This window comes from Chlamydotis macqueenii, chromosome 16 (genome assembly GCF_036417535.1).
Source record: "Chlamydotis macqueenii isolate bChlMac1 chromosome 16, bChlMac1.mat, whole genome shotgun sequence".
NCBI lineage: Eukaryota > Metazoa > Chordata > Aves > Otidiformes > Otididae > Chlamydotis > Chlamydotis macqueenii.
The window spans coordinates 14,228,089-14,370,026 of record NC_141571.1 but is presented as its reverse complement, the minus strand read 5'-3'; the positions used below and the strand labels follow the sequence as shown (position 1 = coordinate 14,370,026).

The window sequence follows — 141,938 nt, the reverse complement described above, 5'->3', positions numbered from 1 at the left end:
TCAGAATATCAGGTTTTTTAAGCTAAAGTATATTTGCAATGGCCTTAACAGTGCCCTGCTCTGCCATTCCAGAAGGAAAAACCTGGACAAACTTGTCCTGTTAGCTCTACAAAGGTAACACAAGAGTGATAGGAAAATAGGGAGCCAGCAGTCCCCTGGGTGTGTGAGGAACCGTAAGTGTTGCGGTGCAGAAGAGCTCACTTCCCCCCCGAGAGCCTGTTCATTCACACGTGGGGATGCTCAGAGGAACGCGGAGGAGATTGGGGAGCTGAACACCGTAATGAAGAGCAGATTCCTCACTCCTCCTGCAGATTCTTCTCTTCTCCGTGCCTCCCCAAGTGAATCCCTAAGCCTGCGGTACCTTGCCACCACCCAAACTCTGTTAGAAAGGTTTGCGAATAGAGAAGCCACTGCACTCCCTCCTCCCCTCATCCACTCCTGCGCATCTTGAAAGACAACGTGGCATAAATTGCCAGCAAAAGTAGCTTGGAGAGCCTGCAAGCCACATCTAATGACACCACTCAGCCCCTAAATGGCTGTCACTGCCGTTACAGAATTAGTCCTGACAAGGAGTCATTATCCCTGCAGTAAACACACCCAGAGCGTGCAGCGGGCTGGCACTAAATGGCCGTGGAAAAGACACGGCAGCTAGGAGATGAACCTCAGTGGGGTGGTGCATGCAGTAAGTCTTCTGATACAACTTGAGGCAGGTAGTGGCAGTGGTTTGGTTAGTCTTATATGTACAGGGCTTTCCACTTTTCAAACCCAAGAAGAGCAGGCGCTGCTCTCGGCTACACCAGGAGGAATCGGTGGGGAAATCCCCTGTTCCTGCCTGGCCAGATGGATGGTGCGTAACCGCAAGCAGCGTTTGGCTCTGGAGGCTCCAGTTCCACTTATTGCTCACAGGTTGCAAGGAGGTGCTCCTGCTGTGGGAAGAGTCACCAGATGGTGCTCTTACACGTGGTCATGGCAGGTTGTTCCTTGCAAATACTGTAGAAGAGGGCTGGCTTGCTGCTTGGAGCAGTCCTTGGAGCAGAAGACTCCCCTAAGATTTGTAAATCATCCAAAAGATGACTGCAAATGGTGGCACCAGATTAAACTGAGAAGTTGTCGTATCTGACCAGATGCATGCTCTGAGTCCACAGACAAGCTGATTATACAGGATAATGTGTTTCATCGCGGCTGCAGGAATACATAGATATTTGCTGGGTTTCACTTGACCAGTGGCTTCTCAACCAGTAACAAACCATCATGTGTAATTGCCTGTTCATATTTTTAATCTCCTAAGAGTTTCTGGGCATGAAATGTTCTCCTGGTACTGGTCAGCTCAGCTTTACCATGGCTATTGTACAAAGGTGTAACCTGCACTAAGCAGGAATCGTTCATCTGGTGTGCAAGAAACAAATTTTTCACAGCTTGGGAAGTCAACATCACGTCGTTGACTTCCAGCAGGAAACCAGTCTGGGGTGATCCAAGCCTGTTCTTGTCAGGTTGGGCTTTGCAAGTGTCTGCAATGCTGACTCACAGAAACAAAAGCAGGAGTTGCATTGTCTTCTTAAGCTCTCGAGAAACTCTTTGAAGAGGTGGACTGGCCTTTGCAGCTTGGTTCCACTTCGTTTATCCCATATCCTGTTTGATACTCTTTGAAGTTTCCTCTCCCTGTTCCTCATTGCTCAGGCTCTCGTGCCCCTCTAGTGAGTGCAAACAAACCAACCAACCAACCAAAAGTATATAAATGGTTTTATATTTAGTTATCTTTATATTTATACACAAAACAGATTTTGTATGTATATTTATGGTGTGTATATATACACATAAATATTTGGGTTTTTCAAGTGAGACTTTAAAGTCTTTTTACTGCCTGCTTAAAAATAAAAAATATTTAGGGAAAATGCAAATGCGTAACTTCTTATGAGAGTGAAGTTATATTTATTTAACCTTTTTCCTCTGCTGGCTTTCAAGTCTTATCCTGGAGAAAATGTTATGCCAATGCATTATCATTTTTTCACAACTTGGACTCTAAAGAAAATGATCATCCCTGAGCTGTTTTTTTTTTTTTTTCAGATCTTCAGAAACTGTAAATAGCATTTTTCTGCCTTCATCACCAAACCAGTTAAGCACTGGCTGACTAAATGCATGAGCAGAAATATCTTGTTCTGTTCGGGCTTTTAAACTCTCCTTGTCAATAAATGATATGAGCATCTCTGCAGTGTGCTGTCACTTTTCTGCCATCTGTCGTGCGTCAGTCTTTCTCCCTTATTCCCTGAGGAGAAATGTCAATCGCTGATTTATAGTACAAGTTTTCCTTTTCAAAGGAAAACCCTGTTAGGATACAAGTGAATTTTGCAGCTCTTAATCAACTTCACAGAGGATATTAATTGTTCTCTTCCAGGCACTATGTAATTCCTTCCTACTAGCATATTTTGTTTCTCTCTTTTTTTTTTTTTTTTTTTTTACACAAAAAAAAAATCTTCTAAAAAGCCATACCTTCTGTTCATTTCAAAGTAAAGCAAGCATAAACCAGTTTCAGCAAGAATACTGTTTGTTGATACTGGTGGGAAGATGCTACTTTGGAATCAAAAGACTGTGGAAAAGATTAAATTAGAGGGGAGAAACATTACTATAATTACTCGAGTCTAGGACAGCCTCAGACTCGGAAGGTTTGCTTTTGGAAAAAACATTTTGAAGGCATCCATGGCAAACCATTGCCAATTAGCTCTCACTCACTGTGGGGTAAGAGCTTACACGTGGGTAGCCCAGAACAGCTGAGGTGTTCAGATAGAGACAGACAGAATTCCGATATCTTTTTGATTTTAAATCTAAGGAAGAAGGGAGAGAAGAGATCTTCTTACTGCTGTATATTTAAATTGATCCATTTACGTAGCCACTGTCTGTCCAGCTAAGGAGTCTGTTCGTTCCTAGAAGAATAACTAGTGAAATTCTGGTTTCCTACCCATGGAATATGATTGTTAATGTTGAACCAGAGGGCCTCCCGTTTGGCAGTTTTTGCCTCAAGAAGAGATGTTCTCCTTGGACGCTCCTGCTGAGCTTCCCATCACCTGGCTCAGCCTTTCAGGACGAGTAGTGACGGAGAAAGAGGCACCATGGTGTGAAGAGAAGCAGCACAGTGGGTCGCGTTGGAGAGGCAGAAAGAGGCCAAATTTAGAGAAATGGTTAGAAACCTGTCTGAAACTCTCTGTGCTCTTATTTCCTTGTAAATGACTGGGCAGTGGAGGAGTCTCAGATGGAAGCAATGCCCTTGCAGCAAGGGTACCAGACTGCAGTAACCAAGAGGAGGAAAGCAGGGCTGGTGGTGCCCAGCAGTGGACTTTCCCTCTTTAAGGAGTGGAAAAAAATGTTTGGGAGCTTCCAGAAATTTTGGTCACAGTCTGTACTTCAGTTTCAAAAGAAGATTCTTGCTTTTGAGAGAAGAAAGCTTTGACATAGCAAGTAAGGAACTAAATTTGCAAATTCTAGTAGTCACTATGTATTTATTTATTTTTCCGTGTGCATTTGATCACTTCTAATCTCAAACTCTGGAGAGTCTTCAACTTATGTCTAATATCTTCACTTTAGCTTAGAAAAGATGATGGTTTCAAGACTTAAATCAGTACAAGTGTTACTTTTAATTATTAAATTTCCCCGGTGCACGTGGCAGTACCTGCACCAGCCTGCTGATGCAGAGCTGCTCTGGCTTTGGGAAGAGCCTTGGCTTGGATCAGCAGCTCTGACCATGGTTACGAGGTGAAATGTGCAGTCAGGAGTGACTGCTTACAGCCCTTCTCCCCTGCCTCAGTTTCATGCCTTTCTTGGAAAACTCCAATCTGTTTTCTGTCTAAAAGGCCATTAAGAGAAGTTCAGGCTGTGGGGAAACCAACCAGTAGCTCTGGTAACCTTCAGTTGGATCCTCTACGATGAGATTCACCAGGAAAGAGTCACCCAATGCCCCATGCCCCTCTAAGCATCTTTCTACTAAAGCAGGACCGAAACCCAAAGTGAACTCAGCAATAGAATTTTTGAGCTGAGCCTCTTCAGTAAAAATAGATGCAATATTAAGCTAAATAACAGATGAATAATTTTAACAGGGAAATGTAACGCATTGCCTAGAGGAGCCCTGATGATGTCATTACCTTGTTTTCCCTAGCCCTGATGATGTCATTACCTTGTTTTCCCTACGCTTCTGATGATGTGCTGTTTCAAACAAAAGGTGAAAGACCAGTCACCCCTCTGGGTTCCTGCACATCACAAATCAGATCCCGATGAAGCTGACTTTGATTTAAACACCCTTGCAGTGGGAACATTGGCGAGCCGCGCTTCAGCTAATTAAACTTGCAGCAGTTCACCTTTGTGAGAGCTTAATTAGCTGAGATACTGCCTTCTCTATATTTATCTTGTGTGTCTTCCAGAGATGCGTGTCAAAAGGAGGTGTGGCTTGCGGGTTGTGTAACCAAAAGTGTGCACAAGCTCTTCTGCTCCTCTCCCTGAAAGGACAGGGGCTGTGTAGGGGTCAATGGAGCCCAAATACTTTTCAGACACACGAGTCCTGTGACTTTACCCAGAGTTACGCAGTAAGATGTGTCAAATTTTAGCGTTGAACTTGCAGAAGCAAGGCTGTGGCACATGCAGAGCCCCATATGTCACCTTTGCTGGGATTTGGATCAGGAGCACGAAAACCAACTTTGGTAAATGATCTTTACTTCCAAATCACATCCACTGTCTTTAAAATAAAGTAGAAGAGCCACTAAAATCCCACCCCATCCCTCTGCATAGCACACGCCCTGCAGCAACTTTCATCCTTGCCTGGATTTTTTGAGACGTTAAACTTCTCCTTCCCTCCCTCTTTTCCCTGGTTGTTCAATCTTTCTCATGTGGGAATGTGGGTGCTGGTTTCCAGTGCAGATGGGGGGGTACCTGCCTTTACTGGGGGCACTGTGTGATACTGGGAGGGTGGGAGAGGGATGAATGACTTGTGGGTAGTGTCTTTTTTTCCAGAGCCTTGTGTCAGTTTCTCCAAAATCCCAAGAAAAGCTTTAAAATGTGAGATTTAAAGGTGATGCTGAGATTTGTTTTCATGTTTGATTTGGTTGTGATTTCCTAACCTCTTTTTTGCTTTAGCTGCAAATATCAGATTTTCAAATTTGCGTTAAAATTCATATTAAAAAAAATAGGATGTTTTTCTGTTTCCACAATGTGTAATTTTAAAGCAAAGGCATTTCACAACCTCATGAGAGCCAGGCTCAGACAGTTCGATTCACATGTAGCATTTTCTCAGGCAGGTTTCACTGAAGTCCTTCAAAGCTCTGCCTTGGTAGCCCAGACTAAAACCCAGCAACGCAGCCTTGCCTTCCCTCCTGTATTGGGTTCAGGGCCCGCATCCCAAACGTGTGAGCATCGTTAAATCTGCAGCTGCTGTAACTGGGCGATGCGCATCACAGTGTTCCTCGCACGCTCTCGCTCCAGAAATTTTTCCCTCTTCCTGAGAGACTGATATGACTGGTGGCTTTCCAGAGCCTGCCCAGAATGCCACATGCAGCCCAGGGTGCAAATAACACCCGATTCCTCAACGTGCCTCCAAACTGTTGCAGAAATAGCAGCTGAACTGCTGTTTCTATTAAGGCCAGGTCACCTTTCATATATATTGCAAGAAAAGTCATTGTCCTTCCCAGTAAAATAAAAAAAAAAAAATCATCTAAGTGCCACAGCATGCTGCAATTCTGGAAAATAATTGTTTCAAAAGTACATCTATCACTGTCTTCCCCCCAAAACTACCAGCCCTCTTGGAAAATACCTGTGAACAATTCCTAATAGGGCAATAATTCAGCAAGGCTTTAGTGGATGGCTTTGGAGGACTCCTAATTACCTCTACTTAGGCTTAAAAAGCTTCCCTTGTGCACACTTAACAACTCAGACTCTTCTCATTGTCATTTTTTTCCTCCCTTAAAGGCCGGCCCTCAGCTCCAGCTCGCACACGGCATCCTCCACCGGGAGAGCAGATCCGGTGGAAATTGAAATGGGGACCTACCGGAGAGGGACTGTCCTGCCAGAGCTGGGAGGGGGGTCCCAAGCCTGGGATATGCAGTGAAATTCAGCTGCTTCCCAGCAGCGTGAGCTGGGAGGAGAGCATGGACGGCACTGGGTGCAGACAGCCTGAAACCACGGATCCTCATGGAAATTATTACCCGGCTTGGTGCTGGGTCTTATTCTGCCAGGAATTAACTGTCCCAGGATTGATGCTGACTACTTTCTCATTTTTTGGATGGTGATTTTGTAGCAGCAGCAGACCCAGAAAATTCTGTCAGGTCTGGCTTTCCCAAATGTAGGCTCTCAGTCTGGCCCCGTGCTTTGGAGGGCATCTCTTGAGGATTGTCTGTGCTCAACCTATGAGACTTCACTTTGAGATCTTTGCACGGGGAAGTGTTGCTCCATATGGCAACTTGTCCTTTTCAGATTTGAGCCATTCCCCTGTACCTGGCTGCTCCCTATCCAAGGACAGTCTAAAGCCAGTAATGATGTTTATATCTTGGATAAACACCAAGAAGTTGAGGTGCTCATCTAGGGCGAACCATCCCTCGAATGTTTGGGGAATCGCTCGTACTAAGTTGTTGCTATGGCTCTGGACAGATTTTCTTGTATCCTAGCAATGTTTGTCTTTGACTGAAGCTTTGGTTGCTACAGCTGGGAAATACTCAGCGTGCCAGCCCCTTGCCTGCTCTTGTGCCATCTCTTCCACAAATGGTCTCCTGCCCTCTCCACAAAACCAGTACTTCGCCTCAGGTAGCGTCATTCCTAGCAACCTGGTGATTTACACCTTGCTGAAATGATTGCAATATTAGAATAACATCAGTTCTGCATGGGACCTGACTGGATTTTTAATAAACTGCAGGGCTGGTGCGACCGGTACATATGAGTCACTGGCTGTAGCAGAGCTGCGCCGCTCTCTGCCTTCGAAACCGGTTTCAGTGAATCCCTCCCCAGAAGCCTCATTGATTTTTTTGCCTGCATAATTTATACATTTGTGTTTGCCTTCTGTGGATAAAGGAGCAAACAATGGCTGAGTCTGTTCAGAGGCAGCCCTTTGAAGCAAATATCCCTCAACAAAACGTTTTCATGAATTCCAAATCTCCACTCATGGGTGAAGAAATGAAAATACAGCAAATCCCAGCAACAACAACAAAAACATTACTGTTATGTGGGTTTTAAGTCTAGAAAGTTTTCCGCATTTCTAGCAAACGGTGTTTTCCGGAGCAGAACAAGCCAGGCTGAAACGTGGCCAGAAATTTGGCTTTCTAAGCTTGCCTCTCTCCCGAGACGATGCAGCAGTGGCACTGGCGGACGGCTGGACGCTGGCACCGAGTACGGGACCGGAGCTGGGGCTGCCGGGTCGCAGGGCTCACGATGCCTCAGCTGCTGATGTTAAACATGTATCGGAGAACCTCTGTTTTTTCTCTTTCTTATAGCTGCAAAAAGACTTAATCAAGCAGTGAAGTGTAATCTCTGCAAGATGGGACAAATAAGGATTGAAAAACCCTCATACATTTGTTTTAATCCTATTATTTTCAAGAAATCTCCAGCTTTTTGGGGTATGACTCATATTTGTGGGCTCTCTTGTTTCTATGTTAAGTGGTCAGTGCATTTTCCTTGCACAAAGCAAAGCTCAGCTCAATGATTTGAGTCTTCATTAAGGACAGAGATGAGAAATGTCTCTCTGGCAGGGAGGGTGCACCTCAGGAACCTCTTCTGCTGCAGACATTTGAATGCAGAGAGCAAAATGGCTCTTGGGTCCTGACTTCTTATGTTTGCTATTATGGTTAATTGATTTTTTTCACTCTGTGCTGTGTGGAGTTCTGTCTGATTTCCATTTTAAAACTGTTATAGCTGCTATATGTACCTAGACCACAGGATCTAACTCAACTGCTCCCACACAGGAACTGCTCTGCATCCACCAAAATCTTCGTCCCACAAAATGAACATAATCTGTGATTTCAATGTCCTCCTCTTCCACGAGCCTGATTCAGCTCCCCTGTTAGTAACAAGACCGTGACTGAGAATATTTGAGGATTGCCAATGTTTCATTACAAGCGCTTTCTGGACAGGCAGTGGGGATCATTTTCCAATGCCCATCTTTACTTCCTTTGCACAAATTTTACTTCTTGTTGCAGCCTGCGAATTAGTCAGCTCCTCTCTGACTGCACTAAGGTGCCTTTCATCAGGACTACAAGAAAAATAATGTTAGCATAAGCCTTGCTATGAACAAGGATGGCATGTTTGGTTTTTTGTTGTTGTTTACTGCTCATTTAGCCATACTTGGTTTTTGGTTTTTTTTTTTTTTTCCTGTGAAATAGGCTAGGGAACCTTTTTCCTTTCTCTCCTAGTCCATAATGCCAGAATTTGAAGGAATGAATGACCATTTACTACTGATGGTTGGGATAGTCCTGAGGACTCCAAAGAAAGTAAATAGAAACCTGTCACTGTTGTTTTGGAGATGGTATGCAAAAAGAAAAACACCAGTGTCCATTCCTCCGAATTTCTACCCCCAACTCATTTTGAAGAGTTTGTTTGAATTTCCGTCATCACAGATGAGACAAGGTGCTAGATCTCGTGTTCCTTGCGTGTGGGTATCCTACACGAGGGTTTCAAACCCACACAGCAGGACGTTATTCAGATCAAGGGTTCTATTCTGTAAAGGTAGGAGACTTTTTTTTTTTTGTAACCTTTTTTGGAGGCCAGAGGATTTCTATTTCCCCAAGTTCTATTCAGAGCTCAGTGTCCTATCTGAAACCTGCTTCCAGTTGGAAGTATGCTACAGGAGATCAAAGAAGGAATACTTTATCCCCTTAGAGAATAAACTTTTACGTATATTGCTCAGTGTAGAAAATGTCTCCTTCCTGTTAAACAGTGAAATAAAAATGACATGACTGTTTCCATTTTCCAAAAGCATTTTCAGCCTGAGCCAGCCCAAAGGCACAACTTGGTATTTTCAAGTGTCAATCAAAAATACTTTCCCTTCAGCTGGTGCCGGGTCCAACAATAGGCCATATGGGATGTTAGTCTATGCCAAACGAAGAAGAATTGAATGGGGAATAAAATACGTCAAAGTATCTTCATGCTAATTCCAGGCTCTACAGTCATCATGATGGGAGGGGACTTATTGTGGTCCTGCCAGACCAATCATCTTCATTACCAAAATAAGAAGCATCACAGGTATAAATATCCCTGCACTTTTAGATATTTAGAGTGGCAGGATGAGGCTTAAAGATGACATGATAAAATATTTTTGAAAAAAAAAAAACTGTATTCTTAAATAGCAAGAGACTGCTGTGCTTTACAGACAATACTTTGTTGAGCACGGTCCAGATCTCCAGAGACATTCAGGCACTTGAAATCAAGTGTTTGGGCTCCTCCACTCAGACTGAGCAGCGTGCAGTGGCACAAATAACTGCTGGGCAAATACACGCACTGTACGTGAATCTGGACCCAACTAAAGGCTGGTTGGCGTGTTATTAATATGCAAGACTTCTGCTTTGAAAGCAGGCAAATGTTATAATTTCAGAGGAAAATAGTGTAGTTTTTGGAAATCAGTGGGAAATGGATGCCTCTTTGAAAAACTTCCTCCTTAATCAATGAAACCCTTGTGATCCAGAAAACTGTGGGAGTAACAGATAGCTGGTGCTTCTTTTCACCTAGGTCAGTCAGCAGGAAAATAATAGAACTGTGCATCTTAATGAGCAGCAAGGAGATGTGAGCCTGAAGGTGCCAGTAGTGTGGGAGATGGACTCAGACCAACCAGGTGCTGCCTTCCTGGTTATCAAAAGACTGTCTTATCGGTTGCTCAAAAAGAGGTGTGCTGGGGTCTGTGTTTGGCCCTAGTTCAGACTCTGAAGCTCTTGAACTGCCTGCTCTCCATCTCCCTAGGTGCACATGGGAGAGATGCAGCATCCCAGGTGCCCATATGATGAGTGTGGCCATAGCTTGTTTGGCAACTATAAAAGATGATGCTCTGAACTCTTTTTATTTTATTTTTTTTATTTATTTTTTATTTTTTAACATTGAATGCAGACTCTGTAGTAGGTACAAAAGGTCATCTCAACTGGCTTCATTATAGCCAATCTACTAACATCTCAACAACTCCCAAGTCCATAGGTTTCCTAAAAAAACATCTTTCCTCCCCAGTTTGGACAGTACTTCTGAAGATTCACATCCAAAGACTGACTGTCAGCTACATGCAAATGAATCCAGCCTGTAACAAGGAGACTGATGGAAAAATAAGAAGCTGGAACAAAACTGTCATTACAACATCTACTGCAGGAAGCTTTTGCATAGAGCTTAAGGAAGTATGTGTGTGTGTATATATATTTTTTTTTTTCATCCTAGCTCTTCCAAACTCAAGAAGGACAAAATGCTGTTGAATTCTGGAAATCACCAGAAATCAGCATTTCAGAGTTGCTTCAGAAGCTGTGGCAAAGCTGCTCTTATTTTCCACGCAAGCAAGACAGGACCCAAGTGCCAATGACTGTGAGCCAGTTACTCCTCAACTATAATTGAGATTGAAGAGCTATCATTTCCTATTGGTTGACGAAGGAAATATTTATGGCCAAAACTTGGTGCCAAGCACAATATTTATGACCAAGTTTTTAGCACTGATTCCATTTTTTAATGCTGATTTTTGCACAAAAGGCACAGATCACATTCACACTGATGTGGGCATGAAACCTAAGCCTGAAGCAAGGTCTAGCTCTGGCAAGTCTCATCCTTGTCTTCACAGCAGCCTTGGTGAGGGCACTTGAAGCAGACATCAGAAGGCCTGGATTGCTCTACTCTGCTCTCCGTGCCTGGCTAAAACGCCCTCTGCTCAGGGTGCTGATGCCTGGCATGGGCGTTGTTCTAGATTATGTCTATGCACTGAGATCAAGGGCTTCGATTCAGGGTGGCACCTCCTCAACTCCAGCAATTCAGCCAGGGGTGGATGGAGAAGTTCCCAGCTCCTGCTCTCCAGCTGGACAGACAATGCACGCACCGCTGAGCCCCTGACGCTCATACCCCGGGGTGTTCAGGAGATTTATTTCCCTTCACATTAATACATCAGGCCAGGAGCTTGTGGGAGGTTTAATTTATTCAGCCACCTCATCTGGCTAATTACACCGTGGCTCTCATCAAGCCCTGCTTTGCTTGTAGCGTGCAGCACCCTCAGAGAGGTTTGTGCTGGTTGGGAAGATGTGATCAGTAGCCAGTGCTGATTGTGGAGAGAAAAGGGAAAGGATTTGTCAATCAGTCAACTCCAGATTTCCTTAGCAAATAAATTGGGCAGCATTTGCCCTCTGGTGAGGAAGGACAAGAGCCTAATTTAGATCTACAAAGCTGAGCAGTGAAACCAAAGCTATCCTTGGAGAACAAGCTTGTCTGGAGAGACATGCCTCTGTTCTCTAATTTAAAAAAAATCCATCTCCTTGGATCTCAAGAGAAGCGAAAGCTGTCTCCTTGCTCTTTACAAAGAAGTCTGGCATTTGTGAACAAGATGTAGATGTTAATCTGGTTTATAACATGAGGTCTTTAGTAGTTGTAGAGCTGGGAGCCTTAACGAGGCCGTGACTTGCTGCTTTGCTTGCTTTGTGTTTTCAATGGTTGGCTCACGTTGTTTGTTGCTTTATGTTAGCATAGCCAGAATCGCAAATCCTTTAGTTGCTTTATTAATAATGAACCTTATTCAGAAATTCCCAGGATATGTCTGAGTAAGGAACAGGAAGAAGAGAAATCTGGAGAAGAAATGTCTGGATTAGTGCATTTTGGTGACGCTGTGAGCCAATGGTTGGAGAAAAAGATCATCACTGTGTTACACAGCTGTGGAGGAGAGATAGGTGGGAACCAGCTGGGAGACAAAGGTGATGAGGGAATTCCTGCTCTCCGTCAGCACAGCCTATCCAGAGGTTAATGCAGCTAGATGCTCCCCCGAGCTTTGCCGTGGAGGTAATCCTGCAAGGGGCTGAGCTGCTGCAGCTCCCGGCTCAGCAATGCGTGAGGATTTCACGGCAGCACAATAGGTCAGTGCATTAGGGCTCTTGCGCTTGGATTCAGATCTTAATCAGCTCACAGGGAGGAGGGAGAGATGCCCGTTGGCAGCACTGCCCTGCTGCGAGGTGTATGGACCATCTGCCCTATATCCCACTGAGCATCTCCTCACAGCTGGAACCACGGGGCTGCCCTGGGTCAGGACTGCGGTGCCCTGGCTGGGGGACACGCGTCTGCGGTGGCCACGAGAACCCAGGGCTGGGCTGCCAGTTCTGTCTGCTCACTGTGTGCACTTTGTGATGGAAACTAATCTAGAAGGGAATCATGCGGGTGATGCAGCTTTGGAGCATCTCACGTCAGATGCGTTGCTCATCGCCAGAGGAAAGCTGGTTTCTCACTGTGGCTGCTGCAGTTGTGACAAAGCCGTGACACTGCCTTTGTCTCCAGAGCCTGATCATTGCCATGAGGATGCTCCAGGAAATAAGAGGCTACAATAATATTTTACAGTTGGAAACCCATCCACTGCACAGCCAGCTTCCAAGAAGGAAAGAAGCCCGAGCTTCGTAACCATATCTACTGCTTTGGAAAGAATCATTACTGTATTTGCTTTTTCTCTGTTGTTTTTACTCCCATGCAGGTGTTTCAGCTTCCCTATATGACCAAAAGTCTCTTACACAGTAAAAATGTTTGCTTTAGTTAAAAATAGCTTTCAAAGTCTTCTGGCACTTCACAGACAGTCTGAAACAGATCTGAATAAATCAGAGTCACTCTTGTGAGGCCAGCAGTACCTTGCTGCTTTCCCCAGAGGCAGATCGAGCCCACTCTCCTGAGAAACAGCCTTGCACGTCCCTCCACTCTGCTCATTCCAGCGTACATTTCACTGAAAGGAGAGCTCTCCCCCTTCATTGCTGGTTTTCTTCTGTTCTGCCCTGTCAGGGCAGTGTGCCCCTGCCTCCTTGAGCAGTTCAGTTTGTTTCCTTATTGAAGAGTGATGGCAGGAGAGGGGGCTCTGGCACGGTTTATATACAGGCATCCAACTCTCAGGGACCTTCAAACCCCTTCTCTCAGCGCCTTTTACAGGATAAAAATTATTTGAGAAAGGGCTAAAATGAGGAAGATAGTTGCAGGAGCGCAAAATACAAGACTGTGCAAAGCCAGAATGCAAGTGCAAGAGTTATTAGATCCTTGCAAAATCATGGAATTCTGCTAAATGACCCAAAACACTTGAACTTGAGCTTGTTACTGCCTTGTCATTATTGCAAGGACAAGTCTGAGGTTTCATTGAAAACCTTGGGGGAAACACTGCCTTAGCTCTGTTCGGTTCAGCTACAATCTTCAATAGCTGGGATGTTTGCGTTCAGTTTCTGTGAACATCTGGATTACTCAAATCATCCGCGTCTCTTTCAGACAAAGGATGATAATAATAATGAGGAGGCTCTGAAAATCGGGCTGGAGTTGCAGCTTTCTCCCACAATCAAATCATTAAAACCTTTAAATGGCATCTTTTGTCCCAGTCAGACCGAGCTCCTTGCACACGTACCAGTGGAAGACATTGCCTTCCAAATACACTCGGGAGCTGATGGAAATTTTGTTATGGCCCAATGATGCAGAAAGAAACTGGCAGTGAGATTTAACAAGGTCACTTCAAGACGCAGAAACCTCTGTAAAATATGCTCATTGCCCACGTCGTATACAAACAGGGCCAGGGAGGTGGGAGATAAACCTTTCACTTCTAGGAAATGATGATTTATGATTAATTTCCAAAAGAAGGAAATCCTTTTTTAATCAAAATAATTTGTAGGGTTAATCCAAAGGCTCTGTTCGCTCACCATTCCCCTGCTAGCCAGCACAGAAAGCAAGGCAAGGTGAAGATGGATGGGGTTTGTCCATGGGATTTGAATCAGCCCTGCGCAGAAGAGCCGGCAGTCAAGGATATCCGCGTTATTTACGGCCAAGGTTTTCAAAAGGGAATAGCTGATTTTGGATCCCTTGGGTTTGGTCATTCAATGTGTGACCTCTGCAGAGTACCAGCCTCTTGAAAAAATGGTCCTTGAAAAATGACCTTTAGGAATCCTATTTCCCATCATGAGCCTTTGGGAATTTGTAAGATTTGTTATATCAGTGAAACCAGACAAGCTGAAACCCAGGGTTTCCCCCTTTAACGCAGCTGAGGATGACCTGAGCAGCTCTGGACCCAGCGAGGAGCGGAGGAGCGTGCAAGCTGAGGTGGTGTTCCCCTCCCTCCAGATCTCAGAACAAAGGGGTTTGAAGAAATGGGTTTTTCTGGTTGCTGCATGGATGTTTGGGAATCTGTGGTTGCAGTGTGTGACAGGAGTCTTAGCGATGCTGGTTTTACCCTGATGAGGAATGATTGCCCTCCTGCTACCCTGCGCGGGCAGGAGAGGTGCCCAGTGCTGCACAGGACCTGGCTCTCAGGATGTAACCCACGCTTCAGCTTTAAGTTAATTTGATCTCACATCTGCTCTTTATGAAATTAACGCTGGATGGTTCCCTGGAAGGAGCACAACAGACTTTTCCAGCATGTCACAGGTGCTCAGGTGCTGCAATGAGGGTCAGGATGCCAAAAGCAAAGCAGGCAAACCGTACAGGACACCACAAACCCAGTGGAAAATATGGTGGGGTTTGTCACTGGCAAGGCTGACAAGCTGTTGAGGAGGAGATGAGACAAAAGAAGATAAGAGAAGACAAGTTTGGTAGTACAATGGTGCTATTTATAATCTCACTACAGACCTGATTTCTCTTGTGGCTTTAATCCTCCCGATTTTCAGGCAGCAATCCATTATATTGGGATATACTTGAGATGCTTCGGGAGTAGGGAAATTATTATACGTAAAATATGTAGCTAGTATTATTAGAACAGACTTTGATTAATTTTGCAGCTAGCAAAATTACCCCTGCCTGAAGATTAAATCCATTTGCTATCTGTGTGGAAGTAATTTTGTTAATATCAAAGGTAGTTTTAAAATGAAATGGAGAGGGCTCTACTCCTTTTCTCCGTGCGAGGAATCAGGGATGCGAGATGAAGGGCTGGAGTGATAATTCCTTGCTCACACAAGGAATTATCTTTTCCACAAAAAGTCTTCATGACTTCAGCAGAGTTATTTGTGGTAAATTTAAGGTACGTTTAAGTACAGAGATATATTCAAGTAGCCTGTTGCCTCAGACTCACCTTTGATTTGCATATTTCTTATGGGCAGAGATAAATATTTGTGTTTGCATTTTTTCTGTGGGTTTGTACAGCATCAAGCAGGTTCATCAGCCCAATAACTGTTGACAGCAAAGATATGTGTCCAGGCCAGAAACATCTCTCGGGCTAATTACCCCATTAGTCTACGGGAGTGATTTTGAAAAGCACTTGCACAAGATCAAACAGACAGCGTTCATTAATTAAGAACGGTTTGGGCTTCAGGTGCTGTAAGGGTCCCAGATGGCCCCACATCCACCACCTTTTCCTGCTGCTGGGGTCTGGATCCCCTCCGTTAATTCTCATGTTAAAAGTTTTCCTCCCTGCAGCCTCCAGTTTGCCGGAGCGCACAGATTCCCTCCTCCTCCTCCTGAGCAGGGGGTGGGCAGGTCTGAGTCCATTAAATAGACAAACACACTGTGCTCCCTCGCTGCTCCACCAAGGGCTGGCGTGGGCATCGGTGGCTCAGCAGCAGCCGAAACCGAGCGAAGGCTGCCCAGAGGGCTGGGGGAAGGGTGCAAACAGCACCAGCAAATAAACCCAGCAGCCAAACCGCCCCGTGAGAAAGAGGAGAGGAGCAAGCAGGAGAGCCCGGGGAGGCTGTGGGTTTTGTGTCTCTTTACAGGAGCTTTCTGCAGCCCTCGCGCATCACTCGCGGGTATTAGTGCATCCGTGTCCCAGGGAAGAGCATCCTTCCAGGAGGAAGAGCTGGAAATCGCTCAGAAGAGAAAAGAAAAAAGGAACCAAGCACCAGCTGTTCTTCCTTCCCAGAGGCAGGTGAGAGGGAGAAAGAGGAAGGAGTTTAAGGGAATGAAGCTGGAGGATCCAGAGACTCGGAGAGGAAAAGTTGCCTTGACGGGAGACTCTGCGTGCTAGAGGCTGAGCTCTGCTCCACAATGGGATTTCTCGTGTCTAAAGGGAATGTCCTCCTCCTGCTGTGTGCCAGCGTCGTCCCCGGTAAGTTTGAGAAAGCTTTTTTTAGCTCTTTTGGCTTTTTTCTCCCTTCGCCCTCTCCAAGGTGTGCCACAAGGACTGGTCCCTGGCAGCCAGTAATCTCCCCCACTCCCGCATCCTCCTGCCCCATTGGTGCTGGTCCCCTAAAAACCAGCCTCTGCCCAGCAATGCTTTGCTTTTATTTTCTGCCTGATTTGATGGGGAAAGGGTTAAAGCCACGCTGGGGAAGGGGACAGGAGGGACAATACAGACAGGGGCTCAGCATCCTGCTTCTTGCCCGGGTTTTTCTTCCCCGGGTAAAGTGTGTTAATGTGTCTCCGGGCTACAGCTCCGGCTGGGGAGAGCGTACCAGCGCTCAGCTAATGCTTCCCTTTGTATAATCCAGGGCAGTGGAAGGCTAAGTAGGAGCCATGTTCCACGAGGGATGTAGGGAGAGCCCCCGGCTCCCTCTCCCCATCAGCCGTGGTGGAGGATGCTTCTGCGTGCAGCCGGCACGGGAGCGCAGCTCCCCGGCAACCCCTGGAAAAAAAAGTGCCTTTAATTTTTAATAACCAACAGGCACCTCTGACGGTTCCCGTACCCCAACTTTTAAAGTCATTATTGAGGGAACCTGCACTCTTGTTATCCTGTCTGTACTCTCCTCTGTCCTCCTTCACCCGTTGTTTTTGTGAAAGACCAGCTATGAGGGTTAGTTTGAAGAGCTGAATTCCAGTCTGCCTTTTTTACTGATGCATTTCACGCCGGTCTTTGTGTGTAAATCTGATCTAAAATCTCTACCTCCCAGCACGAGGCTGCTTTTTCCTTTTTGCCCTGCCCTTCTAGCATCCTTCTTTCCCGCTTGCAGACTTCAGTGCTAGAAACTTGCTGCAAAGTGGCCATAAAAATTAAACCAGATTCAGGGGAGAATGGCCCATGTAGTCTTTTTCATATGGTTTTAGTGATGCCCCCACTTTCTGCAGACCAATTCTGATCTGCAGTAGGAACTCTACATTGGGAATTGACCATGGTAGGTGGATAGAGGGAGAAATACATGGCAATGCCTGGGGTAGTGAGGATGAAAGTCGCCGGGGTGGCATCACCATCCCATGTGTCCCTGCTTGCCCGTTGTGGGGGTTAGCCCAAGGGTTCCCTCCAGAGAAGGATGCGGCTATGCCAGCGCTCGGAGCCGTATGCGTTTCACACTGCCATGCCCCATGCCTTCCCTGTAGCCTTCGGCCACGTGGAAACCCGAGCCCACGCAGAGGAGCGTCTCCTGAAGAAACTCTTCTCTGGTTATAACAAGTGGTCCCGCCCCGTTGCCAACATTTCCGATGTGGTCATCGTCCGCTTCGGCTTGTCCATTGCCCAGCTCATCGATGTCGTAAGTGCAACCCCTTTGTGCAACAAGAGGCCAAGGTTAACTGGGTCGGGGCTCAGGGAGGGGCTCCTGGTGCATGCAGGTTTTACTGGCTGATCCAGAGTTGGGTTGGGAAGACTTTGCCCTCACCAGAGAAGAGTTATCATGCAGACAGCTCTGCTGGAAAGAGGGAGGACTCATGTGAGTAGCTGGTCATCAAACTGGATCCTTTGCTCTTCATTCCCAATTCCTTATCAAAACCTGCGAGCCTGATCACAGGACAGCAGTGAAGCAACTGGTGTAGATGCCAGAGAGTCCTGGCTAAGGAAAAAAACAATATCTGATTTGGAATTTGAGTCATAATTATTAACACTAATTTACACAAGCTAATAGGAACAGTGGTTTGGGCATCTCTGGACGATAGCTTGCCTGAAGAGCATTCTGTGAGTGAAAGTTTTGAGGGTTTTTAGCTAATCTGGCAGATATTAACAAGAAAATAGTTTCTGATGTTTGCTCAAATAGAAGTTACAGGTGTGCAAGCTGCGTATGCTATGTACAGAACAGAGTGGTTTGCACTCCGGACTGATGTGCACTGACATGGTTTTGAAAGGATCCTTGTGCCACAGAGTGGTGGGGATCAAGCGTGGAGCCCAAAGGAGATCCCCACAGGGTGCAGAGGTTCAGCACACACACAAGCTTTCTAGCTTGAGCAGATCTTTCTCCCGCATGCTTCTCTCTCCCATCCCTGTTTGCATGCAGGGCTTCCCAGGAGAGCGTGCTTGTGCAGATCCACATCTCTTGAACAAGTATTGACCTCGCTTTCAGGGGCTCTCTCTCACTTTTACTGCATTTGTGTAGCAAAGTAGAAGGAGGTGATAATGGAAAGTGTAATGCAACTTAAAGGTATTAGTGGTGACTCTCTACACCAAGTTATTTTGAGGTGACAGTTTAGAGATGCAGAGGAAACACAGCCAGCATGGTACGGGAGATGGGCGATCAGACACTGCTTGCTGGAGAGTTGCATCTCCTCGTGCACAGGCCATCAGCTTCCAGCTGTGCGGCGCAGAAATGGTCTTGTGTTCCCCTCCTCTCCCTTACCTCAGCCTGAGGGATCCAGGGCTGTTTGCAGTTGCTAATGTTGAAGTTGTACAGTTCTCATCTGAATAATTGATAAGACTAAAGATGAGACATTAGTGTCTCTGGAGGCTTTCCGTTATGCAGCTGCTGACTTGTGGAAGGGAGGAGGATCAATACACGTGCTTCATAGTGCTTTTCCCAGTTTACTTAAGAAGAATTAATCTTCTTAAAACCATGTCAGTGGTTAGAAGTGCAACTAGCAGGCAGCTCTGTGCCAAGGCCGGTGGGTATGGCTGGAGGAGAGCTCGCATCCCCTCCTGCCCAGTCTGGGTGATGGGGGACTGATGACACCCCTTGCCACACGTCGACTGTCTCTCCCCACTCCCAATTGTGACATTGCTTTGGTGCAAACCCCCTCTGCAATTGTTAGACCCGATGTTCAGCTCCCAACGACAAAAAGTCTGAAAGAGAAATCAGAGCCGTATTCAAACTCCAGCTCCTGATGACAAAAAAAAAAGGGAAGGGGGGGAAGCAAAAATCAATGTGGAACTTGGCATCCCTGCATGTCCTTATCTCACCCTGGTGTGCTGAGGGTTTTCTGAGCCCAGAAAAAAAGTGGTAAGGGATCAAGTGTGTGTCCAGGAGCAGCCACTGAGGAACACACTTGGGGTCCTAAGCCCGTGTGTCCATGGGACCTTGTGTGCTGCGTTCACCTTGAGAGAAGAGGCCAGTGCAACACCACCATCAGCTGCAGAAAACACACAAATAAGCTCTGAGCTCTGGTGTGATGCTTACATCAGACCAGCACCAGGCTCTATCCTACATAATTTGTCTCTGTTATTTGCATAGGGGCTGTAACAAGCACACAAGGCAAGCAGCAAGCAGTAATTAATTCTACTACAGTCCTGCCAGCGTGATTTCTGCCTTATGTTGCTTGAAAGTGTGTGTATATATAAATATATATATATAGTTCTACCTTTCTATGCTGTTTGTATTTAGAGTTGGGAAAAAGTCTACCAATTGACAGAATGGGAATACCAGGCTGTCCAAGGGTTATGTGCCAGCAGAGTAGCTTCGGATTATTCAGAAAACCCAATCCATAGGGCTCTAAGTTTGTGTATTTGGTAGAAGGAGAAACACTGCTGAGCTTCATGTTTCCAGAACTGTGTTCACAGATAACGTCTCACAGTGGAAGTACTAAACACTGCTGGCAGATGAAGCTGAGCATTGTAATCCACACACACACGTGGGAGTAAGGATATTTATCTCCATCACTCCCCTTCCTTCAGTGGTTAGGTCAAAGCCAAGCTATGGAGCTCTTTCCTCTGCCTGGCCCCATCATCCTAGGCTGAATCCATCAGCACCAAGGAAAATCCCAATATATTCAAGTCCTTCTGCTCACAAGATTGCTTAGGTGAAGGCTCAGCTGTTCAGTGGTATCAGGCAGCTGTGCCCTCTCCCATGTTAAATGACAGAAACATCTGCTTTTTATTTCTGAGGTGGAACTTACATTTATTGCAGAGGTGATTTCTAATTACAGAAATGAAGTACAATAAAGAGAAATTTAATGAATTCCTTGGACCGCTTCATCTGCTTCTGTAACCAATATCTGATCTTGCATTTCAGGACGAGAAAAATCAAATGATGACCACAAATGTGTGGGTGAAGCAGGTGAGTCCACCAAAATAGTGCTTTTTGATGTTCCTTTTTATTTTTTGCAATCTGAGCTCTCCCAGCTTTGTGACCACCTTGTTTTTGGCAGGAGTGGCATGATTATAAGCTACGCTGGGACCCCCAAGAATATGAAAACGTCACGTCCATCCGAATCCCCTCGGAGCTCATCTGGAGGCCAGATATTGTCCTGTACAACAAGTGAGTGTGAGCACTGTGGCCAAAGACCAAACCCATCCTTGCGAATTTTCTCTGCCTGTGGTGTTAAGGTGCTTCTTGCAATTATTCCTCCTTATTTTGCTCTCTGTGGCTGAATTCCATGTAGATTCTCATAATATCTGTCCCAGACGTGCCTTAAATGACATGACTAGCGTTCATTACAAGGTCTTGTTATCCTAATGATCCTTTCTCTGGACAGCAAGTTTTGTTGAGGGATGCCAGGTATTGTTTTCTCTTCATGTCAGATACACAATTAAGCTGGATTTGAGCTTTCAGTCCTCTTCAATTTCATTTCACCAAGGAGCTCTTCCTTAATTCATCACCATCAACTGGAAAAGCCAGTTACTGAGGATGGGCTTAAATAAGGAAAAATGCTGAAACATGTCAGACTTGTGTATCTACAAATACAGGTTTCAGGTCAGCGTAATACCATTCTAGAATTATTCTTGAATATGTGTTTGTTCCTGATCCCAAATCCTTGAGTTCTATCTCTTGTGGACACCTTCTAGGGAGCAGGTGGTTGTTTTCCTTCTTTCTTTTGGTGCCTGTTGATTTTCTTAGAAAGACTGTGCAAGTGCCAAGGCTGTTTTCTCCTTGGCTTATCGTACCAGAGCTCTCCGGTCTCCTAGGATGTAGGACATCCCAGTCTCTCTCCCCAGCACAGGCACCAGAGAAAGCACTTGCTGCAATCATCAAACAAAAACATCTTTGTATGTGGCTAACACTCAGAGAAAACACTCAGAACAGAAGCCAGACTCATTTTTAATAAACAGTTGCCTGCTTCTAGTTTGATATGATTTTGCTTTTGTTTTTTTTATTTAAAAAAAAAAAAATGGCTGAAGGAGGAATCCGTCCAGGAGACTGTGAGCTTTGGAGGCTGTGGAAATCGTTATCTTTCCCGTTAGCTTGTCTCTGATCCTCAGTGGTGTGGAGTGATTGCAAACCTCTTGGAAATCACTGCATCCTCACATAGCACCTTTCAGAAATTAGATTAATTGAAATGACTCATTCAAAGGCACTTGGACCTGCCTATCCTACAGGGATACACTCAGCATCCCTCTGTTGGCTGTCATGAGTCCATCATGCATAGCCCCCAGTCTTGGGTGATGCTAACAAGGATTCCCTCTCCTATTTTACATATATATAAAATATATATATTGTTTAGAGGGAATTTAAAGAAGATGCACGTAATTCTGGGTCCCCAAGAGCAAGAGAATGTGTGCGGAGAGCTTGGTGGAAGAGAGAGGGTGGCCACACCAGCCTTTTGCACTGTTCAGGCTTTTTAATGTGAGCCATTTATTGCTTATCGCATGCCTGGGCAGAAGTACGGTATTTCTGTTTGGGATGGTATCATTTGGAAAAGAGACTTTCTGGGCATGGGATTATAGGAATGCTTCTTCTGTTTTCATCTTTGTGAATATACAGAAATGGTGAAACTTAAGTTGATTTGAGAATTACATTTTAAAGGAGATCTAGCCCCTTGTTGTGAGGTTATCCTCATATCTAAGCTTAATATCATCAAAACCTTCCATTTATCCGCTCTAGAGGCCCAAATTAAATCCATAAACTCAGCTGGTTTGGCCTAGAGAGTGTATGGAGTTGTCAACATTCATAAGAAATCTGAAACCAAATTAATATCCTACAGGGAAATTAATATGCTGTTGTGTTGAATTTTCAGGCTTGATGAGATAAGTTCCAGGACTCTGTAAATAGTTTCTGCTGGATGTGACAAACATATGTATAACAGAGGAATGTGAGTTAATAGTGAAGCAACAAATCCTCCTCTTCTCTGCCAAGGCAGCCAGCTGTTCCTTATCTGAGGCTGTAAAGGCTCTTCAGACACCACCAAATCATTTATAAATGAATTATCTAATTCTCTGCATTGACTTATTTTCCCATTCATTAATGGCCTTTAAGCACATTTTAGTTTTTCTTTGTATATTTAAAGAAAAAAACAAACAAACAAAACCCAAAAATTTGTCTAATCGAGGAACGAGCTCTTAGGGCTCTGCATTTTGGATTTGTTTTTTTTTTTGTTTGGCTTTTGTTTGGTTTTTTTTGTGCTCCTCTACCACTGTGTTGAGCCATTTGGACCTCATCCAACATAGGAAATCCAGAGAAACCCCTGAAACCACAGGTTTGCAGCCAGGTGCTCCAGCTGGTAAAGGCTGCCCAGAGGAATGCAGGACCATGTCCTTGGGTCTAATGAATGGGCAGGGAACTTGAAATGTGAGCTTCACTGGCTAGTTTTCAACTGGATATTCATGATAGCATCGTGACATTTGTCTTCTCTAGCCTGATGATTGTAAAACCTGGGAAGAAGCTACTGGGAACATTTAGACTTCAAAATTCTCTTTTTTTCCTCAATGTTTTCTGGTGTTAGCTCTTCCAAAAAGTAATCCCTGCCGTAGCCTCCACAGTAACACCAAAAAAAAAAAAAAGAAGAAAAGGGAATAAAAGACAAGATCATACACAAAGGGAATTCAAATACCAATTTCTGTAATTAGGAGTAGGAACTATCTTGAGGAATTCACCCAGTGGTAATACGGACTCAAAGGATTACTGGACTGGGTTAGAAGTTCATCTGGCAGGTGGCTTTTGGAAATGATGAGAAAGCCAAGAGTCCTTTTGAACTGTACTATAGCAGCTGGTTCTTTTGAACCCTACTATGATGTTTGAAACCAGTGAGTCTTATGGAGTAACATGGGTTTCCTGACTCATCCCTGTTTGGAGGAGAAATACAAAAGATGCTCTCGCCTAACCTTTAAAATATTGGAAACATTCCTGACATTTTTCTTTGCCTGTGTATGTGTGTACTTGCACAGATCTTGTAATTTTGCACCAGATTGTACTTACAATATGCCCATAATAGCTACTTCACACTTACGTTTTCCTGGCTCTTCTGGGAGTTTAAATGACCGTGTTTCGAGAGAGGAATTATGCCTCTAGGTGCTTTGGAGGTTTGCTGCCAAGCTCCATCCAGTAACACAGAAACTGATAGAAAGAAATCTATAAGAGGGATCTCTCTCATGGGCTGTTGCTGTGTTAGCATGCAAGGACTTCTAGCAGTGTGCTAAGGACAGAGCTAGAGTTTTGCCTTCAAAGTGCTGATGAGGATTCTTGGCAAATGGAAGAACTGAAGCAAAATGCACAAATTCAGCACTGTTAGAGCCTTCTGAGAAACTTGTGCTTATTTCATCGGTGCAGCACAGCCGTTTCTGAGACAGATACCTGTTTTACTGAGGAACAATCACAATATCAGTTACCACTGACTTCTAAACACCTGAAGCAAGCAAAAGCTGGGATGTGACCTAAAGAAGCACACATCAGTGCACAGACACCTCCACCTGTGTACCCAAGATGTTTTGTACCCAAGTTGCCAAGACCCTGGAGATATTTAAAACCCAACTGGACAAGGTCCTGATCCTCTGGTAGGTGACCCTGCTTTGAGACAATTTCCAGGGGGCCCTTCCAACCTTTGTGCATTTGTAGTTATTATTTTGGTAGCACAAAACAACAGTTAAATCAAATATTCTCTGGGTTGCCTTTGGAAAGGACTTTAATCTGAGCACTAGAGAGTTATCTCTTTAATTTTTACCAAAAGTGTGCAGGGTACATTCTTTAAAGAGGTCTTGAAACTGCAATTTTTCTTGGTTACTGCTATTGGATGAAAAACGCTTTAAATGAGGACATTCTAGCTATATACATACATGTATATAGCTAATTTTCAGGCTTCTAAAGCTCTGTTTGGATTTAACTTGTATCATCAGAAATTAAAATAAATGTGTGCCTCATTTACATGCATTCTGAAAACATTTAATTTTGTGAAATGACGTATCTCCCAACTGCAGGGAAAATAGAAACTGGCAAAAAGAAATATCTCTATCAGCAGAGCTTTGTAACGAAATACGGTTGATGGCTGCCAGTAAAACAATGCCATTCTTGAATCCTTATAAACTTAGAAGATTTTAGAAGAACAGTCTTTATTCTCAAAATGAGGGGTCGAAGGCTGCAGAACACAGCAGCACCATTTCCGTTGGCAAAGGAATACGCTACTGTCGTCATGTCTTCTCTCTTTATCGGTGTGCGCTGTTGCATTTGACATGAGAATATACGAGCTCCAGTACTTTATTACCGACAGATTTTTCGAGCTGTCAGGTCAGAGTAATCAGGAGAGCCTGACTATTTTAATTCTCACATTCTTATTGTGATGTTTACCTTGTGCGTGCTCCTTCTTCCAAATGGTTTTCCATGACAACTGTCATAACGCAGTGGTCTGGATTGAATGAGATGAAAATGTGCAACCACTAGAAGGGAATGACTACAGATTATTTCCATTCTGCTCTATCAGATCTCTCACCTTCCTGTCTGAGGAAACATTTCTGTTATGCAGCCAGGGCTATTGGCACAACTGGGCCAAGAATGGGTTTTCCCACAGCAAAGCTTTCCACAAGAAAACAGGGTTTCCCCAGTCTCATATTTGCAGACTTCATTTGCAGTTGGTTGTCTCAACTTCATCCCTTGGAGGAGATTGGGTAAAGGCTTTGGAAGACCATTGGCAGTCAGGCGACCTTGTTTGCTCCCCCAGTCATGTCCGGAGGAGCAGAATGAAAGCCTCACGCAGGATGGAAGCATCTCTCTAGGTTCACCCTGCATTGGCAGGGCGCCAGCAAGCATAGCTTCCAATCCAGTAAGCATATGCTTGAAGGTCTGGTGTAGGTGGTAAGCATGGAGAAGGAGGAAAAAAATATTTGTATGTCTGAAGGGTTAAGACAACTGCAAACGATATAGCTGACTTGGATGCAGTCTACATACAACAGCATCAGTAATTTACCCTGCTTACAAATTCCTCCAATATCTCTACATTGAACTGCAATGAGAAGTTCAAACACGCCCTGTAAAGTCAGGAATTACTTCACAGCCCCGTGAGGTTGGTGAGGGAGAAACAGGAGGATCCTAGGGTGTTTGGTGGCTCCTCGGAGTTGTTAGCTGACTCTCAAATGCAAGAAGCAACTCTGCTGTTGGTTTCACTCCTGCCACGGCACCGCAGGCAAACCCAGCTTGAAAGGCTGTACCAGTGTTGTCTGTAACAACGTGTGAGCCGAAGAGGACCCTGGATGAGGCTGGGTTTGTTAGGCAAGCAATTAAAAGATATCTTCCTCATCAAAGAGATCAGTTATGGGAACAGTTGACACACGAGATCTGCAGCATCACACTGGTCACATCTACGGTTACAGAAGAGAGATGCGCGGTTAGTCACGCAGAGACTGCAAAACCGCCAGGCAGGACAGTTCTGGGAATGAAACACAATTACGTGAATTATTATTGTTCCTGGATGAATTTTTAGCAAGAGTTTTATGCCATTTTCCAACAGTTTTTAAAAGGAAAACACACACCTGTGTTACTTACCCAGCTACTAACACATTGCTCTACTGAAGGGAAACACCAGTTGATGCTCATTATCCTTTTCCTGTAATATGAGTCCAATTATAAACATATTGTTCCATTAATGAACAATTTAATTGTGCCTCAGAGATCTCATTAAACACAGAATTGGATTCCAAATTCCTACTGAGATTTAGAAAGAAAACCACTGAGAACAGCAAACACTGGACTGTGACTTGCTGGGCATGTTTCGCATCTCAATCTGGCTATACAGTGCAGGCAAACCCCAGGGCAAAACAAGGATGGTTTTCATCCAAAGCAAGTGGTCCTGGAGTTTAAATTAGATTTAAGAAAGAAGAGGTAAGAAAGGAGCTGGGTGCACAGAGCTGTCTCCAGGGCTGGGGATCCCATTCCCAGAGTTTCTCAGTCTCCCTCCTTTCTCCAACATGATCACAGCTGGAGTATGGTATTCCTTGGTGGTCTTTCTTCCCCTAAATCCCCAGCACGCTTGGTTCTCCTGTTGCCCTTTTTCTCCTTCACTTGTATCCCAGTCTCCATGACGAGGTCATGGGTGCACAGCCCGATGTTGTGGGAAATCACTGCACTGACCAGCTGAGAAAAGCAGGTTCAAACAACAACAAAAAATGCTGTTTGTGCAATAGCTTTTTTTACTGGCTGGAAAATGGCTTTCTGGTATAAAATCTGGGTTGTTATCTATTTATCTTATACTAGCACAGAGACCCCAGTTGAGACTCCTGGTAAGAAGACACTGTAGAAGGCAGCTCTCTTCCTGACTGGGAAATCAGGAGATTGACTTTCATTATTCCTATTAATAGGATGTTCCTGCTGTTTTTCATGTAAGAGTCTGAATGATTACTGAACACTCTTTAATTTACAGCAGCTGTCACAATTAATTCAGGAGAGCCCACAGCCACACTACCTGATAGTGGTTCCTCCCACCTCTCTAACACACACTCAACCCTTTCTGCTGCATTGATGGGACACCTTTGAGGGAAACTTGTGTACCTCAAGGTACTTAACATATGCTGACATTTGTATGCAAGTCCAGTGCTTGCCTAAGCCAACAGAGTTCAAAACCCACTGGATAGTGTGGATGGATCCAGTGCCTGCACATGATGTGCCTCTTGTATCTCTCAGGTGTCCCGAGTGCGTTTTTGGAAGCCAGGCACTAAATATCCCATTTCTTTAACAGAGTTGAGATGTCCCCGAGAAGCCTTCTTAGTCTTGTTTTATCTTCTATCTCTCCCCAGTGCTGATGGTGACTTTGCCGTCACCCACCTCACCAAGGCTCACCTCTTCTATGATGGGAGAATTAAATGGATGCCACCTGCTATCTATAAAAGCTCCTGCAGCATTGATGTTACCTTCTTCCCCTTTGACCAGCAAAACTGCACAATGAAGTTTGGCTCCTGGACCTACGACAAAGCCAAGATAGACTTGGTGAGCATGCACAGTCATGTGGACCAGCTGGACTACTGGGAGAGTGGGGAATGGGTCATCATCAATGCTGTGGGCAATTACAACAGCAAGAAGTATGAATGCTGTACAGAGATCTACCCTGACATAACTTACTCCTTCATTATCCGGAGGCTGCCACTGTTCTACACAATCAACTTGATCATCCCATGCCTACTGATCTCCTGCCTGACTGTCCTGGTTTTCTACCTGCCCTCTGAGTGTGGAGAGAAGATAACCTTATGCATCTCTGTGCTGCTGTCCCTCACTGTCTTCCTGCTGCTCATCACAGAGATCATCCCCTCCACCTCCTTGGTCATCCCTCTGATTGGAGAGTATCTTCTCTTCACCATGATATTTGTCACCTTGTCTATCATCATCACTGTCTTTGTGCTGAATGTGCACCATCGTTCCCCGCGTACCCACACGATGCCTGACTGGGTGAGGAGGATCTTCCTTGACATAGTCCCACGCCTCCTCTTCATGAAACGTCCCTCCACAGTGAAAGACAATTGCAAGAAGCTCATTGAATCCGTGCACAAAATAACCAATACACCAAGGCTTTGGTCTGAGATTGATGTGGAACCCAACTTCACGACCTCGTCTTCCCCCAGCCCCCAGAGTAATGAGCCATCACCCACATCTTCCTTCTGTGCCCACCCTGAGGAGCCAGCCAAGCCTCAACCTGTCTGCAAGTCCCCATCTGGGCAGTACTCTGTGCTGCACCCAGAGCATGTACAGGTGACCTGCTCCTCTCCACAACCCTCATGCCGCCCCCTGAGTGACATCCAGACAACCTCCATCTCAAAAGGCAGGTCATTGAGTGTTCAGCAGATGTACAGCCCCAGTAAGGCAGAGGAAGGGACCATCCGCTGTAGATCCCGGAGCATCCAGTATTGCTACCTGCAAGAGGACTCTTCCCAGACCAATGGCCAATCCACCGGCTCTCCAGCATCCCAGCGGTGCCACCTAAATGAAGAGCAGCCCCAGCACAAGCCCCCCCAGTGCAAATGTAAATGCAAAAAGAGCGAGGCAGCTGGCACGCCGGCTCAAGGCACCAAGACTCACTGCACCAAAGAGCAACATCTTGTGTTGATGTCCCCAGCCCTGAAGCTGGCAGTGGAAGGGGTTCACTATATCGCAGACCACCTGCGAGCAGAAGACGCGGATTTCTCTGTAAGTATGCTAACTTAGCCTGCTCTCCTTGAGTAAGTCAAAAATTATCTGCTAAGGAAGCCCCGCCAAGCCTGGGAGCTATCCAGTGAGGATACTTGCCGATGCAGGCTCAGCTATCCCTGATATTGTGGCTTGTGAACACATTGGCCACTGCAGGCACAGCTGGAGACTTTGGCCTTGCGGGTCTTGGCAGGCATGTGGGTCAAGGAGGTAGCCCGACCAGACCATTCTCAGGGCTGGTCTAGAACAATAGGATTCTCCAGTAGAAAACAGGAGAAAAGGTGTTGTTAGGTAGGAAGGAAGCAGCTGAAGAAAGAGACCCAAAAAGCAGTCATCTGGTGGGAACATAGCAGACTTACTTTTCTAGAGAAGCCTGTGGCAGACAAGGAATTCACAGTCTCTGTTTTTTATTAAGCAGTGACTCTGGCTACTGAGCCTAGGAAAGCAAATTCCCAAAATAGGTTGTGGACATGGGAAGTGCGTAGCAGCATGGGCACGCTGCAGGGTTTGTTTAGCTCTGCGTGATGCAGCTCCTCATTAGTGGACTTCCACTGGAGCAGTTGGCTCTGTGAGGGAAGGTGGGTGGACAGAGAAATTTCACACTTAGTCTGAAGGGGTAAATATGGCTACAAATAGAGAAGGAAAGTAGAAGCTGAAAGAATTTATTTTAATGGAAATGGTGATGCACGTACAAATGCCGCATCCTTTCATAGCTCTTGTAGCTCTTCCCCTGTAATACTACGGATATGGTGTGCTGGCTAATTATGGCCATAATGAAGGAAGACACAAGATAACCTGAAGTTAGTGTTCTTGCTAAAGAAAATTCTTCTCTAGCTTTTCCTAGAGGGATCTGTCAGCAAAAGGTACTTTTTCAGCTGTGCTTACAGTTTGATTCTTCTCAAGATTTAGAGTCAGTGCAAGTCACAGTCCTTTTGTGCAAGACTTCTGGGCATGAAGAGTGTCTTTATATTTGCATTTTTCACAGCACTGAGCACTTAGCAGCAGTAACAAAAGATTAAGTGCTACCGTCCATTTATATACCCTTCGGTACCATGGTTTGAGAGGCCTCTGCTCTTTAATGTATTTCCCTTCGCAATATCCCTTTGAAGAAGTGACTGTTTATTCCTTGTGTTGAGGAGGGACAGCTGAAATACAGAGCTGAGGTGACCTGTTCAACACCACAGAGCAAATCTGTGGCAGAGATGGGCTATGAATTCCCATCTTCATTAGCCGACAGCCCAGCACTCTTTGCTGGGCTAAAGCACTTCGCAAGCACGTTAGGACTGCAGGAATTAAACTCTGCTCTCTCCTCCTAGCAATAATCACACGTAAACCCAGTTGATTTTCACTGAGTTGTTTCCCCCTGGAGCAAATGAAAGAATATTGCACCAATAATACTCTTCATTTCAACTGATTCTCATTCTGCTTGTTGATATCATCAAGAAGTGAGTCAATTAGTATCTTGCATTTTTTTTTGCTTTTAATCCCTGATTGCAACTTTCTTTAAAATGAAAATAATCTTCAGAAGCCACGAATTTTCTTCTTATACCTCCCACAATTCTTCCCTCTTGAAATGAAGTGATTATCCTGAGAAAGCTATTTACAGCAGTAAGCATCAAAAGCAGAAGAAAAGGATCCGTGTTGAGTTTTGACCTCCTGCCAGCGCAGGCTGCGAGCAAAGGCGCGGGGAAAACATCCAGCAATGAGCGGCGGAGGGTCACTCCCAGGACCACCGATGCCCCAGGCTCCCCAGGAAGAGCCTGCAAACCTGACCACACGTTTCTCCTCCTCGACAACAGTTGTGGTTGGCAGGGTAGGCAGAGGTTGGGTTTTCAGATTTGGGGGAATAATTGCTGAGCCTGGTCTGAGGCTGTACTATTTTCCCTTTCCGGATCCAAGTAACGAAGAGTGAGAAAGCACGGGTTTTTTTTTTCTTCAGCTGGAAATGACAAAGAAGAAGAAAACATGATCTTCTGGAATTGAAATTTCCTGTGTGGAGCAGAACAGATCTAATAAAATGAGAATTTATTGGGGAAAAAAAAATCAGTACTCAGAAATTTGCTTTCATCTTAAAATCAAATTGTGGCATTTCTTCATGGAACTCTCCAACAAATCTATCAGCAGGCACCTCTGAAGCAGCTGCAGCCTCTGAGACACAGCTCGCTGTCTCTTGGGGAATATTTTCAGACATGCACCTTCCCAGAATGAGAACAGAGCTTCTTTTGAAGTTCCTGTCTTTTTTTTTTTTTTTTTCTAAAGCACCATTGCCACAGGGGCAATGCTTCTAAATTAAAAGTAAATAGCTTATTTAATTAAGTGCTTCGGCAAAGAGAAAATGGGAAATGCAAGAGGCGGTTGTTTGTTACAAAAAGGTATCTGCAAACAATACGAGCACAATGGTTTGCTGGGGAAAAGGCAAGACTGAGTTGTCCCAGCACATGACAGAGATGCCATTAGAAATTAATTACAGACTGAGGAGCAAAACAAGTTGCATGGCACCCAGGAGCCAAAATAAGCAGACACCAACAGCACCGTCTGGAGAGCCTTGCTGTCCTCATGCCTGTGTGCATCTCCAGACAACTCTGATAAGAAGACTTTGAAGACAGCTTAAAAATAAAATGGGAGAGAATGCAGCTGAGGGGGAGGAAACACGGGATAATCTCACGGGTTTATTTTTAACAAAGTACAATAAAACCAGTCGGGACTGCTGCAATCTGTGTCACAGGCACTGGGTCCTGGGGATCCAATGTCACCAAAGAACCTCAGCCCTCAAATCCTGGGGTGGGATGTCCCGTTCCTACTGCTCAGGCTTGCAAGGAGCTGGGCCAGGGAAGAGTGGCAGATTCCCTTAAATTTTAGGAATTTGGGGCTGGGGGAGTCAGCTGGATCCTGCTCCTGATCCTTTCCCGAAAAGTAGTTTTGAGTGAGCTTCTTAAAAACTAATCAAAATGCAGCTCAGGAGCTGGGGTGGCAGATGTTGACAGCTGCATACGCGCTGTCTGAGAGGCCTCTGCGGATCACGCTCCACGTGAGGTGCTGGACCACAGGGAAAAGCTACAGTGCTGTCAGAAGAGAAAACAAACCAGAACAATGCAGATAATTTTCTTTTCCTCCTACTCTTTTTTTTTCATTGTCTCTCCATAATTTCCAATTTCACCCTTCTGTGCTCTTGGGCAGAAGCTGGATGTTGATTTGGCAAACATCCGATGCACTCCTAGCCATCATTGTTGAGATGGGCTGAGTATTTATGCACACTCCCTTACATTTGAAAGCAAATTTCTGTTGAACTTTTCAAGTTGTTCCTCTTCTCCTGTTTCCCCCTTCTTTTCACAAAAAGAAACTCATCTAGTGCATTTCTTTTCTTTGCGTAATCTAACATGCATTTTTACTAGCACAAATACTCAAAAAAAAAGCTTATTTTGCCTGAATGGGGCACTATTTACTCAATCCATCTTTCCAGTAGGACACCAGACGGCAAATTTCACATTTTCTTTACACATTGGTTGCATCTGGAGACACCAATCCCATAAGCACAGTCATCCAGAGCTCATTTAGCTGGCCCTCTCGCCAGGAATTCTAAGCATCGGAGACTCACTCCAACTCCCAGCAAGCGATGAGCAGATCAGAAAACGTACGGCAAAGTGGAGTTATCCACGGAGACCTTACCCTTGGGATGAGATGATTCTTTTTGATTTCAAGGGTCAGAGGTGCTAAGGGCTGTAGAATCATTAAAAACGCGGTTTCCTCCAAGAAGATAACAAGCTTCAGGATGATCCTCGGTCGTTTACCTGTGCCTGTTGAACAGTAAAGACCTGCTTAACTTGGTGTTGTTTTTAAAGGGAAAAAAATGATCCATTGCACAAACATATTTAACCAATTCTTACACTTTTGAAAATGTTCAGGTATTCCTGAAATTTAAGATGCTTTGTTCAGAGAATGCATTATGGGAAAATATGATACACTCTCCGGCGTGTGCCTCGTTCCCCGGTTTACAAAGCTGCTTGCTGAGCCGCGGAGCAGGAGCAATACCAGATGATTTAAAGGCCCATCCAAGCGGTCCCAGTGACAAATAATAGGAGGCGTAGGTACAGAGCTTGCTTTGCTGGCGATGCTTCAGCTGAACGTCGTCTGCGTTGAGGCGCAGAGTGATGACAGGTACTTTGCAGATAGACTGGAAGATTCATGATCAGTTTGTGAAGGGTTCAGCAAGCCAAAAGGAGGTAAACACACACACATTACCTGCTAGGAATGATTCTCTTCGCTCCGTAAAATGTCACAACATTGGTCACAGCAGCCAGGGTATTCTCTCCCTCTGACACATCGTGGTTTCTCTGTACCACCCACAAGATATAACATAAAATCTAGCGGTGCATCCGTGATGATGAAGGAAGGGAAGACTCAAGGCGAGTTTTCAGAGTCACTGTGCTGTGCTCACAGCTTGTTTGTTTGGTGCTTGACAGAGCACAATGTTTTAGGACCTGAAGTTGCCACTGTACCTGTGAAAACATCATCTGTTGCAAAAGGCTATTTCATTGATATTTCAATTGCTTCCCTTACCAAAATTATTTTTCAGCATAATCAGCAAATCCTTAAAAAAAAAAAAATACCAAAAAAAAAAAAATCAAGCCAGGTCTCATACAAATTGTGGTTTAGCTCACATCTACTGTTCTGGGCTACTCTCATTATTTTCTGCTTAAAACAAAGATAGGCTCTGCAGATCAAAAGGCCGTTAGGGTTACATTATTATTGTGCGGTACCTCTTGCATGTGCTACAGCCCGATGTACAGCAGCTCTTGGCACCTGAAGCCACTCATTGCCGGGGGTTGCAAACCGCAGTGGAGCAGCCCCAAAGCTCAGCCTGGACTTCGCTGCCTCCTTCTCCTCACGCCACGCTCCCGACTTGCTGCAACAATGGCCACCGAGGAGATTTGAGAGAGATCCCGCTGAGATGTCTTGCCTAAAGAGCAAGGCAGCATGACAAATTTCAGCCCTCAGGTCTGTTAGTCACCAAGCGGTGTATTGTAGGAAACTATAATGGGTAGAGCCCTATCAAGTAAAACTTTGCCATCCATCAGTCCTTTTCCTGGGAAAGAAATTAGTAACAGCAATGTAATAAAAGAGGTTTTCATATGTATATGGTTTCTTACTTAATGAAATAGCCATTTACAATTCTTGCCTGATGATATTAATAAGGACAAGACCTCCCCAGAGGAGAATTGCTGGAAAATCCTCCGAAAAGACGACAAAAGTGGGGAAAAAGCAGGGTGAGGAAGACCACTGCTTTTATTTGCTGGATCATTTTCACTGCTTACTCACCCAAAGCTATAAATCCCTTCGCAGAAAGGGTTTGGCTTCATTAATCTGTAAGTAAATCCATTTATGTGGATGGGGAAATGAGTAATTTCTTTCCACCCCACTCTCCTCGGTTTGAATTGCAGCCTCATTTACACACCCAGTTACAGCTGTTGCTCATGGAAAATGGGATAGTGGGTGTGCAGATGAGCTTAATTATCCTCGGGCGTATGTCAGCCCTGGGGAGCTGTGAACAGGGTTTGCAATTGTGCATGCACACCCGTGCAGTCTGGGAATCTGTCTCCTACATCAGCGATTGATGATAGAATAAATCTTTGCCATCTCACAGGACCATTCAATGTAGGCGAGACCTTCCCCTCCTATTTCTGGACTTAAATTAAAATATCCTATTTTGTAATAAAGCACTAATAGTCTTCGTCAGTTTTAATCTCAAATAAATGTTAATAATCAGCCTTTCATCTCTGTGTTCCCAGGTGAAGGAAGACTGGAAGTACGTTGCAATGGTCATTGACAGGATCTTCCTCTGGATGTTCATCATTGTGTGTTTGCTGGGAACTGTTGGCCTCTTCCTCCCACCGTGGCTAGCAGGAATGATCTAAATACAGACACATAAGGAAGAAAGCACATCCCACTCTATGGATTTTAGTTCACCTGGAAAGAGAGGAGCAGGAAAATGGAGGCAGCCCTTTGAATAATTCACTGCGTGTCCGCGCTTGAGTTGCTCCAGAGCTCTCTGGGAATATTTTCCAAGGTCGCATTATTCTGCCAAGCCATTTTAATCTCCTCCATCTAATTTAGGGGAAGAGTTCTTATTAAAGTTCGTTGTACATAGCATGGTGGCATTCATTGGCATATACTCAGCAGTGTAAGAACACGAGCTTGTTCCCTAAAGCAGCACATAAAGAGGCTTCGCGTCTACAAACCAGCCCCTGGCAAATTAGCTCCGGTCGTCTTCAGAGGTCTCGCTGTGCCCTGCCTGGTGATTTTGCCCTGTCAAGCTGAAGTGATTCAGGACTGCCTGCCCCTGTACGAGTCATTTTTATAAATAAAGCTCCAGATTTGGGATACCTGTGTAGGATGTGGTCTGTGGTCAGCTGGTGAAGATCCCGTGGGGCTTACAGCTGAGTGAGGATCATGCAAATGAACGGAGGATTTGGGGTTAAGATTCAGACCGTGTCGGTAGCACTTCAGCGTGCTTTCCGGGGAAATTTCCTGCATCCAAGTTATGGCTGCTGTAAAATAGCAGAGGGTCCCCCTGAGATGGAAAAGTTTTCCTGTAGGAAGGGAAGGTACTTAGAGATGGGAAAGCCACAGCAGAAATCCAGGACGGTGCGTTAGTGTGCTAGGGAAATGTGCCAGTACACGGGGAAAGCTGAACAGGGTGCACAGCCACTCTTGGGAATTCAGAATGGTGCTTTGCAGAAATTACGGGTATTACAGCCTTAAATTGGACCTGAAATTTCAGTAACCATGCTCTTCCCAGCTCTATCCAAACTGAACTCACCTTTTTTGCATGTCTTGTCCTCACTTTGGGACCTGCAGCGAGAAGGCAGGGACAGGCACCGCTGGCCAGAGGGATGGGGATGCCGGAGCCCTGTCCTGTCGCAGGAAACATTGGTGCTTGATGGCACGGCTGAGCTGGACATGTGGGTGAAAGGCTGGGAGACAGAGAGCAAGCACAGGCTTCAGCTAGCTTCTGTGTTTTCCCTGCATGCATTTGCAACCACAGGAGTGACCACACTTAGAGAGACCACAAGTCCATCCAGCTCAGCATCCCCTCTGCCTGGTTTCTCCAAACCCCCCATTCCCACCGTCATTGCTGGGTGCCAGGTGGGATCAGCACGGCAGCACCCAGCCCCGTGGCTCCCTGCTTACTCCAGAGGTCTCGTAGGCAGAAAGGCTCACAAACACATTTACCACTGTGTGCAAGGAAAGGCAGACACAGTCTAAAAATACAGGCTTCCCCTGGGACCTGCCGGGACGGCATGACTCAGAGCTCAGGCTGGCAGCTCTGGGGCTCTGGGCTTCACCCAGCGTCTCCTCAGCTGGGATCCACATGCACAAGATAGATGGGCTGGCTGCTGCGAAGTTTTCTGCTAAGCATCCCTGGCTAGCCCAGAGCTTTGGAGAATGCACGTCGGGAGAGGCTGGCAGCTGCCTGAAGGCAGCACAGACAGTTCTGGGCGGGGGAGACCCCAGGTGAGATGTGCCGGACCCCTGGCATGCAAGGCTTGCCCACTCCGCGTGGCTCAGTGAACAGCAGAGAGCTGCACAGGCTCGTGACAGGAATGCTGAAACAGAAACAATAGGGTTTAAAGAGACTTCTTTGAAATACAAGTTACATTATTATTGTACGGTACTGTATTGTATGGTATTGTAAGTTACTGCACTCGGTCTGAACACTGCAGGCTAAAAATTGATGCCGTGATCGGCCTCTTTGGCCTCATCTAAGAAGCTATACCTGACCTCCGTGTTCATAGACCCAGCCAAGCGCGTGAAATCTGTATGAGTCACAAAAACGTACAGCAGCCGTGCTTTGGGCCAGTTCCATGAGGGGATGCGCTGGCAGGGAGCGGGGAGGGAGCCGGAGATGCTGCTGCTGCCTCTTTGCTTGTTTTCAGCATAAAGAGAGACTCGGTCTTTGGAGATGCTAATTCGTCCCTTTTCACAGTCAGTGAGTTTGCTTATGGCAACGGAAGGAAAACAAACAGTCGAACATCTTTCAAGGTCTAGTGCGTAAATGTACCAGAGCAGCTGCAGTCTGCGTGGCAGCGGCTGCGGGCGGCGGGGGCCAGCGTAGGGTCGCAGGGGGTGGCCTGAGCTCTCACCAGCGCTTTTTGGCGTTTCGAGTGCACCAATAAAATAATCATGAAGGTGGGATGATGGCTGACCCTGGATGTTGCTAGGTCATGGGCATCGCATCCTCGTGCTAGGCTGGAGAGTCAGCAGCAGCTCAAGCCTCCGCTCGCGAACGTGGGCCCAGGCAGCGGCGGAGAGGTGGCCAAAGCAGAGCAGGAATGGAGACCCACAAAGGTGAGGGTGGCTGTATGGCAAGAGCTGCAGTTGGGCCCCTGTCTAGCAGAAGGGAACGATTTGGGGGTAACAGGAGAGCTGATGAAGTTTTGAGGACAGATTTAAGAGACAAATCTACACTTTTTCTGCAAAAAAAAAAGTTATTGCACGCAGTGTGAACGGCAGCGTCTCAAGGGGAGAGCTGCGCTCTGACGGTAACGGAGCAGGACTGCCTGGGCAGGACACGAAACTGCAATGTAGCTCCTGACAGAGCTGCCCTACCACGCAGGAGGAGGAGGAGGAAAGAGCCAGACACATCTGCTCCATTAGCACATCAAAAATACCAGGTGTGATGAGGAGCGCTAAGGATGCCCTTGTGTCCCTGAAAAGTCAGCGCCACTGAGGGATCACAGGGCTTGGTGTGACAAGATGAAAAGTGACTGCTGAAACCAGTTACGAAGATATTACTGGTGGCTGGGGAGAAGCTCAGATAACGCAGGTCTCCAGCATCCTCTGTTTTGCTAACATCATAACGTCTTTCATGCAGTAGAAACTCCATTTCTTCTCACTTGGCATTAAAAGTTCCCTGTTTAAAGTTCAAGACCTGCCTTGTGCTTCTGATGTGCCTCCTTCTAAAATCTAAGGGGAGAAAATAGGAATCAACACCTACTGCTCTTTCTTAGACAAGTTATTGCATCTCGGGGGTTGTTAAGGAGGATGCTGTCCCTCCACAGGATTCAGTGATCAGAAACTGGAATAAAACTGGGACAGGAACCACATGATAACTGTAGAATAATGAATAATTCTGCTATTCCAAACCCATGAAACACAAAGAGAGGTTTTTAGCATATGAAAGACTCCAGGAAAATGTATGCAGCCAGGCTGTTAACATTTGCAGTGTTCCCAGCTCAGAACTATTCCCAGGACTTGGCTGAACCAGCCGACATCAGAAGAGCGAGGAAGCAAGGCAGGAATAGAGCAGGAGCTCTAAAACTGCCTTGGAAGGGACCCAGAGCAAAGTAACTGGTTTTTGGGGGATCTGGGAGTGCAGAACTAAGCTCAGGGACCCCAAAGGCATCACAGAAAGCAGAGACAGATGCTGATATTTTCTGTTTTACTCATGGAGGAGAGATTGTATCCTCACCATAGTGTTTTATGCTTTCCCACCAGTACAGTTCCGTTGTCCGTGAATGGAAGACCAAAGGCATAGAAACTTAACTGTAATAACCTCAGTTACCACCATTTTTCTGCTTTTTTCCTACATTCTCTTTGTTTTCATTCCCTAATCTCACTTGGCCTGGGTCAGCCATAGAGCACAGAGGGTACTGTATCTGCAGCTGGCTGGTAGGATGATCTATGTAATCCCCGTTTCCCCAGCTGTTTCCAGGACTGGTTTCCACAATATCATCTCATTCTCCACTGAGCTAATCCACATAGCGTGCATCACCTCCCTTTTGGATAAGTTTCTCTAGATATTTATCAAGAAGCTGGACTCGAGGAAATCCACTTGTCCAGAGACCAACAGACGCATGTCTTTGCATGTGCAATGGAAAATCCCACAGTGCTAAGGAAAATCCCCCTATAAGAGCCCCACTTGCCTTCATAGCCTTCTCTTGGAGATTTTTTGGATTATAAACCCCCCATGGGGGCCTTCTCCTGCTGCAGACCTTATTTTCCCAAGTCAGGATGTCTTTTTTATTTCCAGCCCTTTAAATCTGGTCAGCCAAGCTGCTGAACCCTGGAGAAAGCCTTTTCAGCGTTGCTTGTCTGCAGAGTTGCTGGTTAGTCCTCTCTACTTGTTGCACCTTCCTCCTGAGACCAATTTAATACCTTAAAATGATGCTCGTAGCAAAAAACATCTGTCTCTGAAAGGTCCTCAGCCTCTTCCAGAATCCAGCTGCACCAGGTGGGTCAAACTCTGCAGCAGGGATAAAAAATCCAAATTTATCACAATTTAAGGACTGGAGGATAGAAGTTTTAAAGAAACTGAAGATACAATGTCACACTACACACTATGCAGAAAAGAAAGTCTCTGCGACACAGATCACTTGAGGGCAGTAATAATAACGAGCAAATCGGGACAAAGGATTTTAATGAGGACTGGGCAGAAGGGGAGGTGAACAGGCAAAGGTCTGGGAAAAAGGTGAAGAAATGGTAGGAACTTGTGGGATTTCACAAGGACATGTTAAATTTATGCAGTGAGCTTAATTCAGGTTTACCCAGAAAAAAAAGATTTAAATAAAAAAAAAAAAACAGACACCCAAACTTTTATTTGCAGCAATTAAAGCTCTGAGAACAACGTCCCTCCTAAGGAAAGGTCTGCAAGGGAATTTTTTAAACCACATTGCTGATGAATGGCAGTGTTCTGAACCACAATTTGCACTAAAAGTGATAAATTGGGCCAGAAAAAATACAAAGCGTGCTAAAGAACAGCATGGGAGGGAAAACAACGGGCTGCACTCAGCAAAGAGCGTGGGATATTAATGTCCACAAATGGCCGGCTTCTGTACGCGCTGAGAGGGGGGGCACTGCAATTTGGGATGGGCACCTTCTCCTTCAGGGCTGCTGTGTTTCTCCAATCACTGAATTTTTCTCCCCTTGCTGTTTAATAGCATGCAATGTTCATGGCTGGATTAGGAAACCCTCAGTGCCCCAACATTTCTCAGCAGAATTCCTCCCTGGCTTCATGGAACCGGGTACAAAGCACTCACACTTATGCTCTGTTATACTTGGTGGACCAAATATCTGTGATTTCAAGGAAATAAAACCACTCATGGGACAAAGTTAAGGAACATAAACGGATGAGTTGTTTGTGCAGGTTGTCTGTCTCCCAGTCAATAGCTCATCTGGGACCCAGTTTTGTAAAGTCTGACCCTTCATGTTGTATCTGAGATAATCGGATAAAAGCAAATGTCACGGGAAATTCTACCAAACAGATTAAATCCCAAGGCAAGCAGTAAAATGATGTTAGTAACTTTGAAAAACAGTCGATAAAGAAAAAGAAGGGAATTCTGTGTCAAATCACCTGCAGGTTTGAACAGACAGAGCAGCAAGTTCCGAACTGGGAATTTGGCTGCACCAATTTAGATTGGAAAGGAAGCAGGATTACCTGTGAAATGCAGATGCTCCACGCTGCTTACCTTCCCCAGTCTGTGAGCGTTTCAGGGGAACAATTTTAGGTCCTGCTGTGCAGGGTACCCCTGTTACCTCCTTGCCTTCCCCGCTCACTGCTTTGCATCTGCCAGCTGATGCAAATATTGGGTTTTACCAGTGCTAAACGCAGAACTGCTCTGAATGCCACTTAATGCAGGTTTGGTGGGCTTATTTTCAGAATGCCTTCATTTTTCAGAGAACAGAGAAAACACAGACCAAAAGCTCTTTGACCTCTGTAAACAGAAACACCTACAGCTCCACAGCAGGGATGCACGGTGCCTGTCCTGACGAGCGCATCTCTTCCAAACACCGCATTCCCACCGCGCTGTGTACTTCAGCTCCTCTGACCTCTCCTTTTGCTTCTGGCTGGAGCTTTCTCTGCTGCAACACCTCATCTATGCTAGAAAGATTTCTACTTTTTATGTCAAGGCAACTCTGGAAAGCTCCAAAGTGAGCAGAAATGTTATTTCTATCAGTACGGTATTTGTCTGTATTTTCCTACATTTTCAAGAGGGAACGTATGTCATACAGAAAACATTAATTCTTGGGAGTTTGTAGAGGATGAACATACATTAAGCCAAGGACTACTTTAAATACCTACAGGTTGCAGTAATCACATTTTTATGTTACTATTGTTGTAAGATGACTCCCATACAAGTCTGATATGTTCAAATGTTCCTCTGGCAAAAATTGTTAATTCTGTGAGATTTGTCCATAATGATAAGAAGAAATCGTATTTGGATTCTGAAGGGTGGTTTACAAGGTGTGTAACCAAGCACAGCCTAAAGAAGCGATTGCAGAGGAGGAGGCACGTTTTTATCAGCATCTGTACGGTTTGCTGCGGGTACACGTTAGACTGTGGCTCACAGAAGGAGAGAGGTGTAACACAACAATCACCTCCACGTCATACAGATGAAAGTCAGACTCAGAGCTATTCAATATTCTACCCGAAAAAAATGTAAAGTAGCTCCTCAGACTGCAGGAGGCAGAGATGGAAAAGGCCGGTAGGTTCATCTCCATCTCTGGGTACCTGGCTCTGCTCTGTCTGATCTAAGGCTTTGCTTGACAGTTACCAAGCCCCAGAGAACGATGCTAAACGGCGCGGTTTGTCACATCATGGGAAGGTTATCACGCTATCTCGTGTACACAACACCCCTGCAAGGAAGCCATCAGTGTTTTGCCAAAAGCAGAGGCAATCGGAATGGTGTCAGACTTTGTTACCCATCATCCCACAGAAAATGAAGTTTTGCTCCAGTGGATTTGCATCTCTGGGCGTGAGGTGCTGTTTTTCTCTGTGCTGGGGACCCAGAATAACAAGTGACAGAAATAAACCACAAGCAGACAAATGGGCAAAAAAATATCTGTTATTTCTGAGTGTTTCAATACATTATTTCTTTTTTCTTACAAGTCTGTCAGCCTGCACCTCTGACAGGGTCTTTGTGTTGCTGTGGGACATGCAACGTGAGTTTGCACACTGCGGTTGTCCTGTGCTGGAAAACAGAGACGGATGGCTCATCTGAATGCAGGCTGGTTTGGTGGCATCAGTATTGGATGGACTTGTCCATAGAGAAGTGATGGGATATTAAAAAAAAACCCACAAACAAAGCATTTGGTGTTCAACTTGCGGCTTCTCTCAAAGTGCGTGGAGCTTTCACCCAGAGATTTCCAGGGCAAAGTGATGTCTTCAGCTGCCTGCCGACTGGCTGTCAGGGGATGAAATCTGTGGGTGGAAAGGAGATGAGGCCACTGAACAAATAAATAAATCAGTGTCAAGTACTGAGAAGGAATGGTGTAGAATTAATGCTTTTCTTTTGTAAATATTTTGTTCAGTGCCAGTGATTTTCTTTATTTCCCAAGACTTTGTACAATTGAGCCTCCATGAAATATATGTGTAGGAAATGAGATATTGTTCTACTCTATCCAACATGGAAATATTGCTGGGAACATTAAGAACTGAAGATACCCCCATGATCATTCCTCCTGCTCGACTACTGCTGCAGCTATATGCTGGGCTATGAAGGATGCTGAGGAGCAGTCACTTGGACTGGCTTTTATCCATACGAACGGCAAGTGAATCATCCCCATTCCTTTGCAAAGGAGGCTCTTCAGGAGGGCTGAAGGATGAACAGAGGTCTCTGCCTAGCTTAAGAGAAGTAATCAGAGAGACCAGTTCTAAAATCATAACTTTTACACTGAGACAGTCAAGACTTACCTCTTCTGCCTGCCCCATAGCATCCAGAGATATCACAACCTCCTGGATATCCAGGCTGTCCAGGCTGCCCTCTGACACCAGGAAAACCTTGAGGACCAGCATTTCCAGGGTAGCCCTTTGGACCTGGTTTCCCCAGCACAACTTCTCCTGGTGGGCCTGAGGAAGGAAAAGCACTGTAAGCTGTAGCACATCTACTTCAGCGCTGCTTCAGTGTAATACCTCTTCTGTATTTCTGCATCCTACATGGTGGTTAACTTTCTGGGTATTGTTTCCTCATTTTGGTGGAAAAATAGGACCTGCTAGTCGGAAAATTTCTTCTGGATCCCAGTAACCAGAGGGCTTGTTCTTGACCTCAAGGGTGCCCAACCTGGCTAAAAATTGAGCCTGGTTCCGAGAATCCTAAATCAACCTATGCATCAATGCAGAAAATCACCTTAATCCCAGGATCCATTGCAAGGTCATTGTTTTTTTTTTTTTTTGTGTCTTTACAACACAACTACAAAAATTTAAATACAGAAGAATATGTTTGACCACGTTTTCTTGATCGTGCCTGGCTTGTTACATCAGTGGCAAACCTCCCACTGATTCCAAGCAACAGGGATCAGGGTGGAGGAGTACACCAAATCCTAACAGATTAGTCAAAACCCCTTGTGTTTCATGAGCTGAATTTTCAGAGTTTCTATCTCCTGAGCATCTGATCTTGCATGCACAAAGGCAGCAAAGCTAAAACTCCCTGGATATGTCTGGGTCCTCAAAATACATCATTACCTGGAAATAGGTACCAGAGGGAGGAGGCTGCCTAGAGTTCTCTCTTCTGTCCTAGCAGAGAGGAACCATCCAGGATGCTGCCAACAGTGCTGCGGTGGGAAGGTCAGGCTGTCCCACCACAGCGGTCCTAAGGCTGAAATGATGCTTTGAATCTGGCAGCCAGTGAGCTCTGGATGGCTCCACTGGGTCAATACAAAGAGGTTGTATTCACTCTACCTGTTCTGCCTCTGGGTCCTTGGATCCCTTCCTCAGTGGCTCCAGGCATTCCTCTTTCTCCCTTGAGCCCCGGGGCACCTAATCACAAGGAAGAGATAAGTGTCACTTCACTGCATTTTGAATTTCACCCTGAATTAATGCTGGCACCAGCCTCTTCTTAGGTGTTGAAATGAAGCAGAGTCACAGCCCTCGGCAACACAGAGAAATATCCATTTCCTTTAATTCTGTCTGGGCATCTACTCTCTTTTCCAGAGCGACCAGTTGCCCATGACCAACAGGGCTCCAACCAGCATTGCTCTGCAGCCTGAGGTGGGTGACAAATGAGATTTTTCAAAGAGAAATTAGTAGCACCGGTGTTAGTGCACCAGCCTGAGTGTGAGGTCCACTCCTGTGCTCTTCACATGGATCAGACAAATCACAAAGCTGAACCATCTGGTGACCGGGTGCTGGTACCTCAGGCTTGCTGTTTTCTCATTAAATTGCTTGCAAAACCAGTACATCTCAGAGAAACAGGTGCATTTTGACAATACACCATTTTTCATTTTTTTTAAAAATGAAAATATTTTGATCAGTCCTTAAGATGGCTTTTCAGTGAGACCTGTCTTCTCCCATCTCATTGCTCAGGAGGCTGGAAACATCTGCAGGTTGTTCCTTCCCTTTTCTCTAAAGTGACATTTTCATAAGCTCTGCAGATGCTAGCTACGACTGAAGAGTGCTAAAGTAAGGAATTAAACAGAAGGTCTCGAGTTACTCAGAGGTGTTACAACACTGCTGAAACCAACGTTTTTAGTTTTATTTTGACAGACAATTACTCGAGCCACTGACAAACATTGTCTGCAAATTCAAGCAAATCTATTCCTACCATTCACTCATTCATGCGCAATAACTGATGCCACTTTCTGAGATTACATTAATCCATTTCTTTTCTCAAGCGTGAGGCTTTTGTTGTTGGAACTACTGCTCCAGAAACCTACTTCCACTTTCACTATTACTTCAGTTGCCTCATGCCTTCCTTCAATGTTTTCCAAGACTTGTCATTTCCACCCAGAGGTGATGCGTTCCACCACCACATCTTCATCCAAATGGCTGTTTCCTCTGCCTTTCTGCAGGAAAAGCCTCCTGTCCTCTAAAATAAAATTCTCCATCCTTCAAAATCTACAAACTGGCCTTCCTCTCAAAGCAGAGATTGCAAAAAGAGTGGGCTGCATCTGTCTTATCCTTACTCTTTGAGCTATCTATCTTGGGTTACTCTCCCTAGAAGAGAGAAGTCCAAAAGGAAAATAGTAATCAGATGACAAAATATCATGGGTTATCTTCACAGTACTGCTTGAGGCTCTGAAATGTTTAGTTAAAGTATCAAAGATACAGCCAAAAATGCTTCCAAACACTTCTGTCCATACCTCTTTCTCCAGGGTACCCATCTTTGCCCGGCTGTCCAGGGATGCCATTTTCTCCTCTTTCTCCATTGCTCCCAGGGGGACCTGGAGGACCCGGTGGTCCGGGTTCTCCTGGTTTTAACTTTTCTTCCCAAACAGGAACGGGCTTCCTTGCATGTTCATGAATGAATGAGTCAAATTTCAAAACATGAGCTGAGAAGGGAAGACAGAAAATTAATGTTTCCTTGGCTGTGAAATCGAGAAAAGAGACAAAAATCAGAGGATGTTTTTTAAAAAGGTACTTAAAACTATCGCTAGTGCTACAGAGCTGTCAGTCCAAACCGAAAGAGCTAGAAGCTGAAGAGGAAGATGGGCAGCTGAATCATAACTTTGCTGCTTGACCTTGAGCAAACTGCTGCTTCTCTTCACGCATCACAGCCCAGGAGCTTTACCAAGAGCGCCTCATCTCAAGAGGAATCAGCACAAAACACCAAATGAATAATTTGTTTCAGATTAGTTTCAAGCTTTTCCATTTGAGAAGTACAGGAGTCTTTGCAAAGTGCCAGAGGGTTTTCCTAAGAAATATTTCACAGGTCTCTATGTGAATGGCACCCAATAAAACCAATGTAGCACTGAGATCCTGGGTTGGGACATTTCCTGTGCGTGGTGCTCAGCATGGCACAGGATGGAGGAGCTCCTGGGTCACTACAGCTTCATGCTGTCCCCCTCTCTGGTTTTCTTCACCGCTGCTGGAGAGGCATGAACACGCTGGGGAGCTGGGCTGGTTATACTCACTTTGAATCATCCGCTCACAAGCCTGGCTAACGAGCTGGTAAATTGTGGCCAAGGACTGTGGTTCCCCCTAAAGTGAAACATTTTTTTTAAATTAAAAAAAAAAATTAAAAAAAGAGGAAGTATTAATATATTTTTAAAAGGATCGATATCATAATGCATGATAGCTTTCTGCCCATTCTTTTTCTCAGCTTGACTTCACAGCATTAATTACCGTGAACTGCAGCTTTATTTATTTATCACAAATCTCTGAAGCCATAAAATTGAAATTGGGAAACATCAATAATTGCTTTTCTCCTGCACATCAAAAAGTCCAGACTGAATCTCAATAATTACCGAAGCAATCAAAAAAGGGAGAGTAAATTTCACTCTCAAATTTTATCAAAACAGATGCTAAGTCTATAACTGAATTTCTATGATATGTAAAACATTTAATACAATCAGATATTACAACATCCTATCTTTGCCTAAATCTTTTATGAATATTGAGTCTTACCGTTACTGCATTCTGAATAAATCATATCTAAGGGTTCTTTAGAAAGTTTTAGTAAAGTAGGGAAAAGTTATAAAAATGTAAAAAGCTGCTTAAAAATAACCACTAACTCTATCTGTGAAAATTCGTAACTATCACACTGCATACTTCCAAAAACATTTATAAAATATATATAACTGGCTGGATCAACGTGCAGATTACCCAGACTTAAACAAAAGCTTGACAGAACACTCAAGGAAGGGAAAAAGGAAAGTTCCACTGCAAAAAAAAAAAAAAAAAAAAAGTATAGAAAAGGAAAAGCTGGTGGGAACAGAATGAGAATGGTGTTAAAAAATTTAATACTGAAGCATTAACTTGAGACAAAATCAGTCTGTCAAAAGCAGCTCACTCCTGTCTGAAGGCTAATTCACAAAGTCAACCTTGCAATGAGACTCAGACTCCTAGAAAGACACCGGGTTGCTTTTCAACTAAAAATCAGGATGAGAAAAAAATTCCTGTCCCAACAAAATAACCTTCAAAGGCAGCGTAGATCTCCTGACATCAAATGCGCTGTGCGGGGGCATGCCAGAGGATTACTACAAATGAGCCTCCTTTTATGTGGTAGATTAAAAAAGAGCAGCTCAGTCAAGTCCAGTGGTTTCGGGTTTTCCTTCCCAGCAGAGAATGGATTTTCAGTTGGCAATTCTTCTGCATTACTACAGTTGACACAAGCGGGCTCCCATCTGCTGCAGGATTATTTATGTCCCACCAGCATAGCCAGTGCAGGGAATGGAAACACAGAGAGCTAACATGAAGTTATTCAACACTGGGAAGGTTTACATGTGTAAGCACAGCTTGCAAAGCACGTTGCCACGTCCACTCTTTTGAGTGTAGGATACAGTGACAGTGGTGTTGCCAAGCAGCGCAAAAACTCACTTTCTCTCCTCTTTCTCCTTTTGGACCTGGCAGCCCCTACAAGGAAAGAAAAGAAAAAAATAAAAGTCTAGGGAAAGGAATCATACACACAATACCATGTTGGAAAAGACCTCAAGGATCATCTGGTGCAACCCTTCTTTGCAAAAGCATGGCCCAGCATCCTGTCCAGCTGAATCTTAAAAGTGTCCAACTCTGGGGAATCCACCACTTCCCTGGGAGATTATTCCAACGGCTGACTGTTCTCATTGTGAAAAATTTTCCTCTTGTGGCCAAGAGCAGAAGAAAACAAACAAACAAACAAAAAAATCAATGGGGATGTGGGTTACATTACTGGTGACGGAGCAAAAAGTTTGTTTCCCATACTCTCGTCATTTCCTTGACCTCATGACAGCACTAGGAGAACTTCAAGCTCACAGGAATATTTTATTTTCTTTTTTTTAAGAAAAATAATAATAAAAGAGCAGCTGGAGCAGCAGTGTAAAGCATCCTCAACAGGAATGCAGAAATTCCTCAGCTACAGTCTTAGAACAGATTTCCCAACACAACAGGTGGCTTTCAAGATCTGAGAAGAAGAAATAACTGTGACATCTAGACCTGTGGTTGCACCTACAAGCCCAGTGCTGGCTACTCCAGCTCAGGACTGACACTCTTGCTTTATTCTAGAATCTTACACCAGAAATTTGTTTGGATGTTGGATTTTGTGTAGCTTGTGAATCTACAGAGAGCAAAAGGCGGTGGGATTTGTTAAATGCTTTACCAACAGTCAAGTAACCTGGGCTTTGCATATCCAGACATCTCCTTAAGGAGGATGAGTGTGAATTTAAACTGTTCTTTAGACTCTGAGGGAGAGCTGCTGTGGGAACAGCTTGTCTCCACTCAATTATTTCATGTCTTGGCCATATTTGAGACTTAAAAGCAGAAACTTACTGTTGGCCCAACGTCACCCGGAGGTCCCTTCTCTCCACTGCTGCCTCGGGAGCCTGTCACTCCTTGGAAACCCTGCAGACATTAATTACAAGACACAGATAAAAGTCCAGTTATTCCCTAACTTTCTTCTTTTTCTGTTCAAGGCTGACATTTCCCTATAGCTCCAGGGGCACCAGCAGTTTGAGTTTAGAGGACTCTAGCAAGGGCATTGTAGCCTTAAGGTTTATGCCAGTCCAGCCATGGGTCCAATGTTAAGAGTATATCTTGTATGAGTCACGTTCACATCATTTCCTATTACTGTCTCAATTACAGTCCAGCCAGCAAAGCTGAGTTTTGCCAACAAACTGCAATGTGTTTTTTACCCTACGGGCTTTAGATCCTTCATTATGTATTCAGATTAAGACATAGCCTAGAGCATAACCCTTTTCTTCAGCCTCCTAACACTACGCTGTTGTTCTCTTTTTCCTTTAAGACCTGTATTTGCCTCTGATAATTTACTACAGTAACAGCAGCTTAGAGAGGGGGAAGTGCCTTCTTTGGTCATCTCCGCTTTGTAAAATTTCCATGCCCTTTGGAGCCATAAAGGAAATAAAGAAATAAGCCAAAAGCAACCAGCAGAAATATTTTCTTTTATAATTTTCCAGCTATTATGTTAAGTTCAAAAGAGATTAGCAACTCTTCTGATCAGTGAAAATGAAAGAAGTCCTCAAGGCAGCACCAGAACAGCTTTCAGAGCCTGCTCTGAAGGCTACAGGGCTTTCCTCGTATTTAGAAAACTGAGATTCAACCCCACCAGCTCCACGTCTTCCCAGGATGAGCAAGTCAAAGTTATAAGCTGAATTTAACCTTAGCTCCCACGCCTGACTTCACCACAACCACTGTGGAGTCTCAGGCAAAGACAGCAGTGAGCAATCTGCATCTTATACTGTTCAGGACTGACAAATTCCTTATAATTCAGCAGTGAGAATCAGTAACTATCAAGTTACCCATCATCTAAAACCAAATCTGGTTCAGTTATGTAAAGTGAGGCATAGCTGTTTCACGGAACTTGGAAGGGCTGTGGTGCCTTCAAGTTAGCAAAGGGATGTAAATCTTAAGGTGCTACTATCCTGGGCACAACAGAGTGCAAATACACCTGTCTACATACTGCCCCAGCACTAGATATTGGAAATGATGTGGGGGAAACCTTTCACACCTTCCTGCATCCTCCAGTTCCTGCTGATTTCAGTCTAACAAGCCCATATACCTCAAACTCAATCAACAGTTGAAAAACAGTAGCACCAGGAAAGCAAAAATAGCAAAACAAGCATCTCCGTGCACAGCTAGCCATCAGAAACCACCAGCCCTTGTTGAGGAACAGATTTCGACGTGCATCACTCATAGTGAGTACTCACCCTTGGTCCAGGAGGTCCTGGAGGCCCAGCTGTGCCTTCTAGTCCCCTCACCCCCTGCAAAGCCAAATCCAGTCGTTTATTAACGAGAGGATTCAAAGAGACCCAGTAAGCACTGAGGCAGTTTTTCCACATAGTGTTTTTAACAGAAGCTTGCTAGGAATGGGTGAAAAATGCATCCCCCGAGCAGGCAAGAAGGGTAGCACCTGGTCAAACTTGGCCAAACCTGAGATGACCCAAGGTATTTTTTTTTTTTTCCAATCCCTCTGGCTTTGTGAAAAGACTTTTCATGTGTGCACCGAGTGCATTAGGAGAGCTGGAGGTTTTGGTTCTCTGCTGGTACGCTGACAGCAGAATTTTAGGCACCCATGCATGAAAACTCGGAGGTGACATATTTTACCTTTGCGCCTTGAAGACCATCCCTGCCTGGAGCTCCCTGCACACCAGGAATGCCCTGTAAATCAGAATTGCTGGGTAAGGTTGGCATTTAATTATCATTGCCCTAATTCAGCTTGTAACAGAGGACGCAAAAAGACGGAAGAAGGAACAGAGTTATCCATTAAACAGAGCAATCACTGTTATCCCACCTTTAATTGCATTACAGCTTCCAAATAATTCTATCTTTCTTTTATCAACTGACTCACAGTTTCCCTTGGGAAGGTGATGACACTCCAAAATGAAAGACGGCTTCCAAGTAGACAACAGTAACAACTCTATGACTTTTCAATCTTACTTAAAGTAGTTACTTGGGAAAATGGGCAAATATTTGAGACTATTAGAAGGAATGGTGTCTACCATTACCTGCATGCCAGGACTTCCAGTATCTCCTTTCTCTCCTTTAATTCCTGGTGGTCCCTTGGATTAAAACAGAAGCACATAGTTAGGCATGCTACAGCATCCTTTGAGGCAAACAGCATCCCGCTGCTCCACATCCACATCCTGGCTTGCTCCTGCTCTTTGTTGTGCTACAGTGAACTTTGCCACCACAGCACGTCTGCCGTCCCAGACATGCACACGGCAGCCTCCACCTCCACTCCTTGCCAAGCAATGATGTTCATTGCAAAGGAAAATGCCTGGAAACTCCACTGGGATGTTTTCATTAAAGGCATGTTAGGAGGAGTCTGGACAAAAGCAGTCTTTTGCCAGAATGACCAAGTGCGGAGCCTCCTCAGCATGGAAAAATGATCATCATCTCTCCCTAGTGCAGCTCTCCAGCTGTTACTAAGGATGATGTAAATACATAGGTCACGTTTGGGGGCTTTATTGAGACACCCATTTCTGAGACATATTCCAAAGAGCAAGAGAGAAAAAAAGGCGGTGGAGGAGATCACATACCACAGGACCCTGAACCGTGATTCCTTGGGAACCTGGAGAGCCTTGTTGGCCACTAGGACCCTCTGGCCCTACTTGTCCGGGTGGGCCTGGTTCACCCTAAAGCCAAAGACAAGAAATCAAACGTAAAGAAAGAAAGTCATTAGTGTCTGCTGTCCATGTGGGCTGCACTGAGTGACCCGGGTCAGCATGGACCAGCGATGGAGTCAGGACACAGCGAGGGGATCTCTAGTAACCTCAGCTGCCTTTGCCTTTTAGGTCCAAGGGTTTGGTGCATCTTTCATGGGAGAGGACAGCAAAGCTGCATGGCAAAGCAAGATTCACCTTCCCAAGCAGCGGCCATTCCCGTTATTCAAGGTGGCCAGAGAGCAAAGGGAAATGTTCCTCAACCTGTGGCTGAGATCTGCATCCATTCTCATTCCTTCGCCAAAATATTTCCCCTGTAACCACGCTGCTTTCCCAGATGTTAGCCCAAAGCAGGGAGCGATGGGCTGGTCTGGCTCTGCTCTGCATTGATCAACGGAGCAGTCCCCAGGGTTTGGGGGTTCAGACCCAGCCGTTCCCTATGCTCACCTCGGGGCCGCTCCTGAAGGCTTTGTGTGGTTCTCATTCTGCTTCACTCCTCGTGCCGCCCTGCCCCGGAGCGGTACCAATCTGCCTAGTCTGGGGGCTTGGCAGCCAGAGCAAGCACAGCACAAAGACTGACCATTTTCCAGCAAGGCTGCTTTCGGAGAACATTGCTGACCACGTACATTGCATTAACTCAGCGCAATCAGGCCCATCATCTCAATTTCCAAAGCCCAACTGAGCGTTTAATTAATACTAAGTGCTCTCATCCTCCTCAATGCGTCAGTTCTTAGGGCTCTGTTTGCTGCAGTGATGTGGTCTCCAGCTCAGATCGGGAACGAGCGCATCCAGCTTCACTAACAGAGGATCCTGCTCTCCTGCATCCCGTCTCCGCCGCAGCCCGAAGCAAACAAAGCCAGTGGTAGTGCTGAGTATCAGGACTCACCTTGGGCCCGGGCTCCCCCTGTTCTCCTTGCGGTCCTCTCCTCCCAGGGCTGCCCTGCCAGCGGGACACAAAGCTGCCGTTACCAACATCATAATCTCTACTGCAGTGTAAGCTGGTGCACTTTGCTGTGCACAGAGAAAGATGTGTCCTGCCCCAGAGAGCTCGCGGCAAATGGAGGCAAGGAGAAAATGAACCAAGTCATCCAGCAAACGTGGAAAAGCGGAGGAGAGAGGACAGCACAGCGCCTCCATGACCGGCAGTGGGTACGCTGCAGTCGCCGTCAGTGGGGAGAGATGAAGGGTCAGCCTGGTCAACCTCCTCCCTCCAGCTTCCCAGCAAAGCCATGCTGAGGCAAAGAATGGGAAAGGGGTCACATACAAACATGGGAATACACTCAAGAATTAAAAAAAAAAATTTAAAAAATTAAAAATTTTTAAAAAGAGGGGCTCATGTCTACAACCCTTTGGGACCATGTTGGTTTTTATAACATCATCCCAAGAGAACAGGCCCAGGCTGAGACTGGGGGCAGCAACCAGCTCTAGGGAGACCTGGCGTAACTCTGCCTCTGCATAACTGCTGGATGGAGAGAAGAAAGCATGAACCAGGACCCTATGAACTTTTGACATCTTAATCTGAAAGTCTCTACTCTTGAATCAAGGGGAAAAAAAAAAAAAAAAAAAAAAAGGATAGGATTCAGATTAAGAACTAGAGGCAGGGAGCTTTGGGAAGCACCCAGAAGCTCATTCCAGCAGTCAGCTGGACCTGGTCAGAAACACTCATTGAGGACAGCGATAAACACAGGGTGGGACACGCTCCTGCTAACTGGAGTTTTAAAAATAGCAACAAGTGCTCTTGTAACGGCAGTAAATCACCAAGGGCTTAGCGGCGCGAGGATGAGGTTATGTGTCAAAACTGTATTTTCTCTAATGCTTAAACGAGCCGTGCTCTTTAAAGAGTTGTGCTGCGGAGATGCTCAAACCACGGGGCAGCGCAAGCTGGTAATTATGCACTTAGGATATTGAAGCAAACTGTGATAGCGGAGCGTGCCGTGTAATTAAACTTCCACCGGAATGAGCACGTAATTACTCTGCAACGAGTTGCTGTTCCCTGCAAAGCATGGAGCTGAATTCACAGCTAAACCCAGTAACGCAAGGGGTGAGCTGAAGCCTTTTCCTTGAGCAAGGAGCCCAGTGTTCATTCAACAGTTATTTTCCAGGAGAAAAGCTCCTGGAGTGGTTGAAATGGGGTGCTCTGGGCAGGTTGTCAGATTTTGGCTGCCTTGTGCAAATAAAATGTTATTTAAAAGATGTGTAGATGTGGCACTTAGGGCTTGTGGTGGACTTAGTCACATTGGTTTAACAGCTGGACTTGATCTTAAGGGTCTTTTCCAGCCTAAATGATGCCACAATTCTAAAACCTCACGGTGCCCCAGGGGCATTATCCTCACGCCTGGCATTCCCAAACAACACGGGGTGTGTGCAGTGTACTGGACGGAAGGGTGAACTTACAGGGGGTCCCGGGGGTCCTGGCAAGCCCGGGCGGCCAGAAGCGCAGGAGCAGGCGGGGGCCACGGTGGGGCAGGTCTCCTCGTCCCTCTGAAAGGACAGCAAGCCACAGCGGTATGAGCAGCTGTGCAGCAAGAGAGGGATAGATCACAGGTGACATTTTCAGTGTTTCAAAATTAAGTCTTTCAGTTGGAGAAAAACTGAAGTTTCCTCTGCTCCACTGAGAGATTTTTGTGAACAACCGAGTGATTAATTTTTCTGAAAAATAACCAGTTTAGACAAAAAAAAAATATGAACCAACCCTGCCTGAAATTTGCATAACACATATTGGAAGATAATTTTTTCCTTGCTAAGGAACCCCACAAGCAACTTTCTGTGTTGAGAAGAAAACTTGAAAGGAAGAGCAGGGGGATGCTGTGACTCAGGGCTGAGGTGGTAGCAAAGCCGTAGGACTGTCAGGGCTGCTGTCACAGGTGAGTTCATGATGGAAGGGATGTACACTGCACTAGGATCTGGAGTTTCTTTTTGAAGGAAACACAATTTTGTTCACTTCACCAAGGAAACACATAGACGATATTCCCAAGAGAAGAGGAAAAAAAAAAAAATTGTTTCCCTCTTGAGTCTACCAAAATCTATAAAAAAAAAAAATAAAAAATTGCAGTGTCACTTCAGTGCCACAGCCTTGTTCCATCATCCCCAGCTTCACGTCAATTAGCAGAGTGGTCCCTCTTGTCTTACCAGCGCAGGGAGATCACAGCATCTGTCTTCCTCTGCCCCTACGCTGCTGCACACGATCTGCAAAGACTGCAGCTGGAACTGTGGGAAAAAAAGAGAGTTTGACAAGAATATCGGCACACATGGTTCATCACCAACTCTCATTACATTTAAGTGTGAAAAAAAAAAATCTTCAGTGAAGAACCCCCAGCCTGTCTCTCTCACCACGTCCTTCACAACTGACGCATCTTCCCATCCTGATTAATAAAGAGCACACACTGCACAAGGCCAAACCAAAATAACAAGGCAGAGATTTTTTTCTTTCCTTGACATCGTTTCTCATCTCTTTTTTTTTTCTTCCACTCCATGCATCTAACAACGAGCAAGCTGTACAGCCCAGGAGTGTGACATGCAGCATACAGATATAGATGAGCCCCGTAGATCAAGCGACATTTAAAGATATCTTGAATTAAATAAGGTGTCATGATGACCAGTAATGAGACACTCTGTCTTCTCAAGGGCAGCACAGCCGTGGAAGATGTGAAGCGCTGCTGCGCTTGAACGGCAATGGGAGCAGGGACGGCACGAAGCTGTTCATTATTTAGCTCGTTCTGTCTAGCTGAGCTGTTAGCAGGGAGAATTGGGGAGGGACAAGGACAACACAGATTCCTGCCTTGTTGTCCACAGGCGTGTGATCAAATTGCCACAGGATTTATTTAAGAAATAAGTAAATACTGCTTGAACGCGCTGTCCCCTGGTTTGTTCTAGCGCTGACCCCGTATCTTACAGGCAATTCCAATATCCGCTTTTTCCCTGCTATATCCCAGACCTCTGCCTCTCTCTTTGCAGGCTGAAGCAGCCGGGGAGGCACACGGGACAAACTGGTTTTACTGTGCTGCTTTCATAGAATCATAGAATCATAGAATCATAGAATCTCTTGCTTTGAGGCAAGAGAAGCTGTAAATCAGCTGATGCTCTGCTTTCCCCTCTACTCCCAAATCTAAAAGCAAAGCCAAGGAGTAAAAGCTTCACGTAAGCCATGAATTATTTTCTACAGTCCCACTGGCGTGTTGCGAGTGATGAACTTGCACCTTATTCTCCACACATTTAACACTCCCGTTTTGTGGATTAAGTACGGCAACAGGCTGCCAGGTGGTTTTGCCCTCAGGACCACGTTGCTGGGCTGTCACAGGGCATGAAATCCATCCACATTTTCCCTTATTGTTCCCCCTTGTAGGGAGAGGGCTCCTGCAGCCCTGAGCCACGCAGCGAGGACATGCCCACAGGCAGGCACCAAGCGTTTGGGTTGGGTTGGGTTTTTTTTCACGTATCAGCTGACACAGAGCCTCTACACTGCAGATTATTTTCCCATCATTTGCATGCAGATGGGCAAGCCCAAAGATGCTGGAGATTGAGGCACATCCAGCCACCAACATCACTTGGTGGGGGCTGTGTGCACGATCTTCCCTCACAGAAGCAATTCCCAAACCCTCCTGTCTGCTTCAGCCTCAGCCCTGGTCCCCAGACAATGCAGCCAGCTGAAGTCACCTCCGGGATGTGGTCACACCACCACCTCTGACCACAGAGCTCAGACAGAGGTAGGAGGCGAGGGGGAGAGACACCGCGCTAGGAAAGCTCATTAAAATTGCAGAGATCGGTGGGATCGGGACACAGTCATGCGTCACAGCAACGTTCGGAGGCATTCAGGGCAAGAACGATGCGAGGCGGCCCTCCTCTCCATCTGCCCACCCCAGCCAGCTCCAGATTTAAGCCCCCTCGCTCTCTGACAGCACACGTCCCCGGGCACTCACCGACGCAGACCCGCTCCTGGGCCCTCTGGTCCTTGTCACTTTTCCCAGCATGACGAAGCCAGCAGTGGAGATGCTGCCGACGGTGTTGATAGGTTTCTCCGCTATTTTCTTACAGTCCAGGTAGAGTTTGATCTTGAAGTGGCTCACGGCCAGGTGGACCTGGGTGGCAGGCGGAAAGAGGTGGGTTGGAGCTCCAAGATGAGATGGAGAAATCTTTTAAAGACAGAAATGCCTTCTGCCCAGTTCCCAGACTGCTGCTGTTACTGGCGGTGTGTTTTTAATGAGCACAGGGATAATTTTCAGTATATGCGGTGTCTGCTGTGCAACACTGCACTTTTCCCTGATGTTCCTCACACCTCTCCTTGGGAGAAGCTTTTCTGGAGTATCAAACAATTTAATTTTCAGACCTAGCTGAGCAATGAACCTGCCTACAGATACGGATAGATCATTTGGGTGGAATACCTTTGCTGTGAGGACATAGATGGCCAAAAAGACCTCTGTTATGAGTGATAAGGTGACTTTCTTGCAAGGCTACATTTATTTTTTTTCCTTTCTTTCAGCACTAAATGGTCACCAAAATCCCAAATTAAAAAAAAAAAAAAGTTTGATTTTTCAAATTTTTCCTGATTATTAAGACCTAAAACCCCCTCAGCTTTGGAGTTTCTGGGGGAAAAGGAAAGAAATCAATATGTGGAAATCATATTTTGAATATGGGATGAACCTTCATTCTTTACAGTCATAAACTTCAGCATGTCAGATAGGTTTGCCAGTTCCCTAGCAATCTGAAACACAAAGCATTTGTATAATCACTCCTCACTTGGAACAATACACATTGATGGCACAATACTCTCAGACTGGAGTGTGATCGTGAGCCACGTTTCTCTCTCTCTTGATAAGGACCTTGTGAAAGCTCCCGTAGAATATCTTCTTCACTTCCTGCTGGTCAAAGGAGACTTCCTGTAAATCAGCCTTGTAGTCGTGGTTGAAATAGGTCAAGGATTTCTTACTGGCTACAGGGAAAATAGGACAAATACCAGCTTAGAACTAAGAGAAATTGATTTCACCCACGTACGAATAATAGTAAATAAACAAGCTTAAACGTGGTGAAAGACTTCATAGATTATAATGAAATACCTCTAGACAATGCAAAAGAAAAATAATACATAAAAATAAAGAATATGTTACACGTAGAATAAAAATGAAAATATATATTTTAATTGCACTAGGCAGTATTTAAAATGCAAGGTTGGCAGCAACCACAAAGCCTCCCAAAAACTGTTGCTATACAAGAAAAATACAAAACATTAAAACTTCCCAAGTGAATACCAAAATGAGTTCTGCTGCTCGCAGAAATGTGTGCAAATACCTGAGTTTAACATATTCAACAAGAAACCTTACGGTCAAGGTTGACACCAAGGAGAGGCTGGAAGTCCTCATCTGTTATTTGCCACACAGCGAAGGGCTCCTTGGGGGTGTCGGGCAGGAGGCGTAGGAGGATGCTGATGGTGTGCTCGGGCGGGATGGCAAAGAGGTGGATGTCACTGGAAGGAGAGAAACCGAGCAAACGTCAGTGGCTTAGAGAAGCGAGAGCCAGCGGGCAACGTCCTACAGACAGGGCTCATCCATCATGTTCCTTGGGCTGGGTGGCCTGGAAAAGCTTCACCCAACGGAGCTGAACTTGACAGAGCAGGAGAGAGCCTGGCCCCTATTTTGTGCATCGCTCTTGGGCTGTTGAAGCCTGCGCTGAGTGATGAACCCTCAAGGGCCTTCCCCTCATGCCATGGGGGAGACCCAGGAGGAGCAGTCGGAGTCAGCCCATCACTGCCAGAGCTGCCTCAGGGAACGCCAAGACACAGCAAGTGCAGCCTTAATGCTTTTCAGAATAGAGCCCAGCAGGAGCTTACAAAACCTCCCTTCCAGGCTCCAAAACGCTCCCCCAAGTCTCCTCTTCCAGAGGGAGGAGTGGTCATCACGTAGCATGGGGTAAATCTTTTAAGCCTTGGCAAAAATAAGTACAAGTTTCTTTCAGGGATGAGCATAGAGCCCATAGAAAGCCCCTCCAAGTCCCCACGTCCCATCTGCAAAACTGAGGCTCAGCACTGGAACCCGCGACCACGCAGCGATGCCCATCAGCGGCTGCTGGCACGACCCAGCTCCCTCTGCAGCCGCTGCCAACCCTGTCAGAGCAGACCGGGCAGGAGCAGCGAGGAAGATGAAATTGGTTATGCCTGAAATATGTCTGTGCTCTGAAACAGGACCCATTTGCATGGGCATATACACAGGTCACCAAGCATCTTTTCAGGACTGATTCATAAGTAATGCCAGGTTCCCGTTTCTCTCTGTGTTTCTGAAGGAGCAATGTCCTTGAAAGCCTTGTGTACAGGCTGAACCTAAAGCTTTGCCCATAATTTTCCAAGTGTTTAAAGCAAAGAGTTCTCTGACTCTCCCCCACTCTATTTACTGTAAGAAGCTTTGCTTCTTTAACTAAGATTAAACTGAACGAGCGCCTCAGTAATTAGGCTTTAAACAGAGTAGCACTGAATGTCAAGAGTCAGATCATTCCTGATTTATAATCATAAAAAAACAATTGAGCTCATGGGAGCTGCCTGGCCCACTTGGGACCCTGCGGAGAAGTCTTGTACACAGCAAAACAGGGTCAGGTCACAACCCAGAGCCGGTGGCTATTCCCTCTCATCAGTAAGGACCAAACTGCAGAGAGCAGCCATGAGACAAATGTTTTCTAAAGCAAAGATCTGTCTTCAAAACAGAGATGCTGGGAGAAGGGACTGAATATGAAAACATGACGCCAAACTGCCATCACTGGGGTGCCTGTGGTTGTGGACAGAATGCCTGAGGAATGGTGCAGTGTCCATACATGACACGATCCTTGTCTCCATCACAGCAACTAACACTGCTGGGAAAAGTGATTCTGTAGAAAGGAAAAACCTCGCTGTGGAAATGTTTGGCTGCACAAAAAAAAATAGGATGAATATCTCTATTACACCCCCTTAACTTCTGCGTGACATATTCCGTACTCATCTTGAAGAAAGTTAAAGGTTAATTTCTTAATATATTAAGGAAAAACATTCTGGCATTCTTTTCAGTCTACCTATGGTTTGATTTAACTCATCATCTTTATCATTTCATTCTGAAGCTGCCTGTGGGGCTGCATCATTCATCCACGTGATGTCCCTTTGCTGTGAGCATAGCAAATGTGCGTGCATGAGATGATGAGGAGGATGGCACCGGTCACAGCTCAGCTCCCACCTGGTCCTCTGGGTGAGCTGAATGTCTCTGAAGAGGGTAAAGGTACGGGAGCCGCTGAATATGAATGGCTCCATAGCCACGCCCTTGATGGAGGCGTACTCCTTCTCTACTAAGCCAAAAGCTTCCATCATATCAAATCCTGGGACAAAGAAAAACAGAAAAATAAGTGGTTAGGAAAGAGTGTAAAAAGTGTGATTGCAGAGCGGGCAGAATCAGCCTGTAGCTAGCACGAAGAAGGCAACAGGAGAAAACGCCGTAGCAACACGAGCATCAGCAATGCCATGCCAGCTCCCTGCAAGCGGCAGCCAAGGAAAACAGTTTGTGTCTGCACCCTCTGCACATGTTTGCTGTAATCTTCTCCTCTTAGAGAAGAGTAGACTAAAGATGGAGACTTTCACAATTGTGTTTCCAGATCTCCAGGGTGAAAAACAAATGAGAAAGAAGTTTCTCCAACAATTTTTCCTTTTCAATGAGATGTAAAAATCTTATCATCAAAAGATGTGGAATCAGTCCAGTAATTGCTGGCAGGGAGAGAAAATTATTTCTGCTCTGAATCCCTTATAAGTACGAGTCAGAAATATTAGGAAAGAACTTTAAAATACGAGCATTTCCATTTCTCTGTTTCTGTGAGACACCCGGGGTGACCTGCCCTCTGCGGTCTACAGAGATTCTGCCCTGACATCTCTGATATCGCCTCCCCGGCTCGTGCAGCTTCATCTCCCTCTCCCAGCTCATCATCAAAGCTTCAAATCATTTTCTCGTTTCAGTTTTCTGTTCAATAAGACAAGATCTTGCAATTGGGATTCTTTTTTTTTCGTTTATCTGAGTTTGCAGCAGGCTGGGATGAAGGAGATAGCTCGTTCTTCAGCAAACGGAAAGGCCACAAGTTCATTACAACACGGGCCTTTCAGTCTGGATTCCCTCACCCCTTCACTGTTTACATTCTTCTGCAGTTTCTCTTTTTTTTTTTTTTTTTTTTTTTTTTCCTTTCTCATTTTCCAACAGTAGTGGGGAATTTGCCAAAGGAAATGACCTACTTGAGAGCCATTTATCCCCGATATGGAGATTCTGGCAGTGGAACTTCCTTAAACATGCAGGAAATATTGCAGTGTAAAGATGGAAGATAAAGCTTGAGTCACAATTCTAAACATATTGTAATATGCTCATGTTATTATAATATCGTTAATCTGCCATGTAATGGTTTCAGCGAGCTGCTAAGGAAATGGGCTACTCCTGCCACCTCTGTCAAGGAGGAGGAGGAGAGGCCAACATTTGCTGCAGCTTTATGATTTGGTTGTTTTGGCTTCTGCATGCATAGATAGGGCAACAGCCCTGAGAGCCTCCCGGGCAGGGGTGCACGTTCCCGGGAGTGCAAGGGGTTTGCTGCTGTACCTCGTACGGAGCCCTTGGTGGAGCTGATGGTGGGGCACGCTGTGAGAAGAAAGTAAAAGGGAAAAACTGTTAAGGAAAAAAAGACTGTAGGATATTATGGAAGCAAAATGAACACAGCTCCTCTAGGCAGAGCAATGGGAAAACACAGTAAAACTACAGCTTAATTCAGAGCCTGGCCTTTAATGTTATTGTTATATATATGGAGAGAGAGAACTTATGTTTATGCAAACATAAAGGTTGTTCCTTCACTTGCTCATCACAAAAAAAAAATACTATCTTTCATCATCAAACATCTTCATGACTGCTTTCTTTTGACTAACTCACATAGAACCCTACATTTGAAATACAAAGAAGCATCATGTTCTGCAAGTTTCTCTTTAAAAACAGACTTCAAAACACTATTTTTCTTCTTTAAACAGTGCTTTTACTGCAACATGCTCCTTAATGGTGTTGTAAAGATAGATATCTGCAGTTCCAAATTTGATACCGGAAACTCAAAATGCACACAGCAAAAATCTGTACCACAACCTGATATTCTGACTTTTGAACTCTTTAGGGAAACACAAAGAGTTTTGACAGTTTTGCACTTTGCCTTTCAGAAATCCCCTTGGTCCTCTAATGTGCCACAAGACAGAACACAAAACCAGAGGAGAAAAAGTTGGAACGCGAAGATGAAACGTGAGGCACCATGGCTATGAGCACTCTCCATTTAAAAGGCTCAGGTAAGGTGGTGTTTCAGAAAACAGCACACGAATGCTACTCTCAGTTATCTGCTGCCATGTAAATCCCAAGCCGTGGATACTAGATGGAGCTGGGACAAAGGGAATGCTTGACGCAAGATGAGAATGTCCCTGAAAATCAAGGACACTTGACAAGATGGGCTGTTTCATAAATGGTCTTCTAGGTCCTCAGTATAATAGAATCTAGCAGATGATTGCATTGAGCCTTCGTTACAGCCTTGCTATCGGTATTCTTGTACCAATGCCATTTCATACCTCATCAGAAAAGCAGGGCTTCCGATTTCCCATATCTGACTTTTGTAAAACGTGTAAAAAATTTAGAAGGGGTGAGTTACCCTCCCCTAGGCACCTGTGATTCCTAAGTCTATAGGATTTTCAATGCCATTCTTCATGATCAAGGCATACATCGAAGAAAGGGCACTCAAACCTATTATTTTGATGGTCATGGGACTGCTGAGGCCAAAAGTTAAAACACAAAGACTTACAAGTTGCCATGACCTCCATTATTCACCCTGATACATAGTTTTACATAATTCCTGTAGAATTTGGTATGAAACTATTGACAGGATCTATGGAAATCGGTTAAGAAATCAGTCGCTAAAACTTAAGCCTCAAAACCATCTCTTTGAGCTTGACCCGCCCCTGGTTGTGGAGCAGTGTCCTGCATCCAGGATGATCTGACTTATGTCTACAAGCTATTCACTGCTCTTTCCCTTCCCCTTCCAGAAATCGAACGCAAAGCGTTGCTCAGAACTGAAGCAGGATGAAGAGAGAAAAAAAAAATTAAAATAAAAAAAAAAAAGCCCTCCAAAGTCATGTAGGCAGGCTATAAATTTACCCATTTACCAGGTATCCGACTTCCTTGCCCAGGAGTCAGGGAGCTCTTTCTGACCCTTCCCCAGACCCCAGAGTGCCTCTTGTTGACATCCTTGCCAATACTCACCCCCTTCCCAGGCTGAAGGCACTTGGACTGCTCATGGCTTTTTAATCTGGCAAAGCTCAGCTTAGACAAAGCGTATCAGAGTCAGGGTGAGGATCCCTGACACCGGCAGCACGCACTTCTGCTTTGAAGATTTTTCCTAGACTTTCCAGCCTAGCACTCCAGCTGTCTTGTTGTTCTCTCCGGTTTTTATTTTTCTCCCCAAGTCCCAGCCAAATGCAGTTATGCGCTGTACAATAAACATTCACTCCTGCAGCATCAGACCATTTCTCCCAGTAATTTGGTTACATATCAACACTTGAGTCTTTTACTGCACATCCAACAGTTTTCCCAGCATTGTTACATATAATCTCCCCTTCTTAAAAACTTTACTTTATAAAACGTACAGAATTTAATCTTTCTCCTATTGTTTTTTCAGCTATCAGAGCCAAACAGCTATATTAAATTCTACAGGGTGACTCATCACCCTTACGGGAGGACTGTTTTCTGCTTGGAAGTTCACAGGACTCTTCCACTGTGATCTGAACACCTGCAGATTTCCTCCATAAGCCACCTGAAAACATAGCCCAATATATTCTTTGTTGGGTACAAACTCAAATTTTCTCATCTAATTAGTTTCATTCTTCCTTTGTGGCTTCCCTCTATTATTTTTAAAACTGAACTTTTGTTTAGAATCTTTTCAAATAGACAGGAAAAGGCATTACTACCACAATATCTGTATTCTAATATTTGCTGCTTAACAACTTTTTATAGCCCTGTGAATTCAACATTTCTCACCAATCCATTTCATGGTTTGCTTTGTATCAGTTATGAAAACATATACTCATTAAATTTAATATGAGACTTTATAGGGAACTTTAATTTAAAACACGTCATCATTCCCTTTGCTCCATTTTGGTCAAGTCGTACAGAAATCCTGTAAAAATACTGTCCGTCTCTTTACTAATTGACTCTGATTTTAAGAAGTTGTTGTGTCATTTCTGGTCCCCAGAGGCATCTGTCAAGAAGTGACATACCCACTCCTGCCTGCCCTGCAGAGCCCACGCTGTGCCATTTGCTACTGGGGAAGGAAAAAAAAAAAAAAAAAAAAGCTAGATTTTACAGGAAGCTATTTACCCTCTGTTTTAGATGGAATGTATCCTCGTATCGAAGGGAATTTAGACAACACAGGAGCTGAAAGAGAAAGCAATGCACATCTAAGCTCTGTTGTTCAGGATGGCGATGCCTGGCTTGAGACCCAGTTGGTCACCAGCCCTTCCCAGTCATCCCGGAATTGCCAATAACGCACAGGAGCATGGAAATTGGGGCACGATTTTCCTTTTTCAAGGAAAAGATCGATCCTGCTGAGCAAAACCCTAGCCTTGGCCACAGCCCAGTGCCAGCAAGGACATTGCTGCCCCAGTAGAGATTGCCTCAATACCGATGTGGAAGGTTATGAAGAACACGAATGTTCTCATGCACTTACCCGTCCGTCCTGTTGTGGACGTGACCTCGCTCTCTCCTGTGTAGTGGATGGCAGAAACGATCACCTTGTAGGCTCGATCAGGCAGCAGCGACTGCAGGGTCACACTGTTGCTTTTGCCCGGAGCCATGATCTACAGCGGGGTGGAGAAAGAGCCTGACATTTGGGCAGGCTTCCTGTTATAGCTCTTACTCACACCGCAGGGTTATGTGGAGGGGGTCTAGTGGCGAGTCCTGGGACAGCGGGGCTCAGGGCAGCATCCCTGCGCAGTTCAGGCAACGGCGAGAGCAAGCCAAGGGAGCCTGGCTATGCGTTGGACAAGCCGTGGCCAGGGGAAGAGCATTTCCCTACGTAAAGACCCCAACATTCCCCAGGCAAATGCATCAGAAGTGCTTTATAACATGGTAACCGGTCTGGGTTTGAGTAGAAAAATCTGTGTTTTGAAAAGTTAACGTTTGACCTCCGTAAGTCAGAGGGGCGGTAGGTTTATTCTCTGCCCCTCTGCCTCCAAGCATACCCCACCCCGGCTCAGGGAGGGGACAAAGTTGCGTTATTAGCAGCTTTGATAGACACAAATACCTCAATAACAAAGAAACCTGGAGGTCCTCTTCACAAAGCAACATCCAGCAAGTCAGGGGAAGAGACTTGTTTTTGTAGTCCTGCAACCCAGCTATCCTTATGTAAGCCCCACTGGAACCAGCAGAATTCCCCTGGGATGAAATTGTCCCCATGTCCCTCTGGTCCGGTGCCTGTCACCTACAAAGGAGCTGGAGACTTACTGTTTGCTGAGCACCAGCATCAGAAACAGGGTTGTAGGTGATTTTGTAGTGCTGTATGCGGCCGTCGGGAGGGGTCCAGTGGACCTGGAGGCTGGTGGGGGTCTCGGAGTCGATGAAGAGGTTGGTGGGCGGGCTCCGGGAATCTGCGGCAGGGATTAAAGGTGAACGGTATAAAGAGCAGGCAGTAACTACTAACAGGGAGAGCAGCATTTGCTTCCAGGCATGTTTCCGAACATCTCAGCGCTCTGCTGTGCTGCTAACCAGTGCTTGAAGCAGCAGCAGTCACCCTGGGGACCAGGCAAGAGAGAAAACAGATCCTGGAGGGATGAGCATTGGCCGAGTGCAACACAGTTCAACTCAAGCATTCAATAATTCAAAGCCTAGGACATGGGAAAAATCTTAGAAAGAGGGAAGAGTCCTGGAAGCACAAGGAAGAGAGATCCTTTCTGTACAAACACTGAAGGAAACATTTTAATAGACCCAAACTGCAATTGAATTTCATCAAAGATCTAGAGACACACTGGACAAACATCTCGATTGCCGGATAAGCCTGGATCGCACTTCAGAGTTAACCTATCACAATTTATAATATTTTCCAGCTTTTCTTTCTGTTTTAAAATTGTTTTTAGGGAATCCCAGAGCAGCCAGCACACACCGGTTTTGTCTAGCGCTTCTCACACCACCACCCACAGCCCTGGGGAGGGGACCACGTACAGCGCCCCAGCTATTCTCCCTGCTCTGGCCCTGCACTGGGATGTACAGATGTATCCCAGATAGGTGATGGGCTGAGCATAAAGGCATATGTCTGGCCTTGAACCCATGCTGGTGTGAAGGTAGAAAAGTCTTGGACAAAGAAAAGGAAGCATTTTATTCAGAAGAGACTAAAAATGGTTGTGAGCCCTGAAGACACTCAGGGATGCGCACCCAGGCTGTGCGATTTCTGTTCTGCAGTTTTACCTGTCTGGCTCTTCTGCTCACCCAGCACAGCTTAGGGTGACCTCAGAGCACAGGTCGAATGGAGATCACTTGTGTCTTCATCCATCCTCCATCCCTTTTCTGTATAATATGAGCTTATTTTCACTGGAGCTGAACCACGTTTGCTGGCAGCTGAAACAGGCTGGAGGCTGTTGCCGTGCATCACCGCGAGGTAAAGCGGAGAAGAAAACAAGTGGGGGAGGTAAAGTCACTGCAGCAGCACTATTCTTAGTGCTGTGCTACACCTCTGCATCTTCGCTGGCTGCATGGGCTATTTCCTTCAGCTGAGGTGTGTGAGGCTCTGTTTCAGTGAACAAAGGGAAAGTTAGGGAAAGTCTTCTGAGTTGGGTTTATCCTGGAAAGCCCCCAGGCCCGGCAGAATTTGATGGCATGGATCTGACAGCCAGGGGAAGGGTCACCTCCCAAAGCTGCCCAGGAGCAAAGAAGCCTCTCTGACACAGAGGACACCATCTGTGCCTCCGATTACCTCTTGGACCTCTGCTCCTCCACAGCAGGAATCCCAGGCTGCTTGCTCTCAGGTCTAACCAGCATCACAGGCACATTTTCAAATAAGAGTAAAACCCTGGAATCCATTCCATCAAAATATCCATCTGCAATGACTATGTAAGGCATGTTTTTTACCTCACTGCCATAGGTTGAAGCTTCTTCCCCACATTTCAATCCCTTTTATTTGCAGTGTGTCCTCTGCTAGGAAGAGCTCATTCAGGAGCTCGTTACAGAACTTGAAGATGTTTATCAGCCCCAGGCTGGAGCTGCTGCTGGCACAGCTCAGCTAGAGGAACGGGGCACATAAGCACTTTGTAACCCACATCAGTGCAAAGTCGGCCAGGGTGGCTCAGCCCAGCTCCCGCAGCAGCTCCCATCCAAGCTGCAGGGAGCAGGGTCTGCAGGGTCCCTTGACCAGAACCCATTTGGCCTTGAAACAGGGGTTTCAGGTGGGGCGAGGGGGCAAGCGGTCCTGGATGTAACGAACTTGGTGCCCTCACCTCACCCCAGGGGAGGAACGTGGATCCCTTTTACAAAACCAGGGTACAAATAGCATTGCTCTGACCTGGCATTTTTTTTCCCTTAACCTTCAAAGAAGAAAGTATTCCAGGGAGGATGAAGGATGAGGTGAGAAGATTGTGTTACCAGTGCTTCCTGCTGAGTTTCACTTCAGCCACTGCCCTTAAACTTCAGCATTTCTTGCAAATTCTGCTGAGACATTTTTAACAGAAACTTCATGACTTGACCTATTCCTATATATGAGGATGCTGCCAAGAGAGGAGAAGAGCAAAGCAATGATGAAAGGAAGAATGGCTCCTCAGTCTCCTCTAACGCGTACTTCTGGTTTTGTTCAGCACAACCTGATTCACCAGGCTGCAATGCAAAGTCTGCCATCCTGAGGAGAACTAGGTAGCTTTCATTGGCATTTTCAGCCCCTAGAATTTTATTTTATGATGAAAATTAGGGTGGAGAGGGATGACAAAAATCAAACCAAGGGTTTAGGGCTTTCCAGATAACATAAGAGATTGTCATGCTCTAGCTGAATGAGTTACCATTCACCAGGTCTGACATGTAGACTGACCTGTTGGTCACCCTAACCACTTGCAAGTGCACAGGAGAAGGTGGTAGATTTTGCTTGAAATAGCTAAGGTTTCAAGTATAACCATATCCCAGAATTTCCTGCAGACCTGCTTAGTGCCCCATCTTCCCATACATGTCTTGCACAAGCCTTATTGAATTTGCTGGCACCCACAGATATCCTCTGAATTGTCCAAGATCAGCACTGCCTCCTGGAAACCATCATCCGTCCCTTCTCCTGTGCAACTTCTCCCCTATGGGCGCTTCTTACTTTAAACATTAAAAAGAAAGAATCATCAGCAAAGACATTGATTGCACATGCGACTGTTGGCCCTGAGAAGTTTGTGACACTGTCCTGACTGCTCATGCAAGCCAAAGAGCAGCACCCAGGCACTGAGACTTCAGTTTGCTCACCTGGCTGCACACCCGATTTCTTTGAGAGCTTTGCTCTCTTCGTGCAGCAAGGCCAAGTCTGATATCCCTGAGGCATCCTTGTTCCTCAACAAGGGCAGCAGCTGACAAGCAGAAGTCAAATTGCCTCCCGTGTCTCACCGGGGTGCCATCGCCAGCAGGGACTGGCTTCTTCAAATATGCCCAGAAGGGCACCATCGCATGCCATTTGCAGTGGGCTGAAGGATCTCCTCTGACATTCATGACTTAAAACGTTCATTTTCCGAAGCCCCTAAATAGCTCTAATTGTCTCTTTATCGTTATATACCTGTAGGATGCTGTTTTTTCTTTCTTTTTTTTTTTGTCAGTATGCAGCTCCTAGGTACTTGCCTGAGGCAGCTTTCTATAAATGAATGTTGTTATTATTCACTATTAATAAAACCTGAGCTTCTTATTCCAAGATTGCCATTTACTCTGAGCTTCATCCGCTCAACACCAGCCTAAAGGAGTTTATTCTGTGAAGGAGGTTGAGAGCTGAGAGATGGAGAAGGAGAGGATTGCTGCAGTTGAATGAATTGTATTCCATTCACTGCCAACAAAGCCATTATAGAGGCAATAATTAATTAAGAGGGCCTCTGGGAGTGCTACTTTTTAACCTCCTACCCTGCAAGATTTAGATAATGCTTCCAGGCATTCTGCCTGCAGGATTCTCTCATTTTTGTAAGTGCCCTCAGATGAAGCACAGCGCAGCAGTGACGTAGCTGAAGAAATCCTCGCCCTCCCTAACAGACAACATTTTTCTAACGGGCAGCACAGTGACGCGTTCGGCTGAACACCCCGCAGAAAGCCCATTCATTTGCATCAACATGCTATGGAGAAGTGGAGGGGGGAAAGCAAAGTATTCTTCACAAACCACGTTGCAAGGGTATCACATCCCTGCAAGATGCGCCAGCCTGCTTATGTTTGCCCAGCCTATTCTTCTCAGGACAAACTCAGAACACACTAAGATGGAAGTCTAAATATCTCTAGCTGCTTTCAGACATTCAAGTTTGGGTTTTCAGAGCTGGAGACGACCAGATCTGAGCTGCTGGTCTGTGACAGGTTCTGAGGCATCCCGTGCCCTCTTTGTTATCCCCAGGCTGTGGATAACGAGCGCCGATCACTTACTGGTCCTGTGCTGGATGGAAACCGTGTCACTTCGAGCACCATCTTTGTAATAGGCCCAGATGGATATTTTATAGTCGGTGTTCTTCTGCAGGCCTGGCAGGACAGCGGTTGCCACGTTTCCAGCAATGGAGAGCTGTAGTGGGGGAAGAAATGAGTCAGACAGGTTCCCAGGCATCCCCAGGCCACTTCATGCTGTCCAAGTGTCTGTCTCACAGATCACCCATAGGCACAAATGAGTTGGCACTGGACTTTGGGGACAAAGCCTACTGTTGTGGGTTGCACACATCTAAGCAAAGGCAAAACTCCAGCCCTGATTCATGCGGAGCAGATGCCCATGCGTCGCTACCCAGTTATGTTCAGCAGCTGCTCCAGTACCACAATGCAGAGCTCTGACACAGGGCGGTCAGCCTGCCTGCAGCGTGAAATCCCCTTGCTCCGTTTCCAGCTTTTAGGTGTGCTGGGGACAGAAGCCCCAGTACGCCCCTGTTCCAGCCCAGATGCAAAGCATGGCATGAGAGACTCGTGTATGGAAACACCATTAAAACTGCAGTTTGCACTCATACTGTAAATGGGGGGTGGGATGGAAGAGGTCCATCCCTGCCTCTCCCACGTCAGCTCTGTCTCTGCTCATTCTCCTCTGTGTGCTCCTCAGCTGGGCCTCACCCTTCTTGAAGAGCAGGAACCCAAAAGCAGTTGGTGCTTACCAGCACCGAGGAGAGCAGAAGTCGCTTCCTCTGTTTTAGAGGCGACACCTCTAGCTGTAAATACTTGAGTATTATCTTTGTCTTTTCCACAACACCTTGACATTGTGGGCTGATGATTCACTGCAAACCCAGATCTTTTTCTACTGAATTGCTTCTTAGCCATTTGTTCTACATCCTGTATACCTGTAGTTAATTATTCCTGCCTAAGCTTGATACTTTCTCCTTGTCCCTATTGAATTTCATCCTTGAGTTTTCCCAGAACACTTCTGCAATCTTCCCAGAGCCCATGGGACTCCAACCCTGCCGTCCTGCTGTCCCTCTCGCTTCCAGCACTCAAGGTGACCACTCCACTGAACAGAGCCAGACCCAGCACAGACCCTGCCTTATTCCATAGGCTCCTCCACTGGGTGCTGAACTGTTTAATTTCTCGAGTGCATTAGCCTGAATAGTTTTGCACCTCCCTATGCCACTCTTGCAGGTGAGTTCAGAGTCATCAAGCAGGCACAAAGCCAACCCAAGTCTCCCCAGAGCTGTGGTGAGTCCATACCTCCTGAGGGTTCCCTCCACCAGCTGTGCTCCATTTGATCTGGTAGACAACCACATCGGAGGCAGCGACAGCTTCCCACTGCAGTCGGAGGCTGTTCCCCGAGAGCTCGGTGACCTTCAGCGCACGCGGCGGGGGGACCTTTACTGAGGGATGCAGGAGGAAAACACGGTGAAGCGCAGGCACTGACAGCGCCTTGTCAGAGCCAAGGTGGGGAGCAGATGGTCGGGGAGCAAAACGTCAACCAGGCAGATGTCTGAAACCAGCCTGTCTTTCACTTCTTCAGACCCATATGACAACAGCCATCAGGACAGCGCGGGGTAAATTATTTTTAAAACCCTAATTAAAGATTATCTCATTTGTGTAGAGGACACACGGTGGTATTGTAAAGGGGAGAATGCTAGGAGGGCTCTCAAGGACACAGTGGTTAGTGAGATGTCACGCTTTTTCTTCATTTGCTACCTTTGTTTACTCCCTCCACCTCATTTTAAACATAACACAGCTGGACATATTCCACACAAAAAGAACAACAGTCATCTGGGTTTTCTGCAAGGGTTTTGGCCACGAGCTGCTGGGACTGGTCTTCAAAACATCCCAGTTGAGACACACGCAAGCCACCTTTGTCACCTGTTACTGGGACCAAAAGCCTTCCCATTCCCTACTTACAGGTGGTAACATTGCCAGTAATTGGAAAGGAGTCCCCTTCTTCGTACGTGGATCGGACGCTGATGAAGTATTGGGTGAGGGAGGACAAAGGTCTCAGGACAGTGGATGTTGCCGTGCCAGGAACCTCTACCTGCAGCGGATGAGTTGTATGAGTATTTGGAGAGGAGCATGGGGACAGCTGCAGAGGGGTTAGCATGTGGGCGGCAACTGCTCCAAAAGTGCCCATTTCAGAGTTAAGACACTGCCAGCAGAGAAGCCCTCCTTGCAGCTGAAGGAGAACAAGGCTGTATCCGACCTCCCAAGTTTCTTTTCCTTCCCCCAAGCCCCTAAGGACTCACCTCCCCAGCGTTGCTCCCTCTACTAGAAACATAGGCGACGCGGTGAGCTTTCACGGCCGGAGAGGCGGCCTCCCAGCTGACTCGGACGGACGCGTGGCTGAGCTCGGAGAAGCTTAGGTATCTGGGAGGACTCAAGGCCACTGCAACAACAGTTAGTGACAGCACTCCGAGCTTTCACAGGCTGCACAATGGCAACGCCACCAGTTGCCTCCTGCCACTCTTAGACGACCCCACCTTGAAATAAGAAACTCATTCACCGTGTGGGAAAATGTTCTCGTTATGTCACTACCATATGTGATGTCATGAAAGGCCTTTAGGTGAAGAAACAGCCAAATAATTCCCTTTTTCTCCTCAAAGGAGCTCAGGGAACAGTTCTTTCACTAGTTCTTTTGCCAGAAGAAAAAAAAATAAAATAAAATTTAAAAAAATCACTCTTTCACAGTAATTAGGGATCCCCTTGGGGACCATTATTCACTAAGGATCAGGCAAGGAGGAGGCAGCATGTTTAGAAGCCACGCACACAGTATGGGAAGCATCTCTTTTAACGCATCTCTCCTGCTGTAAGTGTTCAATAACGACTCAGCAAGCTATTAAATCCACTTACGGGTGGTTTCCTGGATGCTGGCCGGGTCACTCGCATCCTCCCCATACATCGCATACACCGCGACCGAGTACTCCGTGCTGGGCGACAGCCCTGCCAGCAGCACCTCAGGCTGGGCCACCTTCACCTGCCAACAGAGAGATGCTCTGGGGGTCCTTCAGTTCTGGGGTACCCACCAACGCCCGCAACAGAGCAAGACCTTACAGAGACACAGGCGGTGGGTACGCTAAGGGGATGCCTGCACCCTTACAGCACGTAGGTCAGGTAACTGCAAAAGTGTTCTAATGTGCTGAAATACAACTTTAAATGTTGGTTTCTCTTCTAAAGTTCTAAATCTTAAAAAAACACAATTATGCGCTGAAAGCTGAGTATAAGCAATTAAGTTCTGTTTTGAAAACCATCCTGCAATTGTTTCTATTGCCGTGCATTCACAGGGGGGGAATCCGAGTCCAAGAGATAATACACATTCCTCCCACTATTTACTTTTTTAATTCATATCCTCTGACTACAAGTGCTCCAAATAACTCACTAAAACGCACGCATGGCAAAGGGATCGTAGATGTTTTTAAGGATTTTCCATTCATCGAGCGTTGTTTTATTCTTACGCAGTGTTGTAGCTCTGTTTTAGAGATCAGTGAAAACTACCCTAATAAATTTCCAATTAACAGTTTAAGATAAACAAAGCAAAGACATTCATGTATATAGCCTCAAGGATACAGCAGCTACAGTTGAGGCTGCAGAGATGCAAGCTGAGTGCCTGAGTTTCCAGGGCCCCATGAGGCCATTGGTTCTCTCCCTGTGCCTTAATTTCCCACGTGAAACCCTCACAGTTGTAAATCACTTTGAGACACACCATTAAAAAAAAATAAAAAAAATCCATGAAAGATGTTGCTGGCAATAATGCTGACACTTTTTTTTTTTTAAACACATGGTATCAGCTTACAAATGTTAGAGCTGCAACTAAGCTCAGCCCAGATGGAGATAAAAAATGAGATTATCATTATTCTCATGAACTCTACCTCCTTCGTGTAGTCCTCCGCTCCGTCGGGGGCTGCGGAGCAGAGCACCAGGTACTGCGTGGCTCCCTGGGCTGCTTTCCAGCTCAGCCTGATACTGTTGTGGGTCAGCTCCAAGACGCGCAGGGAGCGTGGGGAAGACAAAGGCACTGAGGGGGAAAACAAGGCAGAAGGAGATCTTCAGTGTGGGAGGTCTGCGACAGCTCAAATCCCAGAGGACACCTGGCTTTGCACAGCTACTGCAAGCTGGTGGACATCTACCCCCCATCTAACACAGTGGAGCTGCCACTTTATAGAGAACAGGTTTAATTCACTTGGAGCTCAAGGATAAAAAAAAACAGCAAGGGGTTGTAAGATATTTTTAGCACAATGTGTTACTGCCACATCAGTGGTCTCCTTTGCAGAATGATGTCAGTGGAAAGGGGTCCCTGAAGGTCTCTGGTCCAACCAGCCGCTCAAAGAGCGGGTTGCTCAGCATCTTGTCTGGTCAAATTCTGAATATCTCCACAGATAGAGATAGCTGTAGACAGACTGAACTTGAGGAAGGGGGGAGGAAATACAATGTCGGGCTCCAGTCTGAGATGGTCGCGAAGAACGGGCTTTGATCACCTATCGTAACCATGCATCGGCACAATTTTGTCTACTCACGACCTACATGTGGAGGTGATGCCTCTCAGCCCATCCCCAACAAACATGTCGTAAACAGGAAACACCGACACCAGATACTCCGTGTGCGAGGTCAGATTGGAAAGCCGCAAAGACGAGATCTCTCCATCTAAAACCACCTGAAAGCACAAAGCAGGGCTGTCAAAATGGGGAGGTGCCAGCTGCTTTCTAGCAAAGGAACGTCAGAACTGGCCTTCCCTAGCAAACATGGCTTCTTTTTGGTAGATCTGTGCCCAGAAACATGAAGTCCAGTTGCCCTCTGAGCTTTGTGCCAGCTAGCATCTCCCCAAAATAGAGTGGTAGGAGGCAATAAGCATTCGTGTCCTTTCTTAATTGTGCTCTTACTGAGATCAACGGAAATCCATCAACAATTTGTATTTGCTTTTCTGAGTCATATCTATCACAGATGAGCATCCTTGGACAGCTCTGTGTACCTGAGTGCCCTCTTTGAGTCAAAACAGATGCTTTAGGAAGCAGATAACACTGCGTAAGAGAAAAATTGATGTTGGCATGCCTTGAGGTATTTCTAGCAAGATATTTATCCAGTTTCCTCTCCATTTAATTTCATCTCTGGCTTTCGCGAATGTCCCACAAGAACTGCACCTCTACCCTCATCTCTTTGTCAACTCAAGTCTACTTAAATTCCCAGCCACCATCTGGAAGACACTGCAGTGTCAGATCTCCAGAGGAAGGTCTCTCACCTCTTTGGTGCTACCACCCTTAGATGGATAATAGACAACTCGATATTTTTTTGGTGGCCTCGGAGGAGGGCTCCAGGTCAAGTGCATGCTCTTTGAGGTCACAGCCGATATTTTGAGGTCAGTTGGGCTCAGCTGGGGACCCGTGTTCACAGGGAGATCTTTCACAGTACTGCCTAGGAATTAAAACCACAGTTACTTTCTTATAGTCAGACTTCTGATGCCAAATGTACATTCTAGCTCATAAATGTGAGTGACGTTTTTCTAATCAAGTTACAGTCTCCTCCTCTATAGAGAAACTGTTCCAAACTGCTCTGAAATAAACATTTTAAAACTGGGCATACAGAGAACATAAATACTCCACAGAGAACAGGCTGTGTATTTTGCTGGGTGCTGGGAACATTTTTTCAACACAAGTCTGAATTTTTGACTGTAGCCAAAAGAAGACCCAGCTTTCTTCAATCATGAAAATTTGTCAAAATGCAGGAGCAGAAGTTATTTTGGTTTCTTTTTTGAGCAATTAATCTTTACCCTAATCTGCACTTTTTAAAAGTGTCTAACTATAGAAAACAAGTACAAATTAGTGAGGATTAATCAATTTATTTATATGAATCTCCACAGCATTAAAATAAAAATATGCTTGAAAGTTAGTTAGACTTTACCGTTCTCCTTAGGTCAATCTTAGAGCAGAGAGAGACGGAAATATGTACATTATACCTCTCCTGAGGATCTAATCTAACATCTGGAGTGGTTCTTCACTCTCTTATTCATCACACAAGCTGTTCTCCAGCAAAAGAAATAGGCTGTTTGTTTTTAACTTGAAAATGTCTTGGAGATCCATCATTTAAAGTGTGGAGAAAAAAAAGAATAATGTATTTATATGTTTTATCATCTCCTCTTTCTACCTCTACATTTCTTCCACACACTTTCCCTAATATATTCTCAAATTAGCTCTTTTGCTTTTTCTGCCTCCTCTTGGTTGGAAGAAACTCAGAAAAGGAGACAGTTACAATGCATTTATCACACCATATGACAATGGGAGAGGGAAAAAAAAGTCCCCTCTTCCCTACAAAGGCGGTTCTTGTCATTAGGTGATTATATTCACCAACAGTTAGCCAAACCCCTGGTAGGAAGGTCTGTTGCTTGCTTTGGCTCACAGGCCAAAAGCAGATAACTAAACCAAGAGCATCAGAAAGGAAACATCTACAGGTAAAGACTCTCTGTGACTTGTTAGAGACAGCAGGGAGTCTGCAGTGGAGTGAAAGTGGAAGAACTGCATCCAGAGGGTCCTGTAGAAGACAACGATCACAGGAGAAACTGGCCAACAAATGGCTGTGGCAAGGACCATTGTCAAGCAGCAAGAGAGCAAGGAGATCAGCACTGGAGGAGAAGATTTAAGTGATGCTAACAGGGTGGTGGAGCTCATGGAGGGAAAGGTATGAGAAAGGGTCAATCCTGATGGCAAGGAAGGTGGATGGTGAGCAGAAGGAAGGGTAACCATCACTGAGGAGGTTTCACTTCACCTGCTTTTTCCTTGTTGCTCTTCTCTTTGATCCTGGTGCACAGGACCCGGGTGAGCCTGCCAACCAGAGAGCTCAGCAGTGGGAAATCCAGCACGTTGTACACCGTGAGCTCCAGCGGCTCTGAGGCCACCTGCTTCAGCTCTGCCTCATCCGCATTCTTCACCCCTGCAACCAGAGCAGAGAACGAGACTGAGAAAACCCCAGAGAGGAGCAGCTTCTTCCTCCTGCTTCTGTGTTGTTTGTTCAGGGCCAGGATGGGTCCTCCATCATCCTGCTCTCCAAGTAGAGCCTCCTGGTCATTCCAGTGGGGTGGTGATGTCTGAGAATGGCCTTGGGCTTTCCTGCAGCAACAGCCTCAGTCCAGCCTGGGTAAGGCTTTAAATGCAACAAACTCAGAAATTCTGTGGCCTGGAGACAGTCAGTGAATCCTCCTTCTGTTTTCCTGCCTCCTCATCACTTGCAGGCTTTGCTACCAGGAAGGCAGATCTTTTTCACCCTAAGAGGCAATTGTCATAAACAGGGGAAGGAGTGAATGAATAAACAATTTTATATTTATGAGGTGCCAGCATTCCACACAGGGAGTCTGTTGTTCATCAGAACATCACACTGCATTTCAAGAAAGTCAGAGATGAGCGAAAAGCACACCATTTTTTTTAGCAGAACTTCACCATCACAGAGCATCCTCCATCCCTATCTTTCTGCTCCGCATCCTCATTAACCCTCTGCAGACCAAGCCCCACAGCACACAACTGATTTTGCTTCCCAGTGCTAGGCTTAAGGTCACCCTAACATTGCCCAAGCATTACCACCAATCACGAGATGGGGATCTCGTCTGGTTTCTCAAGTCCAAGACCATTACCTTAACAGCTTTGCTAGCCTGCTTCCCCCTTGCTGTTGCAATAAGAACCAAGGTGCTTTTAAGACTAACACTCAGGTCGCGAGGAATCTGCATGATCTTCCTCTAGCCAGGACAGGCTGAGAGAGCTGGGGTTGCTCAGCCTGGAGAAGAGAAGGCTCCAGGGAGGCACTGGAAACACTGTGAAACACTGGAACAGAAAGGTAATAGATGCCCCATCCCTGGAAACATTCCAGGCCAGGTTGGCCGGGGCTCTGAGCAACCTGATCTGGTTGGAGACGTCCTTGCTCCGTGCAGGGGCGTTGGACTGGATGGGCTTTGGATGTCCCATTCAACCCAAACTATTCTATGATTCTGTAACCAAAGAGGAAAGGCAAAGACCCCAGCCAGAACAGATCTTCAAGTGATGTCAGGCACACAGATGTTAGTCTGTTGTGCTGCACAATATACAGCTGAGGCTCAGCATCTCCACTCAGTCCATGAAGGAATTCGCAGTGCCAGCCACTTACGTACATAACCCTATGCAATAAACCCTCACTTGTGTGTTCCCAACACAAACTGGCATTTAAAGTTGTGAGGATTGCAATTTTGGGAGAGTTTGCTATGCAACTTTACTGCTCATGTACCAGTCCCTAGCAGACTTCAGTCATCAAGGACAGAGCTGCTCAAGGCCATTTTGTGTGTCATTACTGCTGCCAGATAGCAAAGAGTAGATAATGTTATTACAGAAGTGGAAAGCTGTGAGAGGCAGTAATTATAAAGGAGGTCTCCTGCCCTCCCCAGTACAATGTTCTCTTCCCTAATTCCAGAGTTGCAAATTTTATTCTCATGGCACAAGTCTCTGAGGCTTGTGAAGGTCTTTAGATGGGAGGTAAGAAATCTCTCATGCGAATAAATGTTTTTTTCTAAACAAATAAAATCACCCTTGAAGACACTGCCTGTGCTGAATAAATGGTTTAATTTTCATCTTAGCCACAACGTAATGAGGTCTCACTCACTACCTCAGTTTTACAGCCCCAGGGTGCTGCTATCAAAGTTGAGGGAATGTAAGCTTCCATTTGGAGAAGATTGAAAGTAGATTGGCTTTGTCCCGCAGCTTATTCGTGGCTGTGATCTTACCAATGGCAAATATCTCTATACCCAGGTTTTTCAACGTCTGAGCAGCCAGGTTGGCATCATCCTGGGATTTTCCATCAGTCAGGAGGACTACCAATTTCTCAGCCTCCAGCCGGGCACCAGCGTCAGGTTTCAAATTCTGCTCCAGGACGTGGGTCAGCGCCAGACCTGGGGAGGAGCAGAGACAGAGGATGTGCTACAGCCACACAGACAAGCCCCCACCTTCACTCTTTTCTCTGTTCCCAGCGGCCTTGTTCCCCATGGAGAATGTCATCCCATGGGAACATCTTCCCCCTCTGCAGCCGCACGGATCCTTTAGCAGAGACCTGCGGGATGGAGTTACCTGTGAAGGTGTTGCCGCCCTTGTACCGCAGATTCCTCATGGCCTCCAGCACCTGGTCCCTCGTAGAGTAAGTGCTCAGATCCCACTCTGTGCGGGGATCGCTGCTGTACTGGGACAGCCCTGGGGAAGGCAAGAGCTATCGGCATTGCGCAAGCCAAGCTAAACTGCTCTGATAAATTCTCAGTGTTAATTGGGGTCAAACTAGGCAGCTGCAAGGAGTGGGAAGGATTTAGGCTCTCCTGATTTCACGCACAGCCTGGCCAGGGCTGTCTGATGGGGTTAGCATCGCTCAGAACTGGAAGCAGTTCTTAGCTGAACCCAAAGCAGCTCCGACGCAGCATCGCGCATCTGTCTGCGCCATGCTGGGGCGGCCGAGCACCTCCGCAGAGGTAGGCAGCAAATCCCACACATGTCTCAGCATCAGTGCCAGACCTGGTGCTGCCCAGAAGACATTGCTTCTGCTCACTGTGCAGCTATTGCTCACAGCCACTAGATGCCAGAGCTTGCCACCAGATGGGAAAAGCTGTGGAGAGCGGCAAGCAGGACGCCATCCTAACGGAATGAAACCTCCTCGAAGCACATAACCACAGAAATAGAACCAAGGCCCCTTCGAACGTAGCCTCCTCAAGGTCAGGAAAGAGGAAAGTTTCCTACCTACTCTTATCTTGTCTTGGGCAATACTGAATGGGGAAATCAAATTGCTCAGAAACTCCTTAATGAGCTTGAAATTGTTGCGTCCGATGCTCCAAGATCCATCCACAAGCAGGACGATATCAGTCATTGCAGATGTGTCACACTGAAACTGGGAGCCTGGAGGGGGATAAGATTTGATACTGAGAGAAGCAATAGTGAAGGAGGAAAAAATGTTTCAGTTTTAAGAATAAAAGCAAATCCAGCTGGTGGATTGGACCCTCTGCCAGCCTGACGCATCCCAGCATTCTGGGAAAACCCCGTGGCTAAGGGTAACCCATGTCAGTACCAAGAAACTGAGTGTTAGGCAGTGGCGTTTCTGCAAAGAACGGGTTAAAGCTCTCAGGAAGCTGTGCCTAGCCCCAGCACTGCTCTCTGCAAGCTGTCAGCTCCATTACATCTCAGCCCCAGCCCAGTGCTTCCCTTTTATCTAGCCTAAGTCTCCAAGAATTGCAGGTGATTGCTTAATTCCATTCCATCGCGAGATCCCCTGTGGGCTATAATTATTTCGTGACTTTATATTAAATCAAATTTTTCCATAAAAACCTGCTGGTCTTATAAATACTCAAGCCCTGCCTTTCTCCCCACCCCAGGCCTGCAGCATAACGGAGGATAATACGTCATGTTGCTGATCAAATGCATCTTTCTTGAATATTTTTCAGATGGGATATTTTCCATCTTTGGTTGAGGGAAGTAGATGATACCATCAAGGTTCAGCAGGCTGCAACGAGTTTACTCTCCTATCTCTTCTTACAGCCATGGATCCCTGCTGGTCTCAAGGGACCAAATGAGGATGGTCTGGCCAATCCCATTCCCACCACTTCAACAGTGCTGTGAGCCATCTGCCCTGCTTATTTCAACTGGTGAATGCGAAGGGTCATCATGGATCAGTTATCTGTGAAACATGAAGAACAAGGCCAGGAGCAGGCTGGGTTGCAGACATCACTGATGCCCTCCTCCCCGTCAGAAGGCTTGGAAATGTCCGTGGCTGGGAGGGGTCTCTTCAAGAGAGACCTACTCTTATACGGATTTGGCAGAAGCAAGGGGAGGTGGCAGCATGAAGTGAGAGAATAGTAGCAAATCAGCAAATTAAATAATCTGGAAGGAATTTTTGGCCTAGCTCTAGTTTGCCTTAAAATCTGTGATGTTCTGCAGAGCTCCAAACTTCTCCAGTGATCCATGCCAGTTCCCTAAAGCATGACCTACCAATTAAAAGTACTATCAGCAGCACTTGTGTTCTTTAAAATCTTGGTGTCAGGGTGTGGGATGGAAGGCTTGTATTCAACAAGCATTAGGGAAAACAATGGGGAAGAGGGAGCATGACATGTTTGAAACCTCTCTCTCACCTCGCCTCAATGAATCCTTGGTGAGTTTTTCTTTCCCTAGAGGCTCTCGCTCTGAGTTTGCCGGAGTGTGTGGGGATGATCTTGTGGTTGTTGGTGTTGCTTCTGTCACACTGGCCTCTGCACTGGGCTGGTTCCTTGTGGTTTCTCCTAAGCCCTTTGGATGAGTCCCCTTCTGCTTTTTCTTCTCAGCTCTGTCCTTTACTGTGCTCCAAAGAGGAAAAAAAAAAAAAAACAAAACTGTTGTCCCCAGCTATGTTATCCCCATGCAACTTGCTCCACTCATCAGCTAATTTAAGCCACATTTGACAGAGGTGTAGGGGGCTCAAAGGGGATAAAAGTCCTACAAACTTTATGTAAATAGGTAGCTAGATAAAGGAGCCCATCTTCATCCATACCTCTCTGAGAGGGCTGCAAACCTTCCTGACCCAAAAGCGAGAGCTGCCACCTGAAGACAGTTCCAAACCCAAGAGGACTGTTCCCCTGAAAACTGCATTTTGATTTCTCACAGATGCTGGTAGCATGGCAGAAGCCGTGGCTCAAAGTCAATCCAACGTGACTCCAGGACGGTCAGTGCACCCACCTGGCTGTGTCAAGACGGCGTTCAGGGGCGGTGGGGTGGCCTCTGCCACCCCACTGTGCTCAGCTGCTGAGCTCCCCGAAGAGGTGAGATTCTTTCCTGACGCAGCTCCTGAATTTCTGCGGTTATTTCTAGTCTGGGATGCATTTTTTAGGTCCTCTACTGCAGGAAGGCCAAGAACAGAGAGAGAGAGTCCATCTAGACAGGTCTGAGAGTCACAGTCCATTCCTCATTCCTCGGGTCTTCATCATCCCCCTTTCTAACCCTCCAACCAAAAGAGTAACAGCCTCTGTGATTGCAGCATGGTCTACAGGGCATACTCTGGAGGATAAGCTCTTAGGAGCCACATCTCCAAGAGCTTCAGGAGCTCTCTGAATGGTAAAACGCAGCACGCTCTACTTACTCACGAATTTCCTCTTGGCGAACAAGGCTTCCTGGGAGCCGTTGAGCACGTAGACCTGCAGCGTGTATTCCTTGGTAGGGCTCAGCCCCCCCACTGTGGCTTTGGGAGTCTTGGTTTTCAGCATGACTTCTTGCTCTGAGTCCCCTGAGGTGGGATGAAGCCGCAGTTCAGAGCCTGTTAGAGCTTAAATTTAAGCTGACAGTAGCAAAAGCATCACTGAAATGCAGGGAATGTCTGCCTAGGGACCTCAATCAAATAATATTTCTTTTTTTTTTTTTTTTTAGTTTTGTGGATCTCAGATTTTTACTCTTTTTCCCAATCCAGAGTTGAGAATGTTTACATTTTGTGGGTTTTGGTTTTTTTAATCCTTGATTTGTGCCCAAAATAGAAATCCAGTTCCCACTCAGCATTAGTGCAACTCTCACCAATTTCTCAAGGAGTCACTGAGTGAAAAGCCACACTTCAGAGGGTAAAGACTGGGCACTTGCTAGTAAATACTGCTTCTTGAAACATCCAGCCGACTGATGTGCTTCAGGTCATGTGTGACAAAGTGAGGAAGTAGCTTGGTGTCTCCAGAGGTCATCACTGGCACCTGGGACTCATTTTACTTATCCCAGCCATTCTCATCGTGCTGTCCCTGTAAGCCTCATGTCTCTCTGTGGGGAGACAGCTCATTTCTGGGGCCAGCACTCCCCCCAGACCATGTCCTGGGTCTGCGGGACTTGTCCTGGGGCTGTTATGCCTGGACCAGCCAGGAACTGGGGCATTTCTGTGTTGGTACGGCATTGAGTAGATGGAGCAAGGCAGCTCTGCAAAGGTCTCTGTGCTACAGAAAACAAAGGCAGAGGGGCAAACTAGTTCCCTAAAATCCTCTGATTAAGAAAGTTCTACAAGCTTTAGGTCATGGAGAGGGATGACTTTCTGACCCCGCCATCCCTGTGTTCATGTCTAGGGCTGGAGACGGAGCTCCTCAGCCTACGCAGAGGGAAAGCCTCAGGCACGTGCCGGGAACATCGCCGGGGATTCCCTGCATTCCCGGGATGCTTATCGCGCTCTCTGCCAAGCTGAGGCCCAGGGAGGAGCAGGGCAGAGAAGGAATGAGAAACCTCCTGCTCCAGCTTGGGAAACAGGTGGGGGCTGAGATAAAAGCGGGTGGATGATCACAAGAGCTCTGCCGCACAGCTCCCTTCTTCATCTTGCTGGGAGAGTGGCAGCAACTGAAAACAAAATGCCAGACGAGACTAAGGTTGCCTCCAACCATTGCTCCCCGCCGAGGGACGTTGTGTCCTTCAAACACCATCACGTTCAGCATCTGAAGTCGGGGACAGCTGGAGCTCAGCTGGGGCAGGGAGCCATGGGGCTCAGCCCCACATACACACAAGGTCAAGGACTTCCCATCCCCCTGTCCCTGCATGTGGGGGAGAGCTGGGAACTCCCACAGAACAACCAGAAAGTGAATCTTTCTTCATCTATTTTCCCCACACAGTCTCAAAGAGCAACGCTTTCTGGCTAAGGCTTTCCCCCAGGATGAAGAAGACTGAATTTCATCTCCCTTTTGTGAATGAGTGACAGGGACTGTGCCTGCACTGACGGGCACTACGGACGGCTCCCATGGTGGCCAGAAAGGCTTTTAATCCCTACTCCCTGTACAGCCCAGTGGAAAGATTTGATCTAGGTGATCAACACCTGAAATCAGAACAATCAGTGGGTAATTCCCTCTGCCTTATCTCTTTCACCTTAAGGTCTAAATACAGCTCTGACTTAAGTCCTGTTGTCCACCAGTCAAGAGGTGGAGCTCAGTCTCACCCACACACAAATCTCTGCCGGGTCCAACATCCAGCGCGTCAGCACATACCTGCCATGGGCTTTACCCGAACTTTGTAGCCGTTGATGGTCCCTTCGGTCTCTTTCCATTTCATCTGGAGCCTGTCTTCCGAAAGGACCGTGAGTTTCAGCCGGCCTGACCCTGGGGAGGAGGAGACATGTCTGTGCTGTTGGGGATGCAGTTCCTCCCACAAAACACCACAAATGCCATCTCCTCTACGGACACAGGAACAGTTGTAATGCAGAAGAAACCTTCACCATTCCATACAAGCCCCCAGCACCCCCACGAGTCACTGCAAAGCTCTAGCCTCCAAAATATGCGAAGAGGAGTTTCTCAGGTGCTCAAACGAGACCTCAGTGTATACTGGGTGTAAAAGGGAGAGCAGCCTGCTATAGAGGTGAGGGCTTTCTCTGCACCCCTCACATCTTGGAGGACTCTCCCAAGAGCTTTCATGAAGAATGTTTTGTTTCAACAAGCGTGTTTAGTGAAAACATCCGAAATGGGAGGGTGGGAAACAGGTAAAAGGGCTCAGTGAGGTTCTTCAGTAGGCTTGGGCTGCTGAGAACTACAGAAATTCCCCAGGTGATGGATCCCATATTTCTGCAGAAAGATTGTTTCAGAGGCAGCTCCAAGGACCAGCTGGGTTCAGGAAAAGGAAAAAAAAAAAAAGAAGAAAGAAAACCTGACAAAGTGTAAATAACAGTTCCTGGCAGGACCATAGCTCATGGGCACCAGCTTGTACCAGTTTGCTGCAGGGAGCAGCAAACTCAATGACAAATCCTGAGGAAAAAAAATAATATCAGACAAGGAGGGAAAAAGAAGAAAGAGCACATTCCCTTATCATCTCCGGATTTCACAGATATCTTTTAAACCCCAGCTAGATGTCTGAACTCATGTGTCACTCTTCGAATCAATGATTCCTCGGTAAAACGTAGCTGCATTGTCACACAAAAGTCACCACATGAAACTTTTTCACTTGACTGGATATAAGATGGCAGCTCAGCAGATTATCTCCCCTCCCTCCTGACGCTGTACCTACAGCTGCCCTCATTGGCAACGAGCGAGCGTGTCCTTTGCCTGTGCACGTAAGCATCTCCACACAAATGCCCCCCTCGTTTGCAGTGGTTACTAATCTCCTTCCCTTTACCTTTACTCATTAAAAAACCTCAGAGTGACCTGGAGTCTCCGGCTCAGTGCTGGCAAACCGTGTGGCACAGGACTCCTCAAGTCCCTAACCTGGTCTCACATGATGTCCAGACATCTCCTGACATCTTTGCCATGAAATCACAGCCCAGGAAAGCAGTGAGAGCTGGCAGTGAGGACTTGCTTGTCTCAGCCCAACATCTGTGCCTTAACCTTTCCTCGCGGAGACTTCCTGCGGGCTGCCCAACAAGCAGACAACTATTTTGGGGGAACAAAGCTCAGATTCACATCTCACCCCACGCAAATCTGAAGGGGAAGAGAGAAAACATGGGGAAGAGGAGTAGGGGCAAAATCAGATCCCAGAATCATGCCTGAGATAAATAGTAAAAGATCATGGAACAATGAATTCATAGTTAGATTAAACATGGAGCTGTCTTCTTTTGGCCAAGTGTGGTCCAGCTCCTCAGCCATCACTCTAGGAGCCCAGAAGCTAAAAAGGCAAGAATGTCCCCAGACAGATCAGAAAGGACAGCATCCTCTAAAGCACCATTATGTGCTGGATGCAAATGAACCCCAGTGCCATGAAAGCTCCACTGTTCCCCTGCCCTGTGTTGGACATGTGCTATTTGATGCTGTAACCTTGCTCTCCAGCTGTCAGGGAATTAAACCCAGGCTTAACTGCAGAGACTGGTCTGGAAGATACTCAGCATGGAGAAACATCTCCCAGCTCTGAAGTTCTATCACCTCCCTCAAAACCTTTGTGCTGACCACCTCCACAGAAGGTTCAAAGATGATATAAAGATGGGTCTTCAACACCAGAAAGGCTGTGGTGAGGTGCTATAGCTATTTTCTGGCACTATGGGAGCACTATGCATTACAGGAGGAATGCGCCTCATGTGCCTTCGTATCCAGATGTTGCACCACGTGTCACCGTTACATCCAAAGCAATTGTTTCAGAGTGCAGGCCAGAAGCAGTGACTAACAGAAGCAACACCCTTTTCCTTCCTACTTCTCAGGCCCCATTTGCAGATCACACAAGCACCTCTCATTGCTTATAGAGACAGAAACGCGTCCCCGGTGCGAGGGAGCGGCATGCTGAACTGCTGCCAGGCATGAGGACAGGATTTGCAGGGTGAGGTTCTCTCCCCGAACGGGACCTCTGATCTCCTGTGGCTCTTCACGTGTGGGAACAGGCTGTTCAGAGCTTTACCAACAGACACCAGAGCACAGCAACCCCCTGAAATCCCACGTGTGATTGGCAATGTCCCTCACACGCGGAGCCACTGGGAAGGGCTTGGGCAAGGGCTGGGCCACCCCAGGTGACAGCCAGACCTTCAGGAACTGCCCACGGCAAGGGCAGGTGTGCTCCTTACCTTGGCCCACGCGTCCCCAGACGTGGCTCACCACAGGAAGGCAGGCAAAAAAGAAACAAGTGTGAATCAGCATGGTGACCAGGACCTAGAAGAAGGCAAATATTAGGAAGAGGAATCAGAAGTTGCGTTTCACCGTGACAGTATCCATTTTTTTTGCAGTGCTCAATTAAGGGACCACAAGCTGAGATCTCCAGCTTTGTGCATCAGTGACAGCACCGAAAGGACAGATGGAAACACACATATGAGTTCTCCTGCAATTCCTAGGTATTATCTTATATTCTTGGTCTCTCCAATTCAGCTGTTCAATGCCTTGGACCAGTACTAAACTGTGTTTATAAACCTGATGGGGAGTAGGCTTTGACCTGGTATCCTTTCAGCCTGCCTAGTCCTGGAGACGGGCACTGCTCCCTTGGTAGGACCATCCCAACAGTGGTATGATAGGTGCTGGGTTCTGCTCTGATCATGGAAATAAGCAACGTTGGCCAAATCATTGGACAGACATAAATTACTGAACAACTTCTGGTTTAAATCATACAGAAGTAATTAATTCTGGTTATTGTGACCAAAGGCAATGTAAGTATACAAACACACAGCATCTTCCTCATGTCCCCGCAATGCACACACTGATCATGAGAAAAGCATTTAGAGGAGTGCTTTTGGCAGATAATCTCCTCGTACCACAGATTTAAAGACCCTGCAGTTGCTGGGATAAAGCAATTACGAAGCAGGAGGGATACCACAGACCTAGCTGAGTTTATGTCAACAGTTGAGAAATAAGACGTTTGTTTATTTTTTTTTTTTTTGCAGTAGAGTTCCCAAGAAGCTACGTTCAGGACTCGTTGGGATAGTCTTGTTTTAACTTGTTCACCTGACCAAGACTGAAAACAGACGCAGTTACAGGCTTAATCACAGCGGGGGATCAGGTTGATTCAGACGTAACCTCTGCAGTGTGGACAAAGCTGCCTGGCCAAGGACCTCGAGCACCCGCAGTTGCCTTTGCTGGCCTGGATTTCAGTTTTACTCAATTTGGGTCAGAAATGTTTGGTCAGCCTAAAACCACCCTGGTGGGAACAGTGCCTCCCGCTCATCCCGGCCTCAGTACACCAAGTTTACAACAGGTGCTGCTGGCCTTTGGCCACACGTCATTGGCATCTGCCATTTTAGCGCGAGACATTTCAGCCTTATTGCTTTTGGCAGAACCAGACCGTACACAAGTTTCTTCCGCTGTCATGTGCGGTGACATTTCACTTCCACTCATTTGGATGGACAGGTATTTAGAGGCTCCTGGCAAATGCCTATTTCTCTTCAAGTACGCCAGCTTTTTAGCGATTTCAAGGGAAAATAAATACGCACGAGTCACCCAGCCATGATCTCCTGGGGTTTAAATCAGGCCTAAATTGTTGTAAGAATGAATGGAAAAATATACAAGTTATAACAGGAGATGTTAACCACCCTACTCAGTCTGTGATTTTTTTTTTTTTTTTAATTGAAGATCAGGTTATCCGGAACAACTGCAGTGTAACTGAAGCCCTTTGCCATGGGAAACACTTGCTTTTTTTTTTTTTTTCTCCCCAGCTAATAAAATGAAGTCATTGCTTATAAAAAACAGCAAACTTTTTACAGGTGGGTTTCAGGAATCTAACTATCACCTCAAGAAAAGCAAACTGTGCCCTGGCTGCAGAGGTACACGTGCCGAACAACAGCAGGAAGTCTGCATTTCTTTAAAAATTCCTTGAATCAGAAGTTCCTCTGTGCCACTTTGCAATGCCACCAAACTGCTCTTGATATTTTTTTGCAACTTCCCTGTGGCTCTGCTGGCAAACGGGATGCCAGACTCTGGGAAAAGCACTGGATGGCGCATGACCTTTTCCCGTTAATCGGAGTTACACGGGATGGGCCTGATCCCCTGGCTCGTCACCCGTGGTCCCTTCCCATCCATTTCTGCCCAAGCTGGTGCCACCCCCCACCCAGGTCCCAGGACAGAGGGGACCACAGTGACACGAGTCTGCTGGCGGGCACGCAGCCTGCGGCATGCCGCTGCCTCTCCCCCGTCACTCGCCCAAGGAAGGAATTTGGAGCGTGTGAGTATTTCCAGGGTCTGGAAAACGGGGAGAGGAGGGGGGATGCACCACTTCCCGCTTGCCCCAGCTGTGTGCTCAGAGAGGATTTGGAAGTTAAGCCGTCAGAGTTCCCCTTATTTGTACAGGAAAATGTAAAAGGAGTTGCTTTACTTAAAGAAAAAAAAAATTCTGTGCAAAAAATCCCTACCACATTTTTAAATCAGCGCACCTAAAAGTGGGGATGTGGGGGCACTGTGAGTTGTTTCCACCCTCCACAGCCGCAGTCTGGGGACATTTCTGTCACTCCTCACCCCAGAGGGCATGGCCATCTCTGTGCAGAAGTGCTGGCAGAAGCAGTGTCACCTCACTGCCAGTACCTGGCTGCAGGGAGCAAATCTGCCCTGCGCTCCCCGAGCGCTGCACCAGTCAAAGGACCAAAAACAGACTAAAAAACCCACCTTCATCAACCTCTTTCTGTTTTCTCATGGAAATCTCCTGTATTTCAGTTCCACTGTTGAACAAAAATTCTCAACTATCCCCACACCAGTCTCAAAAAAGTAGTGGGCAAGTTTTATTTCTAGGCTGAGCCTTTGCAGCTACTCACAGCCCAGGCAGGCTTAGTAACATCGCCTTGGTGCAGCCCCATAGCACAGCTCCAGGTGGGAGTCCTGTCCCACAAAACCACAAAAGAGAAGGAAAAAAAAAATAACTCCAAACCAACCAAGTGCATTTCTCACAGCCATCACTCCAAAAGAGTTGCTAAAGCAGCCCTGCCAATATTTAGAGGCGACCTGCAGCGAGCGTGAGTCTGGAGGCTGCTTCGCCACGAGACGATGAGACCGGTCACCTCTGGGCTGAGCTGCACCAGCTTCCAGTTTCCCAGAGAGCAAAACCCTTCTGAAGTTCCCAGCTCCGCCAATAACCACCCGCGCCCCAAAATAACGCAGCCCCAAAACAATCCAACCCCAAAGGAGAACAAGCCACGGACCTCTTTCCCTGGAGACGGTCGGGACGCGTGACGAATCCAGCTACATTCTGCAACGGTGGAGAGAAGCGGCCCCAGCGCCTCGCCCGCTCCTCGGCGCGATGAGAGATTTCAATTCCCAGCCGTCGGGAGGGATAAGGAAGGGGAGGGAGAGCAGGGGGAGAGGGCCAGCGATTCCCCCACCTCCCTCTCGCTGCGCAGCCGGGGCAGCGCTCGGCCCCTACGTGCGGCGAAATAAATCGCCCATGAAAAGAAAAAACCCACTTCTATGAAAAAAAACCCAGAGTTTTTGTTAACTAAATGCTAAATATCTGCCCAGGGAGCTGCACGCTGATTTCCTAGAGCGCAGCAACAAGTCGTGGCTCCCGGGGATGAAGTCAGTCCAGCCCCGCTCGCATCCCATTAAATATTTTTTGAAAGCCCGGCGTTTGCACTGGGGGCAAGTTGCATTGCGTTTATTTAAGGAAATTAAGCACATCTGCACGCTTCGCAAGGCCAACGGCTGAATCATGAACTGGAGCTGGATGGTGCTGCAGACTTCCCAGCTGTGGGATGCAGCCCTGACCTCCACCCGCATGTGGTCCCCAGCCCCGGGAGCGCCCAGCTCCGCGCCAAAACTTTTTTTTTTTTTTTTTTTTGAAAGATTTTGTCCTTGTTGTGGGAATGGAACAACTGACAGTGGCATTTCTCCTTACAAATGGAGGCCAGATTTTCAGCTGCATCTCTGGGGACTGTCAGCATCAGTCTCCTGTTGCAACAAAGATTGCTGCGGGAAACTCGCAATTGCTGTTCTACGGGAAACACAGGCACCTTGGAAAGTGTCAGGTCAGAGGGGAAAAAAATCATAGTTTTCAAATATTTTTGCACGATAAGCAAACATTTGGTAGTTCATTGCCATTTTGCTTTATAAGTATTTAAAGCATCACAATGCACAAGCCAAAGGATGACACGTAAAGGAAGCACTTAAATCTTGTTCAAACAAAATATGGAGCATCTGGCAGCCTGGGGAGAGAAGGCTGTCGCTGCCCTACGTGTAAACACCACAAGTGACCTCTCCTGTAAATCCTGCTGGATTTTAGTAGTTGCTCAGATTTGCTACAGCTTACTCCAAAACCAGGATGAGGTGAGAAAGGAAAGAGCACAGATCTCCTGCGCTTCGCTTTCGGGGACGTTCAGACCCAGAGCTAACATTGCACTCTGGTTACGTCAGAAGAACCTGGAGCTGCTTCCAACGCTCACGTTCAGGTCGCTGCTTTCCGGCTTCCCCTTCCCAAGGTGCCCACGCAACGCTGGCCTCTCCTGGCTTTGTCCGACTTTGGTTCCCGGCCACCACCGTGGGTTAAACCTTGAGGGCCATCACAGACACCCAAACCCTCCCTGAACACCAACACCAACCAGAATCTAAAAAAGCAAAGGGATGCTGTTTGCTTGTGCACCAAACAGCTGGAAAGAACAACTGTGAGTATTTTGACAAACGGCTTAAAGGATTGTCTGGTTTCACTTAGGGGCTGGAAGGACCCCAGTGGATTATCAATGCAAACATCTCGCTTGGACCATGTTCCAGGAACGCTGCGCTCCGTGTAGTCCCATTACCTCGGCACCAGCGCTGGGGGAGCACATATCCCTTCATACCCAGGAAAAAAAGGCGGCCAGCAGTAATGCAATACCTAACACGCCGCTGACACCAGATTTTCCAAGAAAGTCAGCTCCCACTTTAACATAAATCAAAATGACCGGTTTAGGGGAGGTTGGGATTGGTTTTTTTAGGCTTGGCCAGTGGGCAAGAGTGCTGCACAGAGGGACCTGCCCTAAGCAGGAGTGCGGGAAATCATCCTGCCGGATGCACAGCGTTGCAGGCCCATTACGAGCAGGATGCTCTGGGAACTGGAAAGCAAGAAACCTCCCCGGTTTCTTGTTATTACCTGTTATTCTATATTTAGTTCTTTTTCAGGTTAGTCTGGAAGTCTCACCTTCTCAAGAAACTCATCTGGGAAGAGCAACCAGGCCTGGCTGTGAGCGTGGGTAAGCCAAGAGAGCAGCCAGAGCCTTAGGCTTTCTTTACAAGGAACCATACATCACCGTATTCATTTCCTTATTTTCCTGAGAGAGTCGGTGGCACGGCTTATCGAGCCATCTGGAAAGCACGTTGTGTTCTGGGTAGACTGCACAGACAACTCAGGGGAGCTCAGGCATCCTCACTTGCTCGGTATCAAACTTCTTGCTGCTCACCAGCTTGCACCACCTGCCTCACAGCTCGGTTGGATGAGTGGCTGGTTCTACGGCTTGGTTTTGTGATGCACTAAGCTCTCCCGCTGACACTAAAAAGGAGCTGCAAGAGACGAGACCCTCCCAAGATCAGGTAGAGCCAAATACTTCAACACCATCAAAATCCAAGACTTGTCCATTAGAACATTTTTATTTGAAAATATATTAAAATGCCTGGCTAACATTTCAGAGTGAAAGGCCAAGCTTGGTCCCTCCCCACAGTCCATCCTTGCTCAGTGGAGTGTCCTGCCTTTCCAAACAGCGGTGGGATGCGACCCCTTTGCTCACTCAATGCCTTCCATGACTTCCATCACAAGAGTTCGTGGTCCTGTCATGATGAGGCTGCTGATGGTCTGATAGTCCAGATGCAAAACGTACACACCGTTCACTGAGAAAACAAACTGGCACACCTGTAAGGAGAGGAAGGGCAGATTACCTTCAGCCAATGTCTTCAGGGCAACTTCTGCCCATGACTGACTACAGCCAGAGGCTGCAGTGCAAATAATTTGCTGCAAAATCCTGTGAACCCTAAAGCATTACCACTCCGTAAGCTACGCTAATAATCACTGTGCTACAATCACTGTCTCGTCCAAAAGGGACCAAAGGGATTTAGATTGTGAGCTAACAGAGAAGAGGAGACTCATTTACGAGCAGTGGTTCATTTTGCAGATGGAGATGAGGCACAATATTAACATCTAGCAATTTGCTAGCAAATGAGATTCGGTAAGGAGAAATTAACTGGGCTCTTGAGTAAATGAAACAAATTCATCCATCCCCTTCCAATCCTGCCTGAAGCAAACAAAGAGTCACACTCCGCCTCTGAAAAATCCCATCATTTCAAACCTCCATGTGACTTTAGACTGACATCAGCTTGCAGAAATCACTCCCTCACTGCTCAGGCTTTTATAGCGAACTGTGAAACTCAACATTCCTTTCCTTCACACCTGAAACTCTACACACAAAACCCATACCTGCCTGGGTCTAAAACGAGTTTCAAGACCTCAGCTCATTTCACCTGAGCGGGAAATACTGGAAGTTACTGGATGAATCAAATCAAAGGCATCAATCTAAGGTTATTAAGCTTTCACGTACGTGGAAAATAGTTCCACGCAGGACTACGTTGTTAATAGCAGAGAAACACAAGATGCCTTACATCTCAGGAGCTGTGAGAGCAGGTGATTCAGGATAAAGCTCTGCTCCCTCCCTGCTTCACTGGGGTTATATACAGTTACTGGAGCTGAACTGGGAATTCTCCGCTTTGTTTTTAGTAGCTCAAACAGTTTTGACATCTGCAAAGTCTACCACAGGGACAGCTGAGTTTTGACAGAGTTTTTTTGGTTTCAGCTGCCCACAGCCCCAGAGCATCTTTCCCTCCGCCTCTCAGGCCACTGCTGGAGCTCTGTGCACCTACTCGATGGGACTGGTCTCCACTGCAGGAGGTGGGATTATCACTGATTTAATCCCAAAAAGCCCAAAAGGGACATAAGTCTTCTCTCCTGTTAAGTCACCATGAGAAAGAAGTACCTTCATCCCTGCAGCAGCAGCGGGTCCTCCGGGGTCCACTGCTTGGATGTGGCAAGGTCTTCCTCCTCTGACCACAAACCCCCAGCCCACCGCATCTCCCACAATCTACAAGCAGAAGAGAAGGGTTTTAAAAACCAAGGAATGGGCTGGATAGAGGAGATGCAACAGAACCTGGTGAGACGGAGAGCTCTGCTCGCGATCCTAATCTGCCACGGGTGGGAGAGAAAGGGCTGCGCACCAAGTGAGACACAGAAGCACAGATTAATTGCTCTCTGCAAAGCTGCTTTCTGATTAGTTCTGATCAATATTCCCTGCCAGCACGGGCGGAAGAGTGAAGCTCAGGCAGCATGAAGTCGAAGTGCAAGGCGTGCACCACGAGTGTGCTGAGAACACTTCCAGAGCACGCACGCCATGCCTTTTCCTTGGCACAGGAGAGCATTGCCAGGGTAGAAGTCACCACCCTTTAATTCTTCCCACCCTGATCTCAGTCTGTCAGAGCAGTTTGCTGTCATGCTGTTGCCATCTGATGTGACTAAAAGAGAAAAGGAATTCCCAAAGGACTTCGCACGTTACCCGTAGAAATAAATAACAGCAACTGCAGAGCTAAGCAGAACGAAACGAGCCATGAAAGGCCCAGGCTGGCAGAGTTGAAGGGCAGGGCAAGAGCATTCAGGAGAATGAACTACACGTCCTCGCACACATCATGCTAATCGCTAGCTTTATTTTTCTTGCTCCTTCCCCCCAATTTCTACAGCTCAGTTAATTGAGGAAGCCGATCCACAGCTCCTCTCAAACTAGCACAGCAAGACAGCCCTCACCCTTCCTAAACTGGTCACCATGAGATTCCCCCTTTCAGAGGTGGGCTGGAAAGGGCTAAGAAGTTTTACACAAAAATAAACAAAGCATGATAGAATCCGCAGGGCAGGAACTGTCTTGCAGCATTCACATCCAGCACCCATCAGCCCTGCCTCGACCGGTCCTACAGCTTTAGAAATAACACAAAAGCCAAAGCCCAAAGCTCAGGCTGTCTGCGGAATCCTGGAGATTTTGCAGTGGGTTTATTTCGACAAGGAAAAAAAGCTCATCATAAGAAAATCAAGAGTGGCCCTTGGATGTCCCCCGTTCCATCAGATGCTGATGGATCGTATCGACATATCTGACCAGCAACAGGAACAGGAACGATAAAGCCGTGCGGAGATGTGACACCTGTGTGACAGAGGATGAGTGTCAAAGTCTCTGCTGTCACCAGACTTGGCTGATTTGACAGTTTGTATGGAGCTGGATGAACCATCAATGGGAGCTTTTCTGTCCAGGAAACGTTCTCTTTCCTGATCTACTTCTTTAATACACATTAAATTAAAGCAGGGGCTGTCCACGTTTTCACCCACAAGAACATCTGCAGACATTGACCCACTGAGACTCACCAAGGAAGACCCGTGGTGATGTGACACGCAATCAAAGTTTCAACACACAGAGGTCAGAGCAGCAGACAGAAAGCTATCAAAGAGCAGTCAGAGCTCCGTACTGCTGGGTTAGCAATTCCATTCACCACGGTCACTTACCGTTAGCGTTTTCTTGATGTAGGGGGCCCCAGGGGACAGGAGCTCTTCATTGGTGACAGGTCTCTTTAACACTAGAGCAGAAGGTGACAGATCCTATCAGAATCAAGGGTTTCATACAATAAAGTGCATAACGAGGCAGCCCAGGGACTACCACGGGCTGGAGAACAGATGTTAGAACCACCCACAGTTACCGCACACAGAAATCTTTGAATTCAGCTCAATGTTGAGATGAATTTGCACAACTTTTCAAACCAATCCTCAGAGATGAGGCTGACCCTCTCCTCTTGCAAGTCACCAAGCTGACAGCGAATGAGTTTGGACCTGAGGCCCGAGCTAGCCCGTGCCCTGAAGGAATCAGGGCAGCGCTGAAGCCCAGACCTGATTTGGGGTTGCACTCGGCCACAGGAGGGAATACCAACGTAGGAGTAGTGCTGAAGTAGGGGTTGGAGTTTCCAGCTAGAGAAGTGATGCTGCTCCTTCGAACCGCCGAGACGATTTTGATCTCCTTGTTTGTCTGGACTGAAAGAGGCAGAAATAACAATTACCCAAGGAAGGAACAGTCTAGTTTAAAATAACAAACTTCCCCCACTAGCTCCATCCACATCTGGAAGGTAAGCATGCACTGAAGATGGCATTTGAGCACAGAAAGAATAAAACCAAGCTTCAAAGAAAGTTCAAAAGCTGAGCTGATTTTAAGCCGAGTTATTTTCTTGGGATGGGGACCTGTGATAGCGACTGCAACTGCCTCAAGGCATCCGCCACAAACAGATGGGTGGTCACGTCATGGGGTGCCTGGAGGAAAGCCCTACACCGCTGCAGCAAGACCCTCAGCTCTGGGATACTCTGGTGATGTAATCCCTGCCTTCACACCCCTCCACAAACACATTCATCGTTACCGGAGAGAAAGCTGGTGTTGCCAGGGTCCGGGTTGAGCTTGCGAAGACAGAAGGGGCTGTCCGGGCTCTCGGACAGGGCACGAGAAGAGTTCTCGTTGAGTAACTCTGTGAGACGCCGCCTCCGTCGAAAGTTGATCCAGAATTGGTAGAGGCTGTCACTGTCAAAGAAGTGATGCCTGTTGGAGACTAGGAGAGAACAGGGGAGGAGGGAGAGGCTGAGGGGGTGCAAAAAAATATGTAGCAAATATTCTGAGGGACCCAGATGAACTGCTTTTAATGCCTCTGTGTTCCATTGCAGATTTTCTGACTGTTTGAGAATGCTGCCTGCAGGGAATGAGGAACAGCAGGGCCACCTCCCTAATAATGCCACCTCCCCGGGGTGCACCATCGAGTCACAGCCCGCTACCTGCCCCTGTCCCAAGACACGCAGAGGACTCCCCACCTTCTGGAAAGTTTAGTTCCTGCAGACGGTTACGATCTCCAGCCAAGCAGGGATGAACATTACATCCTCAAAACCCAGCGCTCAAAACCCCAGGGGTGGATCCCAGTCCTGTGGCCGGAGGCTTTGAAGAAGCGAAGAGCAATAGCTCAGATTTCAACTCAAAGCCTTAGCGGGTGGTGGAAGATTGCTCCGATTTCAAAGGTCACTGGCTCCAAACATAGAACTCAAAGGCCCCATTGCCATCTCCAAGTGGGCGCTTGACCAGCACTTGTTGCACGACATGAATGAGGATTTGTTCCTAGCACAGCCTTGACATCTACATTCATCTCTGGCTTTCCATCCCGGCTCCAGCCCGACCCTCGCTCACCATGCTGAATGATCCCATGTTCCAACAGCGCCCGTCCCAGCTCCACCGCTTCCTTTCGGTTCTCCGCTTCTCCCTCCTGAACGAGCCAGTCGATCATCTCGCAGCCCAGGAAAGTCCTCTGGTACTTCACCGAGTTCTCCTCTCTCACCTTCAGAATTGACTCTTCCATGCTCACCAGCCTGGCACAGAGGTGGGACAAGGCTCCTGTGATGCCACACATCCGTGCCGTCCCACGCGGGAGCTGCAGCCAGGCGAAGTGAGGCCGAGAGAAGCGGGCAAAGCGTTACAGCCAAAATATTGCTGCCCTGGAGCAGTGAGGAGGGAGGGAGAAATGCCAAGCCACAGTCAGGCAGCTTTGTAAATCTTCATCACAGCGGAGAAAGCAGCTTCAGTGAAATCAGTTCAGCTGTGAACTTGGCTAGAGACCACAGGGGAAAGCCAAGCAAGCAACCAAATGCGTGCAACAAACGGCAGATAGTCCAAATCGACGGAGAAGGTGTGTTTCAGTAAACACACATTGAGTTTGCAGCGTATGTGGGAGCTACATCCAGTGTGTCCAGGAGAGGGTGCAGTGGGCTCAGCCGTGAGACACGCTGGATGTCCTCCCCGGTCCCCCAGCAAAAGCAAAGGACAAGGGCTGAAGGTCTGCTAGAGGGTCAGGGAGACAGCCAAAAATCACTGCTCGCCTGGCTGAAGGGCTTCCCTCAGTGCCAGGTGGTGAATCTGATCGCTGGGGTTTGAGGATGGAAACAATGTGAAGGGGCTGTTAAAGGGAATGGGGCCAGAAGGTGGTCTGTGGTTGAACCCAGCCCAACAAGAAGACTCATCAGATGTTGGGAAGATGGTTTGGATATAGAACCAGAAACAATCAACACAAAGAAAACCAAGCACTTGGAGGTAGAAGGAGTTTTCTTTACTGCCTGAGAATCAGTTTCCCCATTACAAATTTTGCAAACAGGCTAAGCAGGGTGCAGGGGTCTGGGCTCATGGGGGTCCTGAAGATCCTATACCCTGCTGATTTTGGTGGGACATAAATCCAAATAGGTGCTGGAAGCAGCTCATGCAGGGAGGCTGGGGGAGTGCTGGGAACGGCCACTGGACCTGCCCGTCCCGGGAGCACTCAGACTGCAGACTGGACCCTAGAGCTTCCCCGTACCGCATCCCAGAACCTGCGCCTGGGTTGGAGCCCTTGCAAGCACCCGTCAGCATCTCCCAACTCTACAGCACAAGGTGCGGGGGAGGAAGAGGAAAGCCAGCTGTAGCTGTGGCTCCCAGCTGTAGAGCACCGTCAGCAAGCACAGCGCGCTCGCAACTCTGCTGAGAGTTGTTTTGCTGGGGAAGGACTCACGTACTTCTCGTAAAGGCTCTGCCCCCTCATGAACACCTTCACGTCCTTGCTGAGCGGGAAGGTCCCGTCGTCCTTGCGGAAGCGGTACAGCAGCTTGGCGTCCTTGTAGTCGGAGTGCTCGTCGCAGACTGAAAGGAGGAGTTCGGAGCAAGGGCGTCAGTGCTGCGGGTGGCTGTCCATCCCTCAGGGACACAGCCGCGCAGCGCGCAGGGTGCTGTCTCCAGGTTAAAAGCTACGGGAGGTGCGTACCATGCCCTTCTCTACGCCCCTCATACCACGCAACATCCGAGCCCTCGGTCCCCAGATCAGGTGCCTGCAGCCCACGAGTTTGTCTGCGTTTTGATCCAGACACTAAAACGTTCATCAAAACAAACTGAGACGTTTGTTTGGTTATTTTGTTGGTTTTGAGGGTTTTGTTTGGTTTTTTTAAATCAATATTTATGCTTTCATGTAGACTAAAAGAACACAAACAGAATTGTCTCTCAACCAGCTTTTTTTTTTTTTTCTTTTCTTTTCTCCAGAAAGCTGCTGCCACATGTAAGCAGACTTGGAAGACAGGAGGAAAAACCCCCACACTGCATACAAGAGCCCACTGAATCACCTCTGTCCCCGTCAAAAATACAAAAATATATAATGACACCAACTTCTCCACATAATTTTGCACCACCCCTGCCCAATTCATGCGCACGGCAAACTGACCTCCACAGACATTTTTCTCCAAAACTAGGTGCGTACAACTGGAATAATCGAATTGATAGGAAAAGCCTCAGTTTCGTATTTATCTTGGAGATGAGCGCACAGTCTGTAAATGCATGGCTCTTAAGTGCATGCAGCATTCGGCGGGTAAATATTTGGGATTCAGCTTTGAGATAAACTTGCTTGCAACGGATTCCTAGGCTACAATAAAAAAAAAAAAAAAAAAAAAAACCACAAAAAAACCAACAACCAAAAAACAAAAACCCATTCCCCACCCAAAAAAAATCACAGTCCAGCTCTCAAATCAATCAGGCTGCCTTGCTTCAGGTCCACCAGTCTGAAGCAAGAAGGAGAAACTTTAGTGAGGAGAAAAAAAGAAGAGTAAAGAGTATGCCCAGAAAAAAAAATAAAACTAGTCAAGGCAGGGAAAAAAAAAAAAAAAAAAAAAAAAAAACCACAAAGATTTCCTTACTAAAATAATGTAATCCACTAGAGTGAAATTCAAAAGACATAAAAGAGTTCTTATGAAAATTGGAGCACTTGTTCATTCTTCTGAGCAGACTGGCAAAGCTGAAAACCCTCAGATTATCTGGAGTTCATCATTCCTCCCGAGTGTGAAATGAGGACGCTAAGGCCCATGACTCACCAAGCAAGGAGGCAGGCCAGGAAGGTTGCTTCAATCAGTGAAATTTTGCGTCTTCACAACCCCCAGGAGCAACAACTGAGATGGCATCACCACCAGGAATCAAGCATAAAACCTTACAGGACTGCACCCGTAGAAAACCAAAGCATTTTTGCCATTTGAGGACCAATTTCAAAGTGTTTCCAGCACTTAACAGAATAACAGCTCAAACCACACCAGACCTCTAAGAGCCAGCACAGACAACGATCTTCATGAGATCGTTATCGTCTGGATCCCAGGGGAGATGAGGGCAAACAGCTTAGGCAGCCAGTTGCGAAGCACTTGGCACGGCGCTGCGGTTAGCAGGCAGCCCTGTTTCCACAGGACTAATGAAAATTAACAGCGATAAGGCAAGCGGGAAAGTCAACTTCTGCGTCCTGCCAGGAGTTATCACCCAAGCAGGAGGGACGCACCGCGATAAGCAATCAAATCGGCGCTGGTACCCAGCGCTGCGCAGGTTTAATTAACTAATGGGTTTATTTGAAACTGTCAGCCCGAGAGATGGAAAATAATCAGTTTTAAGTGTTAACTGTTAACTGAGAACTCACTGCTTCAGCTTTATGCTTTTGTGATAAAGCACAGCAGCAGAGTTTGTTTTTATTCAAGGCTTAACATAAAGGGCATTAACCTCAGCAGGCAGCAGACGGAAACAGGGAGCGTTTGCAGCGCGGTGGTCAGAGGCAGCTATTTCTGGACCCGAGAGGAGAGGAGGGAAGAGAGGGCTGGATTTGGTGTGGTTGTTGTCATCTGCTTCTGTCTCCTCAGCCGCATCCTCTCGAGACAAACTCCCACCAAACCCCAGGTGACCACATCTCGTGTCCCAGAGACGTGGGAGCCAGGGAGCTCAGCCACAGCCTCAGTGCAGGGGTCTCCCAGGCCTGCCTGAAAATCCAGGACTTTTGGATTTCCACACGGAGAGAAACAGCTCTTCGCTAGTATGAAGCCCTTGTTTCCCGTTGTTTTGTCGGCTGGACCTTGGAGATTGCTCTGCAGCTCAGGGACCGGCGCAGAGCACAGTACACAACCTGATTAATCCAAAACTGCTGAAAGCTCCTAATAGTTTTTTTTTAAAGAACAAAGCCTGAATACTAAGAGCTGGGCTTCAGCATCAAGCTGCTTCCCTCAGCCCCCTTCCTATTTCCTTTTTTTTTTTTTTTTTTTCTTTCTTTCTTTTAACAGGTTCCACAGACAAGCCTTTGAAATGGCATCACAGACGCAATTCCCAAGGAAGACATTCCTACAGGATTGCTTGAGCCTCAGGTACCAGATGACTTTTTGCATGGAGTGGTGAGCGGTGTTGACTCCACATCCCTACCTGTCCCACCCCAGCATGGATGGGGAAACCGAGGCATACTGGGGTCTTACGGTAACAAAAAAAATTAACATGAACTTTCCTGCAGATGCGAAGCGTGTTGTAACTCAGCTTCCACTTCTGCATGACACAAACATGAGCTAGACCAGCTTCTGTAAAAACATCCACCACCAGCTGCCGGTGCAATTGTGGTAGGGCAACATGGGTCAGGTATTACTGAGCTGGATTCCAAACAAGAGCCACTCCAGATGCCGTTTTACCAGCGTGCAGCCCAAGTCCCTTTACTGCGAGGCAGGGAACTGGTGCATCCCTCAAAGCAACGCAGCGTCGCACAGACCCAACCCCACACAGCCTCGTGCCTGCCCATCACCTCCCAGCTTCTCCAGGAGGGTCGTGAAGAGGGACCTGACCGTGCTCCCACATCCTGGGCTGACGGACACACGCGGTGACCGGATTCACAGCCACCTCCCTGGGGAGACTTGGAAACCTGCGCACCGTGATGGATGATGTAGTGGTCCATCAGCTTCTGCATGAGGCGGATGCCCGTCTCTCGGTCCGGTGCTTCCTTGTGGTCGATCAGCCAGTCTGTGAGCTCCTTCGCCACGAAGCAGTTTGGGTACGTTCGGAGGTGGTAACGTCTGTCCTTAATGAGCTTCCCATCGTGGAGGCGAAGCCTGGAGAGAAAGGCAGCCGTTGAGCAGAGCTGGTGTTACAGAGGAATTTGGGTCTAATAGCCCAGCATCTGCCCAGCCTGGAGAAACCACTGAGGACTGGGGATTCCTGGCAAGTGCCCAGTGATTTGTAAATTCAACCAAACCTCTTGGCTTTGCAAGACTGCAGCATGAAACTTGTGAAGAAGGGTCAAAACATAGAAAAATAAAATAAAAAAAAAATAGTGGTATATATACAAATCTATATATACAAATCCACGTACCCACTAATCTACAGCAACAGCGGACAACACTGGTTCAAACTGGGATAGACTGGGACAGAGTTTACCAAAACAACCGCTGCCCTATCCTGAAATCCCTGACGTTATGGCTCGTCTGTGACTGTGGCGGAAAGATATACAGGGGTGAAGGTGACTCAGGTGAGCACGGCTTTGACTTTTTAAAGGACCTTAACAGCTGAGCAAGCCACAAAGCACAGAGACCTTCTGTCTTCAAGCCAAAGCCAACCCAGCTTGGCAGAAAACCTGTCCAGGAGCCAAGCTTTTGCCCTGTAGTCATGACTGTTTCCAAAACACTAACCCTGGAAAACGCCCAGTGCACGCAGCAGGCTCAGAGGTGTGGTACTCATTAAACATCTCCTCTGTAACGCCAAGATGCTTCTGGTTTCAAATTATTCATTTCAAATCACAGTTTTGCCCTGAGACAGAATATTTTACACCGGCATTGATCACTGCAGCCTTTCTTTGTCTAATGCCTCAAGTTCTTTTCCTCTTTTGGAAGAAGTACAACAGTTTCAGGTACCACACAAGAAGTTTTAAATATCCTAAGTATCTATCAGATAATAATCAATTACCCTAATTTGTAGAATTTATAAATACTAGGATCTCAAAAGTCTTAATATAAAAGATTTTGTTGGATGAAGAATTAGCAATTTATTGTTGTAATTAATGCTGCGGCTCCTACGAGCCAATATAATTCTTAACAGATATTTTCAGACTTTCCTGGTAAGTAAAATACTGAACCAAGGATTCGTGCTCCTGGCCTTGCCTTTGAGGGATTTCCCTCAAACACTGCACTCTATATTCAATATTTCACTCTTTACCTGGTTGGCTCATGCCCACAAGTGACCAGCAGTCATTCTGCACACGGATTTTACCTGAAGAGAACAGTCCACAGACAGCTGCCTGCTAGTTTTAGAGTTTTTAACATTTTTTGGCAGCTGCAAACAGGAGGCTTCCCCCCGACACCCCTCCGCTACGGGAGAGGACAAGCCGTCATTTTTAATACGCTTGCTTTCCTTCATAATCACAAGCGGGATGCCACGTCAAAGGCGTGTTTGGCAGAGATAAGAAATGCACCAAGAGTACTCTACTGCTATCGAGAGTCTGCAGGAGCCTATAAAGAATTATATATAAATTTTTTTTCTATATAAAATATATATATATACACACACATATATACACATATATCTTTACCCGAACTAACACAGACCTGAACAGAAACTGGTTGGGAGAATACTGTTTCCACTACAGAGCTGTTTTTATCACATTTCAGAACACACAGATCTCGTAAGGCAGAAAAAGAAAAGATTTTCAGCAAACAATACTACTGAAACATAGGATTTAAAAAATAAAAATTGAAAATACACTTATTCTGAAACTATTCTATTGGGAACAATTTCCAGGACAAGAAATTTCTGCCCCTGTGGACCTTTGTGACGTTTGCCCTCTGCATGCAGACCCAGGGCAGAAGACACACAGCTTACATGTCCTTGTTGTCTTTCCACTTCCCTCTTGTTGGCTGCTTCCCATCAGCTACGAGGAGACAAGTTCTGTCCTTCAGACGCAGAAGGACGTCACACCAACTGTGTATTCGAGCCGCTCAGCTGGCAGCCTTTACAAACCTGCCCACGTGCGATGGTGCAAAAACAAAGCCAGTGAAATTACAAGTGGCTTATAATCGTGCTTCCAGATAAAAAAAAAAGTTAAGGATGTGTGATGCTATAATATGAGTTTCCTAGATGCCAAAACCTACCCCTCCACCCCACTTCTTCAAAAGGGAAAAAAAAAAAAAAACCTCAAAAAAACAAACAAACAAAAAAGTTGGGTAAGCAAATTGTTTCTTTATCAAGGTCACACAGACATCATCATTCATCCCGTGTAACCCTGTTGAAAGGCAGATCCGCAGCAGGGTGGATAAGAAGGAAAAAAAAAATAAAATAAAATCCCCAGACACAAACCTCTAGGGAATCAGCAGTTTAAGTCACTGTCACAAACACGACGTCCCTGCTCCTCCCGGGCCAGCGTTTTCCCAGGGGCGTGACGGATGTCTGCTGCCGCAGAGCAACCCAAAGAGCTCCTCTCTTGGTCACTTCTGTCAGTTCCCATTTCGCACGATTTCAGAACAGAGTCTGAATCAGGGGCGTATGTGGAAGCAAAGGGCTTTCTTGTATCAGAAAAGGCGTTGCTTTCACCATACCGCAGCTGCACAGCCAGAGCAACCCCTAAAGCGATCGCTATTCAGCATCAAGAACTCACACGCGCCTGCGTGGGGTGGGATGTCTGCCCGGGATGCTCTCCATCACCTCCCGCCCAGGTAAACAGACCTTGAGCATCTCAAATGTCAAGGTGGATCTTTTTTCAAGGGTATTAACTCCGGTTAGCATTCCCACAGCGGTTAAGTAGAAAAAGATGGCCCCCGGAAAGATGCGTCACCCAACAGAACTTTTCTGTTCCTATCTTTACAGAAAAAAAAAAAAAAAAAGACCAAAAAATACCGACAAACCGCAACAAAAACAAAACATTCAGACAAAACGACTACTGGAAACAGGCTTACCAAAACCCAGTTTCCTGCACTCCCAGTCTGCAAAAGCACCAGTACATTCTGGAGGAGAGGGGAGGCCTTTACACACCTGTGACAGCCCAAATTGGAGGAGAGATTTAGTTACAAGTAGGAAAATAAAACATCTATGTATAGGAAAACAGGTCTTAAATCTCAAAAGGAAATCTCAGCCAGCAAAGTCTACATCCCAGTCTACTCCACTTCCACCAGTGCTGAAATTTTAATAATAGGCTTTTTAAGGTCATTCTGATCATGTAGGCTCATCTTCCGATAAAACATTCACCAGTGACCACTACATCAAGCAGTGACCCACGATTCCTCCAGGAAGACATCCCCACTTCGAGAGATCCAGGTTCAGCAGAGAACCACCAAACCTCCTGTGGACGCGAGATTTTTGGCCAGGAATACAGATTCTGGCGTGTTCATGAACACACCATTAAGTGAGCTCGATTTCCAGAGCATCAGAGCATGAGCACTGCATTTAACAGTGTCTCACGTTGAGTATCCAAATAAAACACTCAGCACCTTTGAAAATTACAGACAGTGCCTGAAATCACAATTTTGTTCTTCATAGAAGAAAACCTTCCTTCTCCTCTCACTCTTTCTGCCCAAGACATGAATTTAATAAGTATATTTTATGTCTAAGATTGATTAATGCAGCTTAACAGAGTTCTTAGAGGACAGCAGGTTCACCTGACCGTGAGGAATCCCCAGAAGAGACAGTGCACAAGGATTTGTCCGTACTTGAGAAACCCAGGGCATTACAGCAGGGTGTGAATTCCGAGCGCGGCAGCTGCTCCAGAATATCTCAGTGCAGATAAGCCATTTGTTGCAATTAGGAATGACTAACTGGGCCTCTTTTACAGAATGCCAGCCGGGAACGCGCAACGTCCAGTGTGATTTTCATGCAAGTTTAGATGTCTAAAGCAAAAAGATCAACAGCAGGAGATGTGAGGGATGAGTCCAAGACAGCAGTTCCCTCAGACTCAAGACCAAGATATCAGTGCATGTTCTTATCTTCATCTTTTTGATGGGGAGAGATCCAAGACCAAAACTCCTCTTCCCCATCCACAGATGAGGAGGCAGCATCCCCATGGAAGCAAAAGGATCCTGGCAGCCCAAAGCACAGCGTCCACTTCCCCCTCGATTCCTTTCGGATCTGTTTTGTTCCTGGCTGTCCCTACGGAGCATTCCCTCACCCTTGGCTTGTGCAGCTATTTCTGGCTGGGAAACGCATCCTGACACCGAAGGGACTCATCCCCCCGGCCAAACCAAACTCACAGGGATTTGCAAACTGGCTAGGAAGCCAAGGAACTGTAAAGATGGAGCAAAGGTTTGTTTGGTTAAATACAATAGCAGGGAGGCAGGGCAGGGAGCGGAGAACAGGGAAAAACAAATGTTTGAGATTTTATGGAGATACAACAGCGTTATTTGCTGATTGAGGCTCACAGAGCCAGGGCAGATCACAAGGCTCCTTCATGCGCTGCTTTATTCCTTACCTGGGGAGGACAACGTGGACATTCAACCCTGCCTGAGGCACCATCCAGCCTCTCTGCCTCAGTTTCCCTGTTGCTACCTGCCTTACACCCAGGCCCTGGGCAGATCCACATCGCTCACTCCTCACCTGCCAGGCTGTGAGGTCCCCAAAGCCCAAGAGAGACCCAAGCACTCAGCGTCCTGTGCTCTGCATCGCCCAGCTCTCCTTCCAGCCAGACAGGCTGCGGGGAAGGAGGAGCCCGGCAGCGGGTCCGTAATGTCCACCCTCTTCATCCTCCTCCCCAGGTTTTACATCCCCGCGCTGGCCGGCGGCTCCCTCTCGCCTGTCTGCCCTGGGAGCTTTGCCCAGAGCAAAGCAGAAGGATGTGACTGCTCCGTGCCAAGCCACCAGCAAGAGGATCCCCCTCTCCATCACTGGGGACTCTGGGGTCCTTCCTTGGCATTCAGGCTCATCGCCCACAAACCCCGCTGAGAACAGAGCAACGGTGGCAGGTGAAATCCGCCCGCTCTTCTCCACAAAACAAGGAGCTCGAGCGTTTCAAGAGCAGGGCGGGGGCACGACACAGTCAAGGCCACCCCAAGGCAGCTCGGGTCTGTTTGCCGCGCCGCGGTGTTTGCAAAACAGCATGCGGCTCCCAGCATCGTGGCTTTAGCGTGCGCCAGCCTCCCGCCTCTTCTCTCCGCTCCCTGTCACCCCCTCCTGCAGAGATAACCTGTGTCACCTTCACCCCGGGTGGCAAACTGAATGGGAGCAAGCAGTTCAAGATTGCAACCCGCTGCCACGGGCTTGGCCTGAAACTCTCGGATTTTGGGAGCTCCCGAACTGGGACACTCCAAGGCACTTAACTATAGAGGGGAAAAAAAAAATAGGTGCCCCAAAAAGTACATATATTTTGGATTTTCTATTCAACTTTATCCCAGTCACACTACTGGAAAGATATTCCCTCCCTGCAGATTTTCAGCATCCTTTTTAAAGGCTCAGGGTACATTCACCCTGACAATGAGGAGTGAAGTTCCCAGACAAATGTTGGGAGGAAAACAATTAGTTGGTATTTTCAGTTTTCTGGAGAGTGTAACATTTGTTCTACGCCTTTACCTCGATTCTAAGAATCAGCACGTTGTGCGGCATACTAGAAAAGCTCTGCTCACAAACAGATTTATGGATTCCCCTTCTCCTCCTTACAGTCTCAGTCACCAAATGCTCCAGGATCTGACCTCCCCCTGTCCTGACAAAGGCGCGAGGAAGCCACATCATTCCCCTTGCACATGCACCGATTAGCTTTAACACGTCCCGATTATTTTATTTTCTCTCAGGATACCTGACCCCCTCCTTTGGCCCAGGCTATAGGACTCATTTCAAACCTCAGCCACTCCAGAGGAGTCAAACACTGGAAATGCAAATATGAGTAAGCCTGCCCTGCCCATAAATTGGAAAAAGTCATCACTTTACGGCTCTTGCATGGAGTTATTGAAATAAGGCAAGTCACTCTTGGATCAGCCGCTGTTTTTCCCTTTAAGAAAAAGTTAAGCTGGTTTGCAAAGCCCGGCTGATAACCCGGGCTGCGAAGGCAGAAAGGTTGGTGCAGCCTCCCCCAGGCACCACCTGAGGAAGAGATGTAATTTCTGGAGCTGGGACAGTAATACTTGGGAAAGACAACAGCCTGGAAGCGTGGCTAGCCGTCGCTATGCATTTAAAATCCAGCCACTGTGGACACCGGCTGTGTTTCAAGATGGGGCCCTAATCCTTAGCTGGAAATATCACCCCTCGATATTACTACAAACAGCAAAGTTAAGGCTAGCGTGACTCACCGAGAGCGGGCAACATAGCAACACGGAGCTAATTTTAGGAACCTGATGCTAGCAATCGTGGGCTCTGGGCTCTTTACGTTATTCAAGGATGTATTTCCTATTTTCCACCCACATTTCAAAACAAAGCCGAACAGCTCCAGATACAAACAAGCAAACTCAGCTCAAGAGCCAGAAAAGCCTACAGACACGTGCTTAGAAAGAAAGCGGGGGTTCTGACCCCAGCTACACACAGAACGTGTTTTCTCACCCACACATGTTTTCTTGCACAGGAAAATATATTTCTGTCTTCATAAGAAAAAAAAAAAAAAAACCAACTCTGAAGTTGCTCAAGAACTGGGACTACAAACCAGCAGAAGTTCCCAAACGTGACTTTCAAAAAAGGGAAGACCCTACACGTTGCTGTGCACGGCACCCACGGGACGACCTCCAAACCCCCCGGGAAACTCCAAACGCCTTTGGAGGCGGTGCTGTCCCCATCCAGCCAGGGACCTTGGGGAGCTGCTCAGCATCACCGCATCAGGCTCTGGGTTTAGGAGAGGATGCAAAGGGATCAGAAAAACAAACCAAACCAAAACAAACTGTTGCCGTCTAAAACCACCTGCCAGTCCCCTGGCACCTGGAGGTGGAGGGCAGGAGACGCCCAGAGAGAAGCGGGACAAGGTAACCTGGTTCACCGCTGGTTTGGTGGGTGAGGGAAGGATCAGCAGATGCTGGGGAGGGGGAAACACTACCACCTGGGGGGAAGGACCTTGCTCAAGGATAGGTCTTTGGGTCTTCGGAGCCCCAGGAGCTAACCCTGGGCACAGCCCTGCCCCAGCCTGGAGGAAGGCCCCATCATCTCCTACCTCAGCTGCTCTCCAGCAATCATCACCTCTGCCCTGTAGTGCTGCTCCGTGGCTTTCTTCTTCAGGCTGATGCTCAGGCTCTCCATGCTGGGCTGGAGGTGGGCAGTGATGGGGAGATGTGCCTGGGGACCTCACACATCCCATGGGATGCGGGTGGAGACGATGCTCGCCCTCGGCGCGGTCCCCAGCCCCCGGCAAGGTGCGAGTAGGCAGCCTGAAGCTGCTGGCTCCAGCTCCTCGCTTCTCCTTCCCTCTCTGTGGTCTCTGGAGGAGGAGCCTGCTGCAATCTGATCCTGGCTTTGCTGGTTTCTCACCCGCTCCTCTCCAGCCGAGAGCGCGGAAGGTGGCAGGGCTGCTGTGCAGGCTGGGGACGGTGCCCTTTCTGCTTGCTCTGTGTAGGTGACCCCAGCAGGCTCCGAGCACACCCAGGCTGTAGGATGAGTGGTTTGATCAGCAATAAGATGCACAGAGCACTTCTTTACTCCGTAACTCTCCTCTGAAGGGTTGACGACGTGCCGTTCGCCCATGCAAGCCACGCAGCACGCTCCCAGCCTCTTCCCCAAGGGCTTTCCAGAGCGGGCTGCATCCAACGCCACAGCCAACGCTTGCTAAAAACGGGGCTCAGGGCAGCCCGAGCCTTCCTGGCTGGGGCAGCCCTCACAGAGGTTGGGTGGAGGAGTGCGGGCTGTAATTAGCAAGAGCTGGCGCTGACAAGTCCGGGACTCTGCTAGTGCCAAGCTGTTTGCCTGTATTACGTGGAGCCTTTAAAATTACCCCCAGGCACTGACACCCACCACAGCCACCACCAGCCATTGCCATTATTTGAGGTATTTTCTGCACCTGGAAGTGACAGTGATCAGCAAAGAAACAAGGCAGAGGACCTGGGACGTGGAGATGGTTAATTACACCCATCGTTACCATCGGATGCATGTGCAATTATATGTCTATTAGTTAAAGTGGGAGTGAAAAACACTGGCTGGCATAGAGGACAGAAATGCAAAAGAGGGGGGACGCCTCCCAGAATGGAAGGTGGAGAGGATGAGGTTGAGGGACAGGGAGGAAATTGCATCAGCTAAGGAGATTCTGCTTCAATCTGAAGCCGGATGAAGCACCAGTGAAGGAAAGCTGGCTTTACTCAGCTCAGCTTTTAGCAGCAGCCCACCAGCGAGGAGCCAGTGAGCCAAACCCCCATCAGCACCAGCCGACCCTTCCAGGCTCGCGTTCCCCCCGCGCCGGAACGTCGCTAAACCAAACAAGCTCGGGTTAGCCTTCCGAGAAGCGCAGCACGCAGCGGCCGGGGCCAAGGCCCGAAATCAAAGGGAGACCTGTGTGCCTCCCGCCCCGCGGAGCGGCGAGCTGGCACGGGGACCGCGGTGCTGGCGCTCCCAGGGCTCCGTGTCCCAAAGCGCCGCTCGCTGCCTGTGGGTGCAGGGCCGCGTGTGAACGGAGCCGGAGCAGCTTTTACAAACCAAACCGCCTTCCTTACCTTTTCTGACCTCTCTCCCAAAAGCAAATCATTGAAATACTTTTATCACCGAGTCCTGAGAAGTGAGATTTCAGGTGGTGACAGCTGGGCTCCTGGATTCCTAAGGGGTGGATGCTGAAACGTTTCAGAGAGGGGGACAGATGCCCTGCAGGCTCTTCAGAGTCCAGGCAGGGGTGCAGAGCCCAGTAACCCCCAGCTGATATGGTCACTGCCACACGCTGGTAAATCACTGCCAAGTTGGGAGGGGGTTTTCACATCATCCCAGGAGAGACCCGGCACTTCAAGGCACAAGAAGGCACATCACACAGACCGAGGCACATTTCCGCAGGGCTTGAGTCATCCAGTTCGTTCCTCAGGGCGCAGTTTGCGGAATCGCTTTGCCAAGGGGTGCCAGTGCTGCTCATCTCCCCACCTTCTCCCTGCTGGGATGGCTATGAACTTGGTTGACTTCAGCCGATACTCTCTCTAGGTTTTCTGCCCCATCCTGTTGACCAGGGTGCAAGCAGAGGGTACCGGCTGCCCGCCTTGATGGGACAGGCACTGACACCACGGCAGACGTCAGTTCTCACGTATTGCCCATCTCCAGACGGCCAAGTACAGAGCACAGCCTGAGCAGGGAGGGGGAAGGTGGCAGAAGACATTTCTGCACGTGCAGAGATGGGGAGAGAGCAAGAAGGAAGAGGTGACGCAGGGTAAAGGCACCCCTGTAGCTGGAGGCACGCTGGTCTTCCTCAGGCCAGCATCACCGCCGGTTCTCTGCGGACGGAGGCACAGCAGAGGTGTGGCTACTGGGATCCAATACATCCCGGTCTCCATGCTCCCGTCCAAGTCAAACAGCGGCTGCCTGGAGAGCAGCAGCACTGGGCTGCACCAACAAGGCTCCTTCTATCTGGAGCACGGTCTCTCCCGCGTCCTGGCAGATCACGCCGCGCCGTAAACGCAGGAAAACAGGCTCCCCTTGTGCGCGCAGGCGGACTCTGCCGTGGCTCTCAGGCTGGCTCCCCTCCAGGGAGAAACTGCTGCTGTTTTACTCATAGGATAGTAAATGTCTTCCTAAAAAGAAATTTAAAAAAAAAAAAAAAAAAAGAAAGGAAAAAAAAAAGAAAAGAGAAAAAAGAAAGAAAGAAAAAAAAGTAAAAGAAAAAAAAAGAAGAGAAGATACTAAAAATATATTGCCTCCCCTTCTCAAGCGCTGAGAGAATTCAGCCGAGGGACAGAGCAGGTGACCGTGGAGTAGCTGGTCTCCCAGCAAGGACAAGGGCCAAGCTAGTGAAATGAGTCACCAGGCTTGAGATAAATTGTAGGATTTCACCAGCATAAAATTAAATTGTGCCATTTTGAATATTAAGCCTCAAAATCTAAATGGGTTTTAAAAAGGGATTAGGTGAACTCACACAGGACAGGTCTCGGCACTGAACGTGATAATCCGGATGCTCACTCCTGCCTTCACCGCTGGAAGCTGCACCAATGTGTCAGCGCAGGGATCGCTCACCACTTCCCATCTCCTCTCCCTGGCATCCGCTCCTGGTCCATGTCAGCACGAGGATCTGGACCTGGAGCAACTTTTGCTCTCCCCAGCCCAGCAGCCCGAACATCACAGCCTTGGGTTTTTACACTGGACACCTCTTGAACCCAGGAGAAACCAGACGTTAAACCCAAACCAGGCAGCCCCCTGCCCGCAGCACCAGGTTCTGATTTACCCCCAGGAGCATCCTTTGCAGATCTGACACCGTTCCCCCAAGGCATTTTGCGTCGCTGGAGGGAACACACGCTGAGCAAGCTGCCGTTAGCTCCATCCCGGAGGCGACAGCGTTTCAGGGCTGGCACATCCCCAGAGATTTCTTCCCCACTCTCCATACATGCCAGAATTAATTAGGTTTAATCAGTTATCAGCTAGGCCTACAAATGAAAGGTGTCATTCATCCTGCGGCTTTGGGGTCCAGGGCTACACTGAATACGCAGCGCTGCCGTCACTTCATCCAGGTTTCCTCTCCAGAGGAACTGCAGTCGGGATTTTTCCTGTTTCAATAGATTAGCGAGTGGTTTGACTCTTTACGTGTTCAGAAAAGAGAGAGGCACTGCTGGGGACAGCCAGTCCTCTTGGTTTTCAGCTCCCAACACTGGTACAATGTCAATTAGCCGGTTTAGCATCCACTGTTTGGGTTTGTTTTTTTTTTTTTTCACTTCTTTTTCCCAAGCAGGGCTGAGGAAAAGACAGGAGGGAATTCGATGAGTTTGTTTTTAAATTACAAATGCACAAATTATCAAGAAAAAAAAAAAAAAAGAAAAACCTCCTGTGCAGGGCAAGAGAGCCTGGCCACAGACCGGGATTCTGATTTTTCCTGCTGCGAGCTGGCACGTGGGACGGCAGCAGCCTCAGCTGGCCATCAGCCATCGCCTCTCGCCCCACACGCTGATTTTGATTCAGCAAAGGAGTTCGCAGCCAACGTCAACACCATAAAACCCCTGATTTTGCAGGGCCTGCGTTGTTTCCTGTGTGAGAAAGGCCAGCTGACAGCGAGCTGCTCTTGCCAGAAACCATTTTCCCCCGGGGAATTCCTTGTCCCCAGTAAGGTGTGTTCACCTGGGCTGGAGCCCCGCCAGCCAGGCTGGGCAGCGAAAGCACAGCATTGTTTGGGGGCCAGGCTTACGGAAAAAAAAAAAAAAAAAAAAAAAAAAAATATATTTGGCTGTAAACCTCCCAATCCACTCCTGAGGCTATTTGCTGCTTAACTCCTTGATGTCATCGCCACACCAAATTCTGGAGGCCACCTCACAGCAAACACCTCCATAGAAAAACAGCTGAAATACCAGATCAGCAATGCTGAGCGCGCCTTCCCGGGAGATCCCTCACCGACAGCGCCCAGGGGAACGGTCTCGCAGCCATTAAAGCCAGCCTTGAGATCGCTGTGCACCGGGGAGGCGAGTTGCACCGCGGAGACACCTTCATCTCTGTGTTGGAAGCTGATAATGAGACTGGAGAGCAGCGTTCTTAGAAGTTCTCGAAGATTTATTGCCTTGAACTGGCAGAAAATGAGCACGTTATTCAGCAATTTCTCATTAGCCAGTTATAAATCTCAGCTGGAGCTCTCGTGTCATTGAGTGTCCTTCAGTTTGTTCCAGAAAATAAATTTGGATGTTAGAGCAATATATATAGCGTCTTTCCACAGAAAAGAAAGGCTGCTAACCCCAAGCAATCAAATGTAAGTCAAAATAATCTGGCTGGCTTCAAAACAGCAAATATGGGATCTGTTTCCCTCAAAATTGTAAACAATTACAGCTCAGTCATGGTTCTCCAAAACTACAAGGAAAAGAAGTTTAGCTTGCAACAAACAAAATACAACAACAACAACAAAAAACAAACCTGAAAAATGAAGTTCTTCCACAACTGCCCTGCCCGAGGACCTGCAGCTTTAATGGAAACATCACCAAACACTTCCCTGCTAATGAACTAATTAAAGTCTTCATTGGAAAGATAAACAAAGAACAACAACAACAACCACCCCCCATTCTTACGCAACAAGACATGGAACCTGCATCATCCTTACTTCCTCATTCCCCAACAGCTAGTAGAGAAACATTAAAAACTTTCAATGATCCTTGAGTTCCAGCTCCCATTCCAGTGCTGGGGCACCAGACGGCAGCAGGCCAGATGAGTTTAATTCCCTCCCTTCACCCTGAGGCTCTTTTTTAAGATCCGAGTCAGGCATTGCAGACCACCCTGACGGGGACACGGGGTCTGCGAGGGGCAGCTCTGCTGCCCCGGCTCCATGAAAGCCTCCCAAGGATCTGGAGACCCTAACCCGGGTCAGGGCCGTGTCAGATGCTGCACGGCACGGGCAGGAGCCAGTTCTAGAGAACTGAAGAGAACTGTTGGCAGTTGCCGTGCCGCACCGGTATCAGGAATGATGGAGAGCACAGCCCTGTCCTGGCTCCATACCACCGGTCTGCTGCTTCCTCGCCGTAAGGAAAGGGCTGTTAAACTGGTTTAAAAGCAAAGGGCTGGGACAGCAGGGGTTAACAGAACAGCCTGGAACCTGGTGTTTGCTACAGCCTGAGCTTTAAACTGCCTCCATCCAGCCTGGTGCAGTGAACCGGAGAGAAGGGAGAGCCAAAATCCTAAGGTAGCTAACAGGCTGTGTGTGTGGTTGGGGGAAGAGGAATTTGCATGGTGTAGGCTTAATGCAGTGTGAAAGTCAAGGGCAGAGGACAGGACAGGCTGTGGATAAGCAGACCCACAAGCAGAACACATTTCTAACCCTGCATCCGGCTGCTCAGACCCCGTTTGAGCTTGGCTCCTGCAACAGCCACGCAGTGACACAATCCCCTCCGCAGGAAGAGAAGCGGGGCTCCTCATCGGCACTGTCCCTCTGAACACAACCTCCAAAAATAGCATCTTCCCTGGGAGCTGGGACATTGCCCCAGCCCTTCCTTGCAACCAGTGTGAGAGAGGGTTTGCGCTGGGACTCATCTGGAGGAGGTTCAGCCCAAGGAATGCAGCCGCGGAGGCTACACAAGCAAATGGACGACAGCCCAAGGAAGATTTACTGTTCTTGAGCTGCTGCCACGCAGCAACTACTCACAGCGCGAGTGTTTCCCACCGGCACCGACATTCAGACATCGTTCACCTGAACACGTCAGCTCCAGTTTTCTCGTCACGCCTCCCATTCCACCGGCAGCGGCAGCCAAGCACGGCTGAGCCGTTTCACCTCCAACGCCTCGTGGGTTCTGGTTTTAGATTCAGACCCTCTCTGTTTTCCTCTGTACTACAGTAACACTGGGGAGCCCAAGCTGAATGGTTAAGCCCTGCCTAGATAGACTAAATCTGCAGTTCAAGCCCAGTGTACTGCGCTGAGGTGCAGCTGGGAAGGGACAGCTGATGGCTGGAGTCAATGGGAAATTTGTGAATGGGCAGTTGAACTGTAACAGGCTTCTGCGCAATAACACCACAGAAAGGTTTCTGTAAAGAGGAGAATTCCTAGTTTGACCTTGATCACAACAGCCTTTATACAGTCTGGCACATCGATTTACACATATTAACCGTCCATGTCAGTGGGGGGGGGGGGGGGGGGGAGTATATACAAGTGGGTTTTTCCCTAGATAGTCAAACACTGTTCCATTTCGGGCAACTTGAGCAATCCAGTGAAGAACTGCTAATATTAAGCAGCAGCACTTCAATCAGAAGTGGCAGATATTTTTTTTTTCATCAAGACACACTCCAGCCTTTCTGCATTTCCTGGCAGAGGCTGATTTATCTATTGTAAAATTCAACAGCCTCACAAAGCTGAGCAGCCTCTCAGAGCGAGCACGCTTTGGCAGAGCTTAAAGGGAGAGACAAAAAACGGCTTACAAACTGTGAAGAGCTGATAGCACTGGTTTTTCCTGCTTGAGCAGCGATCGCCATCCTGGTGTGGTAGCACACGAGTGTATTCTTGGCAGTCCTCGTACCCAGCCCTGCCAGAGAGACTCGGGCTCTCCCACCTTCCCTCAGCGACTGCAAGTGCACGTAGGCTTCTCCTGTGAGGTCTTTTCAGTATTTATTTCATCTCTTCCATTTTTAGCCAGCTTAAACGTTGCCATTGTGGCAACGTCATTTGAGGGCAGAAAAACATGGTGAAGTTTCATCTCACCTAAACCAGCAGCGCTCGCTCAGAAGAGGAGGCTGACCTTTCTCTTCCCGCGTTACTGATGAGGTGCAGCTCCTCGCTGACAGAGCACAAACAGCTGGACCCAAGACAGACAGGCAACATGTCTTGGCCTCCTTGCAAATTAGTGACTTAACAGATGATGAAGGATTGCGCCGTGCGTACGTCAGAGCTTTGGGTTTTACGGCTTCCCACCGGAACAACCCAGCTCCACCTCACTTTCCTAAAGACTCCACTTCTATCAGCTTTTGCTGATTGTGCTCAGCTTGAAATTCAGAATGCACATTACTGCTTTCCATGGTATTTTGTACGTTTCTAGGTCATTGGCCTCCATATGCTGTCAGAACAGAGCCAAAACCTCCCTCCAGAACCAGCACATCCTGTTTACTTGAAGTAATCCCAGGCGAAAACCCTGCATCCAACACACAGAGCAGCCCTTAGCACAGGACACGATGGCAAAAATCAGTATCAGTGGAATAATACCGGTGCTGGTTTCCAACCTAAATGTCCACTTTTTGTGTAAAAATAAAATAAAATTAAAAAAAAATACAGTTAAATTGTGCAAGGCAGACAGGATTCAGTCCTGCTGACCAAGAACATAATAAAAGAAATTTTAGATTTACACAAACCTCAGTGCAGTCATGAATCATCTGGAGTACTCACACGGCTGTTTGGCTAATGAAAGAGACTGGATCGGAATGTGAAGCATCACCGCCAGCTGAAGGATTCACCAGAGGAATCTTGCTTCTTGGAAAGAAAAGCTGCTTTAGAAGTGACCCCTTCTCCTGTGGTACGTGCCATTGTAGCCAAGCTAATAAAAGCTCTGAGTACATAAATCTAATTGCAACTGCTTTAATTTCTATTTTATAGCTCTCTTTAAACAAAGGAGTCAACAAATGTTGTCTTAAAACTGTTGTTAATTCAAATAGATCTTAAATTACTATTTAAGACTATGAAACTCTGATGAAATACAGAGATTAATCGCCCAGTTTTGGCTCTGTCATCAACACCGGCAGCTTCCTTCTCCCTCACTGCTGGCAGTGACAAATACGCGTGATACCAGCACATCAGGACATACATTCATGCTCTTCATGTCACTCACTCTCGTCCAATCTGACAATTTCAGGCTCATATTGTAACAGAACTTTCCTACTTTCTTAATCATGAAGCATTTTGAGTTTACTCGGAGATGCCAACTGTACTAACTTCATTCAAAAGGCCACATAAGCTACAGTAACGCACAGGGGTTTAAAATCACCTGAAGTCCCCTGAAAAAGGGCTGAACACCGTTCTGCTCCATATCTCGTTGCTTTATTACAACGCTCTTTAAAAGATGACACTGCAGTTCAAGTTCGGTACCGCTCTACGGAACAGCGAACAGCGTTCACTGAAATCGCCATTCCCGTGAACTTCACAAAAAACACAGCAGGAAAATTAAAGATGCAGTACTCCATACTGACCAAGTTTCTGCTGGCTTGAAAGGGAAAGAGGGTTCTACAACTAGAGGTCACAGAGCCAGTACGGTCAAACTCTAATAATGTTTCTTGATTTCTGTTCAAATCAGATTACTCAAGTCTTTCTTAACAGAGTTACTGAAATTTAATATTGCCAGTGTAAGGTGAGAACTGAAATACGTTGGTAGACTGCTATGTTCCAAGAGGAGCACTGTATCTTTAAATGCTTCCTGGATTAAACAAAAGGTTTTACCTACACTTGTTAAATTATTGCACAGATGGTTACACCGATAAATACGTTATGAACCCATGGAATGTCACACAGTCTGGCCTGGAAAAGAAAAGCAGCAGCATTATCCTTGAGGTCTCAACTATGAGGGAGAGCTGGCCAAGCCCTTCTTGAAATGTCGTAATTATTAACAGGTTTCAAGATACAAATGAAACATTTTAAAATAATCCCTGACTCCTACGATTAAGTTCCTGGTTCAGGAACATTCTCCAAGACTTTCACTCTTTTGCAAGTGGCACTTGGTTTGAATGTCTTGGAAGTTTTTTGTATTTGAGGCTACCTGCAGAAATCCAGCTGCTCTGTATTTGTGTGAAGCCACACAAAGGAATAAACCAGCATGAAACACCGTGAAATTTAAACCGAACATTACAGTAGTCATTTCACCTTCTGCGCTCTCTCCTGGCAATTCGTTTGTACGTGTTAAAATTGTTAATGCATGGTGTGGGACTAAAAGGAGAGCGGAGCCGTGGCCGTCCAGCACACAGGGGAAGCACACAGCGACACTGAAGCATTGCAGATCCACGTGCTCACTCTTCACGGCCGTATCTTCACTTAGATGAGTGGCCTCTGCTCCAGCAGGCTGCACGCAATGCCTCTGTGTACAGCGCTCAAAATCAGGACCAGAAAAAAAAAAATTGGGAAGAGGAGAGGAGATTAAAAAAAAGTCTAATTCATAAACTCTTGCTCCACACATGCAACTTGATTGGGTGTATTTCTCCAAATTGCAGAAACTTCCCAGTCACCTACTCTTAAAGAAAAAAAAAAAAAAAAATCCAATAAAACAGAGGCTTTGCAAAAATGCCCTCATTTCATCCTTTCCTCTGGAAGACATGGTAAAATGTCCAGATTCAGACAAGTCATAAAAAAATACCAGTTTGCCTCTCAAACTGAGGCCTGCTGGTATACTAGTTTTGTGGCTGCAGTTACACTTTTCTGCCATTATACTGGTTTTTAGCATCTTCCAGTAACAGCTTTCAGGGAGTTGTAGCATTTTGTTGCATCTCTACAGCACCGCAAAATGAGAGACTGCAACTGTTCTGTCACTGTCTCCTCAACGGAAAGAAAAATCATTACTCAAAGCTTCTGCCTGAGTAGGGCTCTAGCTGTTTAGTTTAATTTAGAACATAAAAGTTTCACCAGATACAAAATAAAACCAGAAGAACAAGTAAATGGCTCGTGCCAGTCGTAGCTGCAAGTGATAGATAAATAAACCAGTTTTCTCCTAGGCAAACCACACAGCGGAGGAGAACATACGCATACACATCACAACACTGCTGACCGAATGGACCGAAATAAAGCTTACCCTGCTACAAGTTATTTCAGGAGGTTTATGAAAGAGAAACCGTAATAAATTTGTACACAGGAAGCTGAACCAGCTTCACGTCACTCCAGACAGACGTCAGCAGTCAGACAGTGCGACCCATCGGATGCTTTTCGCCGTCACCGCTACCGCGACGCTTCACAAAGACTGACCGTCAGTCGAGGACCGGGCAGGGCCACTTCACGCACGTCACACAGCGCCACCTCCAAGGGACATGCATCACAGTTCGTACTGGGCAGCAGACAAATGACAAGTAGGCAACAGAGGTGTACGCATAAAAATACAAAGTTACGTTCGACATGCAATTCGGCTATGACAAAGGTACAGCTGGAACGGGAGAAAAAGTAGAACAAAACCCTTGTTTTACAGTCAGGCTGTAAACTCCTGCTAACGGTACCGCAAGCAGCGGTGTAAACAGATCTCCGGCGCCTTCGGCACTTCCAGAGGGTCAGCGCGTCAGCAAGAACGCCTCGGCGCCTGGCATGGCTCAGCCTGGAGCGGTGCTTGAGTCGTGAGCAGCACTGGGCCCTGCTGCACGAGCTTCGGAGACCACGCTACCAGGAGAAGGGGCGGGCGGGGGGGAGGAAAAAAAAAAAAAAAAAAAAATCTCAACTCTCGCAGGACAGGGCTAGAGAAGACTAGAAAAATATTTTGTTCACCATCTGAAAGATTCTACTAATAGAAATACAGAATCAGACTATAAATAGAGCTACTTCTACTTAGACTCAAGCCTTTAAAATCTGCTACTTTTGAGGCAATTCATGATTTTCCTTCCTTTTTAACCTCTTCTATTCCTATAAGCTCAAAAACCTCTGTGAAAAGAGATGAAACACTATTTAGGTTGGCTTTTTGCTTGAAAAAATTAATTTTAAAAATAAAAGATTTTTAGGTATGTATTAATATTCATAGGGTCCAGAGTAAAGAACTCTGGTAGCAAAGCAGACTACGCCATGACAACGGGACTTGGAAGGTTTCAAGTGAGCCGATTGTTATTGGACTGCGTGTACGTGTGCAACCCACTCAGAAATAAAACGGGATACACAGGACACCTTTGTTGTTGAAGTCACAATTCTTCTGTAGAAGTTCTGGTTTGTGTCATGCAAAGCAATTTGCTGGGTCAAAACTAAGACACAACCAAATATTCTCTTCCATTCCTTAATGCTCACAAGGAGTTTCTGAAGTTTCCAAAATAGTGTTTCTTTAACAAGATCCAGGATGAAAAAGTGGAGAAATACATGACAGAAACAGAGATACAGTCTGACATATTAAAGATGAATTTGGAAAACATCTGCTTAATTTAAATTTTACTATTAAATCCAGACATCTACTCATCCTCACAAGGGCTTGCTGCCAGCCTCTCTCCTCAGTGTTCTCATATTTTCCATTCATTTTTCCTTACTGGAATCTTTTTTATAAATTTGTTTCACTGCCAAGTTGCCAAACAGATGTCCAAAAGGCCATAAGGGGCAGAAAGATTTCATTTTTATCAGAACAGATAAGATGGATGGGTAGAAGGAAGACAGAGAGAAAAAACAGACTGTATAAAATGCTCAAACCGAGGGAAGGGTGTAAGCGAGGAAGGAGAACGCCACAGCTTTGCACTTTATCTGTGCCGGAGAGTTGTGCTGTGCAAACTCTTCACCCACTGAGCAAGAAGGGCAAGGAGAGCCATTCTGGATATCCCTTGGTAACTCAGGTCAAAACTATTGAGTTTACACAAATAACTATCTAGCTGTAGATTGCTTATTAATTCTAAGGGGAGGAAATAAGTTTTAAGATATTAAAAAAAAATCTCATTAAGTTTAAAAACAAAGCTCCAATAAAAAGTATCTTAAAGACCATCTTGAATTGCCAGACTTAATTACAGTCAGAGCAACCCGTAAGGCATTTGAACCAGATTATTCCACTGCACTTTCCTTATTTAATGGCTATCTTTTCAAGACACACTCTGTGCTTTGTTTGCATTAAACACCTCAGGTCATCTCAAATTACATGAGGATTGGATAAATACCTAATTAACTTGCACATGCAAGGTTGTGCCATGAAAGTGTGCTTGCACTGATTTTTTTCCTTTGAACATTCATGCTAAGAAAGTCACTGTACTCAGCTTCAATAGTGCAAGGAGAATATACATATCACTATCCTTAAAAAAGGGAGAGCCACCTTTATGTAATAAAAGATTCAGGTGCTACTTTTTTTTTCCCCCTAAACCAAGACAGAAGAAAGGAGAATGAACAGGAAGCACAAAAGTAACAGATCAGTAAGGTCAACCCAGATACTCCAGTCGCGTGTAAAATTTTTTCCCCTCAATCAGCCAGCATAGCCTCCCCTTCCTAGCTGTGCAAAACAGGGTTAACGGAGTTCTACCAGTTCTGGTTATCCCACCCATCATCAGCTGAAGACGCCTTTTTTGTTGCCTTAGGAGGTTTTTTGGTCTTGCTCTCCCCTCCTGTGTTTTCCCAGTTGGTCTCCCAGTTTTCCCAACTGTCGCTGTTACTGTTCTTGTTGTTGGAGACTGTTCCTGAGCCCCACACGTCCCAGCTATCGGAGCTCTTCTTCTCTGTGGAATTGTCCACATAGGTCCAGCTCTCACTGCTTGGAGATTTATGAGCTTTCGGTGGATCCGAGTTGCCAAAGGTTTCCCAGAAGCTTTGATCTACAGCATTGTTCTGGTAGCCCTCCCCTCCGCTGTTTTGGTAGCTGTCTCCCTCAGCTGGTCTTTTACAGCAGGGCAGGAAAAAAAAAAAAAAAAAAAAGGAAGGTAGAAATAAATTAATTATGACAAACATAACAATAAAAATAAATTACCACAAACAAAGAAAATTATAACGCTACTGCCCTTTGCTTAAACAAAACCTGAGGATAAAGGCAGAAGAACTAAATACATTGCTCTAAATGGCATAAGCTGATATTCTAGTTCACAGATCGTTAATAGCCTTAAGTGCTAAGCCCAGGGCGAGGGGATATGCACTTGAAATAATTTTAAAACCAAGGTGCACTATTTTGTTCTCAGTTTAACAACTGTCATAAACAAACTGATTGAACTCCTCTCGTATTACATACAAGAGTACCACTAGCAAAGACAGAAACATTTCTTCATATTTAAAAATTACCTGCTCTACTGTACTGCAGAGAACATACAGGAGATAAAATTATGTGTTTAAAGAAACGTAGAAAATAGTGATCAAAAAATACCTTTCAGAATTATCATCTGGTTTGCCAGAAAAAAAAGTGGTGACGTCTCGCCATCCCTTACTTCCAACTCCCTGAACCTAGAGAAAAAAGACACTCCATTCATGTGGGCTGAACCAACACCTCTTCCAAGTCCAACAGCAAACGCCACAACACATTCCTCCACTCGTTCAGATAAAGACAACACATCTCATCAGAAAATTTCACTCACAACTTATTGATACTTTTGGCAGGCAGTTACGTGGCTGATGTAAAGAACATACATTTGACAGCATCGTGCCGCTGGAAGATGTGAGAAGTAGGTCAAGTTTAGCTTTCTTCCCCATCATTGTCAATAATAGCTTTTGAATTCTCTCCTAGACTTCCTTGACAAAAACGCTGAAACTACTCCTTATGTAAAATTAAACTTAATGACAGCACAGATGTTCTGATATTACAGTTCTACTGTTTTACAAAACTACTTTCACCTTGTTTCAGTAGTATTATTTCACCACTCATGCAAAACAGGTCAAAAGTTGAGCTCCAGAATAAGCATGACTGCTAGGAGAATCTTTTGCAGGTTATTAGAATGGACTGGCACTGGATTAGAAACACAAATTCTGAAGTGACACTCAGGGAAATCACTATTCTAAGTCACAGATGAATCCCAGAATTCAGACTTAAAGTTGCCAAGCACGTAACAACGTCACTTATTTTACTCAAATATTGCCAACATTTAAGGCACTAAGCTGGCAGGTGACAGAGCTTCCAGTGCTGACTTTCACACTGCTAGAAAGACAGACTCTCTTAGGCAACACTGTACGAGTGATCGAAACAGGGATCAGATTGTGCAGGTCTTCTGTACTTAGCAGATGTAGACGGCACTTACCACATTACCAAGCAACGACAGCAAAAGAAGACAAAGAAAAGATGTACAGAACATTAGTAAGCTTAGCCATACAAATGTAACGCAAGCTGTCTCCATATTCTCTAGAAGGTATTTTCTTTTTCTGTTTGGGACACTGGCTGTCTTATAACTCTACATCATGCCCTCGGTGAAACTATTACGAGGACTACATCATACCTGTACAGCTTTTTAACACCCCAGCAGACGTACTGCATACTGAAAAATCACACTTCCAAAATCTCTGCATTCAGCACAAGCAGAGACTAAAGCTTTGTTGTGATTTTGTTTCACTATAAACTCTTCATAAGAATATGGAGACTGGCTTACTGCTTGGCCTCCTTAGAGGCAGGCTGGCCACTTCATACCTTGCTGGCCAACTGTGATACCCCCACGGTGACCTCCTCAAATATTTTCCCCTCTTTCACCTATGTGAATCAAAGTATTAGTAATTAGTCATAAAACAAAGCATTATCAAAACCTTAAGGCAACCTTACTTGTGCTTAACAGCTAAAAACAAAATGTTTAAAAAAAAACCAACCAAACAAAACAAACTGAAAGTTAATAAAAATATACTTAAGTCAAAGCTAATGAAGTTAAGAAAGTGACACAAAGTCCATTGATCTCTAATGGAGTGAACCTCAGTCCTTTAACATTTGTGGGAATTTTCTACTGATACACATACAGTTTGAGGAAAGTATCCTCACACTACTGCTGAGCATAAAAACACCAATACAAAACCACCTGCAAACGCGACATGTTATAAATACATTTTACTATATGGAAAAAGATTTGGAGAGATTAAAAACCTATCAGATCAATTTTATTTTCTATCTTTTATACATGCTTATTGAAATATTAAAAGGGCTTTGAACTTTGATTTGAACTTCAGTGCATCAGAATACAACTGGTGTCTTTCACCAGTTGACACATGACAGCTGTTCCAAAGCAAGTGACTTAAAAAGTCACATACATTCCAGGCAGTAATCACTGAAAACTTCCTTCAGAAAGTAACACTTACTGAGAACTAACAGCACAACATCCTAAGGGAAACAGACCTTTATTTTTTTATTAATACAGAATGCAACATTCCTCATTAAATTGTCCTACAAAATGAAAATCAGCTCAAGGAAATGAACCCTAAAAATAACCCTGAAAATAACGTATCCAAACACTCTGAAATAAATTGTGGATGATCCCAGGGAATGGGAAACCAATTAAGAGTCTTCTACTGCGATTTGAAATGCTACGTAGAGAGTGTTGATTTAATAAAGGTAATGCAAGAAAGTTATTTTGTAATGTGATTAAACCGTTCTTTTCAAATTGAAAATTAATCCATATCCCAAAGTGGTGGCACTGCTTCTCTTAGGAGAGCAAAAACTACACTGCTTTATCAAAACCAATGTATTTTGGGAAAAGGTACACGGGTAAGTAGAGCACCACATTCTCAGAAAGACTTCATCAAAATTTTGGAGCTGATCCAAAATTCTAGAGGCACAGAACAAACGCATGCCAAATGGGAAAGATGTAAAGGTACTTTAAAAAAAAAAAAAAAAAAAAAAAAAAAAAAAAAAACATGTGAAACAGGAAGGCAACATTTGATACTAGGGAGAGTCTTTGACTCAAATTTGTAGCATCAGTGATCGCTAGTCACTTACGAGGACTGCCCTGCTTTTCTTACATGCTCACTAGCAACTACTTGTATTTACTTAGATCACAATGTGTGCTTTCTTCTAACTGCTGCTGGAAATGCCGTTAGCAACTTGGTTTTGGTCACTAACAACTGTAAAAGGAAGATGAAGATCTGCTTCAAACCAGTTTCCTACAAACAACACAGCAACTAGAACAATTAATCAAAATGCTACGTTAGACCACACTTTGTGTATGAATACGTGCAAAACTTGGTATTAACTGACTACCAGAATATTCTGAATGAATACCAAATAAAGGCAGCAAGAACATGTTACTTCTGTTGACAATTGTCCCCATTCATCTTATACATACACTCCGCCCCAAATTCACAAAATGAGGCAGCAAATAAACTGCAGTGGCTCAGAGATGCTCAGCTGAATTAAAACAATGCTGCTAGGTAGATGGGTAAAACACTATGAACTTAACACTCAAAGATACTACTAACAATTTCTTTTAATAACTGGTTTTTGTATCCATTTAGAGTGCATTTTCATCTTGTCCCATCTTCCATTATTGAAAGGATGAAAGCTATAAAATAGTATTTAACAGGAAGAATGTAACAGACTCTAGTGGACATAAGAAAGATTGGAGGGAAATTACTCCCATTAACCTTTCTTTGCTAATATCCTAGCTTTGAATTATTTTATGTTTCCCCTTTTCTGCTGTGCTAGTATATGAAAAGCCAAGTCGCGCTGACAAACTGGGCAGTTGTGGCAGGAGGAAACAATCACTAAGTCAGCATAACCACGTTCTGCAAGTAATTTACTAGTTCCAAAGTTACCTTTTCCTGTGCAGGTTTGAGAACATTTTCATTTAATGTCTGACCTAACTCTGATGCCTATTTAAAAGCAAAACAAAAACAAAGTCAGTTATATTTTCCTTTTTTAAAAACAAAACAAAAACAAAAAACAAACCCCACCACCCCCCAAAAAAACCCACCACAACAAAAACCACAGCCAACATCTTCTGCAGGCTAATTTCTCAGCAGTATCTCCAAAAGCACATGAAGCCTTAAGCTTTGATTCATACAAGCAGAATGAGCTGAAAAGCACACACAGTACAGTGCTGCAGAAAACACTAAAAGAAAATGCATTAAACACAGATGCAGATGGCAATAGGTTGTTGGAGATGCCCAGAGCCCAGGCCAAGTCTGACCTTGCACTGGAAGCGGAAGCAATGGTTCAACCAGCAACAGCCTTAAAGATCGGCCCCTTGCTAATGTCTGCAGTGGAGTATTTGGAAGAACTGACCTCATCCGCTCTTATTTTTCCTTACTAAGGGAATCGCTTGTAGAACTAGATTTTTTTTTTTGATAATTTTTCACCAATTCTTCTGTTTTGTAATGGTGCTATTGTTAATAACAGCCCAGTCATTTCCAACCAATAGATAAGAGGCAAAGCTGTGACAGAAGATTTTTGTAATCTTTTTTAAAGCGCCAGGTTTGTAGGGAGAGAAAACAATGAACTTCAGAAATCCACTGCAATCCAGAACAAGATGCATAAGGATGCTGTACTTCAGAGGCACCTTACAAGCCCACAGTACAAGTCACAAAATTACGTTCGTAAGACAATATTGACAAGGACACTAGGATTTGAAAATGTTTCATTTGAAATAATTTCTTTCCCTACTATCATAATACGCCTTTGACAGATTTAAACTTTTCTTCAGAATTGCAATATTATACTGATTACCTTCTGAATTAGCAGAACTAATCCAAAAGGGACAATATGCTTGCCAGATAAACATTGTTCGTGAACATTAGCAGGGACTAATGAAGTTTCATTTCCTAACGGTTTACATCCTATCACTAACACTGGTTCAGGTGTGAGCCTTCATTCATGTTCTTCCTGGGAACTGAGCACCTTGACCACCTTTCCTCCACAGACTCCCAAGCGTCTAAGAAGTCTCTCCCTTAGCGACAGCGCTACCATGATCTCCCCTCTACCCAACACCATTATCTCCAGTACTTCTACTCCTTACCAGTTCAAAAGTTATTTGAGAAGACAAAGGCAAAAGGTAACCCCATTTCCACCTAGTAAGAAACGTGAATGCAAATCACATAAGACTTGTTTCCATTGGAAGTGAGGCTAGAAAGTGTTTAAGATAAACAAGAGGAGGGATTTTTCATCTTCGAAAAATCCTTCAAAGTCTATTAAACCTGGCAAACTGTTTACGTTATATAACAAAGAGTGTAATACACTAAGACTAACAGTTTAGGTATGCTAGGTGGAGTCATTGCTAGAATTAGGAAGAAGTTTTATATTATCCCATTTACTAAACCACATAATTTTGTAATTATGGAAAGGAAAGATTTGGGTACAACTGTGTTTCCATCGGAATTGCTTCTCCATCTTTAACAATTGCTGAATTTAGGATAGCATCTTAACCAGCATTACAAATACTACGTAGTGGGGCATTTATTAAAGAGCCTGCCTTCAACAACACCCCAGGGTGGTTCTTGGTGTGCTGCATTCCTGGATCAGACATGCAAACAGAAATCCTGAAATCATCTGTGTTTATAAAGAGCATGGACAAAAGCACAGTATATTTTCTGAGAGCGCAGAGCTTGGGTATCTCTATCCAATTTAACCTATTTTAAGTAGGTTTGAAGAAATATTACTGTATGAGACACACAAAATTATACTAAACAGATTTGACTTAAGGCAAAAAAAAAAAAAAAAAAAAGACAGCTCAAGAGCAAATGCACATATTCAGCACGAACAGTGACAAGGAGTCCATGCACGAAAATACATGTGAGGGCTTTACCGGCTCTGGCTGCTGCTTGTAGCCCCAAAACTTTACCCAGACAGCAAAGGAGAAAGAGCAAGGAAGGTAGAAGCAGCTTTTAGCAAAAAATTGGCAGCATTTTTTCAGGCAAATTAAGTAGCACGAACCTTTTCCAGCTTGTAACATCTACTGACAAGACAAACAGTGAACACGTTTGCTCACTGGACACCAAATATACTTTTAAACAATGTATTACATCAAAAAGGTGTTAAATCTGTTGTACAGAGCACAGGATCAGATGTTTCAGGAACAAAATTTAAGCTTCAGTAAAACGGCTTAGACTCCAGAGCACCATGTAGCTGCGGTCCTTGTCAGTAGATGTGATGAGCTTTTACACTTTAATATTATATTTACATCTGCTAACAATACCAAAGACAGAACAGTTTTCTAACAGGGAAGCTGTTGGAAGGAGTGAAAGAGGAAGACTTGTAGGACACTTAGATTTTCTTACGTAAGCCAAGCAGCAAATACTTTAAAGCTTCTAAGCATCAAATCTGGGTGGTTTAACAAGACATTTTTGTTGCAAAGCATGCACAAGTTTGGCTTGCTATTTGGAGTGTTAATACCCCCTACTGCATACATCTCGCTGAACACCAACACCTGCAGTTCTGCATTTCTTTAGAGCAATAACATCCTATGCGTAGCAAAAGCATGCCACGCTGATGCTATACATAAAAAAGAGTTATATAAAAAAAACTCCCTACACCATATATTATTATATGTAAATCCTCTCTAACTCAGAACTTTGGCACGTTAAGAGTCCTATTTTTTACACATTTTTACAGTTGAATTTAAAACTTTTCTGTGCAAACAGATCTCGCTTATGCCAAAGCTCTGTGTAATTCAGCTCTGACTGTCTCTGTTTTAACCCTCGTTTGAAAGAGGAAATGCTTTTGTAAATGCTACTTTTTTAAATACACAAAAGCAAGTTAATTTAATAACAATACCATGCAGTTCACATCTGTAATATCTTATTAGGCTTTAGCAATGGCACGATGGCTTGCATTACATTATATCACCAAGAAAACTATTTCAAGATACAGCATATTTCAGGTTCACAAAAATAAAATGAGGGTATTTTAAGTCTGCAAGTACAACTTAAAGCATTTCATTCTACTGCCTCTCCAACACACCTGACAGTTATACACAGCAGAGTATCACTGTTTATTTCTTGCTTAATTTGATCACGGCAATTGACTGCAATTCCCCCAGAAATAAAAGAACCTAAAAATTACTGTGTGCTATGAAGGATAAACACACTGGTCTGTTGATGATCAAACCTACATCAATTGGTGCAGGCAAATACATAACAGGTAAAGCCAATTACAGTCAACAAGACAAAAATAAATCTATCATCACCTTTTGACTTGCTTGAGATCCAAATCTGGTAGCCTGCAAAAAGAAGCAAATACATTCAAGCTTACTAGGAATAAAACCTTTGATTTTTAAGCACACACATTTAGAAATGTTGCGTGATCCTCCCCAGGATAAATGGACCTTTGCCAGAATTTCAAAGTGAACAGAGAATACCCATATCACCACCTCTGGTATCTCAGATTGCTCTGGGGAAGCATCAAGCTTTCTCAACTTGCAACAGGGGGAAGAAAGGGTCTTCAATACAGACTAGACCTTGGTGGGCCAGTGTGAATGAGTATCAATATTTTTTGTCTCCTATAATGTCACTTGAAGTATTTTTCTTAAGTGATAACTGTTATGCCTATAAAAGTTTGGAAGAATACTAAGCAAAATGAAAAAAGTTGTAATGCACTATTTTCACACCCAAAAAACCCCACATTTAGTCTCTTTCTACCATCATCTACTTAAAATGTAACACATTTTTAATTCCTCTGATTTCAGTGGACAGTTAGTTGAATGACTGTCACCTAAGTGTGCAAATTTGCAGAACATGCAGAGCATAAAGAACATGCTTCAGTTTTTCCTAAAGCGTCCTGTCCAGGCACAACCTCTGCCCAATGAGTTTTCTATTTAAATTGACAAAAAATGTAGTTAAGAGAGAAGTTAAGAGAACGGAAAAAAAAGATAATACCCTCAGCAATTTGTAACCTGGTATTAAATTCCGGCTTATCTGGCATAGATCAAAATTTCTGCTTTATAAATACTTTTTTTCTTTGTTTCTCAAAGGAATATAAAAATAGCAGGTGAGTTCTTTCTTCACGCTTATCTCTAGTGAACAAATTTACAAAAACGTCCATGCAGAAACATGAGAAACAGTAAAGGCAGAGATCTGCATTAATGTGCATCTATTTTATATGCCATAGGCAAAGATAAACTAAACTGTTCTCTGTGTATCTTGGCAATACTTTTAAAGACACATCCCTATCAGAACACTAACAGACTCTCTGAGTTTACAAGGATTACACTGAAATACATTTCATTTACTTACACCCTCTTTAGCAGCTGAGGCAAATTTGCTTGCTCCAGTCGTAAAACTGCTCCATCCCTTTAAAGAAAGTGAGAATGTCATAAGCTATGTGTGAAAAATAACAGTGAATAACCAAGCGTTCATTATTACATGTTAAATTAAGGCGTGAATCCTACAGGAAATTCTCCTTCTGATATGTAACAGCAGAAAATAATGTACATACATAATTGTAGAACATGTAGGGGAAAAAATAATCACACGCAGCGGCAGGAAAATTGGTTTCCTCACCAGGATGAATATACATGCCAGTATTTAGTCTCGCTACAATAAATGACTTTAAACGGCACTGTAGTACATATCTGTGGTCACCAGAGGGCATTTTAATCATACATTTCAACAAGATCAGGTATTCAAACAATGGTTGTTGACAGTTAACTTGGACAACACAGTGTCATCTCTTTTTTGCTGTCTCTGCACACCCACAACATATTATAGATGCGGTTTCTAATCTGAGCTCTCTGGCCTACAATCTATGACATACCTAGAAAATATTCAGCATTCCTGTACTAAGCACCCTATGGAACCTGGTGTGGGTATTTACACCAGTGGTATGATTAGGCTCTACAGAAGACTACTGGCCACTAACTCTGGTAGAAAACCTTACTGTATTTCAAAGTGACTCCAAATCCCAAATATTGGTCAGCACTGTTACTTTGCAGCCTATCAAAGCACCAACATGTCCCTGACTGCCTCCAACTTTATTTCCATTTTCCTTCAACAATGCATCTTTCACTATCTCTACTTTAATCACGGCAACTGTTCAACCATATGCTGCTATCTCTTCACACTCTGTCACAAGAATTTCAAACGTTTTCATCACTGCTCAGGGCTTCTGGCACCCATGTACACACACATTTCAGTTGTTTCCACTGAAGATACTTAATATGGTCAATCTATTTAGAGTATTAGGAGCCTAATTGCTATTCCCAACAGGTGATTCCTTTTTTTTTTTCCCTTCCAAACCCTGTCGAGTATTAGTTCTTAATCCATTGCTATTTCTATTAGCTGATACCAGACATAATTCCTAAGTTTTGCACAAGTTCCTCCCTTCATTTTGCCTTTTAAAGTTCACCAGTACCTTCTTCACTCTCTCAGAATACAATCAGTACTCTACATCTCTCTGTAGCTACTGGCAGTCTTTAGCTTCTCTTCTCCATTTATATTCTCCCATAACAGGAGATAAAATAGAAGAAAATAGTAATCCAGGTCACAGAAAGCTTCAAGCATTTCCTTACCGAGTACAATGAAGACATCGCATTATTCAGGAAGTCATCCTCTTTTTTTGGAGGGTTTACTGTGTTTCCAAATCCCACATAGCGATTCTCCTGGCCACTACTATAAGATAATGAATAAGTAGGATCTGTATTAGCATGCATTCATTAAAAACATTAAACAAAAACTAAAAAGCATGAAAGAATGACAATTGTTTAACAGACTTTAAAATACACCTGGGAAAAAAAAAAAAAAAAAAAAGAGTTCTAAAGCACCTAGCATCCAAAATACAAAACCACTCACTCCATAAAGACGTAACTCCAACAAGGATCCACTGGTGAATCCCTGCAAATTGAAGTGTCCCCTATGCAAGCTAATGTGGTCTTAACAATTCTCTAGGTTTAAGAGATCCCTGATATCAGAAGTCTGAGTAAATCCTAATGAAGCGATACATGAAAATGGGAAAAGAAAACAGTGTTAGCTTTATAAATACCTCCGTTTAACTCAAACCACTATAAGATACTATATAAACACTAAAAATTCCCTAGTTTGGAGCCCACCACAATAACATTTTGAGTTACAAACTCTTTCTTCAATGCTATTCATTTCTGTTAGGCAAATGCATTAAGAGGCATTCTCCTTCCTCTTACCCTTTATCACATATTACCAACATTATTTTTAATAGTAAACAAGATGTAACTGTTGACTAGTGAATCAGCATCACAGTTGTGTAGCTGCAGTGTAACATCCTAGTCTTTGTTACGCTAGAGGGCCAGGGACTCAAAAAGTGAATAAATATTGCATTACCCTTGGTAGGAGTTGACATCATCATTTAACCAGTCTTCAAAAGCCTTGTCAGACGAGGCAGTTGCAGTCTGAGATTGTCCAGCAGAACTACTGAAACAGAAGATTTAAGATTTAAAGCAAAAGCCACTAGCTCAGCAGTGCAGCTTGACATATATCATCATAATACAGGTGCAAAATTGATTATTTCTTTCATCTCTCCAGTAGAGAGCTCTAATGCAACCACTAAAAGCCACTAGAGTATTGAATGAATAAAGCAGCAGACAACGCTCCTCAGACTACAGCGAGCCCCTGAACCTGCTGGATGATGGCCAGGCACGCAGCACTTGTTCGCTTGATTTACAATTGCTTTTCCAGTTAACTTGATTCTGTAGCGTAAAGAATAACACACACTACATGCAAAAGCAGAAAAACAAAACTGCTGCCATCCAGTTCTGATGCTCCCATTAGCAATTAGCACCATAAGGAAAAAGTCTGTTTCTTCTTCCCCTGGCACTCAGTCACAAACTGGAATAGCACTGCAGTTAAGGTAAGGCTGTGACACGCTACGCATGACTGACACCATGACTACTCTCAAGCGCGTTACAAATGAAGATGAAACCAGCATGGCTTGTCCTCTGCTCTTGCTCACTCATCTCTGCCATGGTTTAAGATTCAGGTGGAGGAGGTGGGAATTACTACAAAAATTAAAGGCCTGCTACCTCATTCCTTAACTTCAGCAAAAAAAAAATGCTTCTTCAAACAACACCATCAACAGAATAAAACCAGCAGACATTCAAACATCAGGTTTTGATCCTGCTGTTGCTGTATCAACATTAGATAACAAAAACACATACCGATGAGTGGAAGAAAGAGACATTTTAGGCTGAGGTGGGGTCCAGTTCCTGGCAGGAGAAGTTTCAATGGACCACTCCTTGCCTTCAGCTACTGTGGCTACCTAGAAGAGGTAGAAGAATAATCAGAATGCTAGCACAAGGTTTTCATACAAGTTATACACTGGTCCTGTAAAGTGAGGATAAGACATTTTTCCAATTTGTTACCAGTTACACAGATCAATTAATTTGTGTTTTCACAAGAAACTTATTTTTTCCTGAATCTCAGGCTTGTAATGTTGAATTGAACACTTTTATTTCAGGCAGCTCATTTTAGGCAACTTCTTCAAACAGGCAAATTTGGTTCAACAAGTATTCTTGCAAATCTCTAAGCTGATCCATTCAAGTTGTTTGTCATTTCACTTTTGGAAACACCAAAGCTCCGCAAAATGATAATGCCATTACAATTACTGATGTATTTGTTTATAGGCCAGTCAGTATTTGGCAAATTAATTTACCATTTTGTTACTACATACACAAAAGATTTATCAACGATCACTTTGGATAAAACTGTACTGCTGAAGCAGTAAACTGCCTGCTGTGGACTGGGACAGCTCCACTGAATAATTAGTTGCAACGAATTGCAGGAATGAAAATCTGAGCCACCTCAGCTAAATGCAGAAAATAAAGTTTATAAAGAAAATTCTTAGAAGAGTTGAGAAGAAGCACTCTAAGACTTCTACCTTTCAAGAACCATTTCAAAGGTTCAAAAGGTTGCTACTTTCCCTTCCTATCCCCTTCAAAAACACGTGCTTACAAAGTACTTGGATATTTTCAGATAGTAGGGAGTGAGGACACACACACACCTGATCTCTAAAAAGAGCTGCAGCTTTGCTGTTATACTTCTCTTGCATTGACCAGCAGGGATCATAGTCATCTTGAGACTCCAAGAACTCTCGAAACTTGCTATTACCTCCAGCCTTCATCTTCTCCAGCTCAATATCCTTCCATTTGTCCATGGTTACAGAACGTACAAAACTGAAACCAGTAAAAAAAAAAAATAAATTAAAACCACAGCTTGTTATAATTTCCTGCTACATCACCAGGGACAAAATAAAAAGGTTACTGCAATCTATCTCAAAGGTTGGGAATACAAGCATGTTAGGAAACACTCTCCAAGTATAGAAAAATAGATCATCAAAAGAAATTGGTCAAATCCTCACTGAAATAAGCTAAAATCATGCCATTTGTTGGCACTTAAAGGAGACAGTCAACAAAAGGCAAGGGACAGAAAAAGTAGCTTTCTTCAAGTCCAGAAATTAACCTAACCCACTATGTAAAACAAACTTTTCCTGTACTACTTTATTCTGCAGCTTTCCTTTCCTGTCTGTTTTCACAGTTGCAGTTAAGTGACCTGTGAGGACACCTCCTGTCCCACTCCATGCTTCTGTGCATAACAACCATCAGGTACCGACAGCTCAGCTGTTTATAATAGCCTAGCCTATAACATGACCTCATCCAGGGCAATTATGACTGCAGTTAGCATCTCAACTCTGCTTTGAGTCATAAATTCTTCCTACTGCTCATTAAACTATAATAATAAAAAATCCAACAAACCAAACAGTACTCTATTGTTAAATACAAAGTAATGGGGTGGGGAAGTGAGACATCATCCTCAAGAAGGCTCTTTAAAACTTGTATCTTGAATGATTGCTTGCTTTTTGTTCCTGAAGAAATACCCATCATCATATCCTCATCTCAGTTACTTCATTTTTTCTTTCATGTAACATATGGAATACTTCCTCATTTCCTATACAATTTCTACTCACTAACGAGCTTCAAATCAGCCCTTGAAAAGCAAAGCATGTACTTCTGAACAGCCTCCTTGTTTGGTGATTTCCTTCCCTTCCTCATTTAAGTATCTATCCCATCCTCTGCCCCTATTACACATACGCACCCTGTAAGTCTCCGGAATACGTAACAGTTCTTATTCCAGTTCTTATTTCTCGGAACAAAACATAAACTATAATTTATATTACCAAAAAAAAAGTCTCCTGAACAGAATAAAACTGTTTTATACACTTCAGAAACATTCTATAAGCATACTCTGGCTTTTTTTTGCTCAACTCTTAAGCTACTCTAGCAGTACTTCAGTTTTAAACGATAAAGACTACACAAGCTTAAAGAATGGAGTACAGGGACTAATGCAGTATTGCCAAACACCACTGCACAACCTCAAGCAGCAGCTAGAGACACAGCTTTCTAGAACTGGGCATAAGAAAGCCACACTTGTGCGGCACAAGCCCCAACTAGTTACAGACAAGGTACAGAGAGTAAAGCTCACTTTGGAGAGGAGCATAAAGCAAAGCTGCCAGTGAAATGTTGGAATTGAGACATTCTGTACCCTTCCGAAACAATGCATGCTGTTCACAGCCACAATGCACCCGGAGGTAACCCAGCTCAGTCCACTGCCCGCTTGAAAGGCTGACCTGAGGTGAACTCCCAAGCCTCGGTGTTTTCCTGAGCACTCAAGACAGATCCAAATTCCATAGGTCACACTCACCCACTGGGGGTTAAATGCACCACATTCAAAACAGACCTGCGAGAGAAAAACAATTATCTCTAACACTGAGTCACCACTTGGTCGTGTGAAGTTTTCAAAATAGTCAAATAACGAAAACATTTCATGCAGAAAATAATCTCAGAAGGAAGAGTTCTCAGTCTTTGGATACACCTTCCCTTACAGCATAAGCTGCCTTCAAATGTTTCTTTATGCTGCATGAAAAGAAATACTCCTTAACTTGCCTGACTTGCATTATAGAAAGCACTGTACCAACTACCAAAAGCCAGTGAGGTAATATAGATGAGCAAATTGAAATTAATGAGCAAAGAATTCAACTTGATTTCATTGACACACTGTGTTAAAGGAGGAGAAAGTAACCAAGCTGAATTCTTGAGGTTTCCTTGGCAAAATAAAGATGCAACATTTAGAGTTTGGCACATTTATTCAGTCATACTACAGCTTGGCAGTAAATGACAGCAGATCTAAACAGAGGTTTTTCTTAAAAATTGTTTTATTGCTCATACAGGGCAACAAATTAAGTCGTCACCAGTCAAGGTTTAATGCATTGATGTAAGTAAAACTGAACCTGTCCATGGGTTCTCACGTTTAAGGTAGTGTATCATCAAGCTGTTTGAAACAGATAATTTTAATTAAGCTGTGCCCAAGACATTAATCGTTCAACAGACGCTAGGGGTTACAGTATTACTCAAACTTCTGAAAGTCTTGTGCCAAATACGCAGCAGTGTATTGTAAAACATATATGAATAGAAGTTACTGAAACTAACACAAATGTAAGATATCCAAACGTGTATGTTACCAATAGTTAGTCATACCAACGCTATAAAGACAATAGCTACAGTGGACTGCAACATGTACGTGGAGCAGGTAAAAAGAAAATTACAAAACTAATCTAAAGAAGATTATAGTTTTCTCACATTGTTCTCATCTTGTGCTCTGACTTCCTTGAGAACTTTCCTTGTTCTTGGACTTGCCATGATTCTACAAAGGAGAAAAAGAAAAACAAAAAAAACAAGTTATATTCAAGGATCTGATATTGGTAAGATGTTCTGTACTTTACAAGCACATGTCTACAAAAAAGAGCTTGCACTCTAAGCCACTGAATCACAACCAACTGCAGAACCCCCACGATCTCACTTTTCCGTTTACTTTGTACATTTTGGGGGATTTAGTCATCTGAACTCACTCACTGGAAAGGTGCAATTCAGACATAGCTGAAAAGAGGGCAGGGAGCAATGAACACGGAAAATCTCCTACGGCATATGTTGTATCAAAACAGACTCTTACTTAATGCTGCTTCCAGCCCCATCCGCTACCCCTTCCGAAAGCACCCTATAATCATGCGTGACTACACGGGATCACACACACACAACTAAACAGACCTAAGCGAAACACAGCAGAAACTCTCAACACTTGCAAGTGCTGAACACTGAAAGAGTGCTTTACTAAATGATAGAAAAAAAACCAAGTGATTTTCCAGAAGTACTGAGTTTGCTTATGAATTTAATTCCAAGAAAATGAAGTAATTATCAGGATATTTTATACAAATTAGAACTCTAATTTGCACAGTCATATCTTGCTGGCAGACAACATCATCTCACTCTAATTTTTATGAATCATAAAATACAGCAGCAGGGAGCAGTGTCAAGCTATAGATAAAATTCACATTAAGGAAAAAGAAAAAGAAAGAAAAAAACCCACAGAGATCATAAACACATTTGCATGAATCGAAGTCCACATCTCCAATTCTAGTATTTGCCACTGACAAAATAAGGGCAAATTCTCCCTCAGCAGTACAGAAATTAATAACTTAGCAGTAATAGCCAGATAGATAATTGTGCAGCCTTTGGGCTCTCCTCTTTGCCATTTTTGTTCTATTCTCTCTGCATGCCAACTCCCCTTCCTCAGGGCTGTATTTCCCCAGCAACTTCTTGAACATTACCAACAAGTTACAAGGTCCCTCTCTTTGGCTGGCCGCTCATTCCCCTTACCGCTGTCCTTCCTTTACCATTTTTTGCCTCCTTTTTGCCAGGTTGCTAAAGCAGATTCTCATTCAGGATAATAAACAGAGGCAGATTACATGCAAAGGCCTTCCAGCCTCAATGGCAAACAACCACTGCTGGAGCTGAACAGGAAAGCCTTTTCCCACTCCAATTCCACACGAGCCAGGAATTTTTTATGGAGCAGATCCTACAACAGCCAAGATCCGCACCACTTGAGTGCTTACACGCAGCACGAGTTTCAGATCTCTGACTCCAGGCTGACAGAGGAAGCAATTGCCTTTGGGTCTGCTGTAACTGCTTTTTTGATAAAAACTTTTTAGAAAAAAAAGACTTTGGCCAATGGTAATCTGAACACACGCCCATTCCAGAAGTGCCAAGTTCCCTGACCAAACCACCACGTCTGTCTGCTGGGAAGGCAGAGCGTCATCCACAACGCATCATCCAAGAAAAGAAGGAGGTAACCAAGGCCACCAGACTCACCTCTCTCCTCCACCAAATTGTTTAGAAACGAAGGAGAAAGGGACAAAGAAAAAGACTCATGCTCTAAGCTTTCTAATAGGCAACATCTTTAGAGGTGCCTAGTCTATTTCCAACTGTACTTGCCCACAAAGCTGAAAGTGATCAAACCGCCACTGTTCACCACCCAAAAGCTGAGCCCTAGCAGCTGACTGAGCCACCATGCTGTTTAAGTTTCAGGAGTAAACGTGGAAGTAACAACTGTGCAGACACCTTAAATAAATATGCATTGTTTTGATCTGGTGTGAACGGACACGAGCAGTAAAGAAAATGTTTAGTTTAAGAATAAGTTTTCACTGAAGAATGTAAATATTTTGGTCTGAGTTGCAAGGTGGAAATAGACAGCTTCAGACAGAGCAGTCTCACACTCTTATTTCCCAAACAATCTGTTTCCAGAGTGAAAAACAGACACACACCATATGAGTTTCCATGTTAGGAATCTTCAGCTTGCTAAAAGCAAGCAAAAAAAAGGCAGAAGCAGCACCAGACAATTAAGTGGAAATGAGCTATAATCAGACTTTGCTCCTCCGATGCTGCAGCAAATTCACACAGCCGAGCCGCGGAGAGGTTTGCAATTCAGAACATGAAGATTTGGCAGGTGATGTGGTCTGCGTGGTGTCGTGGTCTCGAAGGATCCCTGCCGGTGTCAGCAGGGCAAAAAGCCCACAGAGGCCTTGTCAGCCAAAGAAACACTTTGCCAGCACCCATCTCCGCGGCACAGGCAAGGTGCATTTTCAAACACGCGTTAGAGACCATGGCATGCTTTTAAAAATCGTGCAGCTTTGCGTGCTCAGAAGCGCAGCCACCTTACCGAGAGCTTCACAGGGATGGGCGAGCAGGGCAATTTCCTAACGCAGGTATTCGGATCCAAGCCGAGTCTTGGAGGCTTCCCTCAGAACATGGCCGGGCTCCCGGCGAGCACACCGGCCTCTCCTTCCTAGGAAAAAAAAATAAAAAATAAATAGATTAAATAGCAGGAGGAAGGGAAAGGCTGTGGTGAGGAGTTCAGGCCTCCCTCCTGCCACGCCAGCCAGGCACCGGCACCTCCTGCTTTCCCTCAGGGACCGCCCAGGACGAGGCGGGGAAGCCGGGCCAGGCTCCACCAACTCGGCTTTGCCCTCCCCGCCGAGCAAGGGCCGCAGCCCGGGATTGTGGTGGGGGAGTGGGGAGGGGGGAGATGAAGGGCCCCGGTGAACGAACCCACCGTCCTGACGCGGCACCGCCGGTCCCGGTCCCGGTCCCGCCCGGCGCTTCCACGGCGCAGTCGCTGCAGGGCCGCGAGGGATTGTGGGTGGCCGGCTTAACCCGCTGCGGCCCGGGGCGGGAGAAGTACGCGAGGCCGGGGCTTCGGCCGAGGCCCCGGGGCCGGGGGACCCCGGCCCCGGGGCCTCGGCCGAAGCCCCGGCCCACAGTCGCTATGAGGCAGTCTTGAAAGTCTTCGTTTCCACCAAGCAAACCCGAAATTTTTAACCATCAAATGTAAACGCAGAGTAATGCTTTAGCATTTACACATAAATCCCACAGCGACAACACGCCGCTCGTTTTCAGTGTTAACTCCTAGCCTGGCCTTCGTACTTAATCAGTAGGTTATTATCTTGCGGTCAGCGCACGGCAGATTAAGAGGAGCCGTTTTCATTACCGTTAATAGTAGCTACATACGTAACTCCTGTGCATCGACGAGAGGATAATGGGCCCTTAGATGTGTGCGTGTATGAAGGACAGAGGGAAGAGCATGAAATAGAAAGCAAACTCGGCTTAAATAATTTGCTTTTCCAATTAAGGAGAAAGTGGGCTCTTCTGATAAGCACCGTTATTTTCTGGTAAACGTGAACTAACAGGCAATGAGGCTACCATTATACAGAGGCTGTAGAGTAGGATCTAATGAGAATATTCATCCTGGATTTTCCGTATAATTGGGTGGCGGTTCTGCAGCGGGCGGGGAAGGGCAGCACTGCACGCTGCATACGTGTGCTCGCAGCCTCAGGGGAGCGGTGTCGGGCAGCATTTGCCATCCCTTGGGGTGCAGGGCTGGGAGACCGATGCCTCCCGTGGTCTTAATTTGCCAAACATGCATATTCACCATCAGTCCGGGCAGCAAACTCTTGCGGTGGCAGCTTTGTCTTTCTAGGATGGGAAAAGAAGCACAAAATAGCGCTACTGTTTTCACTGCAGTAATAATATTGCGATTTGCCCTGAACCAGGAGTCATCTTCAACCCGCGATGTACAACGAGCAGCAAAGACTGATCTATGCGAGCGAAGGCTGCAGGACGGGACTATCTGCTTTTCTGTAGGAATGAAGGGAAGCCACAAACATTTGCCTTTCTTAGCAAGCGAATAAATGCACGCCATTCCCTGGCAAGTCCAGTTTGCTCCGTTCCCGGAATTTGGGATGGGTGCATAGCTCTCTTCCCATCTCTGCAATGTGTGACAAATATCTATTCCAAGATGATGCCAACAAAAAACATTTACAAAGGCATTCTGCATTGTATTCCCTTTCTCTAGTTATGAATTGATTCTAGCTTGACACTAAATTGCATTTTTTTAAATGACAATTGCCATTGTTATAATTGTTATGCCCACTGTCAAGCACGTATGAAATGTGACAATAAGGAACAAATTACAGGATAAAATAATAAAAAGTAAGGCAGGCGCGGTCTCTTTGAGCTGTTTTCCATGTTGAGATTTTTCAGATAGAAATAATTTTACTTGTCTGCAGAAGGATAATACTCAAACACATAAAGCATTGTCCGATTTGACAGCACGGAAAACAGCTAGAGCCCAATTCTGCGAAGATTTCATGATTATGTGCATCATAATTGCAGTGAAGAAGACTAACAGCAAGTGAAAAAGCTTATTAAGATAGCCTACCTAGTGTGCAATTTTGCTTGTAAGTTAATGATTTTGAATGATGGCTTTGAAACTTCTTAGGTAAAAAAAAAAAGTCTCTGGAACAGGATTTAAACCCAAGAGCATTCATTTTCACTTTTTTTTCCCCCTTTTTTACAGATTTCCTGAACCCTTTCTAATCCATTAGTAAGACTTGATTTTGGCTGTTAAATATTGCAGCCCTTGGCATAAATGAAGTGGCGTTACCACTCAGTTTAAATGGCACAAAAATACCTGAAAAATTATCTTCTAGAAAAGCTGCCAGCATGAGCATGGGGAGATTCCTCGTGACCCTTTAAATATTAAAGGAAAAAGAGGAACAACAAAATGCTATTTTGACTTGTTGATTAATACCTATGTGGGCTGAATACCGTCCTCGGGACCAGCAGCACTTGCTGTGGACTGAGAAGCCGGGGATTTTTATTGCCTTTTTCTCTCCTAACACACCTGAGATGAGCCCGTATATCAGAGTAATGTGCAGGATGCCACAACGCTTAAATTGAGGGGGAGCAAAAAAGAAACGTAGATACCCTTGTTAGATAAATCTGTTTAATAAATCTGAAGAGAGAGGAGCGAGGAATAGACCTCTTTGCATGATAAATGTCACCATTCCAGTTCTGCATCATCATTACTTATGTAACTGTAACTGTATGGATAATAATAAACCCTGAACTCAGCCCTTTGAGCTCCGTGAGTCTCATTAACTGATGGGAATATGATCACCCCCTTCTCTTGGAGGGTTTTTTGGTACTTCTGTGCGTTGCATGCTCTGAGTAGCACCCTGTGAACTGCAAGCAGGTTCTCTCTTGAGCCACCAAAGACTTCATCACGTTTTCAACTTAATGGCCTTGAGTCTCAGAGTGGCTTCAGGGGGTGTCTTATTTTTGTAAATCTTGACAGAAGCTCATTCCTACTAACATTATGCCACGTGAAAGAAAATTAGAAAAGTAAATATTTTCTGCCGTGGGATGAAACATCAGTTGTTATTAAATGTTTATTTTCATTATTATTTATTATGCTGAATAAATAAGATTTATCTTTTATTAATTACAGCACTCAGGGCTGTTGATATTCATTGCATTTGGCAGCCACAGCATAGCAACCTTACCCAGCAACAATGAATATTGCCATTAGGTTATAGAAATGCCACATGCACTTAATAAAATGATTACTTCCCTCTCCTTGTTCAAGCAAACATTGCTTTGTCCTTCCGTTTCAGCAGAGAAACCCATGCATACGGGCTTTTCTGATACGTTGCCTCAGTTAACTTGGCACTGGCAAAGTTATGTGTAAAAAACCCATAAAAAAAGAGATGCTAGAGTTTAGGCAGGCGTTTAGTCCTCCAGCTAAGACAAGGAGTCCTGCCTGCAGGATCACACACCTCAGCCTCCAGCACTCAATTTCGTGTCCAGCTCTTCAAAGCTCAGACAAGATCAGGAGAGTAATCAACCCCCATCCTCTTCCACTGCATATTTATAGGAAATTCTGATTTGAGCTCACCGTGCCCACCCCTCCAGGCAGCTGGGAGTGCATTTTAATGCGTTTCTACATCGGTCAGGTTACTGCGACATCCTTTCATTGTGTTTCTCCACTTCATAGCTAGAACTGAAGAAAAGCTCAAGCAGCTACTTGTATTTAGAGGTCCCCAGCAGACCTTCTGCCTATGCACATTTTTTTTCATTTCAGGAATGAGAAAAAAATTCGAAAAGGCTTCATTTGAGACAGCAGGAACCCTTACTCCTGATATTAAACCAGCAAACAGAAAAGCAAAAGCTTTTATTTAACAGGCAGTTATTGCTACCTGCAGCTTTAATTTTGTGTTAACGTCACATATGCGTGTGTCACATCACAGATTGTGTCATTATCAGTCAAAGCTACCAACGTGGCCGTCGAGCGTGGTCCGGGCAGCATGAAGCAGCCTGGGAATGCTGCTAGCTGCCCATATCTGTGGATATTCCAAATGAACTTTGGGAGGCTGATTCCAGTGGCTTATTTCCAAGGCAATTAATTCTTTCTAAGTAAATATGTGTAAAAAAAATGCTCCTTCCGCCTGGTGGCACCTGACACTGCTGACTTCTTAATACATATTAGCTCTCGCTGGCTGGGATTGGAAAGAATATCCCTGAAAATGGGGCAGAAAAGTAGCTCTGTTTTGTGTCAGCATGTGTTTGATAACTTCTGACTGCATGTTTCATACCTACCGCTACCTTGGGGCGGTTCTTGTACACGCCGGCTCTGACACCCTATGCTTGTGCACACGCTGCTGTACACGTCCTTCAAAAGACACTCTAACAGAAACCTGTTATTGATTTCTTCTCCATCGTGTCACACGAGATTTCTTAAATTGGCTTGGGGAACCTCATAATCATTTGAGAGGAAAAAATTATTCCTAAGCAAATGGGGAAGCAGCTTGTCTCAAGGAGAGTGCCCTAAGCTGCTGCCCAAACTTGGAGGCTGCTCTCAGCCTTGAGGCTCTTTTCTTGTCGTTTCATTTGAGAAATGCAACTGTTGCATGGGAACCTTGAATAATCACTTGGTATTGATACCCAGGGACCTCGGCAGCTGCACTGCGTTACTTCTTGGTCACACTGCCTAGTGAAATTGCGGCTGGAAATGTGGCTGCAGTCATGCCAGATACTCAGATTGCATGGGCTGAGATGCTGGGGTGGCAGCTGTGACAGTTTGCTTTTCCTGCGTGAGTTAACCCTTCGGGCGCTCCCTGCTCCTCACCCAGGGCTGTGCCTATGACAGCAACCGCGACATTTGCCCAGGAACGCTGACATGCGAACCCCAGAGCTGCTGTGACCCTAATTTGAGGAGTGCAGTAGTTGTTTCACGTTCTCGGCCTCCGGGCTGTGAGTAAGACAGACTGGGAGTTTCCGTGAACGACGGAGGCTCTTCGGTGCTGCCGCTCGGGTGAGGTGTGGGTGGCACAAAGCACCCCCCTCAGACTGACACAAATGCTGGCAGGTTCCAGGGCATTTCTGTCTCCATGTCTTTCCTTTGTAGTCATAGAGAAGGAGAAAAAGGACTATTTGAAAGGCTTCTTGTGAGATGTTATGGCAGAATTGTCAAGGCATCTCATTAAAGCTGTAAAAGTGTGCATTTGAACCTTGACTCCGCTGCAGCGGTAAATGGGTGCCTATGTGTTTGATCCAGGGGAGGAACAATACCAGTCATGTTTCCTTTGTACCAGCCCTTGATCATACAAACAAGGTAGCTGGATCCGCTAGACGTGGACAAACCGTTCCCCTTGCTGTTATTCTGACACTGGAGAGCTTCGTGAATCTGCCTTCCACCTCTGCCATCCTCCACTTGCTCATCAAAGAGCGATAAGAATTCGTTGTGCAGCTCAGCGAGTTAATAGTAGGAAATTACAAATGCAGAATGTTGATGATGGGGGTGTAGAAATGACGAAAAGCCTGATTAGGAGCTGCCTCCCCCTGCAACATCCAAGAGCACTTCACAGGGAGCAGAGAAAAAATGACAGATTTCACACACCAGTTCTGATAAATTTTACAGAATGCCCTGGGCTGCTGGAAACCATTTCAAAGCATAGAA

At 45.7% G+C, this 141,938-nt stretch overlaps 4 protein-coding genes across 12 annotated transcripts; 1 reads left to right on the top strand and 3 right to left on the bottom strand.

The window, feature by feature from the left end:
- The first annotated feature begins 15,677 nt into the window (after positions 1-15,677).
- Positions 15,678-34,880, top strand: CHRNA4 (cholinergic receptor nicotinic alpha 4 subunit). The gene is made up of 6 exons (XM_010120812.2): positions 15,678-16,165; positions 17,371-17,522; positions 20,202-20,246; positions 20,338-20,447; positions 27,122-28,502; positions 34,289-34,880. Exons 1-6 carry the CDS (start codon positions 16,105-16,107, stop codon positions 34,412-34,414), a joined length of 1,875 nt encoding a protein of 624 aa, XP_010119114.2. The 5' UTR covers positions 15,678-16,104; the 3' UTR covers positions 34,415-34,880.
- Positions 34,881-41,338: 6,458 nt separating this feature from the next.
- On the bottom strand, positions 41,339-84,648 carry COL20A1 (collagen type XX alpha 1 chain). 3 transcript variants are annotated; one of them, XM_086760585.1, is made up of 39 exons: positions 84,569-84,648; positions 82,083-82,193; positions 80,228-80,371; positions 79,828-79,986; positions 79,248-79,448; positions 77,866-78,021; positions 77,212-77,331; positions 76,872-77,036; positions 74,897-75,061; positions 73,377-73,549; positions 72,665-72,794; positions 72,013-72,158; positions 70,997-71,120; positions 70,393-70,532; positions 70,055-70,184; positions 69,392-69,534; positions 68,141-68,273; positions 64,025-64,167; positions 63,249-63,378; positions 62,900-62,956; positions 60,104-60,142; positions 58,712-58,850; positions 56,843-56,985; positions 56,345-56,454; positions 55,445-55,603; positions 53,658-53,735; positions 52,923-53,009; positions 51,415-51,468; positions 50,406-50,501; positions 49,872-49,925; positions 49,471-49,524; positions 49,074-49,127; positions 47,680-47,751; positions 46,753-46,788; positions 45,348-45,414; positions 44,577-44,765; positions 43,177-43,254; positions 42,193-42,348; positions 41,339-41,700 (listed from the first exon to the last, which is right to left on the bottom strand). In XM_086760585.1, the coding sequence occupies exons 1-39, from the start codon at positions 84,639-84,641 to the stop codon at positions 41,687-41,689; spliced, it is 4,422 nt and encodes a 1,473-aa protein (XP_086616711.1). In that variant the 5' UTR covers positions 84,642-84,648; the 3' UTR covers positions 41,339-41,686. The 3 variants fall into 3 exon arrangements, with proteins under 3 accessions (XP_086616711.1, XP_086616712.1, XP_086616713.1); XM_086760586.1 differs by having other exon boundaries at positions 79,828-79,983; XM_086760587.1 differs by lacking the exons at positions 79,248-79,448; positions 79,828-79,986.
- Positions 84,649-90,002: 5,354 nt separating this feature from the next.
- LOC104484098 (DEP domain containing MTOR interacting protein) lies at positions 90,003-106,486 on the bottom strand. The gene is made up of 9 exons (XM_086760835.1): positions 106,371-106,486; positions 99,203-99,381; positions 96,022-96,145; positions 94,670-94,848; positions 93,861-94,046; positions 93,343-93,483; positions 92,965-93,035; positions 91,403-91,507; positions 90,003-90,288 (listed from the first exon to the last, which is right to left on the bottom strand). The coding sequence occupies exons 1-9, from the start codon at positions 106,454-106,456 to the stop codon at positions 90,163-90,165; spliced, it is 1,197 nt and encodes a 398-aa protein (XP_086616961.1). The 5' UTR covers positions 106,457-106,486; the 3' UTR covers positions 90,003-90,162.
- Positions 106,487-116,325: 9,839 nt separating this feature from the next.
- ARFGAP1 (ARF GTPase activating protein 1) lies at positions 116,326-136,727 on the bottom strand. Of its 7 annotated transcripts, none has more exons than XM_086760846.1 (15): positions 136,695-136,727; positions 136,302-136,427; positions 133,889-133,952; positions 132,880-132,989; positions 131,257-131,428; positions 130,415-130,515; positions 129,582-129,671; positions 128,798-128,897; positions 127,524-127,580; positions 126,479-126,511; positions 125,099-125,128; positions 123,114-123,170; positions 121,009-121,068; positions 119,761-119,837; positions 116,326-119,283 (listed from the first exon to the last, which is right to left on the bottom strand). In XM_086760846.1, exons 3-15 carry the CDS (start codon positions 133,946-133,948, stop codon positions 118,929-118,931), a joined length of 1,302 nt encoding a protein of 433 aa, XP_086616972.1. In that variant the 5' UTR covers positions 133,949-133,952; positions 136,302-136,427; positions 136,695-136,727; the 3' UTR covers positions 116,326-118,928. The 7 variants fall into 7 exon arrangements, with proteins under 7 accessions (XP_086616972.1, XP_086616974.1, XP_086616973.1 ...); XM_086760848.1 differs by having other exon boundaries at positions 128,798-128,894; XM_086760847.1 differs by having other exon boundaries at positions 129,582-129,668.
- Between the last annotated feature and the right edge of the window lie 5,211 nt (positions 136,728-141,938).

Coding starts and splice junctions, on each gene's coding strand:
- CHRNA4 (XM_010120812.2), top strand. CDS start 16,105: ATGGGATTTCTCGTGTCTAAAGGGAATGTCCTCCTCCTGCTGTGTGCC. Junction 16,166..17,370: donor GTGTGCCAGCGTCGTCCCCG/GTAAGTTTGAGA, acceptor CCTTCCCTGTAG/CCTTCGGCCACGTGGAAACC. Junction 17,523..20,201: donor TTGCCCAGCTCATCGATGTC/GTAAGTGCAACC, acceptor CTTGCATTTCAG/GACGAGAAAAATCAAATGAT.
- COL20A1 (XM_086760585.1), bottom strand. CDS start 84,641: ATGCTGATTCACACTTGTTTCTTTTTTGCCTGCCTTCCTGTGGTGAGC. Junction 70,185..70,392: donor GAGGGAGCAACGCTGGGGAG/GTGAGTCCTTAG, acceptor CATCCGCTGCAG/GTAGAGGTTCCTGGCACGGC. Junction 60,143..62,899: donor CATTCCATCTAAAACAGAGG/GTAAATAGCTTC, acceptor TTCTTCTCACAG/CGTGCCCCACCATCAGCTCC.
- LOC104484098 (XM_086760835.1), bottom strand. CDS start 106,456: ATGGAGAGCCTGAGCATCAGCCTGAAGAAGAAAGCCACGGAGCAGCAC. Junction 99,382..106,370: donor ATTGCTGGAGAGCAGCTGAG/GTAGGAGATGAT, acceptor CTTTCTCTCCAG/GCTTCGCCTCCACGATGGGA. Junction 96,146..99,202: donor CCACTACATCATCCATCACG/GTGCGCAGGTTT, acceptor TCCTCCTTTCAG/TCTGCGACGAGCACTCCGAC.
- ARFGAP1 (XM_086760846.1), bottom strand. CDS start 133,948: ATGGCAAGTCCAAGAACAAGGAAAGTTCTCAAGGAAGTCAGAGCACAA. Junction 127,581..128,797: donor CGATGTCTTCATTGTACTCG/GTAAGGAAATGC, acceptor CTTTCTTTAAAG/GGATGGAGCAGTTTTACGAC. Junction 126,512..127,523: donor CCTCAGCTGCTAAAGAGGGT/GTAAGTAAATGA, acceptor TTCTTTTTGCAG/GCTACCAGATTTGGATCTCA.